Source organism: Hevea brasiliensis, chromosome 5 (assembly GCF_030052815.1).
Source record: "Hevea brasiliensis isolate MT/VB/25A 57/8 chromosome 5, ASM3005281v1, whole genome shotgun sequence".
In the NCBI taxonomy this organism is placed as follows: domain Eukaryota; kingdom Viridiplantae; phylum Streptophyta; class Magnoliopsida; order Malpighiales; family Euphorbiaceae; genus Hevea; species Hevea brasiliensis.
This window is the reverse complement of record NC_079497.1, coordinates 6,506,971-6,649,396: the sequence shown is the minus strand read 5'-3', so window position 1 is coordinate 6,649,396 and position 142,426 is coordinate 6,506,971. Positions and strand designations below refer to the sequence as shown.

The 142,426-nt window shown below is 34.5% G+C and overlaps 15 protein-coding genes across 26 annotated transcripts in view; 8 read left to right on the top strand and 7 right to left on the bottom strand.

The window, feature by feature from the left end:
- LOC110647335 (pathogenesis-related protein PR-4-like) overlaps positions 1-788 on the top strand; it is a 900-nt gene extending 112 nt beyond the window's left edge. The window contains exons 1-2 of the mRNA XM_058146715.1: positions 1-345; positions 443-788. The exon at positions 1-345 is cut by the window's left edge and continues 112 nt beyond it. Of these exons, the coding sequence (XP_058002698.1) occupies positions 1-345; positions 443-616 (519 nt within the window). The 3' untranslated portion in view covers positions 617-788. The remainder of the gene's footprint in view (positions 346-442) is intronic.
- Positions 789-2,170: 1,382 nt separating this feature from the next.
- On the bottom strand, positions 2,171-2,872 carry LOC110647336 (photosystem II reaction center W protein, chloroplastic). The gene is made up of 2 exons (XM_021801111.2): positions 2,704-2,872; positions 2,171-2,626 (listed from the first exon to the last, which is right to left on the bottom strand). Exons 1-2 carry the CDS (start codon positions 2,792-2,794, stop codon positions 2,307-2,309), a joined length of 411 nt encoding a protein of 136 aa, XP_021656803.2. The 5' UTR covers positions 2,795-2,872; the 3' UTR covers positions 2,171-2,306.
- Positions 2,873-3,218: 346 nt separating this feature from the next.
- Positions 3,219-14,145, top strand: LOC110647333 (E3 ubiquitin protein ligase DRIP2). Of its 5 annotated transcripts, none has more exons than XM_021801106.2 (7): positions 3,222-3,718; positions 4,397-4,496; positions 5,558-5,885; positions 6,017-6,516; positions 6,638-6,688; positions 13,581-13,682; positions 13,803-13,953. In XM_021801106.2, exons 1-7 carry the CDS (start codon positions 3,604-3,606, stop codon positions 13,810-13,812), a joined length of 1,206 nt encoding a protein of 401 aa, XP_021656798.2. In that variant the 5' UTR covers positions 3,222-3,603; the 3' UTR covers positions 13,813-13,953. The 5 variants fall into 5 exon arrangements, with proteins under 5 accessions (XP_058002697.1, XP_021656798.2, XP_021656797.2 ...); XM_021801104.2 differs by having other exon boundaries at positions 3,226-3,718; positions 13,581-13,653; positions 13,803-14,145; XM_058146713.1 differs by lacking the exon at positions 3,222-3,718 and adding an exon at positions 3,733-3,802 and having other exon boundaries at positions 13,581-13,653; positions 13,803-14,145.
- A 944-nt stretch (positions 14,146-15,089) lies between these two features.
- LOC110647337 (probable prefoldin subunit 4) lies at positions 15,090-16,693 on the top strand. The gene is made up of 3 exons (XM_021801112.2): positions 15,090-15,405; positions 15,516-15,626; positions 16,256-16,693. Exons 1-3 carry the CDS (start codon positions 15,397-15,399, stop codon positions 16,514-16,516), a joined length of 381 nt encoding a protein of 126 aa, XP_021656804.2. The 5' UTR covers positions 15,090-15,396; the 3' UTR covers positions 16,517-16,693.
- Positions 16,694-16,879: 186 nt separating this feature from the next.
- LOC110647334 (GCN5-related N-acetyltransferase 10, chloroplastic) lies at positions 16,880-18,253 on the bottom strand. The gene is made up of 4 exons (XM_021801107.2): positions 17,799-18,253; positions 17,628-17,680; positions 17,305-17,475; positions 16,880-17,212 (listed from the first exon to the last, which is right to left on the bottom strand). The coding sequence occupies exons 1-4, from the start codon at positions 18,183-18,185 to the stop codon at positions 16,990-16,992; spliced, it is 834 nt and encodes a 277-aa protein (XP_021656799.2). The 5' UTR covers positions 18,186-18,253; the 3' UTR covers positions 16,880-16,989.
- Positions 18,254-20,320: 2,067 nt separating this feature from the next.
- Positions 20,321-25,022, bottom strand: LOC110647338 (transcriptional corepressor LEUNIG). Its single transcript, XM_021801113.2, has 9 exons — positions 24,881-25,022; positions 24,668-24,785; positions 24,489-24,597; positions 24,050-24,159; positions 23,681-23,830; positions 22,437-22,592; positions 22,155-22,271; positions 21,132-21,338; positions 20,321-20,963 (listed from the first exon to the last, which is right to left on the bottom strand). Exons 2-9 carry the CDS (start codon positions 24,671-24,673, stop codon positions 20,820-20,822), a joined length of 999 nt encoding a protein of 332 aa, XP_021656805.2. The 5' UTR covers positions 24,674-24,785; positions 24,881-25,022; the 3' UTR covers positions 20,321-20,819.
- Positions 25,023-40,862: 15,840 nt separating this feature from the next.
- On the bottom strand, positions 40,863-54,348 carry LOC110644437 (uncharacterized). 2 transcript variants are annotated; one of them, XM_058146710.1, is made up of 13 exons: positions 54,127-54,348; positions 53,973-54,035; positions 53,690-53,860; positions 53,312-53,443; positions 52,960-53,099; positions 52,335-52,421; positions 51,694-51,819; positions 51,387-51,539; positions 50,923-50,994; positions 50,001-50,102; positions 41,941-42,111; positions 41,775-41,854; positions 40,863-41,184 (listed from the first exon to the last, which is right to left on the bottom strand). In XM_058146710.1, the coding sequence occupies exons 1-13, from the start codon at positions 54,155-54,157 to the stop codon at positions 41,130-41,132; spliced, it is 1,383 nt and encodes a 460-aa protein (XP_058002693.1). In that variant the 5' UTR covers positions 54,158-54,348; the 3' UTR covers positions 40,863-41,129. The 2 variants fall into 2 exon arrangements, with proteins under 2 accessions (XP_058002693.1, XP_058002694.1); XM_058146711.1 differs by lacking the exon at positions 52,335-52,421.
- A 1,920-nt stretch (positions 54,349-56,268) lies between these two features.
- LOC110644443 (uncharacterized) lies at positions 56,269-57,806 on the bottom strand. Its single transcript, XM_021797213.2, has 2 exons — positions 56,982-57,806; positions 56,269-56,881 (listed from the first exon to the last, which is right to left on the bottom strand). Exons 1-2 carry the CDS (start codon positions 57,484-57,486, stop codon positions 56,802-56,804), a joined length of 585 nt encoding a protein of 194 aa, XP_021652905.2. The 5' UTR covers positions 57,487-57,806; the 3' UTR covers positions 56,269-56,801.
- A 2,241-nt stretch (positions 57,807-60,047) lies between these two features.
- Positions 60,048-63,205, top strand: LOC110644434 (receptor-like protein kinase ANXUR1). Its single transcript, XM_021797202.2, has one exon. The coding sequence runs from the start codon at positions 60,295-60,297 to the stop codon at positions 62,839-62,841; it is 2,547 nt and encodes an 848-aa protein (XP_021652894.1). The 5' UTR covers positions 60,048-60,294; the 3' UTR covers positions 62,842-63,205.
- Positions 63,206-64,020: 815 nt separating this feature from the next.
- Positions 64,021-77,394, top strand: LOC110644442 (probable WRKY transcription factor 74). Of its 3 annotated transcripts, XM_058146709.1 has the most exons (7): positions 64,021-65,332; positions 65,417-65,542; positions 65,841-65,938; positions 76,394-76,468; positions 76,562-76,643; positions 76,770-76,930; positions 77,101-77,394. In XM_058146709.1, the coding sequence occupies exons 1-4, from the start codon at positions 64,542-64,544 to the stop codon at positions 76,438-76,440; spliced, it is 1,062 nt and encodes a 353-aa protein (XP_058002692.1). In that variant the 5' UTR covers positions 64,021-64,541; the 3' UTR covers positions 76,441-76,468; positions 76,562-76,643; positions 76,770-76,930; positions 77,101-77,394. The 3 variants fall into 3 exon arrangements, with proteins under 3 accessions (XP_058002692.1, XP_058002691.1, XP_021652904.1); XM_058146708.1 differs by having other exon boundaries at positions 76,770-77,394; XM_021797212.2 differs by lacking the exons at positions 76,394-76,468; positions 76,562-76,643; positions 76,770-76,930; positions 77,101-77,394 and having other exon boundaries at positions 65,841-66,984.
- An 11,183-nt stretch (positions 77,395-88,577) lies between these two features.
- On the top strand, positions 88,578-89,550 carry LOC110644447 (histone H1). Its single transcript, XM_021797225.2, has 2 exons — positions 88,578-88,854; positions 88,954-89,550. The coding sequence occupies exons 1-2, from the start codon at positions 88,687-88,689 to the stop codon at positions 89,461-89,463; spliced, it is 678 nt and encodes a 225-aa protein (XP_021652917.1). The 5' UTR covers positions 88,578-88,686; the 3' UTR covers positions 89,464-89,550.
- Positions 89,551-89,828: 278 nt separating this feature from the next.
- LOC110644444 (uncharacterized) lies at positions 89,829-94,433 on the bottom strand (the record flags this gene model as incomplete). The annotated part of the gene is made up of 8 exons (XM_021797216.2): positions 89,829-90,111; positions 90,197-90,335; positions 90,441-90,562; positions 90,748-90,969; positions 91,084-91,145; positions 91,621-91,747; positions 93,169-93,438; positions 93,984-94,433. Coding segments are annotated over 8 exons (1,545 nt in total), but the record flags the coding sequence as incomplete, so codon positions are not given.
- A 1,497-nt stretch (positions 94,434-95,930) lies between these two features.
- On the bottom strand, positions 95,931-100,676 carry LOC110644445 (protein WVD2-like 2). Of its 3 annotated transcripts, none has more exons than XM_058146706.1 (7): positions 100,552-100,676; positions 98,632-99,082; positions 97,657-97,744; positions 97,430-97,518; positions 97,249-97,320; positions 97,071-97,181; positions 95,931-96,434 (listed from the first exon to the last, which is right to left on the bottom strand). In XM_058146706.1, exons 2-7 carry the CDS (start codon positions 99,076-99,078, stop codon positions 96,141-96,143), a joined length of 1,101 nt encoding a protein of 366 aa, XP_058002689.1. In that variant the 5' UTR covers positions 99,079-99,082; positions 100,552-100,676; the 3' UTR covers positions 95,931-96,140. The 3 variants fall into 3 exon arrangements, with proteins under 3 accessions (XP_058002689.1, XP_058002690.1, XP_058002688.1); XM_058146707.1 differs by having other exon boundaries at positions 100,455-100,664; XM_058146705.1 differs by lacking the exon at positions 100,552-100,676 and adding an exon at positions 100,370-100,493.
- A 17,903-nt stretch (positions 100,677-118,579) lies between these two features.
- On the top strand, positions 118,580-120,403 carry LOC110644441 (uncharacterized protein At2g34160). The gene is made up of 5 exons (XM_021797211.2): positions 118,580-118,879; positions 119,311-119,359; positions 119,717-119,779; positions 119,872-119,936; positions 120,027-120,403. Exons 1-5 carry the CDS (start codon positions 118,715-118,717, stop codon positions 120,117-120,119), a joined length of 435 nt encoding a protein of 144 aa, XP_021652903.1. The 5' UTR covers positions 118,580-118,714; the 3' UTR covers positions 120,120-120,403.
- Positions 120,404-121,301: 898 nt separating this feature from the next.
- On the top strand, positions 121,302-129,981 carry LOC110644435 (flowering locus K homology domain). 3 transcript variants are annotated; one of them, XM_021797204.2, is made up of 7 exons: positions 121,302-121,462; positions 122,612-123,147; positions 125,534-125,786; positions 126,477-126,625; positions 126,718-126,996; positions 127,420-127,614; positions 129,541-129,981. In XM_021797204.2, exons 2-7 carry the CDS (start codon positions 122,614-122,616, stop codon positions 129,715-129,717), a joined length of 1,587 nt encoding a protein of 528 aa, XP_021652896.2. In that variant the 5' UTR covers positions 121,302-121,462; positions 122,612-122,613; the 3' UTR covers positions 129,718-129,981. The 3 variants fall into 3 exon arrangements, with proteins under 3 accessions (XP_021652896.2, XP_021652897.2, XP_021652895.2); XM_021797205.2 differs by having other exon boundaries at positions 121,306-121,462; positions 122,606-123,147; positions 126,480-126,625; XM_021797203.2 differs by having other exon boundaries at positions 121,306-121,462; positions 122,606-123,147.
- Positions 129,982-142,426: the final 12,445 nt, after the last annotated feature.

Below are 142,426 nucleotides of genomic sequence, written 5' to 3'. Positions count from 1 at the left end.
GGCAAGCAGGCCGGCAACAAGAAGTGTTTTAACAATCTTTGCTGTAGCCAATGGGGCTTCTGTGGGACGACTCCTGAGTATTGTTCCCCTTCTAATAATTGTCAAAGCAACTGCAAAGGTAGGAGCAGCCTCGATGGCAGTGAGAGTATCAGTGCTTCTAATGTGAGAGCTACTTCTCGTTCCTACAATTCTGAGCAGAATGGATGGAACTTGAACGCTGCAAGTGCCTTCTGCTCAACCTGGGATGGTGATAAACCATTGGAATGGCGCAGTAAACATGCCTGGACTGCCTTCTGTGGACCTGTTGGTCCCCAAGGCAAAGATGCTTGCGGGAAGTGCTTAAGGGTAAGACGTTTAATTAATTAATTGCTCTTAAATTCAAATCCATAATTAAGATGGATAAAATTACTAATGTAAATTTGATTTGCGTGCACGTACACAGGTGACAAATGCTCGGACTGGTGCTGAAGCAACAGTGAGAATTGTTGATAAGTGCAGCAATGGAGGCCTAGACATGGACGCTGCCACTTTCAAGCAACTGGATACTGACGGAAAAGGCAATGCTCATGGCTACCTTATGGTGAATTACCAGTTTGTGAACTGCACTGATGACTGAAGAGGACCATCATGATCATCATCTTCTGCTACGATGAAGATGAAGGGAAGCTTTCTTCTTGTATAAGTTTTCAGCATGTAATGAATAAAGTGGTTTAATAATAGCTCAACAGCCATTGTTGATCCTATTTTTGAATCATCTTTGGAAGAAATAAAATTGAGTTGAATGAAAATCATGTCTCTTTCCTGTTAGCTAAGAAATTTTATTGCAATTGCTTGTCAATCAAACACCAGGAAAATATGCTAAAGACAAACACCTTAAAAGGATCTTAATTTGAAATAGGATAAATTAAATTACACCAACAAAATGAATGACGTTTAGAAAACAACAAATATATGGAAACTGTTAAATGTTTGTGCAACGACTTTAATAATTATGGTATATTTGGTACTACTATTAAATCTAATTAATTTTTTAAAAAATTAATTTAATACGTTTTAATTATAAAAATATTAAAAAAATGCTTTTTCTTTTTTACGCCGAAATTCAATTTAAGAGTCACTGGATATAAAAAATTAAAAATAAAAAATTAATTTAATACGTTTTAATTATAAAAATATTAAAAAAATGCTTTTTCTTTTTTACGCCGAAATTCAATTTAAGAGTCACTGGATATAAAAAATTAAAAATATTTAAATATATTAACAATTGTTGTAAAAAAGCAACCTTTTCAGTTATCTATTTATAATAGCACTATTAAAGTAGTCAGTGATGATCTCGACCATGGTGATGTAATAAATTAATATTATGTACAACTGATCTAATTACTAAAACATTGAATTTTAATTAAGAGTTCTAATTAATATTAAAGTTTATTTAGAATTTATATCAATTTAGAATATATTTTGAATGATTTTATGAGAGTTGAGTTGTACTTCTCATATTATTATGCATGAATGATGAATAAAATTGAGCTGAGCTTCTCTATACTGATATTTGTGGATTATGAGGTTGGGTAGAGCTCTCTTTATTATATTATACTGAACATCTGATATATCTAAGTATATATTGTGAGTGTGTTGTATTGAGTGTGAACTTAGCCTTATTACATGTGGCTTGATATTTTTTAGGTTGGGTGCATTTTACTTTCCATTAAGATGCTCAATTTATAATCGAACTTTGTTTGTTTTTCTTCGTAGAATTGAGTCTCCCTAATCAGTGGTAGTATGATGAGGTTTACCTTAGATTTTGAAGATTTTATGTTGATAAAAATCTAATGCGACCTACAAAATCAGATCTTGACATATTTATTTAATTTTTAATTATCCAAAATTTTCATTTTCTCTTGTTATTTTATTTTATTTTATTTTTTTTATCACAAGATTGCGATTTTAGATCGGATCTTTGTTATGAAAAGGAAGCAACAATGAGATGTTGGCTTGTTCAGAGTCTGTTAATATGAGAAGGTTGATATCCAGCAAAACGATCTCCACCACATCTTATCTTATGCTGCTACTCTATATGCTTATGGAAATTCCAATAGCGAAGTGCAAAGTATTTAACCTCTGTCAATTTTTTTTTTTTTTAAAATCACAAGCATTTAATTAAAGGAAATAATAATAACAATAATTATTATTGTGCTATTAAGGAAAACGTTAAAGCATTGATACAGAGAGACACCCATGTTCCCCCCTTCAATTTCCAAGCCATTTTATACATTTGTTACAGTGGAAGAGAAGCCCTTGCTTTCTTAGAGGGACAAAGCAGAATCATCATCTTCTTCAAGAGTTGAAGTGTAGACACTGTAGAAAGCCCAAATCAAACCAAACACACCAAGAAGTATCCACACTAGAAGGTTGTTGCTTAAACCAAAGGGAAGTCCAGTCCCTTCTGTGCTCATTCTCTCATCCACCAATGCCGTTGCTGGCCCTGCTGTGCTTGTTGCCATTGCTGATGCTGCTGCCATCATCGATAAAACCATGCTTGTGCTTATGCCCTTGGATCTTGCCTCTTTCTTCTCCTCTAGGCTGCACTTGACCTTGCACCCTGTCCTTGCCATTACCGGCAACCCTATCAAGAACACACACACATACAATTACTGAACCGATTGATACGGTAATCTAAAGAAACTTAATATGATGTCTTACCAAGAATAGGAGTGGAGTGAATCCTGGTTGTTTTCTTGAAGCTTGCAGGGGCCAAGAATGTTGGCAACTTGGTGGTTGTAATGGTGGCCATTTTCCAGATGGGTAGTGCAAGAATTTTAGAATTTGGTCACAGACTTGGAAGATTTGGAGATTAATGTAACTGGGCATTGGTAGTACCATATAAAACAAGACAAATCGAGGGTTGGATAATAGCCACAAATTTTATATCCTAATCTTCTGAAAACCAATCTGAATGCTCCATGTGTCGTTACATCTTAGCGGATAGCTCCTCAGCTCTGGCCAATGCCTTGGCCTGCTTACTGGGCCAATGCTGATAAATTCCTGGGTTGGGGCTGATCCGGGTCTAGTGGGAAGAGGATATGAATGGGCCAGAGCCCATAGTAAAATTTAAAAGTTGTGCTGAAAATCGTTGCATAATTTGAGCCTGCACAGTTGACACGTAGTGACCAAAGGACATTGACATGAGAAAGCAAGCGCAGGTTAAGAAGAAAGACACCCAGCGGCGCACATTATCCTAGGACACAGTGCTCCAAGTCCCACAAATGGTAATAATCAGCAAAACCAAAGATCGGACACGAATTCGGCGTGTATAGCATTTACATGCTTCCAAGTTTTTCATGTTATTGCCTCGAACCTCGAAACACTCTTAACCGCAACAACTACAAACAACGGCAATAGCAGCAGGAGAAAACCCACGCATCCTCTTTTCGTTGTCCAAAAATCCCACAAAACCCCGCGCCTACTTCTTCTCCCTTATCAAATCCACTCGCCAATCTCCAATTTCTTCACTCCTTTAGATCTTTCTTTCTCTACCAATTCCTTGCTCTTTGTTTCTTGATTTTCTTTGCGGCGTGTAATGTAGTTTACAACCAGGGAGAGATGGCGGGACAGGTGGTGAAAGTAAAGAGGGACATAATACAGGCATGCATGACTTGTCCTCTTTGTAAGAAGCTGCTAAGGGATGCTACCACTATATCTTTGTGTCTCCACACGTGTATGTTTCTCTTTTTTCTCCTTAATTTCGTCTTTTCTCAGATGATTTTGATCTGGGGATACTGGCTTGTTCGTAAATTGCATCGTACGATCTGGGTTGTCCGTGCTTTGTAGTTTCGTGATCTGGGATTTGTTATTCTTGCTTTGCAATTTCTCAATTTCCTTGCTTTTCTACGTGGATGTTGCAATTTCGTAAATCCATGTTCTTCAATTCAGATGGGTTGCTCTTATTTTACGATTTATGGATTGACTTCCATTACTTGAGCATTATTGTTCTTATTTCTTGTTTCACTGCCCCAATTCTTGTTTATTTACGTATTACTTTTGGCGTTTGCATGTGTAGATTGAGTTTATGATTTCGGCTTTATGCATCTTACGTCCCTGCCTTTTATTGATTATTCTTGTACGACCTGTGTGTATGCCGTGTACCATATGGTGTTCTTTCTTATATGGAGCGATAGTCCATATCGTAAAAGAAGACATGCGTACTTAGAAGTTGTTATAATACATCGAGGAAGAATCTCCAAATGTGCTCTGTTCAATGAAACAAACATTATAATATGGTGTTAAATGATACTGTTCGATGCATCCGCAAGTTGATAAATGATTGTTGACATTTTGTGTGAAACAAAATTTTACCGTCCTGTTTCTGATTCATTGATTTTGAAATCCAAACCAGTCTGCAGGAAATGCATATATGAAAAGCTCTCAGATGAAGAAGTAGACTGCTGTCCTGTATGCAATATTGATCTGGGCTATCTGCCTGTGGAGAAACTGAGGTTAGTCTTTGTCCAACTCATAAACAAGTTTCGCATCCGCATGCTTAAAGGCACATTCTTTTATGGTTAGAGAGTAGCACTCATTTAAACTTCTTCCTAAAGCACAAGCCTTTTATATAATGCTAAATGAAGTAGTTGCTCCAGTGATCTATTTAGGACTGCACTAAATGTTTTGGAATTTGTTGCAAGACCATGAGTGAAGTTACTTATGGATTTGTCAGATGCAATAACTGAACATTTGAGAATAATGAGCTTCAACAATGGCACAAGCAGGTGTTATTATTTGATTTTTTTGCTCAAGTTTTCTTTTTTTTTTTTTTTCTTTTTTTTAAAAAATCTTGAATCCTAGGATTTTCCTCCTTTTCCTTTTCTACCCTTGTGCTCTAATCGAGATGTTACTTTGACCTTCTTAAGTTATTATTTGCTTGATTAGTTTTTGTTTCCTTTATTTGGGTCCAATGATAGAGGAAAATTAAAGATGAACAATGCTGTGCAGAATGTAATTTGATCTGTTGAAACTAGAGGATCTATTTTAATGCTAACTGCTGAGCACAATTAAGTAGTAGTGCTATTTTTCTTAGCTGTAAATTATGATGCCTTTCTATTTATCACGCTAGTTTCTTTCTACCATCTTTTCCATGGACGAGTGCTGCTGTTAATGCCAGGTAAAGTTACCTGATATGCATGCATGGTCTGATATCTTACTAGCTCTGCATAGACACCAAGACTGCGTTAGATATTATTAATGGTAGTCTTTAAACCACTATGCTATTGCTTTGTCAAATCTAAATTATTAAATTCTAAAGTGGCCTCTCATCTGACTTTGAGTTGGTTTGGCATATTGTTTCTAGTAATTTAGGCTAACTGTGCAGTGTTCATTCTCTCGTTGCATGTTATTTTGTTTATTACTTGTATATTTGTTTGCCTCACATAACAACAAATCACACAGATATGGCAAGTATTTTGAACTTTTTCATCTGTAGCAGAACATATGTTCTCAAGTTTCAAATTTTGTATTAGTATTTGCTCACTTTTTTGTCTGTCTCTTGATTTTTATGCAGGCCAGACCATAATATGCAAGACATAAGGGCCAAAATATTTCCTTTTAAAAGAAGAAAAAATAATGCCTCTGAAGTTATGCCTTCAATTGCATTGCCAGCAAAAAGAAAGGAGAGATCATTATCATCGTTGGTGGTTAGCACTCCCAAAGTGCCAATGCAAATTGGTTTGACAGGAAGGAGATCTAAAGCTGGTGCAAGAAAGGCTGCTGCTTTCCGATGCAGTTTTACTGTTGATGAATCCAATAGAAAAGAAGACTCTTCGGAAGATCACCCAATGAGCTCAAGCTCTCCTGGGTCTCCTAATAAAATTGTGCAAAATAAAAGGCAGGTAAAGGAGACAGGAATTTCATTCTTTGTGCTTTAATGACTTGAAATTCAAAACATGATTCTCTTTGACCTACCTCCTGCAGCTAAACACTTTTTTTTTAACAGTTTTTTCTCGTTATGAATTTGATGCAGGATTCTTCTGTTGGTGACCTTCTTAATACACTAAGGCATAAAGAAGAACCAGAAGATGATGTAGAAATAATAGAAGGGAAAGCTGATTTATGGACTCCCTTAAATTGTCTTGTTGAAGCTGCTAACAGAAGCAAGTCCTCTAAGTCAAATTTGCAAGGTTTGTCTCTTGCCAAATCAGAACCACTTAGTGCACCCGGTGGCGAATTCCAGTCACCTGTAACGAAGTCTGGAGCAGAATCTCCCAATGGTCATGACAGTGAAGTATATATGCCTAAAAGCAGAAATAAGGAGCATGGACAGGATATGAAAGTCCAAGATGTTAAGAATGGGATAAATTCACTTCATGCATCAGTCAAGCGTAGAAGATTGACAGCACGGAAAAGGGCAGCTATGGCTGAAGAGCTCAGTGCCTCAGCACAAGTCATGCTCAATGCAGCAGGTGCTAAGAGCAACAGAAGAAATTGTCCAATTTGGTTCTCATTAGTTGCCTCCAAAGACCAGTAAGTTGCTTCTCAGGCTGGCTGTAATTCTTATATTTATTATAATATATTATTAGGATGCTTGTTTGATGATTGTTCTGGATCCGGTGCTAGTCTTTGATTTTATGGTTAATGGCTTCAGGAAAGGAAATGCTTCCTTGCCACAGATATCTGCATGTTATCTGAGGATTAAGTGAGTTGCTCTGTTCTCATAACCTGTCTAAATTTGTTTCTTTTTGTTTTATTTTGTTGATTTCATGGTGTTGTCTATAAAAAGGTGCCATCTTGTTTTCCTATTATATTCTAAGCTTGATTTAAATACATTTGAACTCTGAACATAAGGCCAAACAAATTTAGCTGGAAGCAAAAAACTATGGCTAGGAAGAATTACTATCCTTGATGTACTAATGCCCAAGTTCTTTTTATGTACTTGTAATTTGCTACCAAGCCCTTGTGGATCCATTGCTCATTATATTTAATATGCATATCAGATACTTGTTGATTATAGAGTGGTCCATCAATATACCAATGCAAAATTAGATCTCTCTCTCTCTTTCTCTGTGGAAAACTAACTTTATGAGAAGTTGGAGAATGGAGATATATATATATATATATATATAACTAAAAGGGTTATATAGCAATTGGCATGGTTTGTGTCAGCTGAACATCTAATCCATTAAGAATTGTGGTGAGGTAATTAGGGGTATATCTTATCTTTTGCATCAGATTTAATGTAGTTTCTTAACCACATGCATGAGTTTATACACGTGTACAGTTACCCAAGCATTTGGATGTTTTGTTGTTGGCTGTTGTACAGCATAAGAAAATGAAAATGCTGGGTAAGATTTAAGATGTCTTTAGTAGTTCATAACCAGAAAATTAGGTTGATTATTTAAATAAAATGAAGTTATATCCTTTGTAACTTTTGCAGCACTTATGTTCTGAGTGTTTAAATCTAATGCTGCTAAATAGGAAAAGGATGGACTTGCCAATGATATTATTCTTGAACTTGTGCATTCTTAATGATTTGAGTGACAGGTTTAATTCTTGTTCATCTGTTTTTCTCTTATTATTTATGATTTGGGGTTTCTCAAATATCAGCTGCTGCATGGAGGCTACTAAACTTCTTTTTTGAATAACGAATAATTTAGTAAACTAGGCAATTGTTCTAAATAACCTATCCTCTAAATACATATTGAGGGCTTCAGGTGTTATCTTTGCCCCAGAATGATTCAGATTTTGGAGTAAAAGGAAAATACTAAAATATTGGGAATGTCACACCCTTCTCCTCTGTAAGGCGGATTTTAAAACAATTTTCGTTCATTTTTAAGTTGGTAGGTAATTTTTATCAAGTGTTAAAAACCTTTAATTGACACTAAGTCATAAATCAAATTCTTGATTAGAATCTGGTGTTACAAAAATTTTTCCAAATTTCGGCAGAGTATCAGCTGTATTTTGAGAAAACAGTTTTTCAAACCTAAAAGGAAAAACACTTCCAATATGTTTTCTCAACCACAACTCCAATACAAATCATTTTCATATCCCAATTCAACACAATCAACTCAATTCAATTTTCAAGCCTTACATGGGTTTCAAAACTCAAGAGGAAATTTGAATATCATACTCATTAGGATAATAAAATTAATATTACAAAAATATACAAGTAAAGAAATTCTCAAATTAAGATTACAATAATTTGATTTCATTACATACCAAAATAATATTACAAGAGTTTTTGTACAACTGCTCAAACAATTTATATATATATAATTACATGCATACATCAAAATCTAATGTACAAGGGTATGCCTCTAATATACCCGAAGCTAATCCCAATGAGTCTTCAAGGCGCAACTACCGGAAATCTCACTTAGCTGCTTTATCTTTACTTTCACCTGCGACAGCATACAAAGCTATCGCTGAGTGGTGAACTCAGTGGTGCGCAACTATAATTTAAAATATAATATACAATACCTTGCCAAAATTTTAGCAAAAAATTTTGAAATCTTGAAATTCAATCAAAATTCAAAAAGTCAAAATATTCGTTGCCAATAAAATAAATCATTTTTTAAAATGACTCTGCTCAAGAATTTAAATTTATCAAATCATAACTGAACATTTAAAGTAATTCCAGTAATTTATGGAAATAAATCTTAATTTCAATAAAATCAATTATGCATAAATCCCATTTGAAATCATAATTCTTACTATTTAAAACCCATTCTTTATCTCACTAACTATGTAAGACTAATCCGTAAGGGCCATCTTCGGGGCGATATCGGGATTCTAACTCCCTATGGTCGGGGAGATCGAATCAGGACTCTAACTCCCTATGGTCGGGGAGGTCGAATCATCGTGCAAAGTACACACCACAATAATGCAACTTCCGAAAGGGCCAATGAAAAACTTAGATCTAACATCTAATAAGAGGAGAATCTAAGTCTGTGCACGTACCATGGTAATAAAAAAAAAAAGCTAACTCCATTGTCTCCTCAACAAATGAGAGAGACGGGTAATCAACTAGTCAAGCATCTATAGTGAGATATAAAATAATATCATGAATCTCTGTCTTTTTTTTTTAGCATAAATTACAATAGAATTCAATTCAACGTTAATTCCAATATCCAATAATTTTTATGCCCATCGCAATTCAAAACATCAATTTGTATTTTTTTTTTCCATGCAAATCTCATTTCAATAGCAAATTTCTGAAACTGGATTTATTCAATCCATATCAAAAATAAAATCATAATTTAATCATTTTCCCACAACTAAATTCATTTATACCATAACACATTTCAATAATCATTGAAATAAATTCAATAGTTGGTAAACATAATACATAAAGAAACTAAAATCCTTTAATCAAATAAAATATGCAAAACTTTAACAATGTAAAACTAGTTATGCACAAACCTCTTTGTCGACTAGTTTACTCCAATTTTCAGTTTTTCCTCGAAGATCCCTTGCTAGTCTCTTTTTCAACTAAAACACACAGTTTACAGTGTTTCAATATCATATCTCATAATTAATCCATTAATTTATTTCATGCCTATTTAATTGTAGCTTTAAATTTGTTTAAAATGGTATCCTTTAAATTTTGCATTTTGGGTCACTATTCAAGTCAAAATGTTGACTTTTTCCTACTAAATAGGTTTATTAATTCTAATTGCACCTATATACCACATTTTGGGTGTCAATTTTCTTGGCATTGATTGCCAATTCAATTTCTAATTTTCCTAGGTGCAAATCTAAAATTTCAGTTTTGGTTCACTATTTTGTATTATTCCATTGATCTAGTTACTGTGGAAATTTGGCTAAGTGTTTGTCATCAAAGTTGTTCCTTATTGTCTTAACTTTAATTCCCTTTTTGAATCACTCCATTTGGAGTTTTGTAGCCCAAGTTATGCCTATTTTTCTAAGGCTGGCCGGATTGGTCCAAACCCAGAAATTCTGGGCAATTTCTGATTCTGGTAGTTTTGGTGACCCAATTTTGGATGGCAATTCGATTTGGTTATGGGAAGAATTTGGGTTGGTATTCCTCATAAAAGTTGTAGTACTATGTCATATCTTTCCAATGCCATAAAAATCAGGTCATTTGGACATTCCTAGACCAAGTTATGGCCAAATGTTCATTTGATCATTTTTGTACAGTGGCAGTGTGCCAATTCCGGGTTTGACCTAATTGTTCACTAACTTAGAGTCACTTTCTGGGCATGGTTTCTACATGAAAAATGTGTCATTATGTGTCTATTTTCATCCCCAATTGGCCTCACACCAATTGGGATGGTAAAATTACAGTTTTGGTCCCTGAAAGGGACCTAGGTCAGGCTGTCCAGTAATGACCCCTCACCAATCCGAATTTCATTGCAATTCTAATCACTCCAACACATCTCAATTGGTCCTAATTGACCATTTTAAACCTCACTTAGGTCAAAGTACATTAATTTACTAAATTTTCAAATTTTCCCCCCAAAGCCCTAAGGGTCAAGAACCCTAATTTTACAATTTGTGCAACACATTCAAATTAAAGCTTATCAATTACTTCTACCTACTTAATTAAACTTGCACACCTAAATAATTGGAGGAAAACATATCAATTCCACACCCTCCATGGCTGGCTGAAATTCATGGAGTTATAGATGTATATGATTTTTCATTTTTCTTTCCATAAGTTCATCAATTTCAACTTAATTCATGCATCTAACTTATAAAAATAAAAAGAATTTGAAGGAAAATCACTAACCTTTACTTTGAATTCCAAATCTTCAGATCTCTCCACTTTCTTTCCCAATTCCTTCTTCAATCTTCTTTTCTAGGTCTACTTAAGAGTTTTTGATGGAGAAATTAAAATAATTTTGGGTTAATTTTAGGGTTTCAAAAGCTCAAAGAGAGCTTTAATGGAAGAAAGGAAAAGAAAAATGAGAGAGAGGAGAGAGGAAGAAGAAGGGACGGCAAGGTGAAATGGAAGATGACAAAAATTTTTCTTTTTCATTTTAATTGGTCACTTTATAAGTAGTTATCTAAATTTTTCAAATTTAAAATTATAGTTTTATTATGTCATGCAGGATGATGTCATTTTATTATTTTCATTTTCTTTTCTTTTTCCTTTCTTTTTCCTCACTTCTTCAATTTAATTATATATTTCACAATTTTAATGTCTCACTTTTTATTGGACAGTTAGGCCATGAGTCACCTCTAGTATTTGCCCCTCACTGGTCTGATCGAGTTTGCCAATAATTCAGTATTTCTTCCGGAGTCCTGACTTAATTATTTGATCTAATTCTCTACCTTTTTCCGTGATTTTCATATTTTTCCTAGCTTCGCAATTTTTTCTAGGACTGCGGTGTCACAATGCCCCTTACGAATTTAGGTTACAGTTGACTTCGCAGTCACTTCCCGGTGCGGTCACCCATCGCTGTGACCCTCGACTCATTTAACTTTTTATGTTCTATTTTTCTTATCTGTATTTAACGTTCGGGTAATCACTATTAATTTTTGTTCAGAGCTTTTCTAAGTGACTTAATTATGATTCTAATCCTCTTAATTGTCCAGACCGATACCGGTCACCGGAACAGTGATTTGCACAGGGCTATGCATATAGGGATGTTACAGGGAAGCCATAAATATGAGTGAACAGAAATTGGTTTAAACCGAAATAACTGACTGAATTGAACCAGATAAAAATTTGGTTTGGTTTATTAGGTAATTTGGTTTGATTCAGTTTTAATTTTGGAAAATGTAGTTTAATCGGCTCCGTTTGGTTTTTAAAAGAAAACTGAATTTCTCAATGTTATGCATTTTGTAGGTTAGGTTTTAGCGCTATGTATAACAGCTTCTCTTTCTTCTTCTTGTACCGCCCCTCTATTCGCTGCCCCTTTCGATTTTTCTCTCTATTTCAGTCTTCCCCCTCTTTTTCTCTTCCATTGATACCTCTATTCCTCTATTGATCTCTTTGATTCTTTCTCTATTTCACTTTCCCACCCCTTTCCCCTCTTGGTTGCTCTTTTCAAGTCCCCTCTGATCTCTCGTCTTACCTGTATCACTCTCAAGTCATCTATAAGACACCTCTGCCTCAACACCATCACACAGAGCAGCACCTCACTATGCCAGTCGTCACCATTGTTTGTTGATTGCAAGTTGCAACCTCTAACTAACTTGCCACCATCGCCTCTCCCTCCCTCCCTCCCTCCCTTAGTGAACACTCTATTTGGATGAGGGTGAAGGAGGGATAAATAAAAGTATAAAGGGTTGAGTTAATGGAGGGTAAGAGTAAGTAAAAGTAAACCTTACCTCCCTTGCCCCATCCCAATTTTTCTTACAAGAGGGAGAGGTAAGAGCTATAAATTATTTATTTCTTCTACTCCTAAAATTTACCCTTTCACCTCTTCCCAAATATAGAAAATACACATTAATTTTCTTTACCTTTTCATTAATTTATCCCTTTTCAAACATTAATTTTTTTATTATAATTCTCCTTATCCTTCCTTCTACTTGCGCATTCTTAGGCTTCCATTAATTAGGCTTCTCTGAACCCATCCAAAAGTGCTGAAATTGCATGTCACCATCTCTCCACTCAAACACCATCACAAAGACTAAGAAGAGGAAGAGAATGCACCAGCTGCCAATGATGAGGACACCGAAGCTCAAAGAGGTCACCCTCACCCCCAGTGAGGAATCTGACGTGGTTGCCCCATCTTTTTATGGGTTTTTTTTTTTGTTGCCAAAAAAAAAAAATTTGTTTAGATTTTCCTGAAATTGAAGCTGCTGAAGCACAAGGGATCTTGCAAGGTTCATGAAATTGTTTTATATTTCAATTATTGCTTCTAGGAAATTTTGTTTAGTTTTACTGAAGTTACTGCTTCTTGCCTTCTTGGGATTTTTTGTTCAATGAGGTAATTATTAAATCTTTTTTTAGCGTGCAATTATTGTTCATTTGTATATTTCAGTTCACTTATGACCTTTAATTGATGGTATGGATATTCTCTGATTGGAAATTTTCTATTCTTGGACTGGGAGATGGAGTGTTGATCAACATGGAAAGCATTCTGCATTCCCAGCACATAATCGATGAACTGAACCAAATCAAACTGAGCTGATTCAATTTGGTTCAGTTCAGTTTTTCCTCTTATTCAGTTTGGTTTTTCAGTTTTTTCAGACCAAACCAACCAATGCTCACCCCTAGCCAAAAATATGGTAGAAAGCTTATGTAATATTTTCAGTTTAAGATTGGGTGTTCATTTCAAAAAGGTATCAAACTGCAATAATTTTTGAGTTGTTACTGCATTGCAGAACATAAAGTTTTCACAAATGATAAGATAATTATACAACTGATGAATTTGTTTGCCTACAAATTAGAATGTGGATGATCATGTTGGTTAATTATTTTAGTATGCTAAATGTAAGATAAAAACCTTTAGCATGCAATGGTATATCAGTGAAGTTTATGCACACTAGAGTTCAGTCCTTTACATGGTCATAATTCAATAAGCTTACTACTCATCAGTACTAACTAAGAAGCTACGAATTGACTTGAAAATTGATCTCAATTATATTCTGTTGACTTGCTAGTTTTCCCATCACAGGGATGGTAAAATGCCTGTCTCGTTCATTCAGAAGTATCTTGTAAAAAAACTTGATCTGGCTAGCGAGGCTGAGGTGAGTTCTCTCTTGCCTTCACATTTATGGTATGTATATGATGTCTTAGAAAAATGTTTTCCTGTTCTGTAATATTGTTTTGCGAAATTAAGAAAAGTGAAAGTGAAAGGAAAAAAATGTCAAAAACTAGTTGCTTTTGTCTTGCGTAGGTGGAGATAATCTGCCGGGGACAAGCAGTACTTCCAACCTTACAATTACACAACTTGGTGGACTTGTGGTTTCAGACAGCATCAACGTCGAAGAAGGTACCAGCATCGGTGGGTTCCTCAGCTAAGGACTTTGTAATGGTACTATCATATTGTCGCAAAGTTCAAGCTTCTTAAAATAGCAAAACATCTTTGTTCGTTGTCTTTGATCATTTACGTCTTGGATTAGCCAAATATATATTGTTGGATCTTGTGAAGCTGTATGCTTAGTAACATGCATGCGATTATGTATCGATGTTATTGGAGAGGTTCCTACTTCATATATAGAATCACTTCTTTTTTTTTTTTTTTAAATTCTTGATTTGTAGTCTCCATATTGATTTATTTTTTTATTAGCCTAACTTTCGAACTTAAAATTGCCTCTCAACTTGGGTAAAATCAAGTTGATGTTATTAATTTCTTTTATTTACTTAATTAAAATTCTAACTGAATACCTCACACATTGATTGATTTATTGTTAATAAATTTTGTGCTACCTCAAATGGGTTGGTTCAAAGAGTTCGAATTAGCCTCCTGTTTCTCAAACTTTTGTTACCCTAAAAAATTTGGAAAATTATTATTCAATTTTATTTTAAAAAAATTAATTATATAATTTTTAACAAAATTAATTACATTGTTTTTATTTGAAAAAATATATTATTTAATATTTTTATTTATAGTTTGTAAATTGTTTAATTTTACTATTATTTTAAATCAATTTTTTTTTCCATTCCCGTAATTTTTGAATAATATAACTATATAGTATTCATAATTATATATTTAGTTCTTGCAATTTTAATTGTCAAATTATTTTTCCTATTTTGACTAAATTGATTAATAAAACAATTACTGTAAAATAACGAAAGATATTAAATAATTTATAAATTAAAAATAAAAAGATTAAATAGTGTTTTTTTAGTATATAGGCCGAGGCTTTTCTTATTTTGTGGAAATATTTTTTTTGTACTTTCTTAGAGTTTGAGACATTTAAAAAAATTAACAATAAAAAATATTTTTCTCATAAAAAAAATTAAGTCATTTATAAAAAAAAAATTATCTTTCAAAAGACTTTAATTGTATAAAAATATTTATATATATTTAATATAAATACATATTAATAATTTAATATTATATTTATATATATTTTTTATATATAAATTATTTTTCATAAAATAAATAAAATTTAAATAATTAATTTTATTAAAATACATACTAAATAATAATTTTCCAATAGAAATTTTTATGCCACCCTTCCAAAAGATTAAATGCAAGCTGCCGAAAGTAAGTACCTCCTAAGTTTCAGGGCCAAGTATCAGGTTTAGTCTCCCCTCGGACTCTTCCAATCCGCCTATGGGTGAAAGAAAAAAATAAATAAATAAACTAATATGCAATTTTGCCGTTAGATTGAGAGCTTGTAGAGAAAGCCGAAAGAAAGATTAGGGCTATATGAGTAAACCTGACGGAACAAGCCGCAGTAGGGGGTGTGTTTGTCCGGAGATTCAAGATTGGAGTGAAGTCTGAACCTTTATCTGCGTCAAGAAACTTTTCTGGGACCAACATGCAACAGGTGATCAAAACCTAGCAAAACCCCATTCTTTTATTTTCTATGTTAATTAGTTTTTATTTTCTTACAAAAAATTCCTTCTTGGCTCAAAAGAAATAGTATTGAATGTTCAGGGTGGGGGATCTGAAGCCGAGGTGACTTGGGAGGATCAGCAGAATATCAACAAGTTCGGTAGATTAAACAACCGATTTCACGAGCTGGATGATGAAGTCAAGATCGCCAAGGTAGTTCCCTCTTTCCTGCTTAGCCACATAATTGATGGGTATTCTATTACTGCCCAATTTCAATGGTATATGGATAAAATGCATTTGGTTAATTGGAGCGTGCAGAAGCTGGAAATTGACTTCAAAAAGTCTAGACAGCAATGATTAATTTTGATTATGAGTAGTGAGTCCCTAATAAAGAGATGGTGTTGGATTTGTTTGAGTAGCAGAAGGGTTTAGGCAATTCTCGGGTCTGTGAATAACCAGTTCTTATGAGCTTGTTGAGCTCATTTTGAATTGTTAGCGAGTATTGAGGATGAGTTTTTTACTCACAAATAAACTTGAAGAAACTTTCCTCATTGAACTACATTAGCAGGGCAAATTAAAATGATAGTTAATGGCAAATTAAATGGCAAAACATATAAATGAGAATGGAAGCAAGACTAGGTTATCTAGAGGCAAGCTTGAGTGAGCTGAGTTGTTTTATAGAACTAAATTTGGTTGGCTAATTTCTTAGATCATTTTGGGCAATTTATTAATCTTTTCTTTTCCCCATGTTTTCAATTGTTTGGGCAAATTAATCTCAAGTTTACTGATTTATATTTGGTTAATTTGTTTTTGTTACACTAATTTAGTCTCTTTTTCTTCAGGAAACAAATGAGAATCTGGAGGATGCAAGTAATGAATTGATTCTTACTGATGAGGAGGTGGTTCGTTTTCAAATAGGAGAAGTCTTTGCTCATGTTCCAAAGGAAGAAGTTGAAACCAGGATAGAACAGATGAAAGAGGCGAGCAGTAAAAACTTGGAAAAACTTGAGGAAGAGAAGGATTCGGTCCTGGCACAGATGTCAGAGTTAAAGAAGATTTTGTATGGAAAGTTTGGAGACTCCATCAACCTAGAGGAGGATTAATGTGATGCTCCTTTAGCTTGTCTGTCTTACTTTGTTCTCCTCTGAGGAAACTATCCATTCATTTTTCATCATTTTTCAAATGTCAGGAGAAATGACTCCTCCTAGTGGTTTTCTGGTATATAAGCTTCTTGATTGTAGACAGTATATTTAATTGATGTTTATCACTTATCAGTCTTATATCTCTCTGTTTTCTGCTGTTTTTTTTTTCCCATTTCATATGTCTTTGATGCTTGGCGAGCATTAAGCTCATGAAACTTTCTTATTTTGTGGTTGGTCTTTACTTTCTTCAAGACTTCTGAAGTAATCTTTTGAAGTAATCTTTCTGCATTATTAACATTGAATTATAAGCTTAACATACTCGTATTTGAACTTCAAAGAAAAGCTATTGCGGTAAATAATTTTACATGCTCTACAAATAAGCACACTCTTTATTTGCATGCCCAGATTACAAATGTGATTGAAAAACTAGAATGTTAATCAAGCAAATTAGACTGTTTGATCATAAGAACACGTCGTTTTCTTCCTATCCAAGTCATCCATTGAGGATCAATTGAGACGACTTTGTATCCTGCTTTTGTATACAATCTACGAGCACCCACATCATCTTCAAATGCTCGGAGGACGAGATACTTGAAACCCCACAAAGTGGAAAGCACATCGCAGGCTTTTAGCAGTACACTCCCTATTTTCTGCCTCCTATTATGTCAATATTAACTGGAATGTTAAACCATAAAGATACTTATAGAACCCAGATAGAAATAGGGTAGAAACAGAAAGTTTCTTAAAACCTGAAAGTTTTGGAAACAGCTATCCCAGAAACATAAAGGTACTCTTCTGCTCCCCTGAGATGTTGCATAACAGATTCATCTCTCGATGCTGTGACATCCACAATGCCAACTAGTTTTTCCCTTTGAGACTTGGAGGAATCAGCTGCAGGTTCAGCTACCAAACATGCATATCTGTTTAATGTTAAGATAATCGTCATGTTCTCTGTTGAATCAGCCAAAGCACCAATCTGACCTATCAAAAGATTAAGAAAGCTTTTAAATTCCTTTCACTTCGGAAGGCTCAAGTGGATATGTGAATTAGTGTGTCTCAAATAGATTTTTACCTGTCCGGAGGTGAGTTCCTAAGTTTGTAAAGAAGCCCAGAAAGCACTTCAGCCTGTGAGATAAAATTTAAAAAAAAAAAAATCAATACTAATTTTACCTTACTGGATTGAAATAACAAATCATTAAAGTAAGAAAATTAACGATGTCAAAAAAAGAAGTTAAGAAAAAACCTTAAAGAATTGGAAGAACAAATCATCAAAGATAGCCACAGGAGTATGGAAAGCTTCAGCTTGAATTTGAGCTACTTCTTTCATTTCATATCCATCATTAGCCAACCTCCTCGCTCTCCATCCATGCTCACTCACCAAATTCTCCAATTGCTCTTCTCTATCTTGAAAGCTTGTTCTGTCGTTGACCAAAAATTGCTTAGCAGCTGATGAAGCTGAGGTTGAAGAAGCACTACAGCACTGCACCACGCATCCCTTGTTACTAAGCACAGATCCTTTCTGCCCACTAATTTTTCTTCCATGATTAAGTCTGCCACCTCTACGTGTATACGGAGATTCTGTGCTGATACCTTTAGAGATATTCAAATTACAGGGTAGCAGATCAGCCATTTTTGTTCATCGACAGAAGAAAAATAAAATCTGTAAAATCTAAAACGAAGGAAAATGAAAGTGGCAGAAACCATGATGTATGCTTTTATGGTTGCCACTGCTTGTTTGCTTCGAACCATATATTTCTGATGCCACGTGGAATTATTTATGCCTAACACGTGTCATTCTAATAGCTTCAGGTAAAGACAGTAGTTTTTTTTTTTTTTTCTGCATTCAGCATTTGTTCTATTTCTTTAACTTATATCTAATCAGTGTAAATTAAACTAATTTTCATAGCACATAAAATCAGGTAAATTAAATAAATAATAAAAAAAAAATTGGACGTTTGGTAAATTAACAGGTTTTTTTTTTAAAAAAAAAATAGTAAAGTTACAAGTTCTAAATTAAGTTAAGAGAAAACTAAATCTAAAAATTGATTATCTTATTTAAAATAAAAAAAAAATCAATTTTAAAAAAAATAACCAATCCCATTGGATAGAATTAAAATTTATATTTTAAAAATTTTCAGATTTTTTAAATGGAATTGAAATCTTAAAATTAAATATTCATTCAATATCTAACCTATAACAATATATTATATATTAATATTAAAATATTATATCTAAAATTTCTAATTAAATTTATGCTCAATTAATTTAAATTATTTACTTAGAATTTTAGATTAATTAGATCTTTCTTTACTATTAAACGGTTAACTATTAACTGATATATTTATATCGAATTTGATACTAATTCGGTGCATTGTCCAATTATGGAGAGAACATCCTGAGACTCTTGCAATTCACTTTGCAGAATCCACACTCAATATTATGTCTAAAATCCCATAAATGGTTGTGAAAATAATCTTTAAATTAATGGAGGAAAGAATGTACAGTAGAAGATATCTGGACACCACTCCATGACAGAAAGAGTTGACCAACTTGTTCAACCTGATTAATGTCACGACTTCTAACATTGGCCACCTTATGGTAAATTTTAACCATCGAACAGTCATTTGTTGTGTTAAATTCGAGGTCATAATTCACTGAATTCACAATCAACAAACCATTTAGTTTGTGCTATGATTAAAAAAAATAATAATTTATGCTAAAAGATGATTAAAAAAATTCACAAGCAACGCAACTCTATCATCAAAAGTTATGCTAAACAAGACAACAGGACCCTGAAGGGAGAAGTAAAGGAAAAACCGAGTGACGAATATTATTATGAAGACAATCATGGAGACGGGGTGCCACAGAAGGCTTAGAAACAGAATAAACAGGAACGCCATGGCATAATTTACCCCAAAGTAGTTGAGATTGTACTTGATCCGGAAGATGGCTTTCCCGCAGCCATACGGGCGGAAGAAGGAAGAACGGTTGAAAAGCTCGGCCCATGGACGTCGAGTGGCCATTACAGTTTGGGTTGCTGTCGTGGTGCGCGAGATAAAAGTGACGGAAGTGGCGGTTGTTGATGTGGATTGTTTGGTGGACGTGGTGGGGGGAATGGTGCCATAGCCGGTGGATGATTTCAGTGACGTAGAAGAAATTCGTTAGTATAATACGAAAGAGAAACTGAGCAGACCTGGAAATTATTAAAAAAAAAAAAAAAAAAAAAAAAAGCTTAACTTGGATTTCGATTTAGAGGGAAAAAGAATAGAATTGAGAGAAATTAAGAAAGAGAAACGCTTAACCCCTCCAGGATTTAATTTTAGAGTTTCTTCTCTCAGTGACGATCCTTGTTCTCTTCTTGTCTTTCCGGCTGAAAATGGATGACAGGCGGTCCTGTTATTTCTACTTTCCTTACAAACTAAATTTAGATTTTGTTTTGTTTAATTAATCACCTGATTATGTCCAACAACTATGTTTGATAAATCAGGAATTAAAAAAAATTAATTACTCTCTCTCTCGAGATTTAGAAAAAAATTTCTACTTCATTTACTATTTTAAAAAATTAAAAAAATATTAATTAATTATTTATTTATTATTATTATTCTCAACATATTTATCTCTTCTCACTATCTTTTTATATTCCAATAATGCTATAAAAATACTTTAGTTAATTACAGTATTTTTTACAAGAATAATGCTATCCAATTCTTAATCTTTGTACAAAAAGCTTAAAAAGTTATTGAAATGAGACGAAAGAGTACAACATTGGGATAAATAATATTTGTTTTATTAGTGGGAAAATCACAAAAAAGGTCCTAATAACATAGTGTAATTATAATTTAGACTCTTCAACCACAACAACACATCTTAGCAGATATGAAAATAACTTCATACAACATATTATAATCCACTACAATATATTTTCTCAAGCGTATCCTATTTCATTACAAGGTTTCTAACTTGGGTTGAAACTCCCAGCATTAGGCTGAGAGCTCTCTAAACTCTTCTTTGATTGCAGGTATCCACTCGTCTTGCAGGTATCCACTCGTCTTGATTTTGGCTGGGTTTCAGACCTCGTTTATTATCAGGTCCAATTCCAAAACTCAAGAGGCTTGAACTTTCATTTGCTTAAAATCAGTGACATGTGACAAACAAGGTTAGCTTCAGGGGTTGGAGGAGCTAAACTTGAAAAAACGCAAAGTGGGAAATTATGCAGCCAAAATAAACAAGCTAGAACCGCTTAAATGACAATGAACTAGCAGAGTCAAATCCACAGCTTGACAAACTTATCATGACTAGCAGAAGCAACCAACCGAGTCACAGTTGATACAGCTAATGAAGCAATTAATCCTTCATGAGCTGGAACGGTCATAGACTTGTTCTCGGTCGTGTTCCAAAGCTCCAAAGACTGAATAAATGCCCATGGTAGTGTATCAGAAACAGAAACCATACCACCCACATAATCAACAAAAATTATAGCAAACATTTTCAAGGTTCAAAAGTTCATGTGAACCCAAAATCTTATACTATAACAGTTATTGCAAGTGCGATCAACAAATGAAGGATTCCTACTTGCCTGGTCACAGCCAATGATTAGCAATGAAGAGTTTGCAGGATGAAAAACACAAGAGTGGAATTTGCAGCCATTAGAAATCAACTCTTGAATGCATTCTCCCTCACCCCCTGATCCAAGTTTCCAGAGTCTGATAGCATCCTCACTGACAGATGCTATATACTCGCCTGAAGGATCCCAGCACAGAAACTGAATTGGTTTAACATGTCCCTACAATTAACAATTCATATTCACTGGAATGTCAGTCATGCTGCAGTAAGTAAAGGCCGCTGATGTTTGCTTTTGAGCTTCAGTAAACTGGACACACTCCGATATTCATCAGGTATTAGTGTCTATAAGAAGACTACTAATGAAAATTGACACTTCTGCTTTTTATCTCCTTTAATTTGCACAATTTCATATTTGTGTCACAACATATATTAGCAGGGGAAAAAAATACAGTAATATGTCACCACAATTACCTACCATGAGAAATCTACCACATAAAATGGAGAATTTCTTTGCAAAATGACATACTATGTAATTCCAACAACATTCTTAAACCATGATGATTTATGATATCTCATTGAATTGCTCATTCAATGATGATTTATGATATCTCATTGAATTGCTCATTCAATGAGCATTCCCAATATCATGCCTTGAAGAGGACTCGAACCTCCACGTTCTTTAGCACGAGATTTTGAGTCTCGCGTGTCTACCATTTCACCACCAAGGCATCTTGAAAGTGAATCGTATTCCATAAATATAATATCTACCCAATGTGATGTATGGAATATATGACAAAGGTGGGGTATTGGAGTATTTTTATTGATCGATCACGTTATATAGGTCCGAGTCGGACATCTTGAATTATCTAGAAAATGCCTTATATATTATATCAAATTATACTGAATCATCACTATTAAGGGCACAAGAAGGATAGTGTTTGATATCACTGCTCCACATGAACCTGATAAGGTGCGACGTACCAAAAGCTGGAGTCATCTCCCAGGATTAATATAGATGAGAGAACTTTGAACTAACCTGTAATAAATCCTGACGAGCTTGAGTCTCAACATCTAGTATAGACACAGCATTATCCTCAGCTGCAGCAAGATACCTCCCTAGACGGGGTTGAAATTTTATATGGGATGTGCCACCCTAATCCACAAAAAAAAAAAAAAACCTATCAGCATTGGCCAACTCAGACATGGACCCCCAATAGCACACCCTGATATTGGAAGCAAAGTCCAAAAAATAAATAAAGAAAAAAATTGCCTCCATTTAGTCATCATACTTTAAATCGAACAATCCACAAGATTCTACCTTGAACACTCCTGCACAGTTGCTGTCAGTAATACTCCAGTACCGTATCTCACCATTCCCATCACAAGAGCAGATAAGTTCATTTCTGTTTGGGTGGAAGTCTACTGACAGAGCACAAGTAGAATGTCCCCTAAAAATATGTAACGAGTCTCGAGGCTGCATAACCATTATAAAGCAACAACAATGTACATTTGATGAAGCAATACCCAAAGGATACAAAAAGTCGTATTTTCGACTGAGAAGTATCTTATGACCATTTCACAGGGAAAAAATATGATCAAGCTTGCCAAAGATCTACCAGACACATAGCAACAAAATTCAGATCTTATCAAACAAGGAAAAAAAATAATATTTTACAAATTTTATTAACAACAAAAATATAATGAGTAAAAGAGGCAAGATATCACTTCAGACTAATAAGTTATGCCTGTTTAAGGACAGAACATGATTCTTGGTCTTAACCTTATGCTCGATAGTCTCTAATATGCTCCCTTGCAAGCTATGGACATACTGTGCATTTAAATCACTCTAATATACCCACAACTAAAGCTGACCCAAATTTTCTGAACTTCAAAGAGAATTACATATTAATTCTCAACTTGGCAGCAAAAGCAATTAACCTGTTATTTCCACATTAATTTTCACAGCGAATAAAGAGTATAGTCTCTTATGTACAAAGGCCAAGAAACCACTTTAAGTTATCTAAGATTAGATTCTAACTATCAACACATTGTGAATGGCAAATGGTCACTTGCTGCTGTCCATATGATCAAGTTTTACCATTGCGATCATCCCACCTGTTCTAAAGCGAAACAAGGAGAAATTCCGCAGCCATTTTAATTTTTAAAACCCTCTACACCCAAAGCCACTGTAATGAAAGACAAAAAGCAAAATATAAGCTTAATTCAACTTCATCCACAACCCATAAAAATCCTAAATAGAAAACCGTAACAGCAATATTACATGTATAAAAACATGCCAATGCAACCTTTATAGTAAATAACATCCACAAGTCTAACAGGATCAAATTTCAATTATAAAGTCAAATTTTCTTGAAATTACTAACATATATGCGTACACAAATGATATGCACAAGTACCTTGTTAGTGCACATGCAGTTGCACAAGAATTTATGGATAGAGCTATCCAGAAAACATATCATTTCGAAAGGGAAAAAGACAAATGGGCTGCAATAATTGAGGCAAAGAAATAGGATGGAGAAAACAGAGATTATGTTAACTAACATTGCCAGCATCCCAGACCCTGATAGTTTTGTCAAATGAAGACGTTGCAAGATATGGCATGCTAGGACTGAAACAGACGTCTGTAATCAAAGATGTATGCCCTTCAAAGGTGGATTTTGGCTTTAACCCATCCGCATACCACAATACAGCCTGTATCACAGACCACCAGGCCAGCAAAATTACATTCTGTTTCTGGTAAGTATGATTCGGAGGAAAATTGAATTTCGGAATGTTCATACTAACAGAATAAACCAGACAAACAATTCAAGCCTTCTGGACAAGTAAGATCAGATTTTCAAGGAAGTAAATGTTCCAGAAAGTAAATTTTTGGAGAAGTGAAACTGACTCCTCCCATAAGTTAGGAGTTACCTTTTTGTCATGGCCAGCAGTAGCAAGCCATTTTCCATCAGCAGAAAAGTGGCAAGAGATAACTTTCATAGAACTAGCTTCAACAGAATTTACTTCCGTAAATGTGAACCCTGAAACCAAATGCAAAACTCTACCATCAAAGGGTGAATCATGGCAGACAAAACATGACCCATGTCGGAAATTTCATTTAATTCTAAACGTTAATGGTTGACCTATTACTATTGAAAGGAGGGAAGAGAAAACCAAGAAAAAGACAAACCATCATCAATAACCAGGATGGTGAAAATATCAGCAAGCAATTAACTAACTAATTCATCAAAGTCAAACAACCAGTCTTAATCTTAAATTAATTGGATTCTTTTTCGCCATTCACATCAATATCCATATCGCAAGCAAAGCAAAAAAAATAAAACAAAATAAAATAAATAAAATGAATCACCATTGTTGGCATCCATATTCGAAGCAACAGTATCTCCACGGGCAATTTCTGAGGTATTAGCAGATGACTTCATAGGTTTCCTCCTCTTCCCAATCTTGTTTCTTGATACCTTTTTTTTCAAAAAGAATTAAGTAATCATTGTCATATGAGTAAAGAAACCCAAAAGATCACTAATTTACCTTCATCCCAAATAAAACCCAGAAGAGAAATTTGAGAAAGCGGTAATCTTTGAACAAGGAGACGACGATTTTATAGGTGGATCGATGGAATTTAGTTGCGGATAGCTCAAGCTGTATACTACGGACCAAAAAGTAACAGCATTGTCAAGAGTCAACGGGCGGCTACAATTAATTAATTAGGAATTACTAAACTGTGATCAGAAGTGTGGTTACGTGGGTGTAGCATGAAACTATAACGTGGACGCCATTTGAGCCCATGAATCACTGCAAAACAATATCTGCCTTGACTTCCCTTCCCGCTTCAGCATTTAGCAACGTAGAAATTACACTGGAATGTCGTGATTTCATATATAAATGTTGTTTATGACGCTACAACCACTAAAATTACATCCAACAAATATCTAATAAATAATTGAGTAACAAATATTGAAGTCTAAAACTCCAATACTACTTAGGATTATTAAATATAATATAATTGATAATTGATAGTTATTATTGGTCATTGATGATTTATAATTGATTGTAACTGAGTTATGTAATTGTTTAATAAATTATGTATGATGTTATTGTGGATTTGTAAAATGATTGATAATGTAATATTTTGTAATTTATTTTATTATTAAAATGAATATATAATTATTAATTTATTATATTATATTATTTTATTTATTTTATTATTAAAATAAATAAATAATCTCAAAAATGTAATTTAATAATTTAAGAAGAAATAAAAAAATATATAGATGTTCAAAAAAGGTGGAATTAAAGTGATAAATTAAAATAAGAATGGATTTTAATAATATTAAATAAATTATTTCATTTTGTACTGTTATAAAAATTTTGTATATATATATATTATTTAAGAGTTATTGGAAGAGTGTGGTTGTCAATATTCTTATAATGTTATTATTTTTGAGAAAAAAAAAAGAATTATATTTATAAATATTTTTGTAGAGCTTATAGAAAAAAAAAGATAGTTGATGGGTATTTTATCAGCTATATTTTTTAAAAAATAACTAAATAATTTAATTCAGTTATTTAGATATTTATTAGTTATCAACTGCATATAACAGTTAAATTAAACACTCCTATAAATAAATGTTCGAAGAGTTACTTGAACAAACGCATCATGTTTGCTCGGATTATATTAATCATTACTCAAGAACTACACTATGAATAAATAGGATTTATTGGATTCACATATATACTTGATAACTTTTGTATAGATTTTAGTAGGAGTTGGTGATTAAGTGGACTGAGAGTCCACTTTGTCTGAGAGATTATCCAACAATCGCTATCTTCTAATTTGATCCAAATATCCAAAAATATACTTTGGCAAGTTAACTCTTTTAAGGAGTGTTCAAACATCTTGTTCAAATGGTTTATAGTTGCTCTGATCAGGCTTTGGACTTCAATGCCTATAACTCGATTATTTATTACTTGCCTTCGGTATAACTGTGGCATCAATTTATATGAAAATTTAATAAAAAAATAAATAAATAACTAAGTAACAAGAGCCCTACTAACATTAAACAATTAAAAAATTCTGTCAAATCAGATTCTTTCCATAGCCTGAAGTAGAGTAAGCAAGTCTAGTTTAATCTCAATAGGCTTCCTGAACATGATATATTAGAAGGTCATCTTGAACCAGAAACATCGTGGTTATACTAAAATAATTAATTAATCTATTAATTATTTTTGGTTAAGATTAATTAAATTAATTTTTTTAAATTAGTTTAATAAATTTTATTTTATTAATTTAATTAATTTAAAGGTCTAAAAATAAATTAATGAATAAATGTTAATAATCAAGAGATAATTCTCATGACAAGTTAACTGCTAATGAAAAGTTAGTCAGAGGAAAGCTGATATATACGAGGCAATTGGAGATGATGGGAAGTTGATTTCCGCATTCGCTCAAAGTGAAAATGGATCTTTCAGACTCTTCTAGATACAAGAGCCATGAATATCAGATGAAAAGAAACGAGAAAATCTCACGTCAACCAATTAATTACTAAATTTCAGCCGTCAATTTGTCCTTTAGTTTTATTGGTCTTTAATTTTTCTGCAATTGCATTAGTATTTTAGAGTCTTGTGTTTAATTTTAAAAATTCTATGTTTACTATTCAAACAATCAATTAAATTCTCCTTTAATTTTCAACACATTTTACTTATTTTCACAATTATTTATTTTAAAAATTAAATACACACTTAAATGGTATATTCAATATCTGACATACTGCAAAATACAAACAGCAAATCAACTGATTTTTCTTTTAGGAAAATGCGTGGTATGCAAAAATTTGTGTACAAAAACATACAAATAGGGGTAATTCAGTAAATTCTTTATAATTTTTAGATGTGCAATGTCTATTTAGCCCTTTATGAAATTTTCAAATTTGAATTTCAAAATTCAAGCAGCAAATCAACTGATTTTTCTTTTAGGAAAATGAGTGGTATACAAAAATTTGTGTACAAAAACATATAAATAGGGGTAATTCAGTAAATTCTTAACAATTTTAGATGTGCAATGTCTATTTAGCCCTTTATAAAATTTTTAGATTTGAATTTCAAAATTCAAGCAGCAAATCAACTGATTTTTCTTTTAGGACTGTAACACCTCTGATTTTTTATATATTATTATTGGGCTTCGTGTAGGTATCCTCAATTCGCGGAAATTCGACAGTTGTCCGGATCTGTGAATTTCCGGCGCATGCATCACCACTGGAAAAGTCTCCGAATTGGATCGAGGTTTTGGCTCTCAGGCATCCCGAGCGCGTTCCCGAAGTCGGAATCGGCAAAGGTAAACCCGAACCTTTCTTTTTCGTAATTTTCTAGTGCTTAAATAGGATTGAAAATCCATAAAATATTCGTGGTAGCTTAGAAAATTACGATTCTTTTTGCAATAGCTTAGTAATATTTCTAAGGACCGCGAGGCAAGAGTTTTATAATTTTTAGAGCTTATTTGAGCAGTTTTTGCAAAAATGATCAATTATAAGGACTAAATTGAAATTTTACATATTGTGATGAATGATTGAATTGATGGGCCGGGAGAGTGTGTGATGTGATTGAGTTGTGGATATATGGATTGTGGATATAGAAGTGTGTTTTGAGCCCTTTGCGAGTTGGGTAGGTCCTAGGTATAGGGAGACTCTGATTTTCGACGACTTAGGACGTATTGATCTTTTTCTTTATTTGTATTGAGTCAAATTTATTAAATGATTGTAATAAAATTGTCAAAGCGCAGACCTTCTTCCTCCGCCCACGGACTGACCGTCAAGTCTGTGAGTAGAATATTAATTTTAATTGTAATTTCGATATTATTATATGTTCAAGCATGTCCATACATCACTTATATGCATATATTTATGTAGTTAAACTCTAGGCACGATTTATATTGCATTCATAACTGTTAATGTGCCATGAATGTTATTGTGGTAATTTGGAGCAGTGTGCGTGCGTTGGCGTGCGTGTGATGTGGTGTGGACTATGGATAGGACGGCGATCACGCTGAGTAATTGGGACCCGATCCTTCGAGGGGTAGTCACGGCTTGAGTAATTCATTGGGACCCTCGATTTGGTTATTAAGTGGAAGTCCGAGCTTGAGTAATTACGGCACCAGGTTGGATTTAAGAGAGCTGTATAGGGGATCAGCTCCCATATGTTATGATTGATACTACAGGGTGTGTGAGTGCTCCAAATTACCTTTTTGATGCTATGATGTGAAAATGTTGTTGATGTTGCATTTCACTCTACAGGGTGCATTAGTTTTAGATAGTTATAGGGATTATGGTTAAAATTGATATTTTACTCTCTGAGTCGAATGCTCACTCCTGCTCAAAAATTTTTACAGCCACAGGAGGATATTTTTGAGGTTAACTCGCTTTCTCCTCGCAGTCAATTATTACCGCTTGTATAAACTTGTTAAATCTTAGAATTTCCGCATGTGTTAGAAATGTTTATTTGATTTGGGTGCGTAAACTAAATTATTATTTTGGGACCAGAAACTTAATATGCTATGCATGTTTGATGGATTGGATGAAGGAGCCGAGCTCCCATTTATTTTTATGTTGATGAGTATGTGGAGGGTGAGCCGAGCTCCCAAATGACTATATATTGTGTTTACAGTCGGGTGAGTCAAAACTCCCGTTGGAAAGTCCATTTTATGGCCGGACTCTGTACGTTTGTTTTATTTAAATTTGGCCCAAAAGGGCCTTATAGTTGGGTTAAAGTAAAGCTAGGCTTACTACGGGCCTCGGGGCTTTAGGGTGGCCTGTGTCCTAGTGCCATCCTACCATAGGTTGGGTAGTGACAAATGTGGTATCGAGCTTAGGCTCCAGATTCATAGGGAAAAATTATCTAAGTGTTGGGAAGAGTCTACTAGGAGTCACATGCGAGTATAGGATTCTGTTCGTCTTTTCTGTAATTCTTTGTTTCTAGATTCTACGTTATACCTCGGAAATATAAGATTACCTCGGTTAGTGTCTTGATTTTCGTGGAGTACATGTAAATGTGAAATAGAGTTTGTAGACATGTGAGATCTATCATGAGGATACGTACTCAAGAAATGTTATATTTTTATCGGTATGGGTTTAAATGGTGTGCCCATTTCGTAAGACACGAGTACATAAAAGTGAGTCTTAAAAGTACAGTTGCCTAGATAAGGATGAGGATACCACTCGGCGGTCATCGTAGATGACCCAATCGTAATAAGTTTGTGATAATAGAAGATTCGGAGAGATAAGAAATTAGAAGACCTAGTCCGTCAGACGTATCGTAGTAACTATACAATATTCTCGATGTCCGCTCTGTAGTCGCAGACACTGATCGACATGAGATTATTGTGTAGAGTCGCGTGCATCCCCGTGGTGCTCCATAATGAGGGTGTTTGAGATGGCTTGCTTTGGTACAGCTTATGCCGTAACGAGTTTTATATTTGCAGAGGAGTTGGAAACTCTGGCTAAGAGTTTAGAGTTAGAATATTGAAAGGTCACGGTTGGGTGATAACTAGAGTCGTGACTCGCCACTCCCAAAGATGAGCTAGAGTTTCATCAAGAGTTGCCATCGGACACTGAGGTTTGGACTAGTAGCAAAGTAAAGGTGACACTTATAGAGTGAGAATAGTATACCTTGTGTGTATCAGTATGGAATAAAGTACAACTCTACTACCTAGAGAAGGTCGAAACTATGAATTGATGATTTATAGAGCTATGATATGATAAAAGAGTCATTAACTTGACATGGTTCAGGCAAGGTGGTAGATGTAGTACCTTTGTTGCAGCAAGTTAGGATATAGTCCTATCTTTTCAGAATGGATCGAAGGTTATTACTGATAATGATGACTTATGGAATAGTGTCTCAGATGGGACTGTAGAGTGTGGTAGAGAGTAGTTGGCTCGGGTATCCTGGAGAGGATACAAGTTCCATTATAGGAATCATATATAATCAGATCACGATGGATGTAAATCCTTTGAATTGGATGACGGGTTTGGGTGCCCGAAATCTTAAGTTTTGGAATTGAGTAAACATGGAAAATAATAATAATAATAATAATAAAAATAATAATAAATAAAATTACTGCAGAATCAGTTCTCGAGGTAGTAAGGATATTATGTAAGTTAAAGGATAAGAATAGAGATCATACAATAAAAGTATGACTGTAATTTGCTGAGTTCCTTTCTAATTTCAAATTATTCAAAACAATAGTATAATCTAATTATAATAGTATTAAGAGTAATAAATTAGCGAAGATAAATCACAGAAGGCCAATGGATAAAGAAAGTGCAGAATGAAAGTTTGGGCAATTGATTGCAGATGCAATATAATCTAAATGCTAGTGGAAGTACTAGCTAGAGTGGTCAAAGGACCAAATCTGAGTAGCACAGACATATGATAACGCGATAGAGACTCTAAAAGATATAGTTAGCAAGTACAGCTATTATGTTAGGAAGAAGAATGGAACCAGGGATAGAATAGTCAAGTTCTATTTTGGGTAAGACAAATGAAATAAATGAAAGGACAACCTAAAGAGCGCATAATAAAAGGAACAAAGTTAAGATATAGGATAGGCTAAGTGTTATTCTTGGCAAGGAGAATGACAAGGATGGAAAACCCAAAATGGGATCACATTAGTGAGAAAAGTGATGGAAGTATGGAATACAATAATAATGAGTAAATGTTAGAAGGTGTGCGATGGTATTGCGGACTACCTAAATAGGTATAGAAAGAGAAGTTAGTAAGCAGTAAGTTGAATAAAAGTCAGTCTAAGGGATCAAATTAATGACCCTAGATAAGGGTGGAATTAGTGTTGGAAGAATTTATTAGTGAGAGAAATCTTTCAGGAATCAACAAAAGTTAAGGGCACAATAAAAACGATGATAGATATGAATCATAGGTCGAGTATAAGTAAAGTTAATAAATTATAAAATATTATGTCAAGAAGGAAAATGGTACGGTAAAGGGTTTATGCAGATGATAACTTATAGGTAGAGCATAATTGTTCTAAGAGATGATGAAATTTGGAGATAAAGACCAAGAAACTTAGGTGAAACGTTATAATATGACAATCGGGTATAGTTGAATATAAGAGGATATTTTCTTTCTTTTCAAGTTTAGCTTGTGCTTTTGGTTCTAGAAGGTTATATAAGGAACAAAAACTGAGTCAAGGAGACCTAGTTATTGAGAGTTTAGTAGGCACAAATTCATACATAATTTCCTGATATGAGAATGACAAGAAGTGCATACCTAGTATTAAGTATGAAAGGACGAACAGAGTAATGACAGAGTTAAATTGAGTTAGCTACTAAGGCTTGCAACTGCTTTTTTAAACTATGAGTGGAGGAAGTACTATTTATGGTTGAGATTCAATAGATGAAATTGTTCGATGGGTAATTTGAGGTTGAAATTTAGAAAGCTATGGGCGATATATGATTATATTAAGGAGAATGAACACGTGAAGTATCTTGTTTGGAATTAAGGCATGACACATATTTCCTACACTGCAGTTAGTTCAGATGGAACTTATAGTTTATGGGGCTCATATTCATCCAGATAAGCAATTTCCTACTAAGGTGATAGGGAATGATAATGTTCGATAGTTAAGTTGGAAAAAGGGGATACAAGAAAAAAAATTGTTCTATGGGTAATTATAAGTGTTACATAAGGTGAAGAATGTGTTGGTAGGAGTAAATCATAGGGTTAGAATTCTTGAAGTAATGAAACTAGTATTCAAGATAAGACTAAGAAATAAAAAGAAAGTTAAAGTTGATGATGGGATAGACATCTTTGAAGGAAAAGGTGTAAGGATGAGATAGGACTAAAATTAAGGAATAAGTACAGCAGGTTGAAATGATACCAACAATACCAAAAATAGGAAAAGGAAAGTGGATAAGATGCAAAGGACAGGAAGAGAGCTCGATAGAGTCAGTTATCATGATGAGGATAAGGAGTGTCTAACCACCGCTCGTGTTAACACTACCTATGAGCGGTGAAGGATACACTGTGGTAATCGTGATGCCTCTAGAGTTGGCCTAGGGTGTGTTTTGATGCGGAATGGAAAAGTAGTGGCTTATGCTTCAAGGCAGCTGAAGAGGCATGAGCATAACTATCCCACCCATGATTTGGAAATGGCGGCTGTAGTCTTTGCACTAAAAATCTGGAGACACTATATGGTGAAGTGTGCGAGATATACACCGACCATAAGAGTTTGAAGTACATCTTCCAACAGAGGGATTTAAACTTGAGACAGAGGAGATGGATGGAGCTTCTGGAAGACTATGATTGCCCCATCCAGTACCACCCTGGGAAGGCCAATGTAGTAGCAGATGCTTTAAGCAGAAAATCTTCCGCGCTTGGCACATTTCAAAGATAGAAGAGACCGTTGATTCAGAGGTACATGAGTTGATGGATCAAGGTTTAATCCTAGATCTTTCAGGATGAGGGGTATTGTTGGCTCACTTTTCGGTGAGGCGGACTTGAGGGACAGAGTTAGAGTTTCCCAAAGACAGAGACCAACAATTGATGAAGATTATAGAAAGAGTACAAAGAAGGTGAAGGTGGTGAGTTCAGATTTGCCAATGATGGCGCCCTAGTGCAAGGTTCTAGGATATGTGTGCCCGATGTGGACAACCTCAGAAATGAAATCATGCGAGAGGCACACTACACACTGTAAAGTGTCCACCCAGGTTCCACCAAGATGTACCATGATGTGAAAGATAGCTATTGGTGGAATGGCATGAAGAGAGACATAGCAGACTTTGTGTCCACGTGCTTGACTTGTCAGAAGGTGAAGGTTGCACACTCGAGACCGTCAGGGCAGTTGCACGAGCTCCCTATCCCGTAATGGAAGTGGGAAATGATTACTATGGATTTTGTGATCAAGGTTGCCTCGTACCACGCGAGGATATGACTCGATATGGGTAATTGTAGACCGCTTGACCAAATCAGCTCACTTCTTACTCAGAAGACTACATACTGTGGCACAAGATGCCCGGCTCTACATTCGAGAAATAGTCGATTGCATGGAGTTCCTGGCCCATAATATCTGACAGAGGGCCCCAGTTCACTTCGGTTTTGGAGAAAGTTGCAGGAGGCACTTGGCACACAGTTGAACTTCAGTACAGCCTTCCACCCTCAGACAGACGGACAGTCCGAAAGGACGATCCAAACACTGGAAGACATGCTTCGCATGAGTGTCTTGGATTTTGGAGGTCAGTGGGATGAGCAGCTAGCTCTGGTGGAGTTTGCCTACAACAACAGTTATCACTCCATCATAGGGTTGGCACCCTATGAGGCATTATATGGAAGAAAGTGTAGGTCTCCTCTGTGTTGGACAGAAATGGGGGAAGCGAAAGTGCATGATGTAGACCTAGTGCAGTACACTTCAGAGGTAGTTCCTTTAATCAGGGAACGACTGAGGACAGCTTTCAGTAGGCAGAAGAGTTATGCAGACCCCAGACGGAGGGATGTGGAGTTTGCAGTGGGCGACTATGTATTCCTGAAGGTTTCTCCAATGAAGGGAGTCATGAGATTTGGAAAGAAGGGCAAGTTGGCACCTCGGTATATCGGACCTTTGAGGTTACCGATAGAGCCGAGCAAGCATCACCGCTGGAGCTACCACCCAACCTTTCTCACGCTCATCCCGTGTTTCACATCTCCATGCTCAGAAATACATTCCCGATCCTTCTCATGTCTTCGCAATGGATGTGATAGAGCTAAAAGAGAACTTGACATTTGAGGAGCAGCCTGTAGCCATAGTGGACTACCAAGTGAGACAGCTGAGATCAAAACAGATCCCTATGGTTAAGGTTTTGTGGAGGAGTCAGTCAGTGGAAGAGTGCACCTGGGAGTTAGAACGGGACATGCGTAGCAAGTACCCTTATCTGTTCAATGTATAATCATGTGCTTTATTCGCTTGTGTAAAATTCGAGGACGAATTTTCTGTAAGGGGGAAGAATGTAACACCTCCGATTTTTATATATTATTATTGGGCTTCGTAGGTATCCTCAATTCGCGGAAATTCGACAGCTTGTCCGGACTGAATTTCCTACGCATGCATCACTCTGGAAAAGTCTCCGAATTGGATCGAGGTTTTGGCTCTCAGGCATCCCGAGCGCGTTCCCGAAGTCGGAATCGGCAAAGGTAAACCCGAACCTTTCTTTTTCGTAATTTTCTAGTGCTTAAATAGGATTGAAAATCCATAAAATATTCGTGGTAGCTTAGAAAATTACGATTCTTTTTGCAATAGCTTAGTAATATTTCTAAGGACCGCGGGGCAAGAGTTTTATAATTTTTAGAGCTTATTTGAGCAGTTTTTGCAAAAATGATCAATTATAAGGACTAAATTGAAATTTTACATATTGTGATGAATGATTGATTTGATGGGCCCAGGAGGGGCTGTGTGATGTGATTGAGTTGTGGATATATGGATTGTGGATATAGAAGTGTGTTTTGAGCCCTTTTGCAGGTTGGGTAGGTCCTAGGTATAGGGGAGACTCTGCCGGATTTTCGGCACGACTTAGGACGTATTGGTCTTTTTCTTTATTTGTATTGAGTCAAATTTATTAAATGATTGTAATAAAAATTGTCAGGTGCGCCGGGACAGCCTTCTTCCTCCGCCCAGCCGCCTCAGTGACCACCGTCAAGTCTGTGAGTAGAATATTAATTTTAATTGTAATTTCGATATTATTATATGTTCAAGCATGTCCATGCATCACTTATATGCATATATTTATGTAGTTAAACTCTAGGCACGATTTATATTGCATTCATAACTGTTAATGTGCCATGAATGTTGTTGTGGTAATTTGGAGCAGCAGCGTGCGTTGGCGCATGTGTGATGTGGTGTGGACTATGGATAGGGCCAGGCGATCCACGCTTGAGTAATTCGCTGGGACCCGATCCTTCGAGGGGTATTCACGGCTTGAGTAATTCGCTGGGACCCTCGATTTGGTTATTAAGTGGAAGTCCAAGCTTGAGTAATTCGCTGGCACCAGGTTGGATTTAAGAGAGCTGTATAGGGGATTAGCTCCCATATGTTATGATTGATACTACAGGGTGTGTGAGTGCTCCAAATTACCTTTTTGATGCTATGATGTGAAAATGTTGTTGATGTTGCATTTCACTCTACAGGGTGCATTAGTTTTAGATAGTTATAGGGATTATGGTTAAAATTGATATTTTACTCTCTGAGTCGAATGCTCACTCCTGTTCAAAAATTTTTACAGGCCACAGGAGGATATTTTTTGAGGTTAACCTACTTTCTCCCTCGCAGGTCAATTATTACTGTTTGTATAAACTTGTTAAATCTTAGAATTTCCGCATGTGTTAGAAATGTTTATTTGATTTGGGTCTGTAAACTAAATTATTATTTTGGGACCTGTAAACTTAATATGCTATGCATGTTTGATGGATTGGATGAAGGAGCTGAGCTCCCATTTATTTTTATGTTGATGAGTATGTGGAGGGTGAGCTGAGCTCCCCAAATGACTATATATTGTGTTTACAGGTCGGGTGAGTCAAAAACTCCCCGTTGGAAAGTCCATTTTTATGGCCGAACTCTGTCCGTTTGTTTTCTTGAAATTGGGCCCAAATGGGCCTTAGAGTTGGGTTAATGAACAGTTAGGCTTACTACGGGCCTCGGGGGCTTTAGGCTGGCCCAGGTCCTAGTGCCAGTCCGGCCCATAGGTTGGGTCGTGACAAGGACAATGCGTGGTATACAAAAGTTTGTGTACAAAAACATACAAATAGGGGTAATTCAGTAAATTCTTAACAATTTTTAGATGTGCAATGTCTATTTAGCCCTTTATGAAATTTTAATTTTGAATTTCAAAATTTACAACTTGTCTCTATTATTTTATTAGTCATCTAATCAAATATCACCAATTTTCTAACTTATCATTTTTTACCAATTTTTCAATCAATCAAAGACTATCTCACCATCTGTTTAACCTATCAGAGCACACCATTCCATTAACCTATTAAAACCCACCATCTTTTTAACCTATTAAAGCCCACCATTATTATAACCTATCATAGCCCACCATCCTATTAAACAATAGTAACTTATCTCAACCTCTAACTCCATAATTCTTCTCAATTAAAAGACTCTACAATCCAACCTCAAGCATTTTCAGTTTAATTTTCTTCATGTATCTATTTTCGATTTAATTTTTTTTTTTGTTATTTTCAAATCAAATTTATATTTTCCATCTCATACACACTCCAAGCTCTATAACAATGGGAGGTAATTTGATTTTTACAAGAGGGAAGAAAATTGGAAAACATTATGTTGTCTTTGAAGGTAGAACTCCCAGAGTATTTTCTTCATGGTAAGATTGTGCATCGAACGTTTTAGGTGTGAGTGGAAGTGTTTACAAGTCTTTTAATCGTTATGATGAAGCTCTTTATGCTTACGATCAATATTGTAACGATAAAAAGATAGGTGAAGGCATATCTGGAGTGCTTGACATAGACAAAATCAACATACAAGAATACAAAAAGACAAATAAAAATGCTCAGGTATGTTTCCTCCCTAGAGTTTTAGTAGGGCTGATAATATCTAAATCCAATGGTTTAGTTTGATAAGCATATTGTTTTCATGAATTATGTATAATATCATGTGGATTTGATTGGTTTTAATCTAAATTCCAGGGAAAAAAATGGGATTATTGATTATTTTGTTATAAAAAAAGAATCCAAAGTTTTATATTATAATTTTATTAAGCCTTGTATGTATTTGTTATTATTGAAATAGTAAATATTTTCTTCCATTTCCTTTGATTTATTTGCCATGAAATTAAGCATGTACATGGATGAAAATTGGATGAAAATCATTCAAAGAGTTATGAATAAAGTAACAATTCAATTTTATATTTCATGCCCAACGTAGCATCTGAAAAAAAATTATACAAACTACTAGCCTTGGTGGTATTGGTCATTATTTGGTAGTTTCAAGTAAAAACTAAATGCAAATCAAAGCAAAATGTAGGGATGCAAATCAAAGCAAAACGTAGGGATGCAGTTCGCTGTCCATTTTACATGATGACTGGCACATGCAAATTTCGTGCATAATGTAAATTTGACCACCCTCATGGATATTGCAGCAGCATAAGTGATGTAGGGCTTGGACAGCAAAGGAATAACACAAGAAGTCAAACTAGGTATTCCAACCTTGGTGGTATTGAACATTGCTTGATAATTTTGAGCGTAAATTAAGTGCAAAGCAAATAAAATTATAATATTTACAAAATTTAAGCAAGCCATATAGCATTATCATAGCAAAATTTGATACTGCAAATATAAGCAAATATAATTATCTGGTACAATATTGACACTAATTATAAAGAAGTAATCCATTGTAAGAGTTTGAAATATGAAGCACACATAATAATATCCATAACTTAATAATAATAATTTGATAATATAGTGCAAGATTTTATCTACCACCTAAAGATGAGTTCACAATTCAAACCCAACAGTTAAATACAAGTTCACAATATCCCAAAAATAAAAAAACATAGCATAATGAACCATATAAAGGCGTGGAGACATCATCATCATTGCCTTATAATGGTTGTAGTAAACACAATCCCATCAGTAGAAGTGTCAGCCAGTTGGAAAGAAACTTTATCCCCTCTCTTCACTTCATGATGGCCAAGGAATTGCCCCCACCCCTTTTCAAACTTGTCCTTGTACAAGCGATCTTCGCTGTCCAACCTAGGCATCACCTTGAAATTTGTCCCCTTCTCTGGGCATCGAAGATCAACTTCCTTTGGTTCAATATCTAAATTATCCTTTGCGAAGGATAGTGGAATATTCTGTGCAAGTGTTATTTTTAAATTACATTAGCCAAGTAAAATTAAAATTATATTTAAATAAAATTACATGATTATTAAAAGAAGAAAAAAAATTAATAACTTACCAAATTGTACTTCCAGTCGCAAGTATTCATTGTGCAGTGAACATCAGTCCATTCGGATTACCTTCATACTCGTCATCCGACGAGACATAAACAAAGTCTTCACCTAGATGAGGCCCGTAACATATCTCCACTCCATCACTGTTGATCAGGAACAAGCTCATTGAATCAGATTTGATGTCATTGAAATAAGCAGCATCAATCGGAGAAGTAGTCAGTGGTCTGTAATGGTTAATTACATCCACTAAATCACTCTCTTTGAATCGTATGTTGCTTCCATTTTCTTCCCTTTCAATTCCAATAGTCCACTGGTGTGGCTGCGGCCTTCCTACATGTAGCACTATTGTATCTAACAAAATCACATTCAGATGTTGAAGAACATCACTTGGCAGCTCCTATATTAACATAACATTAAAAGAGACAATGTTACAAGAAAATTATCGAATGGAATATATATATATATATATATATATATATATATATATATATATATATATATATATATATATATATATATATATATATGTTAATTAAAAAAAAAAAGAAACATCATTATATCATGGAATATTGCCTAGTTAGAGAGGCGATCATCAGTAACCTCTATTATGAACGAGTCTTTGTTATCATTTACAGCTGCCATTCTTCCTTTGTACCAACAACGATGAACAAAATTTTCCCACAACAATTGATAGTCACCTTATTCAATGGGAAGCACAATTTGAGAAGTTCACTAACCTGAGCAAATTAAAGAGGGAAAAAGCAAAGCATAATAGACTAACTACACATACTAATAGCTAAAATTTGAACTTGAAAAATCTTGCTAACCAAATTAACAATGAAGAAACTAAAGATTCAAAATAAACACGCAGAGTAAATTACCACATGCTCAACTTAATCCCATCCAAGAATCAACTAACAGCTGAAATCCAAAATTAAGGAAGCCCACACTGAAAAAGAAAAATAAGCTATCACAGATTCTTTGACTGGGCCTTCCTCATAACCATGGGAAGGTGTGTCATTGGCGCCACTGGAAGGTTCATCGCTAAGAGAGTTTTCATCGAATAAGCTATCATCATCTCTAATCCCTAATATATCATACAACTCTCTCTATCTTCTCTCATTTTCAACCTCTATTACTAATAATCAATACTATAAGATTCACTCACTATAGCACAAAAACTTAGACGTTATTGCTATGTTTATTAGAATGGAAGAAGATTGATAATTTTTGTTCTACCCTAAACCATGGATAAAGAAATTTTTTTTTTTCTAAGAGATGAAAATATGATTTGGATGGAACAATATGAAAAAGATTATGATTGGTTTAATTTTTGGAAGGGTTAGACATGATTGGTTGAATTTTTGATGGAATATTATTGGTTGAGAGATTGTTGAAAGCTATTGATTGGTTAAAGGTTTAGTGCAATGTGATTGGTTAAAGGTTTAGTGCAATGTGATTAGTTGAAGTTTTGGTGCAATGTGATTGGTTGAAACATTGGTGAAAGTTGATTGCTTAAAAGAAAGGAAGGCAATGATTGGTTGGATTTTGGAAGGAAAAGATTTTAGAGGGAAAATAAATAAATTTGGAACCTAAATGGTTTAAGGGCAAAAAGGATATTTGATCTCACTTGTACAATTTTTATAAGTATTTTTTTGTACACCTAATAAGTCCTTTTTTTTTAAGCAAACCCATTGTTTATTTTATGGGAATTGGGAACAGTAGCACGATTTCTTGAAGCCCCACAGCCAAGTTGCTAGATATTTTCAAAGTTCATAATGTTTAAAAAGTCATTCAAGACAATTTATGAGCTCCATTTATAAAGAAAAAAGTAGAAGACCTAGAGTCCATACACTCTTCTAAGATGATTGGATCAAGAATTCTTCAATATTGATAAGCTTGCTTTGTCCATGGCCAAAATAGGATACAAAATGCTTCACTATGGGAGAACTAGTGACTTACAGATACCTTAAATACGAATTCGATCATTCATTCATAAAAATAATTTCAATATCACTAAATTAAAATTTATTGATATTTTTTATTAAATATAAAGTGCTCAATAAAGTAATCAAATTAGAAGGATATACATGAGAAAAATAAAAAGTAATGTGGTTAACGATCATTTTTATATATTATTTAATGAATCAATTAAATTTTATATTATTATTTTTTCAAATAATTTTTACTTATTCAAATTTATATATTACACAGCATATAATTTTTATTTAAATATTTTTTTTAAAAAAATTAATTATTTCACTTTTAGTTCATCAAATTAAAATATTATTTCAAACTCTCTTTTATATAAAAATTTATTAATATCTTTATATTAATATATGTATAAAGAAATTTATAGAACTAATATTAATAAATTTCTTATTAATTCGATTATTATATTAATAATTAATAATCTTAAAATCAACTGAAATCAACTGAATTATAATTTTTTTAATTGAATAAGGTGACAAATATATAACCACACAAAAACAATTATCATTTGTGGAAGATATGTTGGAAAAACTTTCTTCGTTCTAGTCGACAACCCTGAAAATTGTTGTCTTGGAACAAGCTTCAAGAATATAAACATGACCAAATATGTGCATAATAATGAGAGAATCCACAGTTTTATTTCAGAAAAAAAAAAAATCAATGTAGAAATCCTGAAAGTCTCCCATGAAATTGTGATATCTTGAAGATCAAGTTGCAGCTGCCTAGCAGCCACCTTGTACGCTTTTAATGGATATAGAAAACAAAGCCTACAATTATCACAAAATCCATGCCAAAAGCTCCATCAATTTATAACAAAATTAAGAGAACACTGCCAACATGTTAATTACCTATTAAATATTAGTAGCTTATGTGTACAATTTCTCCTCCTTTTCACGGAGCTTTAACCCAAAACAAACATATGCTTACAGTTTCTCACCAAGTATAGAGGAGGAGGAGAAAGAGGGAGAAGAAGGAAGGGGGGAGGGGGAGGGGATGCATAACCGTCACCACAACTTTTTGTCTCTGTCCTTGGAGTTCGTATGTCGCTGAAGATATTATGATTTTCCTTCATCTGTACCATGAAACTTTCTCCCAGCTTCAACAGCTTCCCTGCAAAGATGGACGAAGTTGCATAGTTAAAATTACATTACATTGGTACAGAAAGAACATTAGCAAGCCCAATGCATAGAAGTCAACAATTAAGCAGTGTCATTAAACTAGGGCTTTACGAGGTATCAAGGCAAGAAATCTAATGTGCTGATGCAGCAGGAAAAAAATCATTCATTGCTTCTTTTATAGGTCTTAACCATTGTGCCAAAATTCTCAGGATTACCAAAATGCAATGCAAATCAAGCAAACACAATCTAACATTATTGAAGAACCACCATGGAAATGTGGCTATAATTTTAAGTTGCTCAATAATCTTGTGTCTCTCCACCCTCCCCAATCCTCTTCAATTGGCCTTCCCACCTTTTAACATGGCTAGTGAAGGGTGTTTTTTTTAACCAAAAAAAAAAATGACTTGCAAACAGATAATATAGTCTTAGGGTGATAAGAGGATGTTAAAACGGTGAAACAAAGCAATTATTGATGATGCAGCAATGCCAAATCCAAGACAACTGATGACAACTAAAGGAGAAGAAGAAAAGAGGAAGAGAAGACAACAGGAAAAGAAAAATGAGGAGCATTTGATCACAAACCTAAATGCCGACACAAGCTCCTTATTTTCAGGGTCAAGCCTCACACCCTCATAAAATGAATTTGCTGCTTCATCGAACCTCTGCAATTAAAACACAACAGAGAAATGTTAGACAATATAGGTCTTCAAATCATTCTCAAGGACTAAAGGAAAAGGAGAGAGCATGCCTGCAATAAACGCAGAGCTGCACCTTCCCGATAGCAAGCTTTTGACCAATCTGGTCTTAATGCTCTGCAAGCCTTTGCATCAGTTAATGCATGCTCAGGTTGTCCCAAGCGTACCCAACAAAGGCTTCTATTTGAAAGCAAAGTGGCATCAGTATGGTCTAGATCAATTGCCTGCAAATGCAACACTAACCATTATTAAATCAACATCCAGAAAACTCACCAACTAATATCAACGATTGACAAGGGCATTTTTTTTATTGGTGGTTATAGTTAGCTTTTGGCAATTGGCGCACATCCATAGTTATTAAAAGCTCAAGGCACACCAAGGCGCTAAGGTATCCTGAAGCCTAGACGCAAGGTGTAAGGCACAGGCGCACACTTGAGCAAGGCAAGACGCAAAAATAAAATAAAAAAATATATATATTACAAATTAAAAAAAATATATAAATATTCTATGGAATAAGGTTCAATTTGAACTCTGTACTTATTGAGGAGATTCAATTTAGCCCATTTTTAACTTTTGGTCCAATTTAACTCACAAGTTTTAATTTATGCTCAAATTAGCCCAATTAACAAAAATGTGTAATTATTTAATTATTTAATTATTTTTTTTAAATATTAAAATATTATTTTTATATTGTATAATTAATTAATAAAAATATTATTTTTATTATTCAATATTATTAATTAAACTGAAAATATAAAAATATTATATGAAAATATAAAAATATTTTTTTATATTTTCAGTTTAATTAATAATATTGAATAATAAAAATAATATTTTTATTTAATTAATTATACAATATAAAAAATAATATTTTAATATTAAAAAATAATTAAGTATTAAATAATTTATTTAAATAAATTATTTGATATATAAACAAATTAATTAATTAATTAATTATACAATATAAAAATAATATTATAATATTGACAAAAGTCATTTTTTAATATTATTTAAACAAAATAATTAAATATTTTAAAAATGATATTAAAATATTATTTTTATATTGTATAATTTGTATAATTAAAATATTAAATAAATTATTTTTATATTATATTTTAATATTAAAAAATGATATTTTTGTTAATTGGGCTAATTTGAACATAAATAAAAACTTATAGGTTAAATTGGATCAAAAGTTAAAAATGGACTAAATTGAACCTCTCCAACAAGTACAGGGGGCAAATTGAACCTTATTCCAATATTCTATCACACTTCAAGTAATATAAAACTACATAATAATAACCAACAAGCATTCAAGTAATAATAATTTTGCAATCTAAAAAAGACAAAAATAAACTAGTAAGAAGTTAAAAAACTAATAAACTACTAAAAGTTAAAGTTTAATAAACTAGTAAATTACTAAATGTTCAATCCACATCAATAGAAACGTCAAGGTCCTCTTCATCAACTTCATTATCTTCCTCATACTCATCTTCCAAACCAACATGTCCATACCAATTTATAATACCATAATCCAATTATAATAATAGAAATTAATAACTTATGATAACATAAACTCAATTACAAAATTTCTAATAATTTATAATAAGACCCACTAGCAATTAGTAATAAGAAAATAAAGTAATAAACCATTTTTAATTCAATAATAAAACTAAAAGCTAATAAGAATAATGGAATTAGCATAATAGCATCTCAAGTCTCAACATACTTTCACACATTCACAATAAACAAAATCACAAATTTAGACTACAAAAAAAAAAAAAAAGGAAAACAGCATATAGCATAAGTTAAGGAGAGAGCATGGCAAAGAAAAAAGAAAAAAATGTGCAGCTGCTAGCCTTGTATAAAACAATGTGACAAAGAAAGAGAGAGAGAGAGAGAGAGAGAGAGAGGCCCATATGGGCAGGAAGAAAGCTGAGAGTATGGCAGCAAAAAAAAAAAAAAAGTGCAGCGCCATGGATGAAACAAAGAGAGAGGAGAGAGAAAGAGAGAGAGAGAAAAAGAAGAAGAAACAAGAAAAATTAAAACACATCTGCTGGAAATCCCAGGTTTGATCTCTCCTTTCTCTCCTCTTCTTCTTGTGCTTCTTCTTCTTCTTTTTCTTTTCGCTGGTTGTTGGAGCATTTTTAAAAGAGAAACCCTAGCCACTTTTTTTATATGCGCCTTGCCTCCTTGGGGTGCGCCTCGATGAGCTAGTGCTCCTTTCCTCCCTTCAGGCGCTTGGGACCGTGCCTGGTACGCCTTGCGCTTGAGGCGCGCCTTTAACAACAGTGCAGCTACCTTCCAAAACCCTAGACACTAAAAACTAGAAAACTCTAACTTTAGCATTTTGAAATTTTGAGATGCTACTCCAACCACTAAGGTAACTAAATGCTCCAAACCAACAATTGTGGCCCAAATGCCAAATGCTAGTTCTCAACCACTAATTCAAACACCACCTAATATTCTCTATAAAGGGGTACCAGGAAGTGACAAATAACACCTAGAAGGGGGCATTTCCTTGTCCATTTCTAAATCCCTTAGTCCTTTCCACTAGAGAGTAGCCTGATAATGTTTGTGTTAGTATAGTGACCAGCTCATATGAATTACTAGTTTCCATATAGCTGTACATATCTCTGTAAATATGGTATAAATAACTTTCTATACTTAGGATTATAGCTAGCTGTATGAATCTGTGTAATTAAGGAGTAAATAACTTTTCATAATTAGGCTGATATTATAGCTGATTTTTAGGAATGTAAATCAAGATGATTTCTATTTAAATGAAAGGACTCTCTATTGGAGAGACATTCAGCAAAAATTGTCATGGTATTAGAGCCTTCTCTCTGAATCTGTGTTTCCTTGTCTTCTTTAAGTTCTTTGGTTTTTTTTTTGGTTTTCTTGATTTTATTTGGTGATCAATACTAATATCTCAAGCTCTTGGGTCTTGGTTTTCTAATTATATTCGTGCTTTTGGTCACAGAAATTTCTGATTTTCTTTGGGCTGTTCAAGATAGTGGAGAGCAGTTTTCGGTTTAAACCGAAAAACCAAACAGAACCAAACCGAGTCAATTCGGTTCAATCGGTTCAGTTTTAAAACTCAATCGGTTCGGTTCGGTTTATAATTTTAATAATTTCGGTTGATCGGTTCGGTTCGGTTATTTTCATAAAAAATTTCAAAAAAAAATCAAACTGAACCGAAATTATTAATATATATATATATATCAAGGAAATCAAAGAAAACGGAACCGAACCATAAGATTTAGGTTTGATCAGTTTAAAACCGAACCGAACCCAATTGGAAATCAAATGCTCAATTTATAAATTTCGATTTGATCGGTTTAAAACCGAACCAAACCGATATTTATCGGTTGGTTCGGTTCGGTTCGGTTTGATTTTCTCTTATTAATTGGTTTCGTTCGGTTTTTAAAATTTTTTATTTTCGATTTTATCGGTTCGGTTCGGTTCGGAACCAAACCGACCGTTTGCACACCCCTAGTTCAAGATGACAACTTCAAACCATTTTGAGACTTTCAATGTTCGATTCACTGGAAAAAATTATTCTACCTGGGAATTTCACTTTCAATTATTTGTCACCGGGAAAGAATTATGGAGTCATGTTGATGGCAGTGATCCAGCTCCTATAGATTCTAAGGAGTTGCTTCAATGGAACGTTAAAGATACTCGGGTAATGACCTGGATTTTAGAGTCTGTTGACCCCCTTATTGTTCCTAATCTAAGGCCATATAAGACTGCAAAGGCCTTGTGGGATTACTTAAAAAAGGTTTACAATCAAGACAATACTGCAAGACGTTTTCAATTGGAGAATGACATTGCTAATTATTCTCAAGGAAATTTAACCATCCATGAATATTTTTCTGATTTTCAGAACTTATGAGCAGAATTTACTGACATTGTTTATGCTAAGGTACCTGCAGAATCTCTTTCTGTAATTCAAGCAATTCATGAGCAAAGCAAGAGAGATCAATTTTTAATGAATTTGAGATCTGATTTTGAGACGATTTGCTCAAATTTAATAAGTTGTGATCCTTCACCCTCCTTAGATGTTTGTTTAGGGGAATTACTTCGTGAAGAGCAGCGTCTTCTCACACAAAGCACTTTCAAGCAAGAGAATACTGTCACGGTAGCATTTGTGGCTCAAGGAAAAGGGAAGGGTAGGGATATGAACAACATACAATGTTATAGCTGTAAAGAATATGGACATATTGCTGCCAATTGTGGAAAGAAGTCCTGCAACTACTGTAAACAGCTCGGACACATCATAAAGGAGTGTCCTACACGTCCTCAAAACCGTAGAGCCAATGCTTCCTCAGCTGCAATGAATAGTTCTAATCACTTTGCTGCTCCAGCAATATCTACAACTCCTTTTACAACTGCTGAACCTGTTGTTCTTACTCCTGAAATGGTGCAGCAAATGATTGTTTCAGCCTTTTCTGCCTTAGGGCTACAAGGTAATGATATTGCATCTTCTCAATTTTGGCTTGTTGATTCTGTTGCTTCAAACCATATGACCAACCCATCTAATATGCTTAAAAATGTTCGAAAGTATCATGGTTCAACAGAAATTCATATTGCTAATGGAAGTAATATACCTATTACTAAGGTTGGGGATCTTACTCCATCTTTCAAAAATATTTTTGTATCTCCAAAGCTCTCTACTAAGCTAATTTCAGTTGGTCAATTGGTGGATAACAATTGTGATGTACATTTTTCTCGTAATGTTTGTCTCGTGCAGGATCAGGTGTCGGGGACAGTAATCACAAAGTGGCCTAAAGTTGGAAGATTGTTTCCCTTATTTTTTTCCATTCCTAATCTCACTTCTTTTGCTTGTACCACTATTGCTAGTAAGAGTGAAGTATGGCATAAACGTTTAGGCCATCCAAATCTTGCTATTTTGTCTCATTTATCAAATTCTGGTTTATTGGGAAATAAAGACCATTTCTCTAATGTTTCTTTTGATTGTTCCACATGTAAACTAGGCAAAAGTAAAACTCTTCCTTTTCCTTCTAGTGGTAGTCGTGATGTAAAATGTTTTGATATAATTCATAGTGATGTTTGGAGCATCACCCCAATTATTTCTCATGCTCACTACAAGTACTTTGTGACATTCATTGATGATTACAGTCGATATAAATGGGTATATTTCCTTCATTCCAAATATAATGTATTTTCTGTTTTCAAGACCTTCTTGGCTTATATTGAGACTCGATTTTCTACTTGTATTAAAGTATTGCGATCTGATTCTGGTGGGGAATATATGTCTAATGCATTTCATGATTTTTTGCATGAGAAAGGCATTGTCTCACAACGCTCATGCCCATATACACCGCAACAAAATGGGGTTGCTAAACATAAAAACCGTCATCTTTTGGATGTTACTCTAACTTTATTGATTGATTCTTCTGTTCCATCCAAATTTTGGGCGGAAGCCTTGTCTACTGCAGTTTACTTAATTAACAGACTGCCATCTCAGGTGTTAAATCTTGACTCTCCATATTATCGTCTTTATCATCAATATCCTACCATGATTTACATACATTTGGTTGTGTTTGTTTTGTACATTTGCCTTCTCATGAACGTCATAAACTTTCTGCTCAATCTGCTAAATGTGCCTTTATGGGTTATAGTTCTTCTCAAAAGGGTTTAGTTTGCTATGATCCAAGTTCTAACAAATTTCGTGTTTCTAGAAATGTTATTTTCTTTGAGAATTAGTATTTCTTTTCTAGTCATGTTAAGCCCTCTTCTGTTATTACTATTCTTCCTACTTTTGAGGATTTACCATCTCTTCCTAATCGGTTTAAGCCTGGATTTGTGTATGAAAAACATCAACCAACTTTGCTCTTTCTCGAGACTGATCCGCCACCTGCACCTGCTTCTGAGCCTACCTCTGAGATTTCTTCTGAGCTTGCTCCTCCCGAGCCTATCCTTCGCCGATCTACCAGAGTATCTCGTCCTCCTAACTGGTATGGTTTTTCTACTATTTTGTCTGATATTTCTGTTCCATCATGTTACTCACAAGCTTCCAAGCATGAGTGTTGGCAGAAAGCCATGCAGGAGGAACTTCAGGCTCTCCAAGAGAATCACACATGGGAAATTGTTTCTTGTGCTCATTGGATGTAAATGGGTTTACTCGGTTAAACTTCGTTCTGATGGCACTCTAGATAGATATAAAGCTCGATTAGTTGCTCTTGGTAACAAGCAGGAGTATGGGGTGGACTACGAGGAGACTTTCGCTCTCGTAGCAAAAATGACTACAGTGCGCACTGTTATTGCCATTGCTGCTTCTCAAGGTTGGCCTCTTCATCAAATGGACCTAAAAAATGCTTTTCTCCATGGAGATCTTAAAGAGGACATTTATATGGTACCTCCACCTAGTTTGTTTTCCTCATCTACATCAAATGTGTGTAAGTTAAAAAGATCTTTGCATGGCCTGAAACAAGCTCCACGCACATGGTTTGAAAAGTTTCGGTCCACCTTGCTTCATTTCTCTTTTGTGCAAAGCAAATATGACTCCTCTTTGTTTCTTTGCAAAACATTGACTGGTTTTATTTTACTTCTTATTTATGTAGATGACATAGTTATCACCGGAACCGATTCATCATTGATCAAAAACATTCAACAATATCTTCAAGATTCTTTTCATACGAAGGATCTCGGTTCTCTTACGTATTTCTTAGGATTGGAGGTTCATTCTGATTCTTCTGGTGTATTTTTACATAAGCACAAACATACTAAGGATTTGATTACTTTGGCAGGTCTTCAAGATTCGTCCCTAGTTGATACTCCACTGGAATTAAATGTTAAGTATCGTCGTGAGGAGGGAGATCTTCTTCCTGATCCAACTTTATTTCGGCAATTAGTTGGCAGTCTAAATTATCTTACTATTACAAAGCCTGATATCTCTCTTGCAGTTCAACAAGTCAGTCAATTCATGCATGCTCCACGTCATCTACATTTGGAAGCTGTTCGTCGCATTATTAGATATCTCTTAGGCTCTCCTAGCCGTGGTTTATTCTTTCCTGCTGGCTCTCCTATTCGCCTTGTTGCTTTTAGTGATGCTGATTGGGCCAGATGTCCAGATACTCGTCGCTCTGTCACTGGTTGGTGTATGTTTCTTGGAGATTCCTTGATATCTTGGAAGAGTAAGAAACAGAACGGTGTTTCAAAATCTTCCACAGAGTCCGAATATCAGGCCATGTCAGCTGCTTGCTTAGAGATTGTTTGGCTTCGAGGACTACTTGCAAAAATTGGATTTCCTCAGTCTACTCCTACTCCTCTCTATGCTGACAACACTAGTGCCATTCAGATTGCCATACCAAACATATCGAGGTAGATTGTCATTCTATTCGGGAAGCCGTTGATGCAGGTGTCATTTCTCTTCCCCATGTTTCCATTGCTCTTCAAATTGCTGATGTGTTTACGAAATCTATGACTCGACAACGTCATCAATTTCTAGTTGGCAAATTGATGCTTCTTGATCGCCCAGCATCAATTTGAGGGGGGATGTTAGTATGGTTACCAACTCATATGAATTACTAGTTTCCATATAGCTGTACATATCTTTGTAAATATGGTATAAATAGCTTTCTATATTTAGGATTATAGCTAGCTGTATGAATCTGTGTAATTAAGGAGTAAATAACTTTCCATAATTAGGATGATATTATAGCAGATTTTTAAGAATGTAAATCAAGATGATTTCTATTTAAATGAAAGGACTCTCTATTGGAGAGACATTCAGCAAAAATTGTCAGTTTGCTCCATTGAAATCTCTGTCCTTAGAATAACCCTGTGCACACGACCAATCACCAACTGCTAATTTTCATTCTACTGCAAAAACAAGTTTTGACTTCCAGTGTTCAATTCTTTAGATCATGCACAGTTGCCTTCAGATATTTAGGGATGGGTGGCAGTGGTTATTTTCAGTTGGAAGAGAAAAGAAACAATTTTTAGAATATCATATAGTATGTTCCAAGCAAAAAAAAATTATCTATATTCTTTGCCCTCCAATGAACTGAAGAGACCAAAATTCTGATTGAAGAACTAGGAAGACTATAAATTTTGTAAAGCAGATATGATATGAACAGCATACCTGTGTATAAGCATCCACAGCCATACGATAATCCTTTCTTCTGAAAGCATCATCTCCTCTTGATTTTGCTTCTGCAGCTCTCCTCTTTGCTTCAAGTGATACCTGAACAAGTTAGGAATGTTGAACATCTACAAGGGTGAAGCTCAAGGAAAACAAACTTAAATTATTATTATTATTATTAAACTGTGGCATCACTCCTGGCAAAAAAGACAAAGCATAGGAATCACTTAAGATCCTACGAGTGCAAAAATTATTATGTTGTAATAAAACCTTATATAACTAACAACAAATCCAACTCATGTCACCATATTTTGGTAAATATCAGATCTGGGAGTAACTGAGAGTTGCATTCTCCAAATTTTTAACTTCCCAAAGCATGAAATGCTTATACCTTAATCTGCTTCTTCAGGAACTTTCCAAATTAAACAAAATTTTTTTAGGTTTAAATACCTTAAAAGTCCTAAAACTCATAATTATTCTCATTCAAGTTCATGAACCATTAAAATCACTCCACAATAGTTAAAAAGGTGACCGATGTGTACACGTCATCAGTAGCATTATACATGTGGGACATGTACATTAATTTTGGACTAACATAGAGTATTTTTAATCATTCAAGAACTTGAGTGCGATAGAAAAATAAATAAATAACACTCTAGGACTCAATTGAGGTTTTGTTATAAGTTGTAAGGACTTTGGGATTACTCATCTCTTTTTTCACATATAAATAAACAACATATATGTATATGCATATAAACATTGGTAATTTCTGCCAATGAAAGCAAACCATCTTTTACAACATTTGGAATTACTTGACCAAGGAAATTTATTTTAAAAAGAATTATTTCATGAAAAAAAAATGGTAAATCAGAAAAATAATAAAAAAGCAACAAAAGGATCAAGTTACAGAGTAGAGTGCTACCTCAGGGAGATCATTCTTGGGTACTGAATTGCCCTCTGTAGCAATAACTTCCCTCAGATTCCTCATTTCTTCCTGCAAACAAATAGGAAAATTTCCAGCACTGTAATCAGATGCTGCCAAAATAGACAAACTAAACAAAGGCAAGTACCAAGCAGAAAATTTAAATGCCTGGGAAAGGCAATAACAATATCTAGAAGTTAGTAATTTTTGAAAATCTCCTTCTCAAGCAAGAACATCCCTCACTCATCTATAAATATAATCTTGACCTCTTATATAAACGATTTTGTCCCTTGCAATAAACAACCAAAGTGCAACCACTAAGTCCAAGGATGCAAGAGAACCTTGGCATTAACACATTAAAGAATATACAAGCTCACCCTAAAAGTGAATTGACAAATTATTCATAATAACAGTAGATGCTCCTCCAAAAATAGTGAAACACAAAATTTTAAAGATCATAGTACCAGTTGTTTGTTAGTTTCAGACTGCATGTATTCAAGAATTCCATCAACAGTCCACTCGGGGATAGTTTGAACTTCTGATGTCAAGGGAAAAAGGATCTCAACAGCTGCACGATTGCCTCTTGTTGCAGCAACCTGTATTGGTTTCTGGCCATCCTGTAGAGCAAATGTAACTTATTATAAATTCCATATAATAATGAGATTGTCAATTCAATTGGTCAAATAATATAGAGAACCAAGAGGCAAGAGAAAATACTGTATAGAAACTGGTAATTATTCATTAAGTAAATGAGTGTAGTGATGACTTCACCTCATCAACAACATTAGGATCAGCCCCAGCTTTTAATAAACAGTTCAAGATTTCAGAGCTCCCATTATCAGCAGCGATATGCAATGGAGTGGCTCCACCAGCAATAACATTAACATCAGCACCTGCCTGCACATAAACCGTAAAATAGCAAAAAACCACATCATAATCGATAAAATTAAGGACAGTGAAGCACCAAAAGAATTAGTACGTATAACATCACCCTAAAGCTCTAGTTTACAAAAAATATTAGAAGTTTCACTTCAAATTTTGCAAGAAAGACCAGCTACAAAAGTGCAAGATATATGGAATATGACAGATATGCCAAAAATAGTCAATCATTTCACTGAGTCTGAGATACTAATTAAAAAATTAAAAAAAAATGGACTAAAGCATTAACCAAAAGGTTGAAGTCAAAAGGACCTCTGCACCCTATAAGGATTTGACAGTATAGCGTAGTACCTAATTTGCCAAACCACCAACCAAAAACAGTTTTCTTCTAGAAGAGAAGGGAAGGAGGGAAGAAGGAATTAAGTAACTCTTCTGTGGTGAGGCCCGATTTCTCTCTCTGTCTCTCTATCTAAATATGCACTGCCGTCAAACTCAAAAAATTATCCAACAAATTAAGGGGCAAAAGGGGATACCTGAACTAATGATTCTAAACAAGCTAATGAACCAGCAGCAACAGCTGACAATAGTGGAGTTATATTATCTTCCGTTTCACTATTAGGCTGCAAAAAAATATCAAATAACAAAAGAAACACAATAAAAACAGTCTCAGGCATGTTATTGGGAAACATAAATGTCTTTTGCATGAATTTTATGAGGAAAACCACGAAAATGAAAAAATAAACACTACTGCTACTCCAAGCAACAAAGATCTTTTCTGTCTTTCTTTTTGGGGGGAGGATAGATTCTTTCTTTCTTTTTTTTTAACTTCCTAGAAAATGAGGAAAACAAAGGCTTGCCAACCATAAGTGATACATCTTAAGACATTTATTGATGATTGGTCTCATAGAACAAACTTTCCCTTCCCAAGAGCAAGAAGCTCCTACAATAAGAAAATTCAAATAATAAACTTTTCTCAAAAGCACAAGGTAAAGCTTTCATCCCCTCCTCTTCTAACCCTCTCCCCTCTACCCTCCCCAACCCCCCCCCCCCCCCACAACAATTGTAATCAAACACAAATATAACACATAAAAGAAGATACAGTTTGGCCTTCTCATTAAAATGATACTGATTGACATAGAAAAAACCAGGCAAACTTACGTTAGCATGGTGCTCTAACAAAATTTTCAAAGCATCAGGCTGAGCATGTCCGGCAGCCCAGATTAGAGGAGTGCCAGCATCACTTTCAGAATCAACCTCAACACCCTTGGAAAGTAAATACCTCAGCAACTCAATATTTCCTAAAACCAAGCACCAAAAACATTGAAGCAAAAACCTGATCAGATGGCTTAATGAAATCTACGGAAGAAAACAGAGATATGCTATAATTCTAATTGATACAGTGACATATTTAAGTCATCTCATATATTAAGCAAGCAGCAAAACCATGCTGCAGATGGTCTAGACATCCCCTTAAACCACGAGGAAAGATGAAATTATAAAAATAAAATACCTATCCCTGCAGAATGATGCAAAGCTGTGGCCCCTAAATCACTTGGCATGGAAGGATTGGCACCATGCTCAATAAGGTATTTAGCAGTAGCAGTATGTCCTTGCCGAGCAGCATGAAGAAGAGGAGTCTCACCTGCACATAAGCAAAACCACAACTGAAGTTTAGGTTATGCAATAAGATTCTTAATTTCATTTCAAAGAAAAATGAAATTTAGCTACAAGGTCAAACAAAAATAAAATGCTGATGCTAATCTTCCTAATGCATAATTGTTAATTTTTCATTTACCTCGCAGAAGTAGAGGGCAATCAAGAATTTCTCACAAACGAAAAGGCATGAAACAATTACGAGAATGTTTAATGAAAACATAAAAATGCATACCATCTTCATCCTTCGTATCCACATCAAGCTTCAAGTCCTCAACTAAGAACTTGCATACTTCAGTCTGTCCCTCCCTCGCCGCAAAATGAAGAGCCCCTCGTTTGTTAGCATCCTTTATATCCGCCACAGTTTTTGCCATTCCTTTCCCATCATCGAGCTGCGCTGCTACATCTATTCAAGCAAATGCCAAACAACAAACTTATTGAAAAACAAATAAATAGAACTACAGGTAATAAGCCCTTTTTCACTAGAGAAAAGAAATAAATAAATAAACAGAAGTTACTCCTCAGAAGATCCAGATTCCCAGTTCTTGCAGCATTGAGGAACAACTGAACTTTCTGCCTCACTGTAAACACAACCAAAATATAAATAAACATAAAAAAAAGTAAGTTGAATTGATCAAGCGAAAACACGAAAATGTGAGAGAGGGTAGAAACCTGCAAGAGCATCAGAAGCATCGGGGGCCATGTATCTACGGAGAAACTAGCAACTGAAACCCTAATAACAAATTGCAGGTTTTAGCACAAAAGGGCAGATTAACGTCACCCAGAGACAGAGGCGCCACACAACAAATGGAACTTTGGAAGTATAGGGAATAGACAGAAGAAGACCCAGGAGGGTTTATTAGCTTAGCTCAGTTTGCTTTGCTCTCTCTTTTTTTTTTTTTTTTAAAAAAGTGCTAGTATTTTTTTTTTTTTTTCCTTCTGTCAAAACTTCAAGTATTATAATTTAATATTAATTAATTGTTACAATTATAAAATCAACTTTAAAAAAATTGATAATTTATTATAATATAATCACTTGAATTTTATTTAATTAACAAAATATTTCATTATTGTAATTTTATATCTATATTTTTTTTATTTATTATATAAAATATATTTTACATTTATTTTTCATTGAAATTTTATATTAAAAATTATTTTTATTGATTAAAATATATTTTAATATAATAAATAATTTTATATTATATAATAATAAAATAATCACACTTTGAAATTTCTTTTTATTCGATCACGAAAAAATAATTAGATTATATTTAATATAATGTAATCAAAATTATAATATACATTATTGTTTAGTAAAAAAAATTAATGTAATAGAATATTATGTATGTAATCAATTATATTTATGTCTGTTATCGCCTGATTATTACTATTATTACCATCTCATCTTATCATTACTATCATCGCATCTTATTATCATTATTGTCATTACTATTACCATTTAGCCACTACTGTCACTCGACTACTAATAATTACAATCATTATTATTTATTATTAACGTTATAAATAAATTAAATGTTAAAATAAAAAATTTATCATTATATTATATTACTTAAATTTTTATTTTATAACAAAATATAAAAATATAATAGTAATTATATTAAAATTTTAATTTTATTATATAATTAATTATATTGAATTACATTTCCCTATATCCAATATAATCTTATATTATAATAAAATAACCAATAAAATTACACACTAAACACAAGATATATAATCAATTATCGAAGTCATTCATAATTTTATAAATAAAAATAACACTTAATATTTTTAAAATTATATTAATTGCTCGTCAGGCTAAAAAGATTGATAAATCTAACAATAAATTGATAATTGAAAAAAAAAGTTACATGATTACTTTGCATAATTAACTTTTATGTAATATATTAAAAAAATATTTTAATATAAAATTTAAATTAATAGACTATTTAAAATTTTAGATGCTATGTTTTAATTTATTATTAATTTTTTAAATTTTTATTTAATTTTTTTAACTATAATAGTGAATACCCTAACAATTATTTTTTTTTATCAATAGACTAAAATATAAATTATGATTACATATTCTTTAACTACTATTTTTTATTTTAATTTGACATATATCTATTTTTTATTATTATTATTATTATTATTATTATTATTATTATATGCAAACGAAATCTTTCATTAAGAAGCGCAACGAAGATCATCAACTCAAAGAAGAAGGGAATTAGAAACTTCAACTTTATAATTTTTATTAAAAAAATAAAAATAAAAATTATATTTTTTTAATAAAAATTATAATAACTTGAAGCAAATAAATGACATTTTTTAAATACTTTAAACATTAAAAAAATATAAAAAATATTTTATAAAAAAATACTTTTTGTGAAACAAACGAAATCTTAATACAACAATAAACATCTATGCAAACAAAATAAGTCAAAGCATAGAAAATTAGCTTTTCCATGCATGTAGTTTTAATTATCATCATGCAAAGAATATAGCTTAGCAATATTATGTGTTAATATATTCACTATTTTAGAAATAAAATAAATCTCAATATGACGGAGAGTTAAAAAAAGATTCTTAACGTTTCCCACACATAAATTTGGGTAATTTTTATAGTTTATTTATATATTTTGTCTTGTGTTTTACTTATATCCTTAATTTCAATTTGGTATTAAAACACATAATAATAATAATGTTAAATTTGAATTCTAATCAAAATTAAAAAATAAAAAAAAAAGGAAAAGAAGTCATTACTCACCTAACAGTCCAACACACACAAAAAGAAAATTTTGCATTTGATAGGAGGGAGGGATTTGATCACATTCTTTATGTATCTAACTGATGTTAATGCATCAAATATATAGCACATCCCATTAATTTGAATAATTTTCCAAGAAAAAAAAAAAAGCAAAATTACAGTGACTACAGTACTGTTACATTTTTGCTGTCCCAAAAGAAACTTGGATAAGAAAGAGAAATTATATGAAGAAGAAGAAGAAGAAGATTATAATGATGATGGATGCATAATTATCTCTCTAACCAAAGTCCTCATCAATAGCCAAAAAGCTATTCAACTGCCCTTGGTAATAAAAATGGACCCCCAAAACGACGCCGTGGCCTAATAAGTAACAGTATATATCTAACCTAGGAGATAATTTTGCTTAGATTCATCATAAATTTAAGAAACAGATAGGTAAAATAAATAGATTCTACCGTACACAAGCAGACTACATTTTATTTTTTCTTTCTTCAGGGGCAAATTCAAGCCAACTTGTTTTTGTCTGTCGAGTCTTGCTCTATCTTCTGTGCAAAAGCCATCCTACACTTATGGATCAATAAGACTGCAACACTGAACATGCTACAGCTTGGGCCCAATGCCTCAACTTTGTCTTCACCTGTCGAGGATCATCCCCTGCACCAACCCAACCCACCATAACCCGCATATATAAAAGAAATGATACTATCAATTATATATGATGTAATTTATGTTGAGGAATTAATGGAAGCTTTACCTGGGCTGCATATTTTCCAATCTGATTCATTCATTGCGCTCCCAAACGACGACGATCGCATGCCTAGCGATGACGAGGACATGGACTCCCGGCTCTGCGGTGTGGATGTTGGACTAGGAGAAAGCTGTCGGTTTACTGCAAAATAAAGATCAAGTGCCGGCAAGGTGTTGCACAATTGCTGCCCTTCTTCCTCATTGAACCCAAACCCAAGTTCTATACAACCTTTAAGCTCGTTCCAGTCTTCATCGGTCAAGTCATCGGAGTCAGTAATGCAGTTCTTTCTTCGTTCTTGCCTAAGAATCTGGCGACGCCTATTTTCCCAAGCGATGTCCCGCCGAGTCTCGCACATGGAAAGCTGTTTCGACAACCGCTTCTTGTTCTTCCACATCGGTGGCGCCAATGGCATACGCTGCAACTCCTCGGACGTATTTGAATCGTGCAATGATGGTGACGATGAGTAGGATGACAAAGACAATTTCCTGGCCATGGGGCTGTAATCCGTCATCCTAATATTAATCCTCTATTAGTATAATTAATTAATGACTAATGTTGAAGGAGAGGATAAACAAGGAGCGAGGAGGATCAGCGTGGCCGGGTGGGAGGGGGCCACGGAGGAGATATACAAGTATTTGGTTGCAACTGTACATAAAATTAATAAAAATGCAATGAACAGTCGGCGGCGTCGGCGGCAAAAAGGGGTAGAAGCCGTCGAGCCGCCAGCTGAGTGGAGGAGTGGGGTGCGTATGAAAGGATCCCTTGGAATGCTATTAAAGAACTATACGTATAACTTTTTTTTTGGGTTTATTTAATAAGGAACACACGACACCAGCCCGACCAGCTCCAGTAAGAGGGGCTGCGTAGGGCTTTAATGGTGGTGGACAGGAGGAAGACGAGTGCGGCCGTCGCGCACATCCATTGGGTGGTCTGTTTGGTGTTACACCGTTCATTTATAACTTCCCATGTTAATTTAGGAAAGCTTAGTTGGCTGAAATGGTTTTCTTTTTCGGTTCAAGTGGCGCTATATATATACACGTTCCCAATATTAGGAAAAGCAGATGGTTTTTAACAGAAAATTTTTCTCTTATTTCTTCTCCTTTTGCCAATTAGGATCCATTGTATAAATTTTTCTCTCTTGGGAAAGTTTTTGGAAAAAAAAGTATATTTTTGGCCTGAAATGTTTGGAAATTATTCTTAATTTCAAACTAATTATGGGATAATATCCCATCAATTTATTAATTAGTTATTATCATACTATAAATAGTGAAAATGACAACTTATTAATAATTAAATATATATTATCCCTTCCTGCCAATAATTAATACTATATGATATATGTTATAAAATGAAATATAGAATTTATGCACACTATATAATTAATACATATATAACTTCATATATTAATTTCAATAAAGCTCTTTGTCATGGCATTAAATCTTTAAGAAAGTAAACTGAATTATTGGTACACTTAGATAATTCCATGGTGACTTCTTATATATATATATATATATATAATTTCGAGGTCACTAATTAATGCATTTTGAATAATTATTTTAAGCACTGATCAAGGCAGACTTATATGAAATTTACCATAATAAAAATCATTACATATACAATAATTGCATTGAAAATTTCATATAAAATAATTATTAAATATAATTATTTAATATTTAATTATACATATATATGGTAATTATTAAATATAATTATTCATTGTATTTATCAATATAATTATTAAATATAATTATTTTGTATACAATAAATACATTTTATTAATTAATCACGAAAAAATTTTTAATGTAAATTTTATTATAATTAACTATTAAAATAAAAAAAATTATATGTACAATGTTTATATTTAATAAATTAAAATATTTAAGGGGCTAATAACAATAAATGATTCAATTAGATTTATGGACAAAACAAAAACTTGTTAATATATATATTAAAGTTAAGCCTTAAAAATATGTCATATAAGCTAATAAAAATACTTAAAAAATCATGTGACATCACCTTTTATCTTTATTTTTCAAATTATATATAAAATTAACTTATTATATTAAATATTAATTTTTATTTAAATATTTTTAAATTTTAACTATCAAAATTTTATCTCAATTATTAAAATAAAAAATTATTTTCATTACATTTTTAAGAATTTTAAAATTTTCTTAATTTATAAATTCAAACTTTATAAAACTATACTTATTATATTATATATCCTTAAAATCAATTAATTTTTAACAAAAATTTTAATTACATTAGAAAAAGTATGAATTGTTATACATATTTACTAAAAAAATTATTTAGAAAATTTAAATATATATTTTTAAATAAAATTTTATATTTAAAATATAAAAATTTTAATGATAATATTTCAAAAATTGTGATGTGATATATGTATTTTTTTTATGTTATTTGTTATTTTAATTATATATGTCAAATAATTTAAGGAATAATAAAAAAATCTATTAATCAATTTATTTATTAAATTTAAAATAAAATTATAATTAGTTAAAATTTATTATTATTAAAATTTGATAATATAATTATGAAAATATAAAATATAGTAAAATATATATATTAAATTATGTTATTAAAATAAAATAATAAATAGTGAGTAATTTATATTGTTTCTTTATGGAAAACTCATTTAGAAGCATAAAAAATTTTTTGAGTTTTATTTATTGATTTTTTTAAATGGTATATATGTTATTAAAATTTAATTATTTTTTCAATTAAAAACTTCTGAAAATTATTAAGGGAGAGGAAAATTTTAAAATGAGTTTCCCCTTGTTTTAAGTGTATATTGTGATTGTAATTTCAAGTATTTTAGTCAACTAGCTTGTAATTAATTATTCTGTTACATATCAGAAATGTGTACAACAATAACTTGCAGGGAAAAGTGTTTGCTAAACTTAGAATTTTAGTGTAAATCCAAATCCATTAGAGCCAACCAAATTTCGAAATTTACGATTCTTTCTCTCATTCATCAATTTCCAACTCCCATTGAATTTCAAAAATGGATGTCTAGCGAAAGAGAAGAAAAAAAAAGAGAAAAGATAAAAAGAACACAAAACGTTTCTCCATCTTTAATTTCTTGCCTGGATTGATCCTTTCTGATCCAGGCATGAGTCTCCATGGATGATTAAAGTTGGCTTGATCAGCTGTAAACACAAAGGAGACAAAAGCAGCTTCAGTTTTGTAAAGTTTTAGGCGTACAGGAAAACTTTCTTTCCCCTTTTCCTGTGAGAAACGCTTCTTGGTTTTCCTGTACGCCAAACTGCATGCTCGCTTTGTCCTTCTTTATTTAGCCATGAATGCCAATACCCGTAAATTGCTTTTTCTATCTTGTGTTTCCATTCTTTTCAATGCCCTTTATGTGTCTAGTTCAAACACAACAAATTCTTTGTTGTTGAACTGTGGATCTGAAAATGAAGGCACAGATGCTGATGGGCGTAAATGGGAGCCAGATGCCAAGTACCTTGGTGGGAATCACCCGCAAGCCAGAGCTCAAATCCAAGACTCATCAATTCTTTCTGATGTTCCACTTATGGATGCTAGAATTTTCAGATCTGAAGCCACCTATAAACTCCCCATAAAGCCACAAACTCGATATTTTCTCAGGCTCTACTTTTATCCATCTGATTATGCTGGCCTCAATGTCTCCAACTCCTACTTCTCAGTAGTGGCAGCAGGGGTTACCCTCCTGAACAATTTCAGTGCTCCAATCACAGCTCAAGCCCTTACATTTGCTTACCTCGTTAAAGAGTATTCTTTGGCTCCGATAGATTCTGACACTCTCAGCATTACCTTCAAGCCATCAGATAAAGCTGTAGATGCTTTTGCATTCGTCAATGGTATTGAGGTAGTACCAATCCCTGGTGATCTCTTCGGTTCAGGTATAATGACTGGTTTTTCTGATATCACTATTGATGCCAAGGACTCTAATTTGGAGACCATGTATAGATTAAATGTCGCAGGACAGTATATAGCTCCAAATAAAGATTCTGGTGGTCTCGCAAGAAACTGGTATAATGATGCCCCTTATTTATATGGTGCTGCGGTAGGGGTTAATAGGATGGCAAACAAAACTGTTCAAATAAATTATGCAGATTTACCAGAGTATGTAGCTCCTGTAGATGTTTACCAAACAGCAAGAGGCATGGGACCCGATTCGGCTATGAACTTGAAGTTTAATTTGACATGGATGTTTCTGGTTGATGCCAATTTCACATACATTGTTAGGCTCCATTTTTGCGAGTTTGAGTTGACAAGAAGCAATCAGAAGGGCTTCAACATTTACATCAATAATCAAACTGCACAGGGTGGCATGGAAGCAGCTGATATAATTGCTTGGACAGGACAAATTGGAAAACCAACATATAAAGATTATATGATTTCAGTTAATGACAGGCAAGGCGATGACCATATTCAGGTGGACTTGAACCCGTCAACCTTGTATAAGCCTGAATATTATGATGCTACACTCAATGGATTAGAGATATTCAAGATGAGTGATCAGAAAAATAACTTGGCAGGCCCCAATCCTGAATTATCAGCAATGCTTACCAAGGCTCTGGCTGAGGAGAAACAAAAAACTTTTCAAAGTTCAGGTGTTGGGATTGAAGGAGCAGCTGGAGGAGCTGCAGGCTTTTGTGTGGTGGCTGCAATATGCATTGCTGTCTACCAGAGGAAGAGGAGAGACCCTAACGTTGAATCGCACACATCTAGCTGGCTGCCTGTCTACACCAACTCCTATACTAGTACCAGCAAATCAACAATCTCAGGGAAGAGTACTACTAGCAGCCACCTTTCCACGTTGGCTCAGGGACTTTGTCGCCATTTCACTCTACCTGAGATGAAAAAGGCAACTAAAAATTTCGACGAATCTAATGTTATTGGCGTTGGGGGTTTTGGAAAGGTGTATAAAGGTATTATTGATCAAAATGTGAAAGTGGCCATTAAAAAATCAAACCCACAATCTGAACAAGGAGTTAATGAGTTCCAAACTGAGATTGAGATGCTTTCAAAGTTGAGACACAAGCATCTGGTCTCATTAATTGGTTTCTGCGAGGAAAATGAGGAGATGTGCTTAGTTTATGACTATATGGCACTTGGAACTCTGAGAGAGCATCTATACAATACCAAGAGACCTAAGCTTTCATGGAAGCGAAGACTAGAGATATGCATTGGAGCAGCTAGAGGACTTCATTACCTTCACACAGGAGCCCAGTACACAATCATTCACAGAGATGTTAAGACCACAAACATTCTCTTAAATGAAAATTGGGTTGCCAAGGTTTCTGATTTTGGGCTCTCGAAAACTGGTCCTAATCTAGACAAGGGCCATGTTAGTACTGTGGTAAAGGGTAGCTTTGGTTACTTGGACCCTGAGTATTTCAAGAGACAACAACTGACTGAAAAATCTGATGTCTACTCATTTGGAGTTGTCCTTTTTGAGGTACTGTGTGCAAGGCCTGCTCTAAATCCCAACCTTTCAAAGGAGCAAGTTAGTCTTGCCGACTGGGCTCTTCACTGCCAACGAAAAGGCATTCTTGAGGATATTATTGATCCTCACATCAAGGGAAAAATCAACCCCGAATGCCTAAAGAAGTTTGCAGAAACAGCCCAGAAATGCTTGGAAGAAGCAGGAACAGAACGACCCAGCATGGGTGATGTTCTGTGGAGTCTGGAATTTGCTCTCCAATTGCAAGAAAATTCTGAGGGGTCAAGGCATAGTACACAAGTAGAGAGTAGTGACATTTCAGGAGAGATTCTTGGAAACAATCATGAAACAAACCTGGATTCTGACGAGACTGGTGAAATCTTCTCTCAAATTGTCAATCCAAAAGGGCGATGATGATAACTGTCCAGGTATTTGCTGTGAGATTGGAATGGGAGAAAAACAGGGAACTCATTCAAGAATATAAAACAAGTTTTTTTTGGTTACCTCAAGAAGGTGATCATCTGTTCTTTGTATTGAGTGTTTATTTTATTTTAGTATGACAGATTGTTTAATTCTTAGAAACTTGTAAAGCAAAGTCAAACTCATCAAGCCTTGTGCTTCACATGATTTTTTATATCTGCAATATTTTTTTTAACATTAAAAATAAAAATTGTAGTTTCTTACAAAAAGAAAAACAAAAACTTGAATCGTTTTGTTGAGATTCTTTCCTTCAATTTGTGTGAATTAAAATTTTGTAATAAAATTGAATGGCTCCCATTCCTTGCAATTATCTGTATAATTTCAGAGCTCTCAAGTCTGCCTTACTATGATATTTTATTTTCATCTTCCTTTTTTTCATAAAGAAGGAGCAAATATTAAATTTACTCTTTCAATGAACTATAAAATTCTACCAAATATCCGTGAGAAAAGAACCCTAAATCTCACTAGTTCCCAATTTGATTGGAGAATGAATTCAGAAATCTTTAGCCTTTGGACAGAAGAAGAAAATGTGCTTGTGCCATTCGATTTCTCTACAGCTCAAAAATTCCTCGGGTGTAGATTTTAATCTTCTGTTGAGCAGCTCATTTCTTGGAAGTGCTCTTTGTATATAAGCAGTTTCATACTTTCATTTGTTGAGTGGAGCAGAAGTAGCCAATTAATGAATTGGGGATTTTAGGTTTAAATTTGAGAGCAGAAAAAATTGGGAGCGGGAGAGAGAATCCCTGTTGAGGTCAACTGTGTCCCCACCACAAACACTAATTTTAACTAACAGACAACAAAACCCCTGCATTTCCTCCGGACATGTGTCTACTGCCTTATCCACGTGGCACTTACTTACCCGTCAACTTCCGCAAAGGCTATCTTGCGATGTCCCCTGTCCAGAGTGGAATTTTGGGCCCACCTTGCCCAAACATTTTGATAAAAAGTATCAAAGCAATCCTATGGATTAAATGTTAAATATAAAGCTGAAAAAAAAAAAGGAATTATACTGTGTCTTTCGGTGGGACCCATCTTAGGATCTTTGACAGAGACGTCTGTTCCATTGTTTGATTTGTTTCTCTAAGCCAACCGAACACATTTCTCGTTCCCCTCTCCCTCTCTCTTTCTCCGTTGGATTCTTTTGCCCTTTTTTTTTTTAATTTTAATTTTGATTTGTTTATGTTGTTTTGGAGTTAAATACTAAAGAGAGACTTTGTTTTCTTTTGGGCCATTCTAACAAAATCCCAGAAATAGAGCTCGAGTCTTCTCTTTCGCGCTATAGTATAGTCTTTATTGGATATCACTTATCAAAATTTAACAGAACTTTTGTCTTTGTTAGCTGTTATTCTGTCTTCTTTGTTGTTGTTCCTTTCGAAAATAGGCTAAATTTTCATCTGGGTAGTCTTTGATTTCAGTATGAAGCCTTTCAGCCTTTCTCTGCTTCTGTCTTGAACACATTTTTTACGGTGCAAAAATATTGACTAATGCCCGTTTGGGTATATGCCATTTGTGGAAATGGTTTTTGGGTACTTTGTTTTTGTGCTGCTACTTTGAGGCTTTGAGCTATCTTCTGATGTTTTTGTTATTGGGTTTATAAGGGTTTTAAAAATTGAGGCTTGTTTCATCGAGCTAGGATGAGTATGGAGGAGATTGAGGAGGTAAACAAGGCAGCGGTTGAGAGCTGCCATAGAGTTATTGGCCTCCTGTGTCAACCCAGAGATCAAGTTCTGTCTAGGAACTTGATGATGGAAACTAGAGAGGCTGTGTCTAAGTTTAAGAGAGTGGTGTCTCTTCTGAGCACTAATTTTGGTCATGGAAGTGTGAGGAAGTTGAAGACGTTTAGATCATCTTTGCCTCAAAACATCTTCCTGGACAGCCCGAATTGCAGAGCAATTTTGGCACCAAAGCCCCTCCAAATTGTGCCTGCTAATTTTCTTGAAACCCCACTTTCTGAAATGCATTCCAAGTCTAAATCATGTACGCAACCTATCCAGAAAACATTTCTTGAAAACCCAGTATTTGAAATGAATTCAAATGCTAGGCCTCCGATTCAAAATACCCAAATAAAACCATCACAACACTACCAGTTTCTTCAACAACAGCAGCAAATACAGAGGATGCAGTTTCAGCAGCAGCAACAAATGAATTATGCTGATGTGATGTTCTCTAAGAGTAACAGTGGGATTAACCTTAAATTTGATGGTTCTACTTGCACACCAGTCATATCATCAACAAGATCATTCATATCATCTCTGAGCGTGGATGGTCCTGTGGCTAACTTTGATGGAGATTCCTTCCATTTGAACGGCGTGCCTCAGTCATCTGCTCATATCTCTCAACAGAAAAGGAGAAAGTGTTCTGCTAGAGGGGAAGATGGAAGTGTGAAGTGTGGAAGCTCTGGTAAATGTCGTTGTTCAAAGAGAAGGTCAGACTCAAATCTCTATCTCATATTCTAATTCTGGTGTTTTATGCTCATTATGATCTAATTACCTTTGTTTTATGTTTTTAGGAAACTGAGGTTCAAGAGATCCATAAAGGTGCCTGCTATTAGTAATAAAGTTGCTGATATTCCTCCTGATGAGTATTCATGGAGGAAATACGGGCAAAAGCCGATTAAGGGCTCTCCACCTCCTAGGTATTAATCTAATTATTAAAGCTTTACTATTAACATGCTCCTGTGATTTAATTTTCATGTTCTTGGATTGCTCTTATGCATATCAACATTCTGATGAGTTAATCCACCTTAACTAATAGCTTAATTACATAAATAATTGTGTAATGCATATTAGCATATAAATGTGTTGTAGTTTTGATGATATTGACTTGGACAAGTACTTTTATCAAATTTTTGTTTTCCTGAGAATAATGCTTGCTACAAGGTTGGTTAGGCAACCAAGTTTGTCTGGTTCTCTTGAATCAATTTTTTAATGCAGGGAATATTACAAATGTAGCAGCCTGAGAGGTTGCCCTGCCAGGAAGCATGTTGAGAGATGCCGGGAAGATCCTTCAATGCTAATTGTCACTTATGAAGGTGAGCATAATCATTCCAGATTACTCTCATCACAATCTGCCTATACATGAAATTTACAAGATATCTTCATTCAATCCCACTGCAAGAACTCAAATTTCTAAATGATTCAAATTTCACAAAAATTGGGTTGGTTCTTGTTTGTGAATTAATACTATATAGAGTATGTGGTTCGAATCTAAGACTAGAAATGATGGAGCAGATTTATGATTAGTTGACAGGGATTGGTCCAGTTTCAGCTGCACATATATATAATAGGGTTTAGAAATTGTAAACTTGTGCTTCCTAAATATCGAAGTTATATTTCCTCTTCCTTCTACAAGTAGCTTTCTGTTTAAATCATGGGTTTCCAATTAAAGGCAACACCCATGGCATGAAATTTGAATCTCACTTGTAAAGTTAGACATTATTGTTATATTTGTTGCTTTGAAATTTGGATATGTTTTTTCATGAACTCAAATTGTGACTTGACCTGAAAGTTTTAGCGCTGCGACCCGATTGGGATAAAAAGTGAGATCTATGGTGCTAGTGGGGGGCACGAGCCAATAGGCCCGGGCCTGACGCCCACCACTGATTTCCTTGGGAGTGCGAGGGCAATGCTCCCGCGGTATGGACCAGTATAAATATTGTAATATTCTACCCTTTGCGTTAGAGTTGTGAGATATTCGAGAAACACACTGGAGTTAGGTTTTGAGAGTTCTGATTGATTGTATCTTACTCTTGTCATCATAGTGGAACTTTTTTCTCTTGTCTTGCCCGTGGATGTAGACCTTACGGTTGAACCATGTTAAATCCTGTGTTATTCTTCTTCTCTTTTCAATACTGTGTAATTGTGCGATTTGTGTGATTATTATAACGAATTGGTATTAGAGCTTTGTGCGCAAAACCTAGGGTTTACAGATGGCGTCGTCTTCAACGAAGTATGAGATAGAGAAGTTTGATGGTGGATCGAGTTTCAGTTTGTGAAAGATTAAAATTAAATCTTCCTTGATCCTACAAGGTCTATAGAAGGCAATCAAGGATAACTTTCCAGAAGGTATGAAAGAGGCGGAGAAAGCTGATCTAAAGGAGAGAGTCTTGAGTGCGATTTTCATAAGTGTAACTGATAATGTCCTACGAGAGATTGCTGGTGAAATCTCAGCATCTGCGGCATGGAAGAAATTATAGGAATTATACTCTGCCAAATCGCTGACCAACCGCCTATATCTAAAGAAAAGACTTTACAATCTGAGAATGAGCAAAGGTACGCCATTGAAGAACTTCTGGATGAATTCAATTCAATCATTATGGACCTGAAGAATATTGATATTGAGATTGATATTGAGGATCAGGCCCTTATTATGTTATGTTCTTTGCCACCCTTCTATGAAACTTTTGTTGATACTCTGTTGTATGGGAAATACAGTATTTCACTAGACGATGTTAGTAATTCTCTAAAATCGAAGGAGTTGAAAAAGAAATTTTCAGATAATAGAGAAATATTTGAAGGTTAAGGTTTGATGAGTAGGGGAAGAACACATTCAAGGGAGGGTTCTTCCAACAGGAAGAAATCTAAGGCTATATCTAAGTTAAGAATGAAAAAGGCCAACTGTTTTGAGTGCGGGGAGCAAGATCACTGCAGGAGAGATTATCCCAAGTTGAAAAATAAAAAGGGAAAGCAACCAGAAAGTTTTGCGAATGTGGTTAATAATTTTATTGATTCTGATGGTGATGACAGTGTTGGAGAAATTTTATCTGTGAGTTCAGATCATGGACAAAATTTTTGGATTCTTAATATTGGTGCTACTTATAACATGTGTCTACACAGAAACTGGTTTGTCACTTATAAACAGATGAGTAGCAAGGTTTTTCTGGACAATGATCGTGCATTATCTATTGAAGGAATTGGTAATATCAGATTGAGGATGTTTGATGGCGTTGTCAGAACTATAGAGTGTTGACATGTTCCGGGACTAAAGAGGAACTTGATTTCTCTTGGGACACTTGACTCTCATGGATTCAGATACCATGCAGAGAATGGAGTTCTCAAAGTTTGCAAGGGCTTTATGGTACTCATGAAGAGCAGTTTGATTTCAGGATTCTATTTTCTTCAAGGCAGTACAGTTTTAGGGAAAGCTACAGTAGCATCTGAAAGCAATAATCAAAATTAGACTCAATTGTGGCATATGCATCTTGGTCATATGAGTGAAAGAGGATTGTCTATGTTAAGCAAGTGAAATTTGTTGGATGGGCAGAAAATAGAATCTATAGACTTTTGCGAACACTATGTGTTTGGCAAACAGACCAGGGTGAAGTTCGATAAAAGGGCAGTGCACAAGACTAGAGGAACGATGGATTATATCCACTCAGATCTATGGAATCCTAACAGAATTCCTTCCAAGAGCGGTGCCAGGTACTTCATGACCTTGATTGATAATTACTCTCGGATGGTGTGAGTATATTTTCTAAAAATAAAAGATGAGACATTTTCAACCTTTATAAAGTGGAAGATGATGATTGAGAAGCAGACAGAAAGTCAAGCATCTTAGAACTAATAACGGGTTGAAATTTTACAATCGTGAGTTCGATGCATTCTGCAGCAATGAAGGTATAGTGAGATATTGCACTTGTACAAGAAGACCACAACATAATGGTATTGCAGAACGCATGAACAAAATGCTTTGTGACAAAACACGAAGCATGCTCTTACATTTAGGATTGGGAAAAAATTTTTGAGCTGAAGCAATTAATACAACATGTTTCTTAGTTAATAGATCTCCATTTACAGCTATTGAGTGCAAAACTCCTTTTGAGATTTGGTCCGGTTCACTTGCTGATTACTTTCAGCTGAGAGTATTTGGTTGTCCTGCATATGCTCATGTGAGAGATGGTAAGCTTGAGCCGAGGGCAAGAAAATGCATATTTTTTTAGGGTATGCTTCTGGAGTGAAAGGCTACAGGTTATGGTGCAATGATCCAAAGTCCCCAGGATTAATTATCAGCAATGTCACGACCCAGGGATGGGGTTGGGACGTGCTTGTTCAACCAGCTACGCACTGGGGTGAAAACTTCATGTCCCACATCGGAAACGGGAAGAAAAGATTTGGGCCATATATGTGGGAGCCTTCCTCACCTGGTCAGCGCGCTTTTGGGAATGAAACCTCCCAAGGGACAAATCTGTGAGGCCCATGGGCCAAAGCGGACAATACTAACTGAAGAATGATCGGGCTGTTACAATTTGGTATCAGAGCTGGACTCCCTCTAGTACGGTGTGTGGTGCGAGGACGCGCAGCGGGGAGTGGGCTTGTCACGACCAGGGGATGGGGTTGGGGCGTGCTTGTTCAACCAGACTACGCCTGGGTGGAAACCGTGTCCCACATCGGAAACGGGAAGAAAAGATTTGGGCCATATATGTGGGAGCCTTCCTCACCTGGTCAGCGCGCTTTTGGGAATAAAACCTCCCAAGGGACAAATCCGTGAGGCCCATGGGCCAAAGCGGACAATACTAACTGGAGAAGGATCGGGCTGTTACAAGCAGCAATATGATATTTAATGAGTTTGCTTTATTGGATAGTTAGAGGGAAAAGTCAATAGCAGAATTAGATCACAGTGTCAGAGAACAGGTGGAGCTTGATATTGATATTTCAGCAGTTTAGTCCAGTGATTCAGAGGATGAGGTGCAAGATCCTGATCAACAAGAGAATGCACCTGAGCAACATCAATAGGAATCATATAGCATTGCCACTGGTAGAGAGAGAAGACAGATTAGACCACCGTAAAGATATGCATATGTAGATCTAGTTGCGTTTGCCTTGTCAGTTGCTGAAACAATTGATGTGCATGAACCAAAAATTATAGAGAAGCTATATCTTATTCAGATGCAGATCAGTGGATTGGTGCTATGAGTGAAGAAATTGAATCTCTTCACAAGAATCAAACTTGAGAGCTTGTAACATTGCCTAAGGGACAAAAAGTGGTAGGTTGCAAATGGGTGTTCAAGAAAAAGGAAGGCACTCCAGGGGTTGAAGCACCTCGATATAAGGCACGGTTAGTAGCAAAAGGCATTACTCAGAGGAAGGGGATTGACTTTAATGAAATATTTTCTCCAGTTGTGAAGCACAATTCTATCAGAGTCTTACTTGCTATAGTTGCTCTTCATGATCTAAAGCTTAAGCAACTAGATGTGAAGACAACATTTTTGCATGGTGAGTTGGAGGACCAAATTTATATGAGTCAGCCTGAGGGATTTGTCATTCCAGGTATGGAAAATCGTGTTTGCTTGCTTAAGAAATCTTTATATGATCTGAAACAATCTTCTAGGCAGTGGTACAAAAGATTTGATACATTCATGGTTCGTAATGACTTTAATCGTAGTTCATATGACAGTTGTGTGTATCATAAGAAGCTTTTAAATGATTCCTTTATTTATTTACTGTTGTATGTGGATGACATGCTTATTGCTGCTAAAAGCATATCACAAATTAACATTCTGAAAAAGCAGTTGAGTAATGAGTTTGAGATGAAGGATTTGGGTGCTACAGAGAAGATATTTGGGAATGGAAATTACCAGAGATAGAAGTGTTGGAAAGCTTTTATTGTCTCAACAGGCCTATTTTGAGAGAGTGATTAAGTGTTTCAACATGAATAATGTTAAGCCTGTGACTGTTCCGTTTGCTACCCATTTCAAGTTATCTGCAGACATATCATCAAAAACAGATGAGGAGATGGAGCACATGTCTAGTGTTCCCTATTCGAGTGCTGTTTATAGCATCATGTATGCTATGGTATGCACCTGACCTTACATTTCACGTGCAGTTAGTGTTGTGAGTAGATACATGGCGTGTCCTGGGAAAGAGCATTGACAAGCAGTGAAATGGATTTTGAGGTATTTGAAGGGTGCTACAGATGTTGGTCTGACATTTGACAGGGCCAAGATGAGTGATTCAGTTGTTGACTACGTGGATTCAGATTTTGCAGGGGACTTAGACAAGAGGAAATCTTTGACAGGTTATTTGTTTACTCTTTCTGGAAGTGCTATCAGTTGGAAGGCAACATCAAGTGCTATCATAAATATTCTAGATATATATAGACCATTGCAAATTGTTACAATAATACGGTTAAGGCTAATATTTGGATATATGTATATAACTGGTGATAAGTATAATCCTTAGAATACTTATCACGTCCCCCTTAAATTCAACCGATCTTGAAAAAAAAAATCATCAATTTGTCTCTCAATTGTAGGAAAGAGTTGTGGACAATAGTTTTATAATTATATCAACAAATTGATTTAAATTATGTTTGGATAAAGTATATGGAGATTTTTTAATGTAAGGTAAAGTAAATTAATGGAAAATAAGGGATTAAAATATCTATGATTCATCAATTTGATAGGTTAAAAATGAAGAATTTATATTTTATAGCAGTGATTCCATGTAGAATAACCTAAATAGAATGACAAAGAAATTATATAAAAACAAATAAAATAGTAGTGGGTCTCACAAAATTCAATTTAGCCTATGATTATATCAACAAAATTTTAATTTCCATTTGTAAAATAAAATTTTTGTTATAAAAGAAAACAGTGAAAAATAAATTAAAATTATTTTCTAAATCTTAATTAAAATTTTGAAAAACTAGAAAATTGATTTTCTAGTTCTCCAACTTTTCTTAGAAAATTTTTTCAAAAAACTATCTTAGTTTTTCATAAGTAAACATGCTTTTAAATTCCTTAAAATTTTTGGCTCTTAAACAAACTAATTACTTTGGCATAGTTGACTTGGCATAGTTGATTGCTTGTTGTAATTTCTATATTAATTTCGCAATTATAGGAGTTTGATTTGATTTCGTAATTGTAGGAGCTTGATTAGGTAACAGATCTTATATAGAAATATATTTAGTAGTATTGTTGTATAGGAGCATTTTTAGTTTCCTATAATAGAATTGCTTCCTATTTCTACGATGTAATTGTATCTATACATTTGCTCCAATATTGGAGAAGGAATATACAATTCAAACTATTTCTGAACACTATTGTCTGACATGGTATTAGAGTTGTTCCGATCCTAAAAGGACTGCTCAACGCTAATTGAATCTCGTAGACAAAAATCTATTCCTCAAACCACCATCGCAATTTTCTTTTATTAAACGAAATGGCAAACACCAACCCCATCGTACTAGCTACACAAAATAGCTCAATTCCACTAATTATCATCCACCAAGATAATCTTGCATTTCCTACTAGTATCATATTGGATGAGACCAATTATCCATTATGGTATCAACTTATGGAGATGTGTATTGGTGCCCGCAACAAGGTTGGATACCTCGCTGGAGAAACAAAAAAAAAAAAAAAAACTCTACTAAAGATCCCAATTCTGGAATGTGGACTACTGAAAATCATAGAGTCAAAAGCTGGCTCATTAATTCAATGAGTCCATCACTAATGCAACAATTTATTCGTCTTTCTACAGCCAAGAAAATATGGGAGGCTGTGTTAAAAACCTTCTATGATGGCTCAGATGAAACCCGTCTTTTTTAATTGAATCGAAAATCTTTTGCTACCATAGAAAATGGTAGATCATTATCAACATACTATAATGAACTTGTTGCTATTTTCCAAAAAATTGACCACAAGACTACATCTCAAGCAGAAACAATTGAAGGGGTGGTCCAACTGCATTTCACAATGAGTAAGCTTCGAGTTCATATTTTCCTATGTGGACTTGATTCTGAGTTTGATCAAGTTCATGGAGAAATCTTACGAAAAAACCCAAAGCTTGATCTAGAAAAAATATATGCATATGTAAAGAGAGAGTATCAATAAAGGCAGACAATGGGAAAAGCTCTTGACCAATCTCTGAAAGCTCAGTTATGTTAGCAAACCGAACTCAACAAGGATCATCTACCTCATCGAAAAATCGAAATACTCAATCAACTGGAAAGTCTAACAGTCTTACCTATAGTCATTATGGTGAAACAGGTCATTCGAAGTAGCGCTGTTATGAGCTCATAAGCTATCCTGAATGGTGGGACTTCTTAAAAAAGCCAATAAAAAAGATTATTGGAAAGGCTATGGTGACATCCATGGAGGAAACTTAGTCGAATGTGGAAGATAAATTACAGTCGCAACCTATAACAAATGTTGCTCATCCAAGTATTGGTGGAAAAGCAAATGTGTTCTCTACGATTTCTGAAAATAGTACTTGGATTATTGATAGAGATGCATCCAATCATTTGTGTCACACCCTACTCCTTAGTAAGATATAACATGATCTCGTAGTACATCTAATGAATTACCGTACTTCACCTACCGATAACCCATTAAATATATTACAAGGGATTTTAAAACAATTTCCATTCATTTTTAAGCTGGTGGGTAAATTTTTCACTAATATTAAACCCTTTAATTGGCACTAAATCACAAATCATATTTTTTGGTGATTAAAATTTTCGCAATTTTTATAAAAATTCTGACATAGTGCCGGCTATATTTTGAGAAAACAGTTTTTCAAAACCTGCAAAGAAACACACTTCCAATATTTTTGCTCAATCATAACTCTATTTCAAATCATTTCTCAACACAATTCAATCTCAATTCATTTTCAACCCAAACTCATCATAAAAGAAACCATACATAAATTCAAACTCAAGAAGAAATAAAATTAAAGTACTAAAATTAATATTACAAATAATTTTCATTTCAATTACACACTAAAATAACATTACAAAAGTTTTTGTACAACTGCTCAAATAATTTATATACATATAATTATATGCATACATCAAAATCTATGTGTAAGGGTATACCTATGATATACCCGGAGCTAGTCCCAATGTGTCTTTAAGGAAGATTACTCAACTGCTCTATGCTCTTTTCACCTGCGACAGTATGCAAAACTATCGCTGAGTGGTGAACTCAGTGATGCACAACTATAATTTAAAATATAATATAATATATATTGACAAAATTATAACAATTAATTTAGAAGTCTCGAAATTCAACAAAATTTCAAAAGTCAAAATTTTCATTGCCAATAATATAAATCATTTGTTAAAGTGACCTTGATCAAGAAATTCAATTTATCAAATCACAACTGAACATATAAAGTAATTCCAGCAATTTATGGAAATAAATATTAATTTCAATAAAATCAAATATACATAAATCTTAATTGAAATCACAATTCTTTACTATTCAAAACCATTCTTTATCTCACTAACTCTGTAAGACTAATCTGAAATGGCTATCTCTGGGGTGATTCTAACTCCCTATGGTCGGGGAGGTCGAATCGGGATTCTAACTCCCTTGTCTCCTTAACAAATGAGAGAGACAGGTAATAACCTAGTCAAGCATCTATAGTGAGATATAAAATCATATCATGAATCTCTTTATTCTTTTTGTGAGCATAAATCACAACACAATTTAATTCAAAGTCAATTTCAATATCCAGTACTTTTTATGCTCATCAAAATTCAAACATAAATTTGTATTTTTCCATGCAAATTACCTATCACACTTCAAAATATATTTCTATCACAATTTTCCAAAACATAATTTAGTCAATCCACAATAATACTCAATACTTGTTGAAATACCATTTCATAAAATTAAATTCATGCATACTATGCCAATTTCAATAATCATTGTAATACATTCAATACTTGATAAATATAATACATTAGGGAAATAAAGTCATTTAATTATATGGAATATTAAAAACAAAATCAATTAAAAACTAGTTATGCACAAATCTCTTTATTGACTAATTTACTCCACCTTTCGTTCCTCCTTTGAAGTCCATTTTTAACTGAAACACATAAATTTAAAATGCTTCAGTATCCATTTCTAATACTTAAATTTCAGCAATTTCTTTGCAGACTAATTCTACCCATTACGGTTCTTAAATTCAGGTCCTTTATATTTTTGTGTTTAGTGGCATTATTTAAGCTAAAATGTTGACTTTTTCCTACTAAATAGGTTTATTAATTCTAATTGCACCCATATACCACATTTTGAGCGTCAATTTTGTTGGCATTGATTGCCATTTCAATTTCTAAATTCCCTAGGTGCAAATAAAAAAATTCAGTTTTGGTCTTCAGTATTCTACTGCTCAATTGGTCTAGTTACTGGGGGAATTTGGCTAAGTGTCCTTCATCAAAGTTGTTTCTTATTGTCTTAGCTTTAATTCATTTTTTGAATCACTCCATTTGGAGTTTTGTAGCTTAAGTTATGTTGATTTTAAGTTGGTTGCGCAAATTTGTCCTAACCCAGAATTCTGGGTAACTTTTAGGTCTGGCAGTTTTGTGGTACCAACTTTAGGTGGAAAATTCACTTGGTTCTGGGCAGAATTTGGGTTTGTATTCTTCATAAAAGTTGTAGTGCTATGTCATATCTTTCCAATGCTATAAAAATCATGTCATTTGGACCTTCCTATACCAAGTTATGGCCAATCATTTGGTCACTTTGGTACAGTGGTAGTGCACCAATTCTGGGTTTGACCTAAATATTCACCGACTTAGAGTCACTTTCTGGGCATGGTTTCCACGTGAAAAATGTGTCGTTATGTGTCTATTTTCATCCCCAATTGGCCTCACACCAATTAGGGTGGCAGAATTTCAGTTTTGGTCCCTAAAAGGAACATAGGTCAAGCTGTCCAGAATTTACCCTTCACCAATCCGAATTTGAATTTACTTCTATCTATTCAAACACATCTCAATTGGTCCCAATTGACCATTTCTAACCTCAATTTGGTCAATTTGGTTCAATTTCAAAAATCTCTAATTTTTCCCCTATTTTCCCTAATTAAAGAACCCTAATTTTCTAATTTTCTAATTTCAAATATTCAAAGTGTATAATTCATCTTCACACCTTCATTCAAGCATGCTCACTTATTTACTTCAATCAATTGACATCAATTCTATACTCAATCTTCTAGCTGAATTCATGGAGTCCCTCTACATGGAAATTTTTCATGTTTTTATGCAATTAAAATCTTGTTTAACCACAATTCCATACTAAAAATTCAATTCAAATTCAAATTGAAAGAGGGAACTTACCTTAATTGAAGCTTTTTCAATCTTCCTCAAATCTTCAAATTCCTTTAATTTCTTGCTCCAAATCTTCTTCTTGAGGGTCAATTTAATGGTTTCTATAATTATTCTCAAGGATTGGGGGTGAAATCTAAAGTTTAAGAAGCTTAAATCAAAGCTTTAATGGTGAAACAAAATAAGAAGAGAGGGAGAGGAGAGAGCTACGGAAATTAGAAGAAGAAGAAGTAAAAAAAATCTTTTAAAATTTTTATTTTTATGCCACATAATTGACTTGGTCAAAGATTAAATTAAATAGAATTTATTTTTAATGTCATGCATGATGGCATTTGGGTGATGTCATAATCCTATTTTCTTTTATTTTCTTTTCCTTTTGTTTTTTCTATACTTCTTTAATTTAATTTCATATTTCAAAATTTTCATTTCTCAGATTTTATTGGACAGTTAGGTCGTGAGTCACCTCTAGGGGTGAATTGACCAATTTGTGCCTCGCTGGTCTGATCCGGTTTGCAAATAATCCGGTATTTCTTCCAGAGTTCTTACCTAATTATTTAACCTACTTATTAACTCTTTTCTGTGATTTTCTCTTTTTCACTAGGTTTGCAATACTTCTTAGGACTGCGGTGTCAAAATTCCTCGTTCAAAATTAGGATTAAAATTGACCTCGCAGTCACTTTCCGGTAAAGTCACCCATCGCTATGACCCTCGGCTCATTTAACTTTTTATGCTTTGTTTTTCTTATTCATATTTTTCCTTCTTATAATTGTTATTTTTTTTTTTATCTATGACTTTTCTGAATGTTATAGGTATAGCTCCATACGTCTTGACTGTCCGGGCAGACATCAGGCGCCGAAATAGTAGACTGTACTGGAGTGTCCAATGTGAGGGCGTTACAATATGACTAAAGACTCTAGCAAGATACAATCTATTTGCCTATCTCACCAATCGGTTATATCTACAACTAATGGTAGTATCTCTCTTATTACTGGAGAAGGATCTGTCATATTGTCCAGTACTCTCACACTAGATACAGTCCTCATTGTTCCATCTCTTAAATATAACTTTTTGTCTGTTAGTCAAATCACGCCCACTTTTGCCTGCACTGTAACCTTTTGGCCGTTGTTTTGTGTTTTTCAGGACATTTTGACCCGGAAGATTTTTAGTTATGGTGTTAAATGGGGCAAACTCTATTACATGGAACTTATAGAGAATGGAGGCAGAAATTTAGTCATGCATACCAAACTAGCAGTGAAGAAAAGGCTCAAGCAACTATATGGCTATGGCACCGAAGACTAGGACATCTTTCTTTTGTATATCTTAAAAAATTACGACCACATCTTTTTGCAGATTTAAGTGTTTCAAATTTTCATTATGATATTTGTGAACTGGCTAAAAGCCATTGTATTCCTTATTTACTGAGTTTGAATAAAAGTTTAGAACCTTTTGCTATTATACACTCTGATGTTTGGGGTCCTGCGAAAATTCCTTCTATGTTTAAAGCTCATTATTTTGTTACATTTGTTGATGAATGCACTCGAGTGACATGGGTATCTATACTTTACAAAAAGAATGATGTTTATACAGCATTTCAGGAATTTCATAGCATGGTGGGTACTCAATATCAGAAGCAGATTCGTGTTTGGAAAACCGATAATGGGATGGAATTTGTAGATGCATCACTTGGACAATTTCTATGCGAAAGTGGGATTCGACACTAGACTTCTTGCACCTATACTTCACAACAAAATGGTTTGGCAGAAAGAAAGAATAGACAGATAATGGAGGTGGTTCGTGCCTCACTTTTTGGCATGAACATGTCGTGGTTCTATTAGGGAGAAGCTGTGAAATCCGCTATGTATCTAATCAATGCGATACCTTCACGGGTGATAGATTTTTAAACTCCTCAACAAAAGATGCAATTGTTGTGTTCAGTTACTCACCTTCTGAACCTCAAACCTAGAGTCTTTGGTTTTATGGTATATCTTCACATTCCTAAGACTTTAAGACATAAGCTTGATCCATGTGCAAAAAGATGTGTCTTTGTTAGCTATTCTAATTTTTAGAAAGGATATAGGTGCTATGATCCTCAAACCTGGACATTACATTTGACCTTGAATGCCTCTTTTCGTGAATTTGAACCTTATTATTTGGGGGGAGTTTTTACACCTCCTCTTCAGGGGGAGAGTTCTAGTGAAGAGAATGTGTTACAAGAAGGTAATGGAGGAAGGGATGAGTATTTCGAGCTAGAAGAAATGAATGAACAATTTGTTTTTCCTGAAATTGAGAATGAAGTATTAGTTCTCATAGAAGATAGATCTGAACCACAATTAGTTCCTTTAGAGGACCGATCAGAATCACCAGTGCTTGTAGAGTTGCCCATAATAGCACCATTAACTGAAGAATCAGCTCAGGATGTCTAGAATGCTTCCCCTCAAGTAATTTCGAGTCCCTTATCTAATGAGTCTCATGGAACAACTGCTTCCCTTGAAATTATGAATCCAAGATATCCACAAAGACCGAACAAGGGTGTCCCAAAGAAACAATATGAACCTGATCCTAAAGCCAAAGTTAAATATCCAATTAACAACTATGTCTCTTCCCATAGATTGTCTAAATCGTATGCATTTGCTATTAATCAATTATCCGAGGTATCTATTCCTAGAAATTTATAGGATGCATTAGTGGGTCCAAAATGGACAAAGGCAATGAATGAAGAAATGGAAGCCTTACAAAAGAACTCTACTTGGGATCTTGCTCCATTACCTAAGGGAAAGAAGACGATCAGATGTAGATGGGTATTCACTGTGAAACTTAAAGCTGATGGAAGCATTGACAGATATATAGTGAGATTAGTTGCAAAGGGGTTGATACGGTTTCTACCCTTAGTAGCTGATTCCACTAAGAAGAAAGACCAAAGGACCGTCTTCAAAACAAGCCAAGAAACTCCCTTGAACCTTCAACCCTTCACCTTGAAGATGGAGAACTGAAAATATAATTCCTAAGAAAGACAGCCAAGAACAAGACCAATTCACCTATGCTGATGAACAACCTTGAACATATAATAAAACTTAACAAATCAAGGCAAGAATTTGCCAAGAAAAATAGAGAGAGTTCTAGGAAGAACTCAAAGCAAAGCTCCAGCAATTTTGGTCAAAAAATTACCATCTGAATTCTGTCCCCAAAATGAAACAAAAGAAGGCAGAAATATGGGTTGGTGTATTCTGCCAAGATATTTCAACAACCATGGGACATGTGCAAGTCTTGGTTAATACACCAATCTCTCCTAAAAATAGATACAAAGTTCAAACATTAATAGGAAGGTCAGATTTGGCAGGCTACAAATGAGAGACAATATGAAAAGAGATGTTTTGTCTTGAAGCTGAAAGTAGTAACTTTGCTTTTCCTATAAAAAGTTGAAGCATGGCTGGAGCTCTTGGACAAAGTTATGGCTTCCAATCTTTGCAAAATGGACAAAAACATAATCAAAAGGTTGGTGGAGATGGGCTGCCAATTGTGCTGCCACCTAGGCACTCCACTTGGACACCACATTGGATGCCAACTAGGATGGACTTGCTGACGTGGCTGCCACATGTATGCCAACTTGGACGGATGCCACTTGGTCTCTTGGCTCCTCAAATATGCAAAGGAATGTACAGCAAGGTTTCCCTCTTCCAAGTCCAAACCAAATACTTGTAAGAGGTTGGACTTGGTGATGTGCTTATGTACCAAGCCTTGAAGCTTCTTAGCCATTGCTCTAGTTATTGGCCCTTGGTGTGGAATTGGTGCAACCGGTTCCTCATCATTCTCTCCCTCTTCGAAAGAATTCGTCCTCGAATTGTCATCATCTGCATAGAAAGGAGCAAGATCAGTCACATTAAATGTAGCACTTACACCATACTCACCTGGAAGGTTTATCTTGTATGCATTGTCATTAATTCTCTCTAGCACTTCAAAAGGTCCATCACTCCTAGGCTGAAGTTTTGATTTCCTTTGTGTAGAAAACCTCTCATTTCTCAAGTGAACCCATACAAGATCACCAGGTTGGAACACCATCTTCTTTCTCCCCTTGTTAGCTTGGGCTGCCCTCCTCTCATTCACTTTCTCCATTTGTTGCTTTGCTTTTTGATGCATTTGTTTCACCATTTCAGCTTTCCTTTTACCATCTAAACTAGCAAGCTCATTAGTAGGCAAAGACAACAAATCTAAAGGAGTTAGTGGGTTAAAACCATATACAAGTTCAAAGGGTAAATAACTAGTAGATGAATGCATATACCTGTTGTATGCAAATTCTATGAATGGTATGCACTCCTCCCAAACTTTCAAGTTTTGTTTAATCATTGCACGTAGAAGAGTGCCCACGGTCCTATTGACAACTTCTGTTTGCCCATCCATTTATGGATGGCAAGTGGTGGAGAAACAAAGTTTGGTTCCTAATTTTCCCCACAAGACTTTCTAAAAATGGCTTTGAAATTTCACATCCCTATCACTAACAATTGTTCTAGGGATGCCATGCAATCTAACTATCTCCCTAAAGAACAAAGAAGCAATGTAAGATGCATCGTTAGTCTTGTGACATGGTATGAAATGAGCCATCTTGGAAAAACAATCAATAACAATAAGAATACTATCATGGCCTTTCTTTGTCCTAGGCAAACCCAAAATGAAATCCATTTATAAATCTACCCAAGGTTCACTAGGAACACTCAATGGCATGTATAGACCATGCGGCCTTCCTTTGGACTTTGCCTTCATGCAAGTCACACATCTAGCACACACTCTCCCTACATCCCTCTTCATGTGTGGCCAATAAAAATGTTCCTTTAAAATTTCTAAGGTCTTTGCAACCCCAAAATGTCTCATTAAACCACCAGCATGTGATTCTTTAACAAGCAACTCTCTAATTGAACATTTAGGTACACATAATTTATTTTCCCTAAACAAGAAACCATTATGCCTATAGAATTTCTCATATGCAGGATGTTCACAAAAGGCAAACACTTTCCTAAAGTCATCATCATTAGCATACATTTCTTTCACATGTTCGAAGCCTAAAAGTCTAGCGTCAAGCATGGAAAGTAAAGTGTACCTCCTTGAAAGTGCATCAGCCACCACATTCTCTTTGCCTTGCTTGTATTGAATCACATATGGGAACCTTCAATGAATTCACTCCACTTGGCATGGCGCTTGTTGAGCTTGTTTTGCCCCTTTAAGTACTTGAGTGACTCATGGTCACTATGAATGACAAACTCCTTCGGCCACAAGTAGTGTTGCCAAGTCTCAAGTGCACGCACCAGAGCATACATCTCTTTGTCATAAATGGAGTAGTTCAATGTAGCCCCACTTAGCTTCTCACTGAAGTAGGCAATCGGTCTCCTTTCCTGCTTCAAAACAGCTCCAATACACACTCCAGAGGCATCACATTCAATCTCAAAAGTTTTAGAAAAATCAGGCAAAGCAAGTAAAGGTGCAGAACACAATTTCTCCTTAGGTGAATTAAATGCATGCTCTTGTTCTTCCCCCCACTTGAATCCCACATTCTTTTTTAAAACTTCATTCAAGGGTGCGGCTATAGTACTAAAATCCTTTACAAATCTCCTATAAAAACTAGCCAACCCATGGAAGCTCCTCACATCACTCACGGACTTAGGTGTAGGCCACTCTCTAATGGCTCTTACCTTGTCCTCATCAACCTCAATTCCCTTGCCACTCACCACAAATCCTAAGAAAATAACTTTGTCTATATAGAAAGTGCATTTCTTAAGATTGGCATACAAGTGCTCTTTCCTCAACACCTCAAAGACTTGTCTCAAGTACAACAAATGATCATGCATATTTTGGCTATATACTAGGATATCATCAAAATACACTACAACAAATTTTCCTAGGAAAGCACGCAACACATGGTTTATAAGCCTCATAAATATACTAGGTGCATTTGTCAAGCCAAATGGCATGACTAACCATTCATATAGTCTATATTGAGTCTTAAAGGCAGTTTTCCATTCATCTCCTAATTTCATGCGAATTTGGTGATAACCACTCTTTAAGTCAATTTTAGAAAATATGCATGCACCATGCAACTCGTCAAGCATACCATCAAGTCTAGGTATGGGATGTCTATACTTTACAGTGATTTTGTTGATTGCTCTACAATCTACACACATGCGCATGCTCCCATCTTTCTTAGGCACCAAAAGAACGGGTACAGCACATGGGCTTATGCTCTCCCTAACATGGCCTTTTGCTAGAAGCTCCTCCACTTGTCTTTGAAGTTCCTTAGCCTCTTCCGGATTGGTTCTATAGGCTGGCCTATTTGGGATTACAGCTCTAGGCACAAAATCTATTTGGTGTTCTATGCCTCTAATGGGTGGTAGCCCATTAGGTATTTCTTTAGGGAAGACATCCTCAAACTCTTGCAATAAGGGCAAAGCACAACTAGGAATGGATGGGTCAAGGTTAGAAACATTGGTGTAAGCTCCCTTACAAATTAGCAAAACCATTGGCATACTAGAAAAATATGCAGTCCTCACATCCTTGGCTTTTGCTAGCAAACTGACTTTATTCTCTCCACTCTTCTCACAACTCTCCTTTTGCCCCGAGCCCTTTCCTTTTGGTTTCACTCTTTTTGAATTTTCTCTCTTCTCTTTCTCTTTCTCATTTTTCCCTCTTACTTTTTCCTCTCTTTCTTTTCTTTCTTTCTCTTTTGCACTCTTAGCTTGGCCTCTGCTCATTCATGGTATGTTTTATCCTTAATTGATCTTCAAAAGCTTGTGCGAGTGATAATGCTGCTAAAGTAACCCTTCGTCCATCATGATCAAAGGAGTACCTATTCATAAATCCATCATGCACTACCTTTCTATCATATTGCCATGGTCTCCCTAGCAAAATATGTCCAGCATGCATTGGCACCACATCACACAACACCTCATCCTTATACCTTTTAATAGAAAAAGCCAACATCACTTGCTTGTTCACCTTAATTTCCCCACATTCATTCAGCGATTGCAACTTGTATGGTCTAGGATGCTTGATGGTGCGCATGCCAAGCTTTGCAACCATGAGTGTGCTGGCAACATTCACTCAACTACCACTATCTAAAATCATGCTATAAGTTTTACTATTCAACAAGCATCTAGTGTGGAAAATATTTTTCCTTTGTAGTGCATCTCCCTCTTCTTCCTTTGCTTGTGCACTTAGTGCACGCCTAACCACCAGAATATTACCTCCCACAGCATGCTCTACATCACTAGCTTCCTCCAAAGGAGGCATACGCTCACTAGCATCATCATCATCAACATCATCATCTTCTAATTCGATCTCCCTATTCTGTCTCATCAACATCAACCTCTTGTTAGGACATTAAGATGCATAATGTCCCTTCCATAGGCACCTAACACATTGGATATCCCTAGTTCTTCCACTAGAGGTGTTCTGTCCCTTGCCTTTCTCAGTCACACTAGGCTTTTCTCCACCCCTAGTCTCCTCTTTCTTTTCCTTAGAAACAGCCTTGGAATCACAAGTTTCACCCTTCTTCCAATTCGGTTTCCATGGAGCATTGTTGCTCGAATTCATACCTACACCCATTTTTATTGCTTTCTTCTTCTTTATTTGTTTTTCTATCTTGATTGCCATATTTAACATGTCATCAAGCTCTACATAGTGTTGTAGCTCCACTATGTTGGCAATATCAAGATTCAACCCCTTTAGGAACCTAGCCATAGTGGCTTGCTTATCCTCCTCTATATTGGCTCTTCTCATAGCCATCTCCATCTCCTTGAAATATTCTTCCACACTTTTGTTTCCTTGCACCAGCCCTTGCAACCTTTGGTGCAACTCCCTATACAAATCTGTCCCTCATGATTTGCTTCATCTCATCCCAAGTTTCAACAACCCTCATCCCATTTCTCCTTCTTTTAGTGAGCAATTGATCCTACCAAACTATGGCATAATCTGTAAACTCAACTACTACAAGCTTCACCTTCTTTTCCTCACTATAATTGTGACAATAAAAAATGAGATCCACCTTCCTCTCCCACTCCAAATATGCATCTGGATTGGCTTTGCCTTGGAATGGTGGAATTTTTATTTTGATCCCACTAATGTTACTATCCACTCTCCCTCTCCATCTTGCTTCCTCCATATTACCTCTTCTCAAGTTTCTGCCTTCACCTCTTCCACCCCTATTACCTCTCATCCCTCTCGATCTATGGTGGTCATCATGTGCAGCAGAGTGCTGGTCATCCTCTTCATCAGAATCATCATCATTTTCATCCCCCTAATCATCTATAGGTGGTGCATTGTTCACTCTAGATCCCCTAGCCCTATTCAGCCCCTCATTTGTGTTTTGTCTACCACTCCCACTATTCTGCTCAATTCTTTCAATTCGGTCAGCTAGGTTGCTCAATTGCTACCAATTCTTTCCAAACGTTGAACAAGTGCTTATTGGTAAAAAGGATTATTCATATTAAGTCCACTAGTTTGTTCTTGTGACATTTTTAATACCTGCACAAAAAAGTTAGTAAAACAGAAAACAACCTCACAAATTCACTTAATTTTTGGTCACTCAAGTGTTTGTACTCAGTTTATAGGCTTTTATCCTCTTGGAGTTCTTGCCACTCGATGCCTTTTTCCACTCAAGCTTGCTTACCAAGTTCTTGTTAGAACTAATGCAATTCCAACAAGTTTAAATCGAGTTTTAATATATGTTTAAGCACAAACTCAAGCAAAACGTGTGGAACAAGTGTTTGTTATGATAGTTAAAGCAAGAAATGAAGACACCAAGCTCTAGAGCAATGAAGTGAAATAGGAGTCGAAATTAGCTTGCTATTTTTGCCTTTCTCCGAAAAAAAGGCAAAGTTGGAATTTTGTAAAACTGTTTTAAGGGCAGCAACAAGACATAATTTTAGTAGGGAAAATCAAGTCTAAAGGTTCCAAAAAGAACCTTGATGTTTTGGATTTCTAGGCTTAATTTCGCTTACAAAGCACCCATATGAAGTTTTAGAATTTTTTGGGTTGGTTTGGTTATACCTCCCCCAAAACAGCCACAAAATAGAAATGTTGAATTTACAATATTCTAGCACTCAAACATACACTTTAGCACCTTTTTTTTTACCTTTTTTTTTCTTCTTTTTTTTTGTTCTTTATATATATATATATATATATATATATATATATATATATATATATATATATATATATATATATCATGTAACCACACAACAGATACACTCAACACATCCAACACTAAACACTTCAATAACACACTTCACAAGCCACAAAGATGCAAATAATTAGGTTGTGAAGAAAAGGTTTAAGGTAGAAAACAACACAAATGTGACAAAACTAGGGAAACAAGGACAGATGCAAGAAAGATTCTAATATACCCTAAGATTAGTAGTATTGAGTGTTAACTCACTACTAAGCCTTGAATATGTTCAGATTTTCTTAAAAAAACCAGAAAACACAAGGACTTGAAGAACCTTCAAGGCTGAAACACAAGGAAGATAAAAGAAGGAGAAAGGAAAAACAAGAACACAACAAAATGGATGACCAACCTGTTTTGAAGAGAGCCTAAGCTCTGATACCAAATGATATAGTTTCTACCCTTAGCAGCTGATTCCACTAAGAAGAAAGACCAAAGGACCATCTTCTAAACAAGCCAAGAAACTCCCTTGAACCTTCAACCCTTCACCTTGAAGATGGAGAACTGAAAATATAATTCCCAAGAAAGACAGCCAAGAACAAGACCAATTCACCTATACTGATGAACAACCTTGAACATATAATAAAACTTAACAAATCAAGGCAAGAATTTGCTAAGAAAAATAGAGAGAGTTCTAAGATGAACTCAAAGCAAAGCTCCAGCAATTTTGCTCAAAAAATTACCATTTGAATTCTAGCCCCAAAATGAAACAAAAGAAGGCAGAAATATGGGTTGGTGTATTCTGCCAATACATTTCAACAACCATGGGACATATGTAAGTCTTGGTTAATACACCAATCTCTCCTAAAAATAGATACAAAGTTCAAATATTAATAGGAAGGTCAGATTTGGCAGGCTACAAATGAGAGACAATCTGAAAAGAGATGTTTTGTCTTGAAGCTGAAAGTAGTAACTTTGCTTTTCCTATAAAAAGTTGAAGCATGGCTGGAGCTCTTGGACAAAGTTATGGCTTCCAATCTTTGCAAAGTGGACAAAAGCATCTTCAAAAGGTTGGTGGAGATGGGCTGCCAATTATGCTGCCACCTAGGCACTCCACTTGAACGCCACATTGGATGCCAACTAGGATGAACTTGCTAATTTTTTGAGTTTTTCAAGTGGAAACTTCGGCAGCCAAAGTTCACTCTTTAACATGATAATTTTTGAGTTTTTAAAGTCTAAATGCCCTTTTTGTCCAAAGAGTACTTCGGCAGCCAAAACTGAGAACTTCGATAATCAAATTTCATTTTTTAAATGACATTTTTTTATGCTCCAACCTTCGGCAGTTGAAGTAAAAAAAGACTTCGGCAGCCGAACTTAGGCTTCTAAAACTCGATAAAACGGGATTTTAGGTGGTTGAATGACTATGTTTGCATTTAATGCACTCTCAACGGTTATTTTTTTGGCAAAACTATAAATAAAGACCATTTATGATTGGAGGGAAATAGCAACAACTATTTCTTTGAGAATTTATTGTGTCCAAAAGATTTTCTTCTTTTCTCTCTCTAGAAATTGAGCTATTATAATTGATTGTAAAAGCTTAAAATTTTGAGCTGTAATTTCTTAGTTCTGAGAGTTAGTTCAAGATTGTTGTGAACATTTATTGTTACTTGAGTGTGATAGAGCATTAATTGCTCTTGATTGAAAAGGGTTTGTAAAAGAATAAGGATTTGCTCTTGTGGTGATTGTAAAGGATTTATTCTTCACCCAAAGAAAAATTTTAATGGAGTTAACTCTCAAGAAGGGCATTGAGAAGAGAACGTAGGCTTGAGATAGCCGAACCTCTATAAAATCTATTGTTTTCTTTCTTTCCTTCCTTTTCTTTGTGCTTTTCACCCAAAAATCTTCACCTAGCCTTTAATTTTTTAATTAAAACCTAATTCACCCCCCTTCTTAGGTTGGAATAAGGGACAACACTTAATTATTGGATAGATTGGATTAAAACCTAGCTAATAGAAGTGTAAAAACTCTAATTTTGGAATCATCTTTTTATTAATTAGTTTTTTTTATGTAGATTAATTTGCTAAAATTGGTTAACTTTACATCTGCTTTACTTTTCATTACTCTCTCATTACTTAATTAATTTTAATAGTCTAGATAATTGAAATATTCATAGACTGGTAATCAACACGATTCTCATGAGAACGATACTTTACTCATTACTCTATTACTTGAGTGATTCGTGCACTTACGGATTTTGCATATCACTTCAGAAATCTATCCTTTCTATAAGCCTTAAGACCTATAACAAAAAAAAAATGCAAAATATATTTATGCTTCTATTCGAAGTTGGGAAAAACGAAAGCTATATGCTAAGCTAGAGAAGGAACCATCCCCCACTTGAAAGGGACAAGAGAAGCCTATAGGAGGTAGCAAAAACTCGACTAGTTTGAGACACGCAAATAGAGAAAAAATAGAAAAACTAAAAAGAGAATAGAGATAATGTGCTTATTGAAACTTAATTAAAAGACTTTTCCCATAATTTAAGTTATCCATTAATAAAATGAAATGATCACTATATTGATGGTAAAATTTTGTTTTAACCCATCTTTAATTTTACTAATTTTCTTTTTCATAATAGTTGAGCATTTTGTTTAATCTAGAGAGCCTAAAATGTTGAAGAGCACCCTAAAAACAAAAAAGTAATCATACAAGTTTTTAATCAATATTTTCCCAAATTAAACATACTAAAAGTTGAAATTATATATAGGAGTAACATGTAGCTCCAACTCATTTCATTTTGTAGATTGTAATTTTATATTATAAATTTACCAAATGATGACTGAAGTACATATATTGCAATATTGTAATATATAAAACTATCACACCCTATTGAGTATGTTCAAATTGAGTCACTCTCCAATCAAAATTTCAGCACCCATTTCTTATCCAAATTTCATGATTCTTGAATTAATAAACTCCTTTACAATGCTAGAATCATATATTATCAAAATAACAACAATTTAATATCCAAGATTTTTTAAATAATCCCTCAAAACCTCAGTTAACCCATGAAAAACCCTAGTTATGACCAATCCATATTCAAATCCAAAATTCTCCCGGTTCTCTTCACTAAACAGCCTGAATAAACACTCATTAGAAAGCTTACGTCCTAATCTAAAAAACCATTCAAATCTCATTAAAATCCATTAACCACAGCCTAATTTACGTCCGTTAAAAATCAGCTCAAAAACACACTTGAAAGTTGAAACCCCATCTCATTCCCATCCATATCCTATTATCCTTGCAACTTCACGATCCGTCTCTTTACAAAGCATTTATTCTCAACCGTCAAGATGTCTCCAATCCAACGGTCCAAATTCAAAATTTCCTTAAATCTATCGATCCATGTCAAATTCCTTTCCACCAATCACAATCCACGATTTCTCTCTATAAAAGCCTCTATCTATTGCCGTTATATCTTATCGAGCTTTCTCTCTCCGCGAACAAAAAAACCACCGATCTCTCCATCTCTCCAAGAATTTCTCCTGTTTAGGGTCAGCTCGTTTCGCTGAGTTATAACAATGGTTGATGCTGAAGTTCTGGCTCCTGCTGTGCCGGCGGTGAACGAGACGAGGTCCAAAAGAGCCACCACAAAGGCCACCGCCACCAAGGCCAGTGTGCCAAAAGCCAAGAAGGCAGCCGTGCATAAGAAGGCCAAGTCCCCTCGCGCTTATCCTTCTTTCCTTGTGGTGATCCCTCTTCTTACTTTATTTCTACGCAAGCGACGTATTTTGTTTTTCTTTTAATTTGTTTTCTGTCCATCGAGTTGATGAAAATTTTTCTTGCAGATGATAAGTAATGCGATTGTGACACTGAAAGAGAGGACTGGATCGAGCCAATATGCGATCACTAAGTTCATCGAAGAGAAGCAGAAGAAGTTGCCTTCAAATTTCAGAAAGCTTTTGCTGGTTCAACTGAAGAGACTTGTTGCATCTGGTCAGCTCGTCAAAGTGAAAAACTCCTTCAAGCTTCCTCCAACTCGCTCTGCTCCGGCTATGAAACCAGCCGATGTCAAGCCTAAACCCGCAGCTACCAAGCAGAAAACTGCCAAAGTCGCAGCCAAGCCCAAAGCTAAGGTCGCAGCCAAGCCCAAAGCTAAAGTCGCAGCCAAGCCTAAGCCTAAAAGTAAAGCTCCTGTGAAAGCTAAGGCGGCTGCTAAGCCAGCAGTGAAGCCTAAGTCTAAGCCGGCAGTGAAGCCGAAGCCAAAGCCGAAAACTGTGGCCAAGCCGGCTAAGGTGGCGAAAACTACTTCCAAAACTACGCCCGGAAAGAAGACGGTGAAGAAGGCAAGGAAATGAGATGTAGTCTTGAGTTGAGTATTGCATAGAGATGTAAATTTGTTGTTTGATAGATGCAAGTTGCAACAGAGCTATTGGTTTAGGTTATTCAAATTCCTTAATTTGTGTTCTTTAATGGCGTTTCGTTAAAATTTATACAGTGTTTCTCGGCGTATTCTAGCGTAAACGTAAGTTGCAAGCGCACGTTAGCGACATTTGGACGCAATAGTAAATTAACGTAAACGGAAATGACCAGACTAGTATATGGGGCTGTTCATTATACCGATCGGGCGAAACCGATTAACCCGCACCAACAAGAACCGATAATTCGGGTTTGCTGGGAGTGGGCAATTGCTCGGTGGTTGGCACGTGCGTATAAAGAGACATGTAAAATTGTATGATTCTGGTATTCATAATTATATCATAAAAAAATGCAACAGAAATGCCTCATTAGCATAGATAGGATACGATAATCAAGTAATTACATAATTAATAATCATCATAATCATTATTGATTCAATTCAAGTGTTGAAGTTCCTTGGGGTTTGCCCTGGACTCCAACCCTGAAAATTGTCCAATATCGTGCCCTTCAATAGGATGGAACTCGTTATGCAAGCCCACAGCGAACTCCTCCGGGCGGCCTATGGCACTTCGTAAAAAATCACCAATCTGCATCACACCCATCTCCCAGACATCATTTGCTTATTCAGACTCACTGTTTCAAAACACAAAAGCAAAACTAAACTGAACTTACATGATTAGCAAGAGCCATGCCACTTAAAGCCGCAGACTCCAGATTTGAACCTAACAGCCAATCACCACATATGCCAGCCCTTCCATGGGGATCAAAAATGAATGGGATTCCCGGACTGTTGGTTGGAAGGGCTGCACCCCTGTGTCACCCGCACCTCACCTCATTCAATAACTTTATTTTTCAACACAAGATAAACACTATTTATCATATTCATAGCCCCTAAGAAATAAGAATTTCATGTTACCATAGTTGTAATCTACTATAATAAGGCATTTGAAGTGAGCTTTTTGGTATTCCAAGTGCAGCTTCCACACCCTCGAGCATGGCTGTCTTCACCTTCTCTGCTGTTGCACTTGGTATATTTTCCTATTAAAACATTTTAAAAACAACAATTACATAGAATACAAACCTCTATTCCACAATATCTGCTTTTATCTTATCTCTCTAATGCAGAACCCAACCATAGCTTAGCTTGAGGATGGGTGCTTCAATTCTTTTAATTTTGGTTTTTACATTTATTTTCAAGGGAAAACAAATTAGTCAAGACTAACCTGAGGAACCTTGTTCCTCCTTCCAAAAGCTGCAGTGCTGAAAATGGTCCAACAATGAGGACTGTTATTCTTAGAAAATAGCTTCATAGAGTTGTTTCCCATCCATGAGACGGAATCAACTCCTTTCACAAAGGCTCCTTCAAACGGAGGTGCACCACTTGGGATGGGAAGGGGATCCTCAAATGCTGCAAGGAGGGCCCATATAGAGCTCAAATCTAGCTTCTGCAAAGCATTTAAACACCACCAGCAGTTGAAAACAAATAATCCATAACTGGAAGTTAATAAAGCCAAAGCATAGTCTAGGTTACACCGACTAAACCAAAGTTTTAAGCATACTTTCATTTGTCTTGCAATTAGAGGCAAGCCCGATGAAGCAAGCAAGCGATTTGCACATTTTCCTGTTAGATAGAGAGTCTATTATTAAACCCAAAACAGAGGTCATATGAACGCCACATTTTAAAATTGTATAGATTTACATTACTTAATACTAAATGGACAAGGTAACATTTATATACCTATAAACAATCATTAATTTTTTGTCACTGGTTTGCCAATATTTCATATTGAATAGACCTTTTACAGACATGCATATTCTAGATTAACCTGCATTAATATAGAAAAAATACGGAATAGTATTAACATTTCAGTAGAATCAAGCAAGATCAATCACCATAGCATTAGAAAAATCCTTGAAAACCTGTATTGGCAAAAGTGGAATAATCATTTATTCCATTTTAACAAAATGAAGCCAAATATAGCATTTTATGTCATCCAAATTTCAAATAATATGTATGCTGAAATACAACAAAATGCAGAAATATTGTCAAAATTGGTAAAATAAGAGTATAAATGCAGGGACAGAAGAAGTCTCACCATTATGTGCAATGACAATGACATCAAACTGCCCACAAGGTTTTCCATTCTCGCTCAAGTGCCACATCCCATTGAATGGCTCAAGTCTACTTATCCAGCAAGGTCTCACCACATTAACCATGCGAGTCTGCAGCAAGGGTCCAGAATCTATTAAGCTGTGACCTAGAGGATGTCATAAAAAGAGAGAGGTAATAAAAAATAGAGTTTCCCTGGTTCAAAACTAAAATAAAATAGCATAAATGGTGCCTAATAAGTCAGCAGCAATCAGGGTATACCCTAAAACACCAGAAGAAATAGATTTTTGGCAGCAATTACTAAGTATGAGGCAAATAATTGGTAAAAGAGTTTTCATACCAGATAACCATCAATCAGTAACGCCTAGCACCGTCCACATAAGACTGCAACTTAGTGGATCAACCACAACTAATGGGAAGATTGGGTTGAGATGCTTGGCCTAAGTATGTCATGGATTACATTTTACAACTAGATGTTAGACAGCATATTCCAAATTAAACCAAAAATTTCTCCAAGACTGTATTTCCAACATTTTGACTGAGCTTAACTGGTTAATATATGTTAGTCTAGGCTGGCCTACACCATAAACTAAATAGCCTGATAAGCTCAATCCCAATTTTCCTGCCCAAGGACATGGCAAGTCCAATAATGACAGTTATATTGGTTGACATGAAACCATAAGTGAACATCATCGACATGGAAAGAATGCAAATATCAAGTAGATCAATATTACATTGCATCTCCCAACTCTCTCTCTCTCTCTCTCTCTCTCTCTCTCTCTCTCTCTCTCAAGTTTCCCAAGTGCATCATTACATACAAGATTTACCAAAATGACTATGCATAATGAGATGCATTCCTACATTGCCAATCCAACACACAGTTGAAGTTCACTGCAAAGAATTAATTTTGGCAATCAAGAAATTTACACTAAATCCCCCAAACTTGACCTATTTTTTCGAGGCATACTTAGGAATTTTATAGATCAAAAAGTAATAGAACAAAGAAAGACTACAACTATGTAGATCTCACATTAAAGATACTTCATATCAATCAAATCTACTGATGAACACATTCTCCTTCCTATCCACAGGACCACAGCCATAATGAACTGCCTTCCTGGTAAGTTTGGCACAAACCCTAGGCTTTGGCGATTTAAGCTCAAGCTTTAAACAATACAAAACCAAGCTTTTCACCTTTATACTGCCATATATTTCTTTTGGAACAATATTATGGTTCCTTAACTGCAATAATACTTGGATAATGTATCATTATTTCAACCAACAAGACATTAGACAACCTAATGCAAGAGTGAAAAATTAATCTAGAGATGAACCATAGTTTGTTGCCTCAATTAGTCAATTTAGAGCCAGGTTGCTTTGGCATGAGAGCAACTCCAGCCTAAGCCAACCATTGAAGATGCAGCCTTATGTCTACAAGGTCTCCAACAACAATTAGCCTTTATTTATTGTCCAATCTTTTTTAAAGAATTAACTTTTCATTCATCTCTTGATTAGAGGAGTATGTAATAATCACCTGAGATGGCAATGAGTCAGCAAGAGGGCGCATTCCATTGACACCAACATATTTTGGAGGCAAAGAAGGCAGCGGAACAAATTGACCACCCACTTCAAGCTCTCCAATTGTACCTTGCCACTGTCGAATTAGACCTTTCTCCAACCAACTATCAACTAACTCAGCAAACTGAGGATTACTTACTGTAAAAAATTGAGCCGCATGATCAAATATTAGTGGCTGAGGATCAATTTTTCTAGTTCCCATTCTTCCTCCCAAACCATGGTTCCCCTGAATTAGCATGGGTTTGTGATTAACCTTCATAATTGTAATAATTTACCTACAAAAGAAATTAAAAGATGCTCCCGAAGCACGATCCTAACAGCAATGTGGATTCCACAGGGAAACATGCTCCCTTGGAAGCACGTATAGTACTCCATTCAATAGTGTAAGAAAGTCAAATCCAAAGGCATATTCATTTCAGGAAATTTACGCGCAGATGGCAAACGCGTGTTTACAAATTCAACAAAGAAAGAGAAATTTATAAGACATTTCAGAAATGAGTAAACCAAAACACAAATTGTTTATCCATGCTAACAGGTTTATAAGAAATTGAGCATTTTATCCTTAAACTCTTGGAAACAAGAATGAAGTAAAAGAACGTTACTTCTATAGGCATATAATAGCTCATAAATTACTCTCAAATAAAGCATATATTGATAATTTCACATTATAAAACCCACCCATTATCGTCTACCTTCACCGTAACATAGAAAAAAAAAAAATCTGAAACTCCCTATTAAAAAACAAATGATAAAAAGAAACAACTGACCAACCGTATCGAAGACTGTGGACTTGATCCCTATCTTCTCCAAGCTCAAAGCACAAACCAGACCCGCCATGCCTCCTCCAATTATGCCCACATGAGGATCATCCGCGACTGGAAAAGTGAAGGTAACGTGCTCTTGGGTGAACGTTTTCTTGAGAATTGACCTCCTGGAGGTGCCATAAGATGATTTCTTGCCTTTTCTCGACATGGGTTTGCGGCCGTTGTTGGGTTTGGAAGAGCAAATCAGGGTTGAGGTTTTCGAGGATGAAGAGGTGAAGATAGTTGAAGCTAAGGGTTTTCGGTGGAGTTTGAGGGGCTGGACAGTAAGAGAAGAAAGAGAGGAAAAGGAGGAGCGAGAGTGAACAAGGTTGCTCATAGTTGTGGAGGGAGAAACTGAGAAAGAAACAAAGAGACCACAAATGTTTGACAGTATTAATGCAGCCAAATTTTCTCCACATTAACGGTCCCTTATCCTAACAATTTGAAATTTTTATACTATGGCAGACGAAGAAAATAATTTTATTTTTTAAAAATTATCCAAAAATAATTTATGGGTCTAGAAAATTTAGAGGGAAGTAAATTTATCCGACATAATTTTGTGGGGAAATTACAATTTACTACAGTAAATCCTAAAAGTACCTTAACTTTAACTTTATTAGTGAAGAGGGACTTAGTAAAAAAAATAATAATAATAAAGATAAATTATAATTTAATTCATGAAATTTAGTAAAACTTAAATATTGGTTTTTTATTTTTTAAATTTATTTATTTAGTCCTTTATATTTAAATAAATCTATATATTAATTCATTCATTCAATTCTCTATTTAATTTATTATTAATTATATTAAAAATATCAAACTAATATTATAAATTTATAATATAAATTTTATTATAATATAGTCCCATATTTTATAATATTTATTATTTTAATCATAATATTATCATTTTATTTTATTAATGTTCTAAATATATTATATATTTGAAATAAAAAGAATTTAATTAAAATTTTTATTATTATATTATATTATTTACAATTAAAAAAATAAAAAAATAATATGAAAATTTTTGTGTTATAAATCTAGGTATGGATAAATATGTAGATTTATTAAACTATCAATAACCAGATGGGTGAGTTTTAAAAATACATAAACTAATTGGGTTTGGATTCTACTTATAAGATGAGGCGTACAATGATTGTATTAGATGGGTCGTGATTTATCGGCATTTGAAAAAATATATAAATTCTACTGAATTTTAGAGAGTAAATTATAATTTGTCATTATTAAATAATTTCCTTTCTTTATTAAAAATGCGTAATCTCAAGGTGCTTTATGGCAAAAAAATTAATCTGATGACCGTTTTGAAAAATGTGCAAAACCATGGAATAATTTTTGTAATTTCTGCAAAATTTTATTCATTATTTTCGTGTTTAATTTATTTTTTATGACTAGCAGCTAGTTTAACTGCTTCAAATTTAGGATCAAGGTGATCTTCAATGTAACCGTCAACAAATGCTAATCAATGAAGTTGTGTTTTAGACATGGAAAAACTACAGCTAAAACCTCAATTGAAGAACAAAAACGCAGTTGTTTGGAATCAAAATTTATGCAGATATGTAGCATTAATGACAATTTGATGAAGATTTCTAATATTGTCATTTGTCAACTCTGCAATCTTAGAATTCAGTCCAAAATAGTAGTTAAATATGCAACTTCCAAGAATCACGTTTTATCTGCACTAAGTTCTAAACAAGGAAAACCTAACATCAGGACTGATAACAGGCACCCTATCCCTACCAGTTACATCCTCAGCAGCAGAAAAGGTGAACAATGTCTGAGAAAAAACCTCAGCAAACTCGAAATCAAACAATGTCAACGTGCAACTTTTGAAAGAACAACTACTTAGTCATGGTTACCAAAGAAATAAAACAGCAAACACCTGAAAAACAACAAATTTGGTCCAAAATAGAATCATTCAACTCTTTTTATATATAACATGATATGTAATGATGTAACATACAAAACATATACAATTCACATTGACACAGATTACTTAAAGAAGTCATCGCAATGGAAAAAGAAGCAGGCTATTCCCTCTCAAAATATCAAATAAGGGAATTCAAGGTGTTTCCCTCGCTTAAAAGAGTTCGTAAAAACCAGCTGTTTATGACTCAACCGTGATGTCTTCTTTTGTCTCCTCAATTATCTTGTCAGGAACAACTTTTGCTGTAACATGCTCCTGTTTAGATCTGTCCTTGGCCTTGCGAGTGCCGTTAATGTTCTGTGCACTGTTCTGAACCTTAGTTTTGGCTGTGGCAGCGATATTCAAATCTTCTTTGTGGTTACCCATGCTGTGCCGAGCACAATGTTTCCCCACGTCATCTTTAGATGACTGAATTGCATCACTGCAGCTCTTTCTCCGGTTTAGTTTTGGTGACACCGGTCGAGTCAATGGCAGCTGGCAACCAATAAATATTCTCAAAATATATCATCATCTGACAAAAGCTGCAGGCAGAATTTAAGGCTGTGCATCTATACTATAATCAATGGTACAATCATACTAGGACTAAACTAACAACCATGTTAATTTTTGTTAACAGTTCTAAATTAGGAGACAGATACACTGCAGCTGACAGCTATTATTCATTAATTTATTAATCTATCTACTATTTTGAAGGGTAAAGACAGTTAATTTTATAAAAAGAACTGCTCAACCTAAAAGCTTGAGCTTGTAAGTGAGGGCTCCAAAAAAAATTTTTTGAAATCTAACAGACTCGAGCTTAAAAATTTTTCCCTAAATTTGATCAAATTATATCCCATTATTGGTAGCCTTTTTGTCATAGCTACCAAGACAAAACAATTGCAAGCTCAAACAAAGTCCAAATTCAGTTAATTTGAGGAAAATAGATATTCCACGTCACTGCTGCAGATAAATCCTACTTCAAAATATGCAAGTTTCATTAAATTTTCAGGAGTCCTACATCTGGTCCTTAGTATTCATCTGTGCAAAGTGATGGCTTTTTTTAACTGCTTCATATGCATCTTCAATCTTTAAGAATTCACACTGAACTGAGAAAAGTCCTGATCAGAATACCTTCTTGAGTTCAACCTTAGGTGGAGGTGGCTCATAGTAGAAACTAGGAACAGGTTTTGCTTTAATCACCATGCTCTTTCTAAGCTGCTTGATGGCTGCTTGATGCTCTTCCTAAAATAAAGGAGAAAAGTTTAAGTGTGCACTTACACATAATATAAAAGATTAGGGGGTAATCTACCTTGGACCTTGCCTCGGCCTGGTTTCGCTCTGCTTCCAAAGCCCTGTGTTTTTCCTCTAGTTTTGCATAGAACTGGTTGACAACAACAAAGATAATTAACTTATGGGATTCAATACAAATGTGTCAATGAAGGAAAAAGTTCAAGGAACATGATCCACATAGGCATTTGATCAATAAATACCTCCTTTCTTTTCTCTGCACGTTCGGTAGATCTAAAGGTAGGAGCTGTTCCAATGGTTATAGATTTAACAGTTCTCACTGATGCAGCTGTACTACACATAGCTAAGGACTACTTATCCAAAAATAACAAAGCCAGAGTTTACGTGAACCAAAGTTTTAAAGAAAGCCTTTCTTTTTCTCTCTCCCCCAAACTCAAAATGTAAATTGCTAAAACCAGAAAAGGATATGAGGACGCAACAGAACAATTATCTTCTTCATCAGGAAGCTTCTTATTATCAGGGTTCAATGGCTTCCTTGCTGTAGAAGGTGAATTAGGCTGAAGGAAGTGGCATAATTTTAAGATCAGTGCTATATCCAGATATAAATATAAATACATAATATCACTAATTCATGGAGGAACAAAATTCATTATTCCATTAAGCTTTCTGAATTAAAGATACGCTTCATCCCATACAAACTTCAGTGGCCAATGCAAATTATGTTATATGGTTATAGTTACAAATTGAGGCACACCAAGGCAGTAAAGTCATACTATTATATAAAGATAAGAGTCTAGGTTGAATTCAATCCAACATCAAACAATTGTGTGAAGTTTCAAACATATTATCCCCTAAATTTCTAAACAAAGTTCTCCAAGTCAATGACTAGCCCAACACAATTGAATAACCACTAACATGCATACACGTAAAATAATAAATTCAAACCACCAGAAAAAATGGGGGAGAAAAACCTCAAAAATGGCAGTTGCATTGATAAGAAAACAGTCTCACTTGTATCTTTAAACATTATGTTCCAAATATCTGAAAAAGAAAAAATTCATCCAAAATAGGTTCTAGATTAAATATAAGAAATTTACAAAAAGAGATAACAAGAAACAGCATGTTATTTTTCATTTGGAAACATCACATGGTTACTAAAGTTATAATTTCAGAATACTTTCAATTTTCTTGTTCCTGATCTCTACCAAACAATGTAAGTTGGAAACCTCTAAATTGATCGCTGATGCTAGCATGTATAGTTTATCACCCAATCCCAAAGTCCACTTATGTAGTTACAATAATCAAATCTCAAACAGATCAATTTGAGTTCAGGTCATGGCTCGCCTCAAGTTAATAATATCAGATCAGCAATCCTTGAGCAAAAAATAGAAAGCAAGATGACAGCGTTTGATTTACCACAAAAGCTGTTGAGAACTTTAATTACCTGTGAATTCTTTGTAGCAATAGGGGAACTCAAATTATTCCCATTTTTTGAAGTGTTCACACCAGCACGTTTTTCAGTTGCCAGAGCAAATGGCTGGGGGATAGTATGCTGTCCCTGTGCATATCTCGCTCCACCGGATTTTGAAGCAGGAAAACTTGAATTTTTATCATCATTCGACTTCAGAGCTCCAGGCTTTTCATTTTTACCCTCAGCCTGATCAGGGTTAAAATTTGTGTTTTTGATGCCAAGCACATCTTGTTTCTGGTTATGGTTCTGAATAACTGAATCTTCTGCAGTGCATTCCTTCTCCTCATAGTCCTTTGCTTCCACACTATGTCCTGAAGTTTTAGGAAGAGCATTAACTTTATCATGAGAGACACCATTTGACTTCACTACGGCACCATTTGGCTTCCTATCCATTTCCTCATCTGCAAGTTCTAGTCCCATCACACTGAAAGAATTGCAATATTCTTAGCATCAAAATGCTTCACAAAAGCAACATGTTTAATTCATAGATTGATAATAAACTACTTGTTTGTGGAGACAAAAAGCAAACAAATAAACAAAACGGCCTACAAAACAAGAATTTACTATTTCCATGAAATGTAAATAGTTCAAAATTAGTTTTAGCACTCTAACAGCTATATAATTTAAAACAAATAGAAACTGTCAAATACGTTGAATTTAATAAACAAAGTTAAACACTTCTATCAATAAATAGCAGCAAAATAAATCTTTTTATTTAATTGAGTAAAAGATAAACTAAATACGATTTTAAGAATGAAATAAGAAAATATTTATTGAAAAATCCACCTGAAAAGACCAACAAGCAGTCAATTCAAGTTGAGAAGAGAAGAAGCTAAGAAAAATCTACCGGGTGCAAGAACGCAGTAGAACTCCTGGGTCATGACAAAATAAATTAAATTATAACTTAAAGACCACCAAAAACTTGCGTGAAGAGCACAAAACGACAGGTAAACTTAACGGAAAGATGCAATCTTGTTGTAAGCCCTGGCTAGGCTAAATATCCATAAAAGATAATATCCCAAAAAGATCAATCACTCCAAAATTTGCATAAGTAGTTTATATAAAACCACTAGGTGATCATTTTTTTTTTTTTCTATCTAGCTCGACAATTTCATGCTAACAGAAGTATTCCATGACATTGGCACATAATAAAATGATCTTATTGTTGAGTCGATATTTTCTTCCCAGGAAAATTCCCAGCAGAGAATTAAAATATGCAAAGAAGGTGCAGATGAAAACAAAATAATCTGAACCATAACTGAAGAAATCAAGAAACATAAACAGAACCATTATATTCATAGGAGGTAAAAATTAATAATTGAAGGATAAATTGGTGATAAGAGGGCCAAAACAGGTCAAAAAAAATATCATGCTTTAAAAGCGAAAGACCATCGAAAGGAAGAGAAAAGGCGAAGCTCACTAGCACTCAAAAATAGCTTCGTTAAACGCCCAAAAATCAAATATTCCATCAAAAACTCAAGAAATGAATACAAAAACCATAAACGCAGGCCGAATATACCATAAAAAAGAAAGACAGAAAGGGAAAAAAATATATAAAAAAAAAAAACACATACACACAGCATGAAATACAAAAACAGCAACAAATGACCCAACCTTGACATCCAAACTGATAAATGCATCCAGAAAAATCTAGAGTAAAAGAGTAAAAAAAAAAAAAAAAAGGTTCATTCCCAATGAAGCACTAACACACCTCAAAATTTACACAAAACGGGGGAGGAAGCTCATTTCAAGAGGCAGAATCTCAAAAACGGCAAATCAAATATCAGATAAAAAACCTTATAGATCGAACCACATTGCTTTTTTTCAAGAAAACAGAGCCATCACCAAGAAGAAACAAACCCAAAACAGTAAGAATATGAAGAGATTTCTTACAATTCCGGTCCGATCTGACAGGATCTCGAGCTTCTCTCTTCCTCTCTCCCCGTTTCTCTCTCTATCTCTCTCCAAAAATAAAAAAAGAAGCAAAAATGTAGCGAGAGGCTCGAAACTGTTTTTATTTTATGTTGCGCTTGAGGGTTTATATTATGCATAGAGCGGTTTTTTCAGTTTTAACGGCGTTACTAACGGTGTTCTATTTCTTTCATGATTAAATTACTATAATTTCCTTATCATTTATTAAAATTAATTATTTAATCTTCATAATTTTTTAAATCTCCTTATAACGCCTTTATATTTTATAAAATTAAATTCTTTAATCTTTTTATCAAACAAAATGTTAATCAACTTATTCTAATGTATTGTAAAGCAAAAAGCTTATTTTAATGTATTGTAAAGCAAAAGCTGATACAATAAATAATAATTTAATATTAAAATTATTATTAACTCTTTTAGGAGGATAAAAAAAGATAAAATTTATAAGTATATTTATAAAAAATTAACCAAAGAATGCTTTATCTTTACTTCACAAGACCATACAAAAATGTTTTACACTATAAGCAACTAAACTTCAAAAGTGGATGAAAACTATATTAGACATAGAGATTAAACTTGATTTGATGTCTAACAATATTTATTTTAATATTTCTTGCATAAAATTTTAATATTTGAAAGAAATTTTACCTAACAGCGTTAATTGACGGCACAATCAGGAACCGAAATTTATTTAAAAAAGAAAGGAGAGATTTGTAAATAAATAGCGCCGACGTGATGGTGGCGACACGTTGATCCAAAAGTCTAATTCTGCCTGCTCAAATCTCGTTGAAAGATTTTTATTTTTTATTATTATTTTTTTTAACTTTGTTGTTTGTACGCTTTGCTCATATCTTTTTAGAATTATTTTTTATTTTTAAAATATTTAATTAATTAATGTATATTTACCAATTCAGTTAATTTTTCTATTTTTAAAACAATAATTTAATTATTAAATATTTATCTCGTGTTGAGTTTTAGACACCGTTTTATTTCATAAAAATATTTTTTCATTATATAATTAAAATGTTAAATTGAAGTAATATATTTATATTTTTTATATATAAGTATTTTTATGTTTAAGACTTCAGTTATTTGAAATAAAATATTTTCCTGATTTCCCAATATTTGGAGTGTTTAAGAAGTTTAATAAAAAAAATAAATTATTAATGAAATAAAAATAACATCAAAATAAAAGAAAATAACTTTTCATTTTTAAAATTAAAAATCATTTTTATGAAATTAAATAATTTTGACATAAAATATTTTTCACATGTAAATTATTTTATGTAAAATAAACAGAGTCTAAATAGAATTATTAAAATCTATAAAATAAAAAATAATTTTCTCTTTTTAAAAAAAGAAAGTCATTTTTTTAAAAAATAACTTAATTTTTTCTTTGATCAGAAAAATATTTTCGTTGATTTATTTTCTTAATTATTTCAAATATTAAAAAAATACGAAAAATATTATTTTTGTGAACCAATTAGAACCAGACTCTTTCAATTTTTTTCCTAAAAAAATTTGATAATATATGTGAGATATTTGGTTGAAATTTGGGCAAAACTAATTGACAAGGTAAGCTAAGGAATAGTTAGAATTAGGTTTGAACATGTTGAACACAAAAAGGCATATTAATGCACGTACCAATATAGTATTTAGGGCACAAATAATATTTTAATGATACCAACAATATTAAATTCTTGATTAACAGTGAGTGGTTGGACCCCATGACACTTACAAAATACTACAACAGTTCAAGCATAGAATGATTTCATAGTAGGCAGCTCGATTCATTTTTGGAAGGTTGGAGGGAGCTATGGAATAGGGTTCTTACTAAATGGGTGCTTCAATTCCCTTCCTTACCCTAAATCTTAACCAGTTTGGGGAATTTCCTTTCAAGTTTAGTTTAGAAAAAGTAGCTTTCAAATCATTGAATTTGAGTTTTAATGGTTTGAATCAAATTCTGTTGATATTCGATTAATGGTATTCAAGTCTCACAATCTTAATTAAATAATAGAGAAAATTCTTACCTATATAAATATGATAGGAGAATTCCATTGTATATCTTGTGTTTTTAATATATAATGGATCAGGTTTTGATAAGAAAATTTTATATATATATATATATTTTAGGCAATAAAAGCTAAGACAATTATGAGATATATAGCAGGATATAATTTTCTTCCCAACAAGAGATGAATGATCACGAAATAGGTAGATCGAGAGATTTAAACATTAAAGATGGAAAAAAAAATCAAATCACCGCTGATTGGTAGAATATATATATATATATATATGGTGAGAATTCAAACTATCGTAAAACATATTGGTCAAGTCTATACACTCATTGCAAAGGAATATCTCAGTGAATTGTCTGGTTTAGATTCTAAGAAGACATTTTTCTGATACCATTTGCTTGGATGCAGGGAAAAAGAAAGAAAATAAAGCCTTCTCTCATTCCTCAAAGTAATACACGCTCGCTTGTGGAACCTGCTTGCTTACACAGGATAGAGCACCATAAAAGATGCTAGGAACCAATGTTTTTTTGCCACATTTTGATTTTTTTTTTAAAGTGAAATTAAGAGAGCTGATATTCAAATTTAAACCTGTTAAATGATTGATATGAAAATTTAATTAGACTATTTGGATATAATTTAAAATAATTATAAAATATAATTAAAAAAAAATACACCAATATAAAGGAGGGTAGCGTGGAGTGTGACGGATGAGACAAACTCCAACTCATTTGAAATAGATTGAACTTTTGCCAATCTTTTGAATATTCCCACCTCCCATCTTCAAAAAAAAGTCAAAAAGCATTCAACTTTATATGAAAAAAGAAAATTTTTCCCCTTTTTCTTTGATATTTTTTTTCCCAAAACTTATCCCATCACCATTTGCGGTACAATTTTTCCCATATAATTTGAGTAGAAAATTACTATTTACTAATGAATTTCTTTATATATATATATATATATATATATATATATATATATATATATATATATATATATATATATATATATTTAAATCTTAAAGAAAAATAATATCAAAATATAAGTACTAGTAAATACATTTATATTTGAAAGCTGAAAATTTATTCAAATACCACTTTTCATGAAGCAATTTTCAATAATTTTACCATCTAAATTAATCAACATCTTAATCATGGCACCACCACAAATACTAAAGATGCCATTCCAAAATTGGTAGAATGTATCAATCTAAAAAAGAATAACTCAAATTAATGTAATTAAGTTTATTAGAGAAAGAAACATATTCCTAACAAAGACAAGTTTCAGCCAATAGCAAGAAGCATTTAATCATCTTTATTATTATTATTGTTATTATTATATTTTTTAAAAAAGTGAAGGTATTTTTCAGGAAATTCAATGAAAGGAATAGAGTACAGAATTTGAAAATTGGAATCATCTCACAAAAGAAGATTATAATGGTCCCATTTGGTCTCATTTTGAAAGAGAAAAAATTTAAATAGGGGACCAATAGATCATGGTCCAACATTGTGTTAATGGTGGCGATGGCCGTAAGTATGAGGAAGCAGAGTAATTGGCGGCAAAAGCTGTTTGACGAAGAAAACTTAAAATTACAGCGTTAGGTTTTGTTGATTGATTGTCCCTACACTATGCACTAAGCTCCAAGCTGGTTACATTAGCTTCTTGTAGGCTTGAGCCAATTAATTTTATTTATAAGTAAAAATATGTAAATAAATACTTAAAATAAATTAGAAATTATAAGTTATTATTTATTTATTTTAAAATTATTATTTAATATAATAAAATATTATATTATTCTAATAAATTTTAAAATTATTAATATTATTCTCATTTTAATAATCACGTCACTTAATTATATATTATTTTTGGTAATTCTAACTTGTTTGGGATGTTTTTGGTCTAAATTAATCACACTTTATTCAAATAAATTACTTAATTAATGATGGTGCATGATTGTCCAATCTTTTTCTTAAAGGAATCTGACTGTTCAATTTTTTTTTGTTAAATTGTTCATTCTTAATCATGGAATAAGTTGAAACCACATAAATCTGTCCACAGTCATTCTAATTAATTATTTTCTTTGGGAAGATTAAGAAATGGTAGCCACATTTAAGGTCACGAAACATCAACAATTACATATTTGCTAAAAATCAAATTGATTGTGATTAATTACCAACCATTTATAGATGCAAATTAAGTTTCTTAGAGAATGACACATGCCTTCCTCATTCATTAATAAACATTATTATCGGTGTAATTTGTCAGATTAGGCTTCCTAACATACTCACCTTAATTAATCATATTTATATTTCATTTTTAAAGCTTAATTAATTATTATACAATGGGTACTACGTAGTTAGTTAAAACATCTGATCATAACCCTCTAACGTGGGTTAAAATTCAACAATCGTTCATAAATTTATGAGATTCTAATATTATAGTCTCTCAACTTAAAAATATAACATAAAATTCATTTAATTTTTAAATTTTCATAGTGAAACTTTTACAACCTTCAATCACTTGTTTTCTGGTTAAATGCTAACATAGAAAAATCTAACGTGGTGCTAAATCAACATTTCTTTCTCATCTATCATACCACATGTAACAAGATTATCTTTTAACTTTACTAGTTGTAATACTGTTATCATTTAATTTTATCATTTGTAACACTATTATTTTTCAACTTTATCATTTGTAACATTATTGTCCCACAATGTTTTTTATTATAAAATATTGTTAAAAAAAATTATTAATTACTTTTTTGTGTTAAAAAAGTTGAAAAACAGTAGTACAACAAATGATAAAATTAAAGAACAATAGTGCTATAAATAACAAAATTAAAAGATAACAGTGCTACAACTAGTAAAGTTAAAAGATGATATTATCACATGTGTTATGATAGAGAAGAAATAAATACTGACTTGTAACATCCCTAATTTTCAAATAATTATTTTATTTTTTTTTTATTCTAACCCTGGTATTATGGACTTCGCGTATGTACTTTCATTTCATGGAAATTCGATTGTCGTTCGGATCTGCAATTTCAGGCCGAGCAAATAAGCTATTGGAACCATTTCAGAACTGAGTCAAGATTATAGGCTACCTCACTGTTTTCAGACATTCTAGACACGTTCCAGTTGTCAGATTTGGCATAGGTAAACTTGAACTCTACATTACTCAATTTTTGCCTTTTACTGAGTTAGAATAAAATTTATAAAATATTCGTGGATGATAAGAAAATTACGATTCTTATTGCAATAGCCTTATAATATTATTAAGGACCGCGGGACAAGTTTATAGAATTTTTAAAGTTAGTTTGGATAGTTTTTGAAAAATATTAGTTTTGAAGTCTTATAATTGAGTTGTCTATTATTGTGATTATTGCTTGGTTTGGAGGGCCCAAAATGGGCCATATAATGATGATGAGATATGAGTTGAGTTTAAAAGTGCTATTTGAACCATTTTACAGGTTGGGTAGGTCATAGGTATAGGGGAGACTCTGCCGGATTTTCAGCACAACTTAGGATATCTTTGGTCTTTTCTAAACTTGTATTGAGTCAAATATATTAAATAATTACAATGAAATTGTCAAGTGAGCCGGGACAGTCTTCCTCCTCCGCCCTGCCACCGCAGTGACCTCGGTTCAAGTTTGTGAGTAAAATATTAATTTTAATTATAATTTCGATATTATTATATGTTCAAGTATGTCCATGCATCACTTATAAATATGTATCTATGTAGTTAAACACTAGGCACGTTTTATATTGCATTCATAATTATTGAAGTGCCATGGCTGTTGTTTGTGGTAATTTGGAGCAGTGTGCGTGTGTGGCATGGTATTGGATATGGACAGGACGGGTAGACATGGCTTGAGAGACACTCGCTGGGACCTGATCCTTCGGGATAGACACGACTTGAGAGATACTCACTGGGACCCCGCATTTGGTTTATTAAGTGAAAGTCCAGCTTGAGAGACACTCGTTGAGAGAGGTTGGATTAAGAGGGCTGTATAGGGGATCAACTCCCATATATTTATTGTTTGACAGTGTTAAGTGTGTGAGTGCTCCAAATTGCTTTTTTACTGTTATGATATGAAAATTATAACGATGTTGTGTTTTACTCCACAGGGTGCATTAGCTTTAAATAACTATAGAGATTATGGTTAAAATTGATATTTTACTCTATGAGTCGAACGCTCACTTCTGTTCATCTATTTTTCCAGGCTACAGGAGGATTATTTGTTGTGGCTAACCTGCTCTTCTTCTTCGCAGGTCCATTGATAGTATTTAATGTATTTTTTATGATTGAGTTAAATTTTGGACTCCGCATGTGTTAAAAGCACTTATTTTTATTTTATGCCTGTATTATAAAAGTTATGTTGGACCTGTAAAATTATTAACTGTATGCATGATGGGATTGGATGAGGGAACTGAGCTCCCATTTGAGTTATAACATTTTAATTATGTGGAGGGTGAGCTGAGCTCTCCAATTTATTATATATTGTGTTTATAGGTCGGACGAGTCAAAAACTCCCCATTGAATGGTCTATTTTATGGCCGAACTCTATTTAGTTGAATTCTTAAAATTGAGCCCAAATGGGCCTTAGAGTTGGGTTGAGGAATAGTTAGGCTTACTACGGGCCTCGGAGGCTTTAGGCTGGCCCAGGCCCTAGCCCTAGTGCCGGTCCGACCCATAGGTTGGGTCGTGACAAAAGTGGTATCAGAGCTTAGGCTCCAGATTCATAGAGAATATTTATCTAAAGTGTTGGGAAGAGTCTAATAGGAGTCAGATGAGAAGTATAGGATTCTGTTTCATCTTTTTTCTGTAATTCTTCATTTCTAGATTTTGCGTTATTCCTTAGTTAATATAAGAGTGCCTCAGTTGGTGTCTTGATTTTCGTGGAGTACATAAAAATGTGAAATAGAGTTAGCAGACATGTTGAGGTCTGCCATGATGATACATACTCCAAGAAATGTTATGTTTGGTCAGTATGGGTTTAAGTGGTGTGCCTATCTAGTACAAGGCACGAGTAAATAAAGGTGAGTTTTGATAGTATAATTGTACTAGATAAGGGTGAGGATACCACTGCTGGCAATCGTCAGTTGATGACCTCGTCGGAGTAAGTATATGATAATAGTAGATTCAAGAGAGATAAGATATTAGAAAACCTAGTCTGTCAGGACGTATCGTGATAACTATATAATGTTCTCAATGTCTGCTTTATAAGCTGCAGATTACAGTACTGACATGAGATTATTGTGTAGACCTGCGTGCATCCTCGTGGTGCTCCATAATGAGGGTGTTTGCGGATGGCCTCTGTTTTGGTACAATTATGCCAAAATAGAGTTTTATATCTGCAGAGGAGTTGGGAACTCCTGGTTAGGGATCTAGAGCTAGAATATCAAAAGGTCACAATTGGGTGGTAACTAAAGTCAATAACTCGATTACCCTAGCATGAGTTCGAGTTACATCAAGAGTTGCCATCAGACTAGAGGTTGCAGATTAGTTGCAAAGTAAAGGTGACATCTATAGAGTGAGACCATCTGGTCTTCGGTATGAAATTTTGGATGGTTTTTGTAGTACAACAGATATTTTGCTTAGAGCTTAGTGAGAATAGTATACCTTGTTTGTATCAGCAAGGTGTAAAGTACAACCCTACTACCTAGGGAAGGTCGGAACTATGAATTGATGATTTAAAGAGCTATGATATGATAAGAGAGTCATTAATTTGACATGGTTTTGGCGAGGTGGTAAATGTAGTACCTTTATTGCAGTAAGTTAGGGTATAGTCCTATCTTTTCAGAAGGGATCGAAGGTTATTACTGATAATGATGACTTATGGAGTAGTGTCCCAGATGGAATTGTAGCGTGAGATAGAGAGTTGTTAGCTCAGGTGTTCTGGAGAGGGTACAAGTTCCATGTATAAATTATAAGATGTAAGATCAAGATGTATGTAAGCCTTTAAATTGAATAACGGGTTTGGATACCTAGTATTTTAAGTTTCAGCTAATTAAATGGATATGAAAAATTAGAGTTGCTACAGATCCCATCCCTAAGGTAGTAAGGGGTAGTATGTAGTCCAAAAGGGTAAGAATAGAATCACGCAGGAGGAGTATGACTGCTATTCCCTAAGTTCATCCTTAGCTTCTTAATACTTAAGACTAAAGTATACTCTAAATAAAGTAAAAGAAAAAGGATAAAAGTTAGCATCGATAAATCATAGAATATATATATATATATATAGATAGATGAAGTGCGGTTCAAATGCAGTAGGAGAGATAGTCTGAATGCTAGTAGAAGTCTAGCTAGGGTAGTTAGAGGATCAATTCTGAGTAACATTGAGGTATAGATGACGTGGTAGGGATAGTGGAAAGGTATAAGTTTCTGATATGACAATCATGTTCAAAAAGAAAATAGAGCTAAAGGATGGAAGAGTGAAAGTTCAGATTTGGGTAAGATAAAAAGAGTTGGCTAAAGAATAAACTGGAAAAACATATTAGGATATGATTAGGAAGAATAGAGCCAAAATACCGAGGAAGTGAATGTGGTTCTAGGAAGGGTAAATGAGATAAAAAAAAAAAGGATAGAAAGCGTAGAAAATGATGGCATTAGGAAGAACATTGTTAAGTTATGGAACCCAGAAGTACAGGACTTAGAGCAGGTCATAATTGATGTAATGTTAGGAGCCAGAGCCTAGAGCTTAGGGTTACAGAATCTGGATTAGACCTTATCTATTCTCTACCCCCAAGGTAGGATAATGGGGCAATGACATAAGAACCCTTTTATTTGTTGACAGTATAATGGAAATTAGGTGAGGTGTGCAATCAAAGTAGGTAGTAACCGTTGAGAATGCTGTGGTAACTTAAATTGTATTGTCAGATAAAGAAGCAAGATCAGTATAAAAGTCAACATAAGGGATATAAATGTGCAAGATGAGGGATAATGCCACAGAAGCTTGATGTTAAAATTTAGAGTAGTGAGACCTAGAGTCTAAAATTGGAGTTAGACAGATATTTTCAGTGTGATCGATAGAATAATTATGTAAAAAAAAAGAGTAAAAATAAATAAATAAATAAATAATATGATAATATGTAGCAGAACGCTAATAACGGTCAGAATAAAACAAGATAGGTATAGGTATAATTATAAGATATTGAGAAGTACATGGATTAAAGGAATGATTATTGGTAAGATTGGAGTAGATCTGAAAGAATCTGTGAGTGCTTTTATCTTCTAGAATATAATTAAGTATAAGGAGCATTGAACAAATAATTATAAGTATGGAAGATAAATGGAGAGTAAAAAGGAAATAGTAAATTCTAAGATGATATATCAGGCAGAACAACAGTATAACAAATGGTAGATACAACTGATATCTTGTAATAACGCACAATAATTACAAAGAAATAATGAAACTAAAAAGGAAGACTAAGGGGTATGAGCTAAATCTTGTTTATCAAACAATGTTATACCATAAATGGTGGGAGAACATTTATACTTTTTTTCAAATTGGCTCGTGTTTCGATTCTAGGAGATTATGTTAAGAAGAGAGGTTATGTTAAAGTGACCCAATTAATTGAAAATTTGATGGGCATTAGTGCATATCCAATCTTTGGAGGCGAAAATGATGATAATGGTGTACCTAATGTTAAGTATGAAAGAATGATCAGAGAGGTCACAGGAGTTAAATCGAGCTAGTTACTAGGGCTTACAACCCTTTTAAACTATAAGCTGGAGGAAGTGTTATTTGCTAATGAGTTACAGCGAATGAAATTATTGCTAATGGGAAAAGTTGAGGTTGAAGTTTGGAAAGTTATGGACAGTATGTGTGATTACATTAAGGAGAATGAACACGTAAAGTATCTTGTTCAGAATTAAGGCATGGCATATATTTCCCACAATCGTGTTAGTTTAGATAGAACTTATAATTTATGGGGCTCCTATCTATCTAGGATGAGCAATTTCCTACTAAAGCTGGTAGGGAATGATAATGTTCTGATAGGTAAGTTGGGAAAGAGGATACAAAAAGAATTTTTTATGGTTAATTACAAGTGTTACATAATGTGAAGAATGTGTTGGTAGGAGTCAATCGTAAAATTAGAATTCTCGAAGTAATGGAACTAGTAATCAAGATAAGACTAAGAAATAAAAAAAAAAAAGAAAGTTAAAGTTGATAATGGGATGGACATCCTTTAAGGAAAAGGTGTAAGGGTGAGATAAGACTAAGATTAAGGAATAAGTACAGCTTGTTGAAAAGATATCAACAATAGCAGAAATAGGAAAAGAAAGTGGATAAGATCCAAATGACAGGAAGAAAGCTCGGTAGAGCTAGTTATAATGACGAGGATAAGAAGGAATAGGTATGCTAGGAACACACTAAGAGATGTTTGAAACAAGTTATTATGAGATGATAGATTAAAGGAGTAGTAGAGCCTCAATCTAAGTGCTAATGTGTCAGAAGTAGGCCACATAATAAGAAACTTTAGGAGAAAGTCTAGATATTTTCATTCCAGAGAAGGAATGGAAAATGATAAAGTTGCATTAACTGGGTTGTTAGGGAATACAAATACATTTTTCCTATAAGAGAAGAGACCCAGTTCACTTTCCAATATTGATAAGTGGTGTAGGATACGCTTGACACTTGGATGGAGCTCTACATAACTAGTTACATAAGATGGACAGGAGCTGGTCTAAGGACCTTAATAATGACACAAAAGAGATTGAAAATTTGAAGTATCATGGGAGTGAGAAGATTTATAGGTATTGACCATTGAGGTCATAGGACAAGTAAAGGTTTCGAACTAGATGTATATGATAGGTGCTACAGGAAAGCATTTCATAAGATACTATAGGGTAAGGAACATAAGTCATGTTTTTGGGGAACAGAGATTATTGAAACAAAGGAATGAGGACTGAAGTCACCAAGAGACACGTTAGGGCGTAATAAAAGTGAGGTAAGTGCCAAAGTTGATTAAAGTTATCAGATATCAAGTCCAGAGTAGTGGAGTTATAATGAGTATTAGATATGACAAAAAAAAAAAGAGGAGTAAACGAGTAGTTAGATGTGATGGTTTAGACTTAAAAGGAGGATGGTAGCTGGCATACTACGACAGGGGCAGATAGACATAAAAATTTTTAGCCATCCATGCAGATCAAAGGCAGAAATATGTAAAATTTGTAATGGGTGACCGTGTTCTTGAAGGTTTCTCCTATGAAAAGGGTTATGAGATTTGGAAAGAAAAGACAAATTGGTACTCCGTTATATAGGACCTTTTAAGATCATGGACAGAGTGCGAATAGTTGCTATCAGTTAGAGCTGCCACCAAACCTTTCTCATGTCCACCCAGCATTCCACATTTTCATGCTTAGAAAGTATGCTCCCGATCCTTCTTATATGCTGCGACCAGACACAATAGAGTTAAATGAGAATTTGATCTTTCAGGAGCAATTAGTAGCCATAGTAGACTATCAGATGAGACAACTTTGGTCAAGGTAAATCCCTATGGTTAGTCCTGTGAAGGAGTTAATCTATGGAGGAATGCACTTGGAAATTAGAGCTAGATATGCGCAGCAAATACTCATAAGTTTGATATGCAACTATGTGTCATTGTTCTGCCTTGTGTAAAATTTGAAAATGAATTTTCTATAAGGGGGGAAGAATGTAACATCCCTAATTTTCAAATAATTATATATATATATAATTATTTGAAAATTAGGGATGTTACATTCTTCCCCCCTTATAGAAAATTCATTTTCAAATTTTACACAAGGCAGAACAATGACACATAGTTTTTCAAATAATTATTATTATATATATATATATATATATATATATATATATATATTTTTTTTTTTTTTTTTTTTTTATTCTAACCCTGGTATTGTGGACTTCGCGTATGTACTTTCATTTCGTGGAAATTCGATCGTCGCCCGGATCTACAATTTTGGGCCGAGTAAATAAGCTGCTGGAACCATTTTAGAACCGAGTCAATATTATAGGTTACCCCACCATTTTCAGACATTTTGGACGCGTTCCAATTGTCAGATTTGGCATAGGTAAACTTGAACTCTACATTACTCAATTTTTGCCTTGTACTGGGTTAGAATAAAATTTATAAAATATTCATGGATGATAAGAAAATTACGATTCTTATTGCAATAGCCTTATAATATTGTTAAGAACCGCGGGACAGGTTTATAGAATTTTTAAAGTTAGTTTGGATAGTTTTTAAAAAATATTAGTTTTGGAGTCTTATAATTGAGTTGTCTGATGTTGTGATTATTGCTTGGTTTGAAGGGCCCAGAAGGTGCCATATAATGATGATGAGATATGAGTTGAGTTTAAAAGTGTTATTTGAACCATTTTGCAGGTTGGGTAGGTCATAGGTATAGGGGAGACTCTGCCGGATTTTCAGCACAACTTAGGGTGTCTTCGGTCTTTTCTAAACTTGTATTGAGTCAAATATATTAAATAATTGCAATGAAATTGTCAGGTGAGCCGGGACAGTCTTCCTCCTTCACCCAGCCACCACAGTGACCTCGGTTCAAGTTTGTGAGTAAAATATTAATTTTAATTGTAATTTCGATATTATTATATGTTCCAGCATGCCCATGCTTCACTTATAAATATGTATCTATGTAGTTAAACATTAGGCACGTTTTATATTGCATTCATAATTGTTGAAGTGCCATGAATATTGTTTGTGGTAATTTGGAGCAGTGTGTGTGCGTGGCGTGCGTGTGGTATGGTATTGGATATGGACAGGATGGGTAGACACGACTTAAGAGACACTCGCTGGGACCCGGTCTTTCGGGGTAGACATGGCTTGAGAGACACTCACTAGGACCCCGCATTTGATTTATTAAGCGAAAGTCCGACTTGAGAGACACTCGCTGGCAAAGGTTGGATTAAGAGGGCTGTATAGGGGATTGACTCTCATATATGTATTGTTTGACAGTGTTGTGTGTATGAGTGCTCTAAATTGCCTTTTTGCTATTATGATATAAAAATTATGACGATGTTGCATTTCACTCCACATGGTGCATTAGCTTTAGATAACTATAGAGATTATAGTTAAAATTGATATTTTACTCTATGAGTCAAACGCTCACTCCTGTTCATCTATTTTTTCAGGCTACAGGAGGATTATTTGTTGTGGCTAACCTGCTCTTCTTCTTCGCAGGTCAATTAATAGTATTTAATGTATTTTGTATAATTGAGTTAAATTTTGGACTCCTAATGTGTTAGAAGCACTTATTTTTATTTTGGGCCTGTATTATAAAAGTTACGTTGGACCTGTAAAATTATTAAGTGTATACATGATGGGATTGGATGAGGGAGCTAAGCTCCCATTTTAGTTATGACATTTTGATTATGTGGAGGGTGAGCTGAGTTCCCCAATTTATTATATATTGTGTTTACAGGTCGGACGAGTAAAAAACTCTCCGTTAAATGGTTCACTTTATGGCCTGGCTCTCTCTGGTTGAATTCTTGAAATTGGGCCCAAATAGGCCTTAGAGTTGGGTTGAGTAATAGTTATGCTTACTATGGGCCTCGGGGGCTTTACGCTGACCCAGGTTCTAGTGCCGGTCCGGCCCATAAGTTGGGTCGTGATATGACTAAGTACCACATTGAATTTGGTCACGTCAGCATTTAACCTAGAAATCAGTGATTGAATATTAGAGAGATTTTACTATGTAAAATTTAAAAATTAGAAAATTTTTATACTACATTTTTAAGTTGGGAATTATAGTGTTACAATTCTATAAGTTTAGAGACCACTTTTAAAATTTATCCCTCCAATGTGTCATACCAAACTTATCGCCTTGATTTGCATAAGAGTGGATCAAGTCGATTTGATCGAGTCAATTAGTCTCTACTCAATTTAATTAATTCGGTCGACGTCTGCTAAACTTTGCCAAAATCTTTTAACCTATTAAATTAGTCAAAATAATTAATTTTGACCTGTCAATTATTCTCTAATTTTATCCTTCATGAATTTTACTTTTTTAACTGTGGCATTTATTATTTGAAATTTTAAAATAAATAATTTTTTTTTTCATATTTTAAAAATTTTTAAAGGGGATGGTGGTTTCATAATTTTTCTTTTTTGAAGTAAATAGTATGGCAGGTGATAGTATGATTATAATTTTGGTTGCTATATGTAATTTATCAAGAAACTATAAATTATAAACCGCGTTAAATAGGGTAAAAGGTTTATTGTTTGTGGGAACAGAATGGTCCCTATTGTGAAACTATGTTTGGAAATGTATTGTTTTATTTAATGGAAATTCAATGAAATTAAGTCTTCTTATGTTTCACGAAAAAATAATTTGTATATAAAGAAAAATTTATATAAAAAATATTTTCTCCACAAAAGTATTTTTAATTATTTGATTGTAATAATAAATTAATAATATATATTTATATCATATATGTATAAATATTTTTATATTTAATAAGATTATTAAAATTTATAAAATGAAAAATGACTTAATTTTCCTTTTTAATCAAATTGATTTATTTTTTTGAATGCTTCAAATGTTGAAAAATAAAAAATTATTTAAAAAAAATAAAATCTAAATAATAATTGATAGATTATATAAAAGACAAGATTATTTTTAAACGAATATCATTACCATAAAAGTAAATGGAAAAATTAAAACTCTAAATATCTCTATACATTAAATTTTTAAAAATGGAAAAAAATTAATTAAATTACTTGAGTAATTAGTGGTGAAATTTTAAATTTAAAAATATAAAATTAGTTAATTGAATTTTTTTTTATTTATTATACTATAAAATTAACGATTTACGAATTGAATGTTGACTCCTTGATTGAATGAGTGACATATCAATTAGGTCCCTCAATCGAATCAAAATTCGGACCGAATCTAACTATGGAAAAAAAGAAGAAAAGGGATGGATGCATGGTTGATGGGGCATGTTAAATCTTAATTGCCAAAAGAGGATGGACCATGTGTGTAGAACTCCATTATTGTCTTCAACCAAAGATAAGATGTCACAAATAATATGTCAAAATCAAGCATCCCAACACTATCCATGGAATGAAATGGAATAATTTGTGATTATTCTTTCTTGGATGATTTTTTTTTTTAAATTTAATGATAATTTAGAGTGGGACAGCAATCACATTCCCTAAGGAAACTTCAAGAGATGTTGTTCCATCTTACTCAATTATGTATGCCTCAAAATTGAGCCGTATCCGCTGCATTATGCAGCTCCTGGGACCATAAAAAGATCCTTCATATTCTGTACTTTTTAGAGGAGTGATATGTTTCATGTTGCTATATTAAATCATGCTAAGCATTATATGTGTGTATCGCGTATAAAGATAATAATAGATTAGATTTTTGCAAGTATCAATTCAATCGAATCCTAATATGAGAAGTTTAAATAATAAATAATTGGGTTTGTGGCAGTATTAAGTTTAAAGAATAATACTTGTAACAGGTTTGAATCTAAGTAGAATTTTACATATTAAGTATTCGTTAATAGAATCGTTTATATAAATACTTAATTAAATATAAAATATATATTTTTTAAGTAATAATAGTCAATTTTAAAATGTGTTTAAATTATTAATAATAAATTTTAATGGTATTTAGGACTGTCTCGGATTTTGAGAATTTTAATTGAATATATCGTATCTGCTATCATCCTCTATATATATATATATTTTTTTTTTTCTTTTTTTCTTTTTCTTTCTCTAAATTATTTTTAAATTTACAAAAAAAAGAAATCCATGTTTTTTCTAACCACAAGGATAATGATAGCAAAGGGTTTGCTTAGGATTTCTGCAAATATTTCACAGAGAAAAGGAGTGTTGGATCAGAACTTGCTGAGCTTTTCTTGGTGAACAATGAAGAAGTCTCGTTACAAGATGGCGATCCTTCTAAAGAGATTCTTAACGCAAACGTCATAATATGTGATGATGTCCAAAACTGTTAATATATATCTTCATCTTCAGCCTTTCTTTTCTCTCTTTCTTCTTTTCCCCAATCAATTCTTCAAAGAGGGTTTTCAGTTTTCACATACAGCCCCTTGTATTTCAAGTAAACTTTTAATTTACCTTTAAAAAAATTAATTTATTATTATTATTATTTATAAAAAGGTGCTTATTAATAAAGCTCATTCATCTTTTGTTTTAACTTTTATGAACTTAAATACGGGAAAAAAAAGAACGAACGCTTTGAACTTATTGTCTTAACAAGCAAAGGAAAAAGGAATTACAGCCGTACACGCACCTTCAGAGAGAGACACAAAGGGCTTAGCTCACCACCTTCTTTCCTAAAATATTATTTATTACTTTCTATTATAAATTAAGAACTTGTTTAATATTATAATTAAAATTATTATTTTAAAAAATTAATATATGAATTAAAAAATAATTTAAAATTAAATTTAATAAATTTTAATATATTAAAATAATAAAATAAAATTTTAAATTATTTTTTTAATAATATTTAAAATATTTTTTTTTATTGAAAAAGTAATTTTGTCCTTTTAATAATGCCAAACTGGGCAAAAAGTATTTATAAGGCTAGTGGCCTAATATTTTAGTGCTTTGTAGAGCTTATGTGAAATTGTCAATACTATCCTCTAATCTTCATACTATTTCACTCTTATCTAAATATTAAATTTTATTCTATTAAATAATAAAAATTGAAAATTTATTTTACTTAAAATAAATAACCATTGGTCAACATAATATATTTTTTAAAACTATTTAGTTGTGAATTACTACAGTAAGGGTATGAAAAATAAAATATATATATATTAATTTGTTTTAAATTAGTGTGGTAAATTATTTTCTTTTAACACAAGTAAGAGTTTTTTCAATTTTTGATTTAAAAAACAGATGATTTAAGGATTAAATTGATAATAAAATTATCTTACTATAACAATTTATATGATTTAAATTAGTATGATAAATTGTCAATCATATATAGATAATCTGATGCTTCTTTTTTCATTTTTAAAAGGATAGACAATTAAAGAGTTTTGGATTCGAATCTCTCAATCTATCAATTATAAGATTGATCACATTTACAGTAATTATTGGTAAATTAATTTATTTTTTGTTGAATTAACTCATTGTTTTCTAATTTTTATTTAAAAATCAAATAATAATATTAAGAAATTTTATTTATTTAATTTAAATAAAAACTAATATTTTTCAATTTTGGTCTTTAATAGAATCAAATAATTAAAAATAGATTTAGACCACAGATTTCTCTAAGTGGAACCCAAGGGAGAGTGAGCAAATTCTAACGGAGCACGAATAGGAATAGCCTCTCCTAGGAGCCTGGCACGCGTGATGATTTGAAAGAATTCCTAGACAACTTTTGTGTTGATAGACCTTAGTCTAAAAAGTTCTATGCATTGCGTCCCCCTAGTGTGCTGCGGCTGAGGTGTGGGGGGTGTTGGTGCATTTCTTTTACTCTTTTCTCATATGGTGTCACTTTGAAAATGACCATTAATAATACATGGGGGTGTCCCCATTTGATTTGCACTTCAACTTTCGTCCTACTAGTATTGTCAAATGCCATGGCTAGCTACCTCATTCACCGACATTTTTCCACACGTGCGTTCATCCATTGAGCCATCCAATTTGTTCTCAAAAAGGTAAGTCAATTCCACTATACTTTACTTCTATGACATCAATTTTTTTTTTTTTTTTTTTATAATCAAATTCAATTGGGATTCGAAGGAAAGCCTTATGTCTGTTGTCTTGGGCCGAAAAATTCCAGTAATGTTGAATAAATGGAAAATAAAGCCCATTTTGGTTCAAGGCTTCAGTCTTCAAACATTCTTAAAATATTTAGGGGCAAATCCGTCATTTGAACAATAGAAGAAAACCAAGCCCGTCTTATTCTCTTACCACGTCAACGACCAATGAGAAATCAAAACGTGTTCCTCTACCGGTCGCGCCTCTTTATAAAACCAGCACCATTTGTAACCGTCTCCTCTACTTTCACGAACCCAACAATCGCTTCGCTTCGATAACCCAACTTTCCCGCTCTATAAACAAGAAAATTTAGATTAGGAACAAGAAATTACAGACTCAGAGAGTTATAGAGGAAAAATGGCTGTTGAGACAGTAGCACCAGCACCCTTACCAACACCGGCAACCGCACCCACTGGAACACCCACTGAGATGTCCGTCGCTGTTCAAGCACAGCAGAAGAAGAACAGGATTCAAGTGTCCAACACCAAGAAGCCGCTCTTCTTTTATGTCAATCTCGCTAAGGTTTAACATTTTCTCTCTATTGGGTAATATGCATTTTTGCTTGTTTTGTTAGCGTCTGTGACTCTGCTTCATGGGAAATTGTTTTAATAGGTTTCCTTCGTTTTCTGTTCAAAATGTGGTTTAATTGGTTTTCCTTGCTATTTGATCATCTAGTATATCAGAATTATAATTAGGTCCTCTTTCAAATAGCATTAGACTTTTATTTATTTGTTACTCGGAAATATTAGGATTTATGTGATTGTGGATCTGTTTGAATTTGTTTGTAATTGAAAAGAATTAAATACTACAACTCAAAGTTCCTTCAATTTCTTTTTCCTCTGCTAAGGTGATTGTTCTAATGTTTCTCATACATCTATGCTTCTTTGCATTGCACATTTCTTTGTTTTTCTTTTACTTTCAAATATTTTATAATATGTTACCTGTTTTCACAGAGGTATATGCAGCAACATGATGAGGTTGAGCTTTCTGCCTTGGGCATGGGTACGTGCGTCGTAAAAAAACATCTCTCGTTTTTCATTTAAGCTTCTACGAAGATTTTCGCAATTCATTGATTTGCTTAGGCTTTTAGAAGTTATCTAGTTGTCAGAGTAGTTGCTGATTGAGGGTAGTACCCTATGGAATGGTATGAGGATGTCAGATGTAGAACTTATTTCTCTAATACAAATGCTATAATTGATCAGAATTTAATCAATGTGATAACTTACCAAAGTTTAAAAGTGTGTCAAATCGATTTTTCTTCAAAGAAAGAGCATTTCCAAACAGGGGAGGAAGTTTAGAAGGAATGAAAAGAAAATTTGTCACCATGATTGCTAAATTTTAATTTTAATTTCATTACAGCAATTACCACCGTTGTCACAATTGCTGAGATATTGAAGAATAATGGATTAGCCACCGAGAAGAGTGAGTTTCCTTTCCCTTAATCTTAGTTGTCAAAGCTACGCTGTGCTAATATGGCTAATTCTTCTTTTCTTTTTTCCTCACTGAATGAGCAGAAGTTTTGACATCTACAGTAGGCATGAAAGATGAAAACAAAGGACGACTGGTTCAGAAGGCCAAGGTACGTTTGATATCTTTACGGGTATTAAAATGGTCAAGTTTGCTAGTTATGTAATTGCTTACTGGATTAAATTTTTCCCTTGATTTCTAGATTGAGATAGTGTTAGGGAAGTCCGAGAAATTTGATAGTCTGATGGATGCTGCCAATACAACCCCAGAGGAGGACTCCAAAGACAAGGAATGAAGAGACACAACGGAGCAGCAATGCTGACTTTACCTAGTAGTTCTAAGTAGGAAGGATATATAGATAGGTATTGGCATAATGGAGCCAGTTGCACTTGTATGTGCCTCTCTGCAACTCTTCAGAGTTGTACAGATATATATGTTATTAAACCTTTTCTTTCTGCACATGTATCTTTTATGCCTAATTACAAGGAAATTGTACCTTATTTTTTTGAACGATCTTGTTGCTTACGAATAATTTCGATACATTAAATTTTCAAATGATAATCTTTAATTATATGATAATTTTATATTAATTAATTGAATGTATGAATGAGGTCATATCGTACATACTAGCAACAATATTTTTCAATTTTTAATTTTTATTATAAAAATTAACGTCCATTTAAAATTTTAAATTTTATAAAAATTTAATTTAATTAATTTTTCTTTTATCAATTCTCATATTAAAAAAAATAATTTTGACTAATCTAAAAAATTAAGTATAGTTGAATGAGAGTTCATTAAGTTTATTTTATATTATTATCGGCATAATTATAAAAATAAATTTTAAACATATTAATTAAATAATATTAAATGTTAATTAAAAATTAAATTTAATACATTTTAATTATAAAACATTCAAATAATAAAATAAAAAAATTTAAATTATTTTTTGTTTTAGTTTTTTTTCTTATTCAAAATATGGATGATGAGAGGGCTGCTCCCTATCCCACCAATAGAAGATTAGGGTTGGGTGGGATTCCCGGTGCAATTTTTTTTTTCAATTTTAATTTAATATTATATAATATAGTTTTGTTTAATTAAAATAAACTATAAATTATAAATATAAGTTTGAATATAATTTTTTATTAAAATGATAATATTTAATATTTAAATATATAAAATGAAGTAATTTTTAGTAAAATTAATAATATATTATTGGGATGGATAATAAAAATTCGAGACAAAGAGATTTTTTTTCTATATAATATTAAAATTAATATAAAATAAGATTAAAATTAATTGAGTGTGAGGCTAGTGAGTCGAGACAGCTTTGTAAATAATTGATCGCTATTCGATCACCGCCCATTCCACAAGTAACCCGCTCACCACCAAAGGCCTAACTAAAGATTTAGGGCTAGTTTCGCCATTCAATAAGCAACAGGGACCACACTGCAAATTGAAGATTTTACGAGGACGACAAAATGAAAAGAACGACGATCCCAAAATCTTTATCACTTATCGGCTATCGCCTACGCGCACACAGCACTCTTGAGGCTATAAACCCTTGAAACCTATATTCAAGCAATTCTCTTAACCCGCACTCTGTACCATTCTCAAATCCTTTTCTTTCCTTTCCAAGTAAGTGTTTTCTTCTAATAATCTTCCCATTTAATTGTAATTTCGCTAGCTGCTTTCGTCTTTTTCATTTTAGGATTCTATGGGCTGGCTTTCCCCTTATATTGTTTGCTCTTGTTGGGTTTTTCGTTATGCCCACTTGATAGGTGATTTAGGGTTCTTAACTGCGACCCATTAATGAGTTTTTCCCAATTTTTTTTTTTTTAATTTTTTTGATGTACAAGAGAAAAGTGGTTTTTAGAGCGATATTCTGGGAATGCAAAGTAAGGTTTTTAGTGGTTTTTGGTTGCGGTTTGTTTTAGTTTTGTGTGGCTGTTTTTATATGCGCTTCTCATTTATGGTGTTTGTGGTATCTTCTCTTTCATTTTCTTTTTTTTTAATTTATTGTATTTGGCATATTATAAACTAATTAGATATTCATGGTGCCCTGAACCACTTTATTCCTCCTGGACCTCCTCATTGTTTTTAGTATATTAGTTATTGCTGAATTTGCTGAGCTTCAAATTCAATTGAAAAGTTATTGGGTTGAGGTGTTTTCTTGATGCCATATTAGTTGCAGGACTCATGGCCAGTTTTCTTCTACTTTAACGAAGAAAAGCTTGTTCTTATTATTTATCATTATGGCCATGTATAAGAGGTGTAGACTAAGCATGTTCTTATTATTATTTATTATATGTCCATGTATTAGAGTTACAGACTATGCATGAAAATTACATAATCCAACTGAGCCATACTCAGGTGAATGATTGAGGTTTAGGTGACTACATACTGATAATAGAGGCTTTAGACTTCCATTAAACATTTGTCTCTTGCTTCTTAAGTAATGTGAAGGATTCTAAGTGAGGAAGCTTGGTGTTAAAACGCCTTCTAGTTCAATACACACTTAATTTCTTCGATTCCCACTGAAATGATGTAAGTTTGAACTTTGAACGAGTTTTATGGTTAGAGCATTAGTTTTTTTGTGGTGTTTTGATGGGAAATGTGATGGTTACATTTGTGCTTGGTGCGAGGGTTCTTTGTTCCTGTTTTAATTTCAAAGAAAAATCGCATGGCTTTGAATTAATTAATATGATGATTCTATTTCATGTTTTTAGAATAATATAATTGAGGTAGTTTGTATTTTGTATGTGTTTGTTTTGTCCAAAGCCACAGTCATGGCAGAAGTAGATCAAACCATTGTCGAGCATAATGTGGATCAAGCTGCAGTTCCTGGATTGGATGTTTCTGTAGATCATGGCTTGGATCATGCTGTGGATCCTGGTGTAGATCACGGCCTGGATCATGCCGTTGATCATGGTGTGAATCATCCTGTTGATCAGAGCTTGGAGCATGCTGTTGATCAGGGCTTGGATCTTGCTACAGATGGTTTGGGTGAGCATAATGTTGATCATGCTATAGATCAGAATGTGGATCATGCTGTAGAACATAATATAGACCATGCAGAAGATCAGGTGCCTGAGAATTTTCATGCTCAAGAAAAACAAGGACATGATGAGGATACAGTTGCGGGAGGTGGTGAAAAGAAGTGGCCTGGATGGCCTGGAGAGAGTGTGTTCCGGATGTTGGTTCCTGCACAAAAAGTTGGCAGTATAATTGGACGCAAAGGGGAGTTCATTAAAAAAATTGTTGAGGAGACAAGAGCTCGCATTAAGATACTTGATGGTCCTCCTGGGACAACAGAAAGAGCTGTAAGTTATTTATTTATTTATTTATTTTGTGTAGTTTAGTTTACTGGCAAATGTAGAAAATGTGAAGTGTTTGCTTATTTGATTATGCATCATCTTTGATTCATATATCAATTTGTACCGTATGAAACATTCCTTTGAATTTTCTCCTTTTCTTGTGCTTCTTTTTTACTTATAGTTCAAGGTAGACTTGGCAATTTCTAGGCCTTGCAAATAATTTTTTTGGGGTTAACTCAGTTGCAATCATGTCCATATATTATGTGTTTTTGTGTGTGCAGTTGTTGCTTTTATGATTTTGGTTATTCTTCTCTGTTTGATTGTTGTTGAGAATATGGATTGCTTGCTGTTTGTCAGTGTAACCTCCCTTCTGCTTGGAATGAATAAGTTTTCTTATAGAGGTAAACAATCGAGAAAGACTTGACTTAAAGTTAATTATAAAGGAAACTGTTACGTATTATAGAAGGAGGAAGAGGAATAGGTAGTTAAGAGTGGGGATTGGAGGGAAAAGGCAGCTGGAGTAGTTAAGTCTTGTTGAGTATGTTAGAGGTGGTTACAACAGAATCTGTTTAGATCTGATATAGGTAGCAGTTCCTTCTAACTGCTCTTGTATAAATAGAGAAGTAATCTCTGTATTCATTCATTCTGAGAATCAATAATAGAAACTCATTCTCTCTTCTATTTTTCTATTCTTGTCTCATCTAAATCTGTTCTCTTCTCATCTCTTTCTCTATTCTCTCCTCATCTATATTCTATTTCTCTACTGAATCTCTGTTTCAGAGCTTATACTCAACAGAAAGCTAAGTATTGAAAAGAAGGAAAAAAAGTTAAGATTAAAAAAAAAAGATAAAGTTAAGTATTGGAGACAAAAGGATGCTTCAAAAATTTTTCATTGCTGTGACAATTACTTTTAGTAAGAAAAATGGATTAGTTAATTACCACTTAATATAAAATTATAGAGGTGATTGTTAAGCATATATCTTGTAATTAAAGTTGTAAGCTTCAGTAACATTAATGTCTACTTCAAATTAAAATCTATACAGAGTGATACATAGATATATGAAAATCTTGGAGAAAGTAATATTTGTAATAGTGGATATCAGATTCAAGTTTTATTCATTCAATCCTTGGATTCTTGGTGATTAACCAAAACTTTATTCTTGAAAGTCAATTCAAATACTGTAGATATAAAATTGTGTATTTAATATTTATTGATGTGACAATATTGAGAGGGGAACTCATTTCAGCAAATATATTGCTGCAGTCTCTCACCCTTTAAGTATGCTGTATCAGCAATTGAAAGCACTCTTGGAGAAAACATATGATGGAAAATGTTTAAGATATCATAAAAAGTAACCTTATTTTAGAAGATTGTGTAATTGAAAGAAGACAAAGAGGAAGCCTCATCAGAAGAATCCAGATATATGACTGGATTCCTTTTTTTGCAATAACAAAAATGAATCTGTGCAGGTTCTGTTCGCAAATTTTAAAGGAATCAATCATCATTAGGACCCCAAATTTGAAGAACCAAAGATCCAGATTGCAGTGGTCAGCATTGTGCATTACAAAGTGCTGAAAAGTGATTTGAATTAACAGACACCTTGTACGTACAACTGTATGAAGAATATCTGCATTTGCTCTGGTAACCTCAGAACCTGGATGGTTGATTTCTTACCACAGATTGTAAACACCATATGAGGAAACTGTAATAAAAAACACTAAAAAGAATACTGAAAATACCGTTAACACTTAAATGCTGCCTAAATTTTCGTAAATATGCTTACGTCAACTAATCATTAAAGCATATGAAGTGAATTAATCAACTTTGCACGCTAATATACTGAAGCTTATTAAATGCATTTTGTGTTCTTATTTAGTAGTAAGATTCAAATCTTATATCTTGGTAGAGATTGTACTTAGGACGTTAGAAGACATAAATGTGTAAGCCAAGATTTGGGTCAGAAGTTCTATAGGCTGTTGCTAAAAGTCATCAACTATAACCAGTTGCTTGGAGGACAAAAATTAAACAAAAATTTGAATAATGCAGTTAATGTTGAAGTTGTTTTCTGAAATAATTATGTTAAGACTTCTGTCACTCTGATTAAGTAGGTAGTTAACAAATTATTGTTCTTAAGGATCTTGGATTTGGAAATTAAATCAAATGCTCTTTGCCACAGAGTGATGTAGAAAATGGTATGGCCAATTCCCAATTTGCTCTTTTGAAAATTTTTATTGGTAATTCTATGTTGCTATCATCCATATTTGCTTAAATTAATCAAGTGCCTATTCCATGTTGACTTTGTTCTGTAGTTGATTAAATTTTAATTTTATGCTCGAGTCTAATTTATTTCTGCTGTCTCAATTGTTGTTGCTGAATTTTGTTTTTATGTAGGTTATGGTATCTGCCAAGGAGGAACCTGATTCTTCTCTTCCTCCTGCCATGGATGGGCTTTTGAGGGTTCATAAACGAATTGTCGACGGATTGGACAGTGATTCTTCTCATGTTCCCTCAGGCACAGGAACCAAGGTTTCAACAAGGTTGCTGGTGCCAGCCTCACAAGCTGGAAGTTTGATTGGAAAACAAGGAGGAACTGTTAAATCTATTCAGGAAGCATCTAGTTGTGTAGTTAGAGTTCTTGGTGCAGGTTTTTCCAATAAAACTTTGATTCTTATAATTTCATCTGATCTTTCTTATAATTTCTTAGTTAGAACAACTTAAAAATAATATAATTCTAATTGCCACTGCCAACTCCGTCACTATTAGTATAAGTTTTCATTGTCGTTGTCTATCATTCTGATCCTTACTTTGGTTGCCTGACCTTTAGTTTGCAACCCCAATAATGCTACGTCTGCCTTTAATCTGCGACCCAGTAAGATAGTCTGCTGATTCTTCCTCCATCCTTACGTCCATTATTTTCCTACAACTGTCATTAATGTGTGACAATTGTTGCCAACAACTGGCACCAAGTTAACGTTAGTTTTACCCCTGATAGGTTTCAAATTTCAGGATCTGATTATTGGTCAGTATGAGAGAAATGGAAATATCTAAAATATGCAAATTTTTTAATCTAATCTTGCTAGAAACTTTTTATAGCCAAGTGTTAGGGAAGGAGTTAAGGGCATCAAAACTGTGCCATGGTCAGTGCTATGTGTCACTGCCAACTTGACCACCACCATTATCTTTATCATTGCCTGTCATTCTGATTATTTCTTTGATTGTCCTTTAACTCGCCAACTTAGTCTGCTGTGTTGCCTTTGCCTGTCCCATTTTAGTGCAAGTTGCTGAATTACGTATCTTTATATTTTAGTCTTTATTTGTTGGGAAATTGCTGCAGAAGACCTTCCAGTTTTTGCTCTCCAAGATGATAGAGTTGTTGAAGTATTGGGGGATCCACCTAGTGTGCACAAAGCTGTGGAGTTAATTGCTTCTCATTTAAGGAAGTTTCTAGTTGATCGTAGTATAATTCCATTATTTGAAATGCATGTAAGCAGCTCTTCCTTACAAGTTCTGTACATTTGTACTTTTTCAATATGTCCAACCAGTGGAATACTAATGTGTATTATTTACTTAAGCAGATGCAAATGTCAAATCCTCAGATAGAGCACAGGCCACCTCATCAATCATGGGGTCCACCTCAAGGTCTGCCTCCAAATGCGGGTGGAGGTCCTGGTTTTGGACATAATCCTCAATATATGCCGCCTCCACGGCAAATTGAGAATTACTATCCTCCAGCTGACTTGCTTCCTACAATGGAAAAACAACCACATCAGGGTATATCTGCCTATGGAAGAGAAGCTCCCATAGGTGTCCATGCATCATCAAATTCCCAAGCAGCTCCGTCAATGATTACACAGGTTATATGCTATTAAGCTTTGTTTTTGTTAACCACCCCCCCTCCCCCTCCCCTCCAAAAAAAAAAAAAAAAAAAAACCACTTTGTTGGAATTGGAATGCATTGTTGATGCAATGATATAGAAGTTGATGCTGGGTTGCTAAAAAGCAAATTCTTGGGATTGGCAAGGGTTGGACAGGGTATATGGGGAGCTGCTTGATGCTGTGTAACAATGCTCATAGAACAATTGTTTGGTTTGAAGGAGTAATTTATTTGTGTGCGAATTTTTCATGCTCATTTATCTTTACAATCTGATTGTCGTTTTCAAAATTTCAGTCACCAGATTGAGAAATCTAGATATAGCTTAGTCTGAGCATTTTCTCTGTTCAACAAGCACTTTTCTAAATTACAAGATCCCAAAATGATGAGTTTTATGGTTCTTGCAGATTACACAGCAAATGCAAATTCCATTGTCTTATGCTGATGCTGTTATAGGGACAGCTGGTGCAAGTATAAGCTACATTCGGCGAGCTAGTGGAGCAACTGTTACTATACAAGAAACTAGAGGTGTTCCCGGGGAAATGACAGTTGAAATCAGTGGAACTGCTTCCCAAGTTCAAACAGCTCAGCAGCTGATACAGGCAATATAGCTTACCATGTCTTTTATATACTGACCTTTTTGTCTCTCTTTACTAGATATCCTTGTTGCATATCTTTTTGTTCAAACTGCTATTTTGTGATTGCTGGCATGTGACCTCCAATTTCACTATTCCGAGTTTTCCTGCTATTTGTGTTAAGTTTCAAAATTGACATTGGGTTAGGATTCTAACTATCAAACAAAGATGCTACTATAGGTTGGATGGCTACAGTAGTGCAGTAGGACCTTTAAATTATTGGTTGGATGGCTGTGGAGTGTTTTAGGAAAGTTGGAATTTGAAGTCTATACTTTTATCTATATACTTTGAATGATGAAAGAAAGGAACTATCTAGAGTGTAAATGAAGATATACCAACTAGTTTAACGAAGTTGAAATATCTAAAATTGGGTGAGAGGAGTTAACTTGTTTTGGGGACAAAAAAAGAAACCATTTGATAACTTCTTATACGGATATCTTAGATGGTGGACATGTCGACAGGCTTTTGGGGACGTAGAGAACTATCAAAGGGTGATATGGGTACTGCTTCGGTCAATATGACTACTTTGGGATCTCCTACGATTGGTCGGGTCTTCCCACGACTGCTTAGTCTACAAGAAAACAAAGAGTTAAAGTGCGAAAGGTGTTCTCCCACTGGGCATTACGATGTTTAAGTTAGGATTGGGTTAAGAGAAGGGGAAAGCAAGTAAACTTAAAGAGTAAATGCAGAGAGGATAAGGGCTCTAAGAATGTCAATACCTGTGGTAGTTAATGCTTATGTACCTTTTTTCATCCAAGAGGATAGTGCCCTGTGTGATATCTTGTACAACTGGTCCTATAATGATGATATTTGACTTCTGAAATGTCATAAAACATGTGTAGGTTACTGAGAGTCTAAAATGTGTAGGTTACATAAAACTATGTTTTTATAGACCTATAACACATTAATGGTGGCAGTCAACCTAGGTTGATTTAGCTGGCCAAACATCTTATCATATGAAGCGAGAGTAGGGTCCCTATAAGATTAATGAGACATCCTTGGGGCATTAAATGAGCCGTTTCCTTACTTGAGAAGCCTTGTCTACTTGCTCCTTAATATAGGACGACCTCTCAACAGGAGTTGTCAGACGACGGCTTCCGTCTTGTGATGACTGCTGTATCAGATAGTGACCTAGACCCTAGCTATAGGGTATTAGGGTTGGTTTCGTGTAGTTGTATATCCACAGTTCAGAGTACTCACATAGGACTATACAAGCTCTCATATTTTATGACCTCTCACATTACATGTGTCACCATCGAAGAGGTCAGTTCATTTGTTTTGTATCACCATCGGACAACTTTGTTTTGCTCTTTTGCACATGAATGTGTAATAATGATTAGGTCTTTGATGGTTTGAGCTGATTTGAAGATTTTGTAGCTCACTGATTGAACTTGTGTCAGTTTCATGAAGCTGCGCATGATGTATTCTGATGTGATCTACTGTTTGAATTTCTAGCTTTATGTGCATGTGCAATCGTGCATGTGGATTTACACAAATGTAAGCACATGTGAAAAGGGTATTCTAGTGCACATGGTTTCCACATTTCGGGCTCTAGAAAGGTTAGATAGATCTGTTGCATGGAGACTGTTTCTGTGGTGTAAATTTGAACGAGTCACCATTAAGCGAATACAGATTGCACAAATGTTTGGCTATGTGATAATATAATTGAGAAAAATTTTCGCCTTGTAATTTAATATGGTTTTTCGAGTCTAACCATCAAAGCCATTAGTAGATAGAAAGTGACATGAAATACTGTTACTCAAACATCTCTATCCATGAATAAAATTCAGGCCCACTGATGCTTGGATTCCGGATTCTTTTCAGTATTCTCATGTACAAGCGCCTGGTTGCATTATATGTGTTCTGAGCTTCTGATGATACTTTGTGTTGCAGAATTTCATGGCAGAAGCTGCAGCACCAACACAAACACAAACAGGTGGGTCTACAGACCAAGGATATAATCCTTATGCAGCTCATGGTTCTGTCTATGCTTCTCCCCCGTCCAATCAGGGACATGCTGGCCATACTGGAGGCTATGGCTCCGTCTATGGCACAAATTATGGGTACTAGGCAGAGGGCATCAAATTTAGTTTGTTCATCATGGAGCCTGTGACGATCTCTAGTCTAGTTGGCAAAATTATCAAATAATTTTATCAAGACATCTGTAATGCTGTATTTTGCTTTCTATTTAGATTCTTGGTTAGACCTAGTTACAGTTATATCTGTTGTGTGCATTAGGCTAACCATAGGGTTTCCAATACAATATTTTGAATTTGCTGGCGACTTTTTTGGACATGTTTCTATACGAATGGTATCATATTTGTTTTGCTGTCATGTGGATTGTCAGATTGGATCGTATAGTTTCGGTCCGGCGAAGTTTGAATTGACCCTGTTAAAAAAAAAAATGATTCGAAAGAGAAATAGACAACCGAAATTAGCCAACCTACTGTTCAGTTTAGTGCATTTGGTTTCATAGATAGATACTACTTTCTCAGAGTCGGTGTCGGTTTTAACAAAAATAGGAGAGTACACAATTTAGTTGATAGGATTTTATCTTATATTATATTTTAATTTTAAAATTTTAAAAATTTAATTATTCAATCTTTATATTTTATACTATATTATTTGTTGTTTGACTTATTTTACAGGGAGGAATTGAGATGTCTTAATTTTGCTTTAACTAGTTTTTGAAGAGGGATGATAATGGTTAGGTGCATGTAAAAAATCACTCAACTCCTACATAAACACGTCTCAAAAATCAATTAAAATTTACCTTGAATTATTTCTTTCATTTTAAATTTAATTATTATTATTTAAAAAAATATTAAATTATTTTAATTTTGTAATTTTATTTTTATTTAATAATAATTTATATAAAAATTTTTTATTAATAATTTATATTTTAAAATTTAATAATTTTATAAAATATTTAATTATATTTATTTAAATCATAATTTATATAAATTTATACATATTATTATAAAATTATATTTTTATATAATTAATTATTTATATAAATGAGTTTGATTAGAGAATAATTAACATATAAATTTTAAACTCGATCTGGTATTATTTATTAAATTTAAATTTATTTTAAATTTAATTATACATTATTTAAATTTATTTTAATAGAATTTGATTTGATTAAATGTTTACAAATATTCGATTAATTATCGGTTCTAATTTAAAATGAAAGTTAAATTTGAAACCTTACTATAATCTTAAAAATAAAATGATTTTAATACCACTAAACTATTAATATGTTTTTGTTAATTAATATGTAGTTTTTATATTTAATTAGTAAGTTTTTTGAAAAAAAAAAAATCACAAACGAAAATATTACACCTATAATAGTAGTAAGATAAAATATTAACTGGGGCTGCCAACGTCGCCAACTGGAAATATTAGCCACCAAATTTAAAAAAGAAACAAACGGTTTCGTGTCACTGTATGCTCAAATGAAATGACTGCGTGGCTAATGTTTTTGGCGGCTTACCTTTGCTCATTTAACAGTAAATTTAATTTAGAGACTAATGTGACCATTTATGGTCTGTTTAGTTTAGTTATTAGTACAATTGATAGTTATTATCTTATAATTAGTAATTGGGTTAATTTATTTTATTATTAAAATAAATATAAAATTATAAATTTATTATATTATATTATTTATTTTATTATCAAAATGAATACATAATTATTAATTTAATTTATTATATCATTAAAATAAAAATATAATTATCGATTTATTATATCATATCATTTATTTTATTATTGAAATAAGATAATAATTAAATTTTTTTAAAAAAATAATTTAATAATTTTTAAAATGTAGCTACAAAATAATTATTATTGTTGATAAAGAAAAAATTTATAATTTTAAGTTTTGAGAAAAAAATTATTTTTTATAATGAATAAATATGTTATATTATTAATAGAAAACATTTTAATAAAATTATAATATGCTAATTAAAGTGTTAAGATTGTAAAATAAAAAAAATAGAAGCAAATAATATTAATAATATTGATTTTTGAATTACATGAAAAGGATAATATAGTCTAAATAAAAAATAAAATAAAAAATCATCTATTAGTTGGTGCAAAATAAAAAAGAAAATAGAAGTGATACAAATTGTAGCTGATGGGTTTCATATTAGTTACTCATTAGTTATCAGTTTTATTCTTTTAAAAGTTACCAAAGACTTTAGTTTACTTATTTGAGTATACATCAGCTATAAACTGCACTGAAAAGGTAAACCAAACACCTCTTTAAAAATATTTAAAGGGTTCAAGGAAACATTATACCTTAATGTTACATATTAAAATATTTTAAGATAGTTATATATATATATATATATATATATATATATATATATATATATATATATATATATATATAAAGTAATTATTCAATTTAACAATTTCAAATAATTTTTTAAATAATTTAATATGCATTTTTTTATAGTGTTTGAAAATATAAAGGACATTCATATATTTTGACTAGTAAATAGTAATTGTTTCAAGAATGTTTTGAGTTGAGAAATAATGTCAAAAAAAGATTAAGAGATTAAAGCATAATTTACTTTTGGACTTGAAAGTAACACTTTTAATGTTTTGGGGGTGAAAGCATAATTTTCAAAAGTTATGGAAACATATTGTGGTTTTTAACGCCTTGCAGATCCCTACCACTCATTTGCCGCACTTACAGATGTTTTTTTTTTAATTATTAGGTGCGTCCATATTTATATATCTTTTTGCACATAATAAACAAAATTATCTTCTAGAATTAAGAAAGAAATTATTTTTCATTTTTATAAAAAATACTATTTTTAATATTTTTAGTGTATTTTAGATTTTTTTATGCCAATTGAAAAGTGAAGAAATAAAGAAAGAAAAGAATTATTACAAAAAAAAAAGCAAATTATAAAGTATTTTACACTCTTTAGTTTAAAAAATTTTAAAAGATATACCATTGATCATGGTGGTTTTATATGAGCTCTATCAAGAATATATTCATGGTCACAGTTGTACCAAATTAAATTTTTTTTATAAGTGATTGGTGCATTTTTTTTTGTGCAGCAGTTGTATTTAATAAATTGACAAGAAAAGGAGGGGAAGGGAAAGGAAAAAGAAAGAAAAAATGGAGAGAGGGAGAGGGAGAGAGAGAGAATGGTTGGAAGCTCCGAACTCCATTTTACAACAATAGCAAACTTGACAAGGATACATAAATGTTTGTGTGTGTATTTTGACATAAAGCAGCAGCCAGCAGGTAGGTAAGTCCCATAGGCTCTTTCTTTATTACCAAAGCTGAAGCTCCTGAGTTATTTAATTTAGTTCTTAAACAGGTAACATTCCGATTCAGTGCTTTTTGAAATTTTATACTATTTTATGGTTTGAATCACAATTTAAATTGAAATTAATTGCTCTAAAAGTTTAGGATTTTGTTTTTTGTATATACGTATAATTAGATTGCTTGATATGATCTGTTGAAGCATCCATGAACACGAAATCCAAATTCATCAATCTAAAAATTGTTATAATTGATGTTCTTTCGTGAACATTTATGGCAGGATTGAAGCTGAGCCAGTTTGTTTCACAAGGGAGAAAGTCCCATAAATATGGAGCCTGGACTTTACCGTGCAGCAATCTCAGATGATCAGGATTTCTTCACGAAACCCACCTTTGATGCAAGTGTCGTGCTCCAGCAGGTTACATCCCAGCAACAAGACACCATTCTCCATGTTGCAGTAAAATTCAAAAGCAAGGAGGTAGCAGCAGTGATCATGAAATCGTCACCATCTCTTGTGTATAAAAAGAATACAAAGGGGTGACACTCCACTTCATGTTGCGGCGAGGCTAGGGAGTTTAGAGGTGTTACAGTTCCTAACAAGTAATGAAAGGATGGAACTTGAAGCCGAAGAAGAGCTACTGAAGATGGTGAATATGGACGGTAACACAGCATGTCACGACCCAACCTATGGGCCGGACCGGCACTAGGACCTGGGTCAGCCTAAAGCCCCCGAGGCCCGTAGTAAGCCTAACTGTTCATTAACCCAACTCTAAGGCCCATTTGGGTCCAATATCAAGAAAACAAACGGACAGAGTCCGGCCATAAAATGGACTTTCCAACGGGGAGTTTTCGACTCACCTGACCTGTAAACATAATAAATACTCAATTGGGGAGCTCAGCTCACCCTCCACATACTCATAGCATCATAAAAGAAATGGGAGCTCAGCTCCCTCATCCAATCCATCAAACAGACATAGAATATTAAGTTTACAGGTCTAACATGATAATAATATTACAGACCAAATTCAAATAATTACTGCTAACACATGCAAAAATTCTAGGAGTAAATAAAATTACACAAATATTGATAAACAACCTGCGAAGTAGAAAAGCAGGTTAACCTCAAAAATATCCTCCTGTGGCCTGGAAAAATATTGAACAGGAGTGAGCGTTCGACTCAGAGAGTAAAATATCAATTTTAACCATAATCTCTATAACTATCTAAAACTAATGCAACCTGTGGAATGAAATGCAACATCAGCAATAAATTCACATCATAGCATCAAAAAGGTAATTTGGAGCACTCACGCACCCTGTAACATCAATCATAATATATGGGAGCTGATCCCCTATACAGCTTCTCTTAAATCCAACCTGGTGCCAGCGAAGAACTCAAGCCGTGACTACCCCTCGAAGGATCGGGTCCCAGCAAAGAACTCAAGCCGTGACTACCCGTCCTATCCATAGTCCACACCACATCACACGCACGCCAACGCACGCACACTGCTCCAAATTACCGCAACAATATTCATGGAACTTTAACAGTTATCAATGCAACATAAATCGTGCCTAGAGTTTAACTACATAATTACATGCATATAAGTGATGCATGGGCATGCTGAACATATAATAATATCGAAATTACAATTAAAATTAATATTTTACTCACAGACTTGACGACAATCACTGTGGCGGCTGGGCGGAGGAAGAAGGCTGTCCCGGCTCACCTGAAAATTTTATTACAATCATTTAATAAATCTGACTTAATACAAATAAAGAAAAAGACCAATACGTCCTAAGTCGTGCCGAAAATCCGGCAGAGTCTCCCCTATACCTAGGACCTACCCAACCTGCAAAAGGGCTCAAAATACACTTCTATACTCACAATCTATATATCCATAACTCAATCACATCACACAGCCCCTCCTGGGCCCATCAAATCAATCATCCATCACAATATGTAAAATTTCAATTTAGTCCCTATAATTGACCATTTTTGCAAAAATTGCCCAAATCAGCTCTAAAAATTCTAAAACTTTGCCCTGCGGTCCTTAGCAATATTACTAAGCTATTGCAAAAAGAATCATAATTTTCTAAGCTACCACGAATATTTTACGGATTTTTAATCCTATTTAAGCACTAGAAAATTACGTAAAAACAAGGTTCGGGTTTACCTTTGCTGATTCCGACTTCCGGAACGCTCTCGGGACGTCTGACAATGGGGGGCTAGCCAAAACCTCGGTCCAATTCGGAGACTTTTCCGGTAACGGGTCTGTCTGGCCGGAATTTCGCAGATCCGGTCAACTGTCGAATTTCCGCGAATCGAGGATACCTACACGAAGCCCATAACACGGGGGTTAGTACATAAATTTTTCAGAATTTTCTAAGCTCATTAAATGCTCGGAAAAACACTACGAAGTTCCGTGGGACCCACCGAAAAACGGTATCGGAAAAATTTGAAATTTATGTCGCCGCGAAGCTCTCGACGAGTGGAGCATGCTGATATCCTCGGTTTCCTCGTGGGATTCACGGTTTTCGAGAAATCTAGCCCAAAAGTCGAAATGGGCTAAAATCTTCCCGAGCAAAAATTGGACAAACCCGAGCAAAAATTGGACAAACCGCTCGATGGATTTCGGCGTTCTTGGTGTCTATGGAAAGCTCTCGTCGAGTAAATGATTTTAGACACAAGACCGGTCCAATTGGTGGCCGGATCGGCCGGATTTTGGCCGGGAAGTCCAACAGTCGCGCGCGCGCTGCGCGTCCGTTCCAAGGCCGTTTTTCGGCGTTCCAGGCGGCGCGGCAAGGGGAGGAGGGAGGAGAGAGAAAAGAGAGAGAGAAGAGGAGAGGGTCGACGCGCGCGGGAGGGAGGAGAAAAAGAGAAGAAGACCGGTCCGATTCGATTCGGCCGGTTCGATTCAAGATACAAAATTTTAAATTTTTACTCTGCCTCGGGACCGAAAACGAGGTCCAAAAATTCCGAAAAAATTTCAGAAAACTCAGAAAAATACGTAGACTCCAAATATATTTTTAGTTTTGCCACGTGGTCTTTAAATTAATTTTTAAAAATCATCAAAGTTTATATTTTCGGAAAATCGAACCCGATTTTTAAAATCCGAAAAATCTCAAAAAAATTCCTAAAATTTAAATAAAATTAAAATACCAAAAATGCTCATAAATTTAAAATTTTTGGGGTGTTACATTCTTCCCCCCTTACAGAAAATTCGTCCTCGAATTTTACACAAGGCAGAATAAAACACATGATTATACATTGAACAAATAAGGGTACTTGCTACGCATGTCCCGTTCTGACTCCCAGGTGCACTCTTCCACTGACTGACTCCTCCATAAAACCTTAACCATAGGGATATGTTTGGATCTCGGCTGCCTCACTTGGTAGTCCACTATGGCTACAGGCTGCTCCTCAAATGTCAAGTTCTCTTTTAGCTCTATCACATCCGGCTGTAGTACATGAGAAGGATCTGGAATGTATTTCCTGAGCATGGAGATGTGAAACACGGGATGAACGTGAGAAAGGTTGGGTGGTAGCTCCAACCGGTAGGCAACTGCTCCAACTCTATCAGTAACCTCAAAAGGTCCGATATACCGAGGTGCCAACTTGCCATTCTTTCCAAATCTCATGACTCCCTTCATTGGAGAAACCTTCAGGAATACATAGTCGCCCACTGCAAACTCCACATCCCTCCGTCTGGGGTCTGCATAACTCTTACGCCTCGAAAGTCTGTTACTGCTCGATTTAAAGAACTACCTCTGAAGTGTACTGCACTAGGTCTACATCATGCACCTTCGCTTCCCTCATTTCTGTCCAACACAGAGGAGACCTACACTTTCTTCCATATAGTGCCTCATAGGGTGCCATCCCTATGCTGGAATGGTAACTGTTGTTGTAGGCAAATTCCACCAAAGCTAGCTGCTCATCCCATTGACCTCCAAAATCCAAAACACTCATGCGAAGCATGTCTTCCAGTGTTTGGATTGTCCTTTCGGACTGTCCGTCTGATTCAAGGTGGAAGGTCAGCATCAAGTTCAACTGTGTGCCAAGTGCCTCCTGCAACTTTCTCCAAAACCGAGAAGTGAACTGGGGCCCTCTGTCAGATATTATGGAAGCTGGAACTCCATGCAATCTGACTATTTCTCGAATGTAGAGTCGGGCGTACTGTGCCACAGAATATGTAGTCTTCACAAGCAAAAAGTGAGTTGATTTGGTTAGACGGTCCACAATTACCCATATCGAATCATATCCTCGCGTGGTACGAGGCAACCCAGTCACAAAATCCATGTTGATCATTTCCCACTTCCATTCAGGATAGGAGCTCTTGCGACTTCCCGACGGTCTCTGGTATTCAAACTTCACCTTCTGACAAGTCAAGCACTTGGACACAAAGTCTGCTATGTCTCTCTTCATGCCATTCCACCAATAGCTATCTTTCACATCATGGTACATCTTGGTGGAACCTGGGTGGACACTGTATAGTGTGTAGTGTGCCTCTCGCATGATTTCATTCCTGAGGTTGTCCACATCGGGCACACATATCCTAGAACCTTGCACTAGGGCGCCATCATTGGCAAATCCAAACTCACCACCTTCACCTTCTTTGTACTCTTTCTATAATCTTCATCGCTTGTTGGTCTAGGCCGTTTTTGGAAACTCTAACTCTGTCCCTCAAGTCCGGCCTCACCAAAAGTGAGCCAACAATACCCCTCATCCGAAAGATCTAGGATTAAACCTTGATCCATCAACTCATGTACCTCCCGAATCAATGGTCTCTTCTCTCTTGAAATGTGGGCCAAATCGCGTAAGATTTTCTCGCTCAAGGCATCCGCCACAACATTGGCCTTTCCAGTGGTGGTACCGATGGTGCAATCATAGTCTTTCAGAAGCTCCATCCATCTCCTCTGTCTCAAGTTTAAATCCCTCTATTGGAAGATGTACTTCAAGCTCTTATGGTCGGTGTATATCTCGCACACTTCACCATACAGATAGTGTCTCCAGATCTTTAGTGCAAAGATTACAGCCGCCATTTCCAAATCATGGGTGGGGTAGTTCTGCTCATGCCTCTTCAGCTGCCTTGAAGGATAAGCCACTACCTTTCCATTCTGCATCAAAACACACCCTAGGCCAACTCTGGAGGCGTCACAATACACGGTGTATCCTTCACCACTCACGGTAGTGTCAACACGGGCGGTGGTTAGACACTCCTTAAGCTTCGAAACTCACCTCACAGTCATCTATCCAAATGAATGGAACATTCTTCCTGGTCAACTTAGTTAGGGGAGCCGCTATCCTGGAGAAATCTTGCACAAAACGCCTATAGTAGCCAGCTAAACCCAGAAAACTTCGCACCTCAGTGACTGTTGTAGGCCCAAGCCAATCAGTTACAGCTTCAATTTTCTTGGGATCCACTCGAATGCCGTCACTAGAAACCACGTGTCCCAAGAATGAGATGCTTTCTAGCCAAAATTCACATTTTGAAAATTTGGCATATACCGTGCTCCTCAACGTCGCAACACCATTCTCAAGTGCCACACGTGTTCTTCCTCGATGCGAGAGTATACCAAAATGTCATCTATGAATACGATGACAAAACGGTCCAAAATGGCTTGAACACCTGCTCATCAAGTCCATGAAGGCTGCTGGTGCATTAGTGAGTCCAAAAGACATCACCAAGAACTCATAATGACCATATCTTGTCCTGAAAGCCATTTTGGACACGTCCTCATCCCTGATTCTCAACTGATGGTAGCCTGATCGCAGGTCTATCTTGGAAAAGAATCTAGCTCCTTGGAGCTGATCAAACAAATCATCGATCCGAGGAAGTGGATACTTGTTCTTCACAGTCACCTTGTTCAGCTGTCTATAGTCAATACACAACCTCAATGACCCATCCTTCTTTCTCACGAATAGAACAGGAGCACCCTAGGGTGAAGTGCTCGGACGTATGAAACCCTTGTCCAAAAGCTCCTGTAGTTGCTCCTTCAGCTCTTTCAATTCTGCTGGTGCCATCCTGTAAGGTGGCATGGATATGGGGTTTGTACCCGGACAACATCAATGCAGAACTCTATTCCCCTTTCTGGTGGCAACCCTGGAAGCTCTTCATGGAAGACATCCATAAATTCTCTGACAACAGGAACATTTTCCATGCTGACTCCTTCTATAGATGTATCTCTCACCAATGCCAAATACCCTTGGCATCCACGCCTCAACATTTTTCTAGCAATAATTGCTGACACCAAATTATATGGAGCCACGCTCCTGTCACCATCAAAGATATACTTTTCCACACCAGGTATGTGGAAATACACCTTTTTGTTCCTGCAGTCTAAAGTGGCATAGTGAGTTGACAACCAATCCATCCCCAGGATTACATCAAAATCCATTACCGGTAGAGGAATTAAGTCTGCTGGGAGGATCTTTCCATCCACTACCACTGGGCTACCCGGAAAAACCATATCTACATCTATGTTGTCACTAAGTGGGGTAGCTACTGACAAAGGGTACTCTAAAGTTGTAGGGTTTCTAACCAACCTCATGGCAAACACAGGGGAGACAAATGAGTGCGTAGCACTCGGATCTATCAAAACACGAGCCTCATAAGAACAGACCAGAAGAATACCTGCCACAACTGCATTGGAAGCCTGAGCATCCTGGTGGGTCAGGGTGAAAACCCGAGCTTGACCCCTACCCTGAGTGGCAGAACCTTGATACTGACTTCTACCTCCTGATCTGCCTCCAAATCCACGTCCCCCTTGTCCTCGGCCCACATCGAATCGATCGCCATGTTGGAAGTACCGGATACAATGGCGAGGAACATTTGCACAGAACATTTGCAATGAGAACCTGTGACCCCATCCGTGGCTCATGAACATGGGGCATTCCCTAGCAAAGTGACACAGTTGGCCACACAAGCATACTCCTGACCCCATCAAACAAGGTCCTGAATGTCCTCTTCCACATTGTGCACACGGTGCCAAAGAGGATCTGAACTGCACCTAGGCTGCTGTACCGAATCGTGACCACCGCTGGATCCGCACTGGTTCAATCCTCGTGGTTTGTGTCTAATACCACTTTTCTTGTTCCTACTCTGTCCTCTGTAATTACTCGCCACCACTATCCGAGTACCCATTTGGGGAACACCAGAGAACCCTCTGCTCTGTTTTCTTTGCTCTTCATTTGTCATCCACAAGATAGCTAATCTCTATCTGTCTGGCTCGATCAACTACCACGTCAAAAGACTGATCAGACATCATGGCCAGGTTTGCATACCTCCTGTCAAGCCCCTTTAGGAATCTTTTCACCTTCATAGTCTCTGTAGATACTGCTGTAGGGGCATATCTTCTCAATTCAAATGCAGAGCATATTCATCTGCACTGCCATTCTGTCTTAAGGCCTCAAAGGCCCACCGCTCGATCTCTCAAGCTTTCGCACAAACCGATTGATAAAAGTTCCACAACCGAGCCCATGTCAAGCCCTCCATCCGGTGTAACACGTAGTCATTCATCCATTGTCTATGCATAGGCCCCATGACATGCTGCATACACTCTATTAGTCTTCTATCATCCAATTCTGCTGTCTCTGCAGGAATCCAAAAACCGGTATGCATCGTCTGACACATCATAAGTACCAGGCACCAACTTCTTGAAATTTATGATCTGTTTGTAAGGTTCCCCTCTTGGTGTGGTGGACTGCTGCTGCTGTGGAGGGTGGACCATATACTGCGCCATCATGTCGATGGTTCTCTGCAGACCAGCTAGAGTAGCTGCCATGGGGTCCATGGGACCTGTGCCATAAAGGACCGATCTCAGATCGGGGTAGTGCTCCTCTACTTGAGCGACTCTAGGCCTCCTACCCCGCCTCCTGGGCGGCGCCTCATCTGTGCCGACACCTCGTCAGCACATCTGCTCAGTGCGATGCAGCTCTCCTGCTTCTACGCATTTTCCTGAAATTCAGCAGCATTAGCCCACAAAATTCAAAACTGCACATTACACAGTTCTATAGACTCATATTTACACATAATTATTTGAAGCAGAAACTAGAAGCAAAGATGACAATGCAAGACGAATGTGGACCCTATTTTTCCGCATGTGACTCCTAGTAGACTCTTCCCAACACTTTAGACAACATTCTCTAAGAATCTGGAGCCTAAGCTCTGATACCACATTTGTCACGACCCAACCTATGGGCCGGACCGGCACTAGGACCTGGGCCAGCCTAAAGCCCCCGAGGCCCGTAGTAAGCCTAACTGTTCATTAACTCAACTCTAAGGCCCATTTGGGCCCAATATCAAGAAAACAAACGAACAGAGTCCGGCCATAAAATGGACTTTCCAACGGGGAGTTTTCGACTCACCCGACCTGTAAACATAATAAATACTCAATTGGGGAGCTCAGCTCACCCTCCACATACTCATAGCATCATAAAAGAAATGGGAGCTCAGCTCCCTCATCCAATCCATCAAACAGACATAGAATATTAAGTTTACAGGTCCAACATGATAATAATGTTACAGACCAAATTCAAATAATTACTGCTAACACATGCGGAAATTCTAGGAGTAAATAAAATTACACAAATATTGATAAACAACCTGCGAAGTAGAAAAGCAGGTTAACCTCAAAAATATCCTCCTGTGGCCTGGAAAAATATTGAACAGGAGTGAGCGTTCGACTCAGAGAGTAAAATATCAATTTTAACCATAATCTCTATAACTATCTAAAACTAATGCAACCTATGGAATGAAATGCAACATCAGCAATAAATTCACATCACAGCATCAAAAAGGTAATTTGGAGCACTCATGCACCCTGTAACATCAATCATAATATATGGGAGCTGATCCCCTATACAGCTCTCTTAAATCCAACCTGGTGCCAGCGAAGAACTCAGCTCGGACTTCCACTTAATAACCAAATCGAGGGTCCCAGCGAAGAACTCAAGCCGTGACTACCCCTCGAAGGATCGGGTCCCAGCGAAGAACTCAAGCCGTGACTACCCGTCCTATCCATAGTCCACACCACATCACACGCACGCCAACGCACGCACACTGCTCCAAATTACCGCAACAACATTCATGGTACTTTAACAATTATCAATGCAACATAAATCATGCCTAGAGTTTCACTACATAATTACATGCATATAAGTGATGCATGGGCATGCTGAACATATAATAATATCGAAATTACAATTAAAATTAATATTTTACTCACAGACTTGACGACAATCACTGTGGCGGTTGGGCGGAGGAAGAAGGCTGTCCCGGCTCACCTGACAATTTTATTACAATCATTTAATAAATCTGACTTAATACAAACAAAGAAAAAGACCAATACGTCCTAAGTCGTGCCGAAAATCCGGCAGAGTCTCCCATATACCTAGGACCTACCCAACCTGCAAAAGGGCTCAAAATACACTTCTATACTCACAATCCATATATCCACAACTCAATCACATCACACAGCCCCTCCTGGGCCCAT

Coding starts and splice junctions, on each gene's coding strand:
- LOC110647337 (XM_021801112.2), top strand. Junction 15,627..16,255: donor ATGAAGTCAAGATCGCCAAG/GTAGTTCCCTCT, acceptor CTTTTTCTTCAG/GAAACAAATGAGAATCTGGA.
- LOC110644435 (XM_021797204.2), top strand. CDS start 122,614: ATGGCAGAAGTAGATCAAACCATTGTCGAGCATAATGTGGATCAAGCT. Junction 126,626..126,717: donor TTCCATTATTTGAAATGCAT/GTAAGCAGCTCT, acceptor TTACTTAAGCAG/ATGCAAATGTCAAATCCTCA. Junction 126,997..127,419: donor CTCCGTCAATGATTACACAG/GTTATATGCTAT, acceptor TGGTTCTTGCAG/ATTACACAGCAAATGCAAAT.
- LOC110647336 (XM_021801111.2), bottom strand. CDS start 2,794: ATGGCCACCATTACAACCACCAAGTTGCCAACATTCTTGGCCCCTGCA. Junction 2,627..2,703: donor TCACTCCACTCCTATTCTTG/GTAAGACATCAT, acceptor TGTTCTTGATAG/GGTTGCCGGTAATGGCAAGG.
- LOC110644437 (XM_058146710.1), bottom strand. CDS start 54,157: ATGGCCCCCGATGCTTCTGATGCTCTTGCAG. Junction 50,103..50,922: donor CCAAGAATGATCTCCCTGAG/GTAGCACTCTAC, acceptor TAACTTGTTCAG/GTATCACTTGAAGCAAAGAG. Junction 42,112..50,000: donor CTGTGGATGCTTATACACAG/GTATGCTGTTCA, acceptor TTGCATTTGCAG/GCAATTGATCTAGACCATAC.
- LOC110644445 (XM_058146706.1), bottom strand. CDS start 99,078: ATGGGACTAGAACTTGCAGATGAGGAAATGGATAGGAAGCCAAATGGT. Junction 97,519..97,656: donor TAATTGTTCTGTTGCGTCCT/CATATCCTTTTC, acceptor CTATGTGTAGTA/CAGCTGCATCAGTGAGAACT. Junction 96,435..97,070: donor CTAAGGTTGAACTCAAGAAG/GTATTCTGATCA, acceptor ATTGGTTGCCAG/CTGCCATTGACTCGACCGGT.
- LOC110644441 (XM_021797211.2), top strand. CDS start 118,715: ATGGCTGTTGAGACAGTAGCACCAGCACCCTTACCAACACCGGCAACC. Junction 119,780..119,871: donor TGGATTAGCCACCGAGAAGA/GTGAGTTTCCTT, acceptor CTGAATGAGCAG/AAGTTTTGACATCTACAGTA. Junction 119,937..120,026: donor GACTGGTTCAGAAGGCCAAG/GTACGTTTGATA, acceptor CTTGATTTCTAG/ATTGAGATAGTGTTAGGGAA.
- LOC110644442 (XM_021797212.2), top strand. CDS start 64,542: ATGAGTATGGAGGAGATTGAGGAGGTAAACAAGGCAGCGGTTGAGAGC. Junction 65,333..65,416: donor TGTCGTTGTTCAAAGAGAAG/GTCAGACTCAAA, acceptor TTATGTTTTTAG/GAAACTGAGGTTCAAGAGAT. Junction 65,543..65,840: donor AAGGGCTCTCCACCTCCTAG/GTATTAATCTAA, acceptor TTTTTAATGCAG/GGAATATTACAAATGTAGCA.
- LOC110644447 (XM_021797225.2), top strand. CDS start 88,687: ATGGTTGATGCTGAAGTTCTGGCTCCTGCTGTGCCGGCGGTGAACGAG. Junction 88,855..88,953: donor CTTATCCTTCTTTCCTTGTG/GTGATCCCTCTT, acceptor TTTTTCTTGCAG/ATGATAAGTAATGCGATTGT.
- LOC110647338 (XM_021801113.2), bottom strand. Junction 22,593..23,680: donor GGGTCTGGGATGCTGGCAAT/GTTAGTTAACAT, acceptor ATGGTTATGCAG/CCTCGAGACTCGTTACATAT. Junction 21,339..22,154: donor CTCGTCAGGATTTATTACAG/GTTAGTTCAAAG, acceptor TGTTAATTGTAG/GGACATGTTAAACCAATTCA.
- LOC110647334 (XM_021801107.2), bottom strand. CDS start 18,185: ATGGCTGATCTGCTACCCTGTAATTTGAATATCTCTAAAGGTATCAGC. Junction 17,681..17,798: donor TGTTCTTCCAATTCTTTAAG/GTTTTTTCTTAA, acceptor TTTATCTCACAG/GCTGAAGTGCTTTCTGGGCT. Junction 17,476..17,627: donor AGGAACTCACCTCCGGACAG/GTAAAAATCTAT, acceptor AACATTAAACAG/ATATGCATGTTTGGTAGCTG.
- LOC110644434 (XM_021797202.2), top strand. CDS start 60,295: ATGAATGCCAATACCCGTAAATTGCTTTTTCTATCTTGTGTTTCCATT.
- LOC110644443 (XM_021797213.2), bottom strand. CDS start 57,486: ATGACGGATTACAGCCCCATGGCCAGGAAATTGTCTTTGTCATCCTAC. Junction 56,882..56,981: donor TTGGAAAATATGCAGCCCAG/GTAAAGCTTCCA, acceptor GGGTTGGTGCAG/GGGATGATCCTCGACAGGTG.
- LOC110647333 (XM_021801104.2), top strand. CDS start 3,604: ATGGCGGGACAGGTGGTGAAAGTAAAGAGGGACATAATACAGGCATGC. Junction 3,719..4,396: donor ATCTTTGTGTCTCCACACGT/GTATGTTTCTCT, acceptor AATCCAAACCAG/TCTGCAGGAAATGCATATAT. Junction 6,689..13,580: donor GCATGTTATCTGAGGATTAA/GTGAGTTGCTCT, acceptor TTCCCATCACAG/GGATGGTAAAATGCCTGTCT.